This window comes from Pygocentrus nattereri, chromosome 13 (assembly GCF_015220715.1).
Source record: "Pygocentrus nattereri isolate fPygNat1 chromosome 13, fPygNat1.pri, whole genome shotgun sequence".
NCBI lineage: Eukaryota > Metazoa > Chordata > Actinopteri > Characiformes > Serrasalmidae > Pygocentrus > Pygocentrus nattereri.
Genome location: NC_051223.1, coordinates 22,864,317 through 23,008,495, shown reverse-complemented (window position 1 = coordinate 23,008,495; position 144,179 = coordinate 22,864,317). Strand labels below are relative to the sequence as shown.

The 144,179-nt window shown below is 41.2% G+C and overlaps 1 protein-coding gene and 1 long non-coding RNA gene across 2 annotated transcripts; one reads left to right on the top strand and one right to left on the bottom strand.

Moving 5' to 3' along the window:
* Positions 1 to 7,424: 7,424 nt before the first annotated feature.
* On the bottom strand, positions 7,425 to 11,658 carry LOC108426438. The gene is made up of 2 exons (XR_001857768.2): positions 10,870 to 11,658; positions 7,425 to 8,952 (listed from the first exon to the last, which is right to left on the bottom strand). It is a non-coding gene; the product is annotated as an uncharacterized LOC108426438 (long non-coding RNA).
* Positions 11,659 to 26,026: 14,368 nt separating this feature from the next.
* bahcc1b (BAH domain and coiled-coil containing 1b) lies at positions 26,027 to 139,144 on the top strand. Its single transcript, XM_037544231.1, is given in 30 exon segments — positions 26,027 to 26,244; positions 28,725 to 28,875; positions 28,877 to 29,033; positions 86,093 to 86,269; positions 97,813 to 97,935; positions 98,071 to 100,116; positions 100,694 to 100,808; positions 100,906 to 101,093; positions 101,285 to 101,443; positions 104,285 to 104,481; positions 105,951 to 106,305; positions 110,326 to 111,189; positions 115,261 to 115,415; positions 116,219 to 116,355; positions 116,711 to 116,818; positions 125,938 to 126,058; positions 126,397 to 126,565; positions 126,907 to 127,116; positions 127,973 to 128,137; positions 128,228 to 128,460; positions 128,578 to 128,655; positions 129,445 to 129,583; positions 130,164 to 130,281; positions 130,462 to 130,537; positions 134,597 to 134,705; positions 135,364 to 135,480; positions 135,617 to 135,766; positions 136,405 to 137,618; positions 137,740 to 137,976; positions 138,107 to 139,144. Coding segments are annotated over 29 exon segments (8,223 nt in total). The 5' UTR covers positions 26,027 to 26,244; positions 28,725 to 28,779; the 3' UTR covers positions 138,317 to 139,144.
* The last annotated feature ends 5,035 nt before the right edge of the window (positions 139,145 to 144,179 follow it).

Genomic DNA, 144,179 nt, shown 5'->3' with positions numbered 1-144,179 from the left:
CGCTCAGTTTAGACATGTACATTCCAGTATGTGAGCAAGATGGCCCAAAAAACTTGTTGGATTGTAAAAAAAACTAAGTCAAGGATGTGCAAGAATTTTGAGTTTTATTGGATGATACTTTGATTTCACTGTGATCAAAGTCTTCAGCAACTGTGTCATATTGGCATATCTGTTTTTTCCAAAATAACTTTTCTTTCTAGCCCCCTAGGTGTAAACATTTGAAAGTTGGCCTAAGCTTAGTCAAATTTTATTCTCATCCCATAAACATACCTACCATATATCAGAAAACACGTGCATTTTCAGCACATACAAAACTGGCACAATCTGGAAGCAAAAGCCTTATTATCTTTTCCATCTTGGTTATAGCATATTTAACAAGCCATGCAAGATGGATAAATGTACAATAAAACAAATAAAAAAAAGAAAAGAAAAGCATGAGCGGTGGCTGTTACATTTTTTAAAGACGTAACAAATTCTGACTTTCACCATGTACATTTTTTAATCATAACCTTGTATAGGAATTTATTTCCCTTTTGCTTGGCAGTTATCTATGTCCTGCACATGGTTCAGTTAGGCTCAATGGAGGCCCTGTTCCTTCAGACCATATCTAGCACTTCAAACAGTCTATTCCAGCTCCTTAAGCATATGATAACCCATTCATCCCGTGTTGTTCCTCAGCCCCGATGGGGGCTCCCACCAGCACATTCTCTTTACTGCTGGCCAGATTTTGGGGATAGAGGAGACACGAATTTAGACCTCCTGTGTCTTTTCATCTGATGATCAACTGTGGCTCAGTGTTTGATAAGCTTGCAGTGTGCTATCACACCAGAAGGGGGAGCCTTCAAAGCGTTTCCATGGCTAGGGATCGCAGAACTAACTTTGATACTTAAGCTCTGTCAAGCTTTTCATCTTTTTTTTTCCATATGTTGTTCCAGGGATGTCCATACTAACAAAAGTAATTGGTTCTAAAAGCTTGGATTTATGCTTCTAGGAAGAATTGAATTAACCGTGAATGTTTTTAAACTTTAGAAAGATTCTTCATGTTCACATACCTCATTATCAAAAATACCTTTTGGTTCCTTAACTTTACATCCTTTACATTCTTCGGGAACTATAAGCTTCTTTCAATGGGTTTGCTACTAAAGTGCCTTTTTTGGTACATTTATTTTCTATGTTCTAATGTTTCTAAGAGTTTTTTTTTTTACCCCAAATTCTCCACATTTCTCTGTATCTTTTAAGAGTGTACCTGCACCCTCCCCCATCTCTTTCCTTCTCTTCCTTCTCAGAGAACCACACTCCTTTCCCAAAAGCCCTTCCTTCCTGGTAATTAAATGTAATTAAACACATTTCTTTTTTCAAATTCTTGGTTTGAAGTGCTACAAAATAAAGCACAAATTGTTTTGTCTAACTTTGTATCTTGTATAAAAGGTAAAATGACAAGCAGTACCTTCAGTGATTGTGAACATACCCTCAGTAAACAGCCCGCGATCAACTACAGCAGCTGAGCAGACTCCAGTCATAAGCACAGGTCCTCACATGCACATGTAACTGTGGCTACTGTGTGCTTTGAGGTGCAGCGCACGCACACACACACACACACACACACACACAAACACACACAAACACCGTATAGTGTGTACAAGAGGCGGAGAGGGTGGAGAATGAGAATGAGATGAGGCTAAAGACTCGGTGGGACTAAAAGGACGGGAGAGGAAGACTGCATGACCTTCCTCACCCCCTCCCCTTCTGCTCTAACATCTGGTTTGTCCATCCTTAGGCCTACACGAACTACTTCTGGCACATAAACACTTACACATACGAATTACTTTATTCAACAGATGACACTATACATACAAAACATGACTTCCTCTCTAATGCCCATCATGCCATTATTTATTTGAATAAAGACAAGATGATTGTTTTCTAGTTTCAGTTACAAAAGTTCCTAAACGTCTGTGTGTATTTGACTTGCTATGCAAAATGACCAGTGAACCAAGTTTTAAATGGTACCTTACAACACACCTATTTCTCTGTGATGAGCGGATTTAATAAATATATTGAAGGATGAAACCTTATTTCATAACACAATTTCTCATATTCACAACCATTTCATGTAATAGCTTTCTTTAAGCTCAGACGTCTGGCTTCTATCATTACCACTGTGAATTGTGGTTTGGTTAGTTTCTCTAGAATGTAACAGTTCAGATCAAACCACTCTAAATGACTTTGTTTATACATTAACGCTATGTAAACATTTAAACATGCAGAAATTTTGAAAAAATATATGGAGTTCCCCTGAATGTAATGGTTCTATTTTTTGTTTCTTGAACCATCCATCCAAGCCAAGAAATATTTAGGAAACTTTATTTTTAAGAGTGTACCTGCATCCTCCTCCATCTTGCTTTTTTGCTTCCTCCACAAAGAACCTCACTGCTCTCTCCAAAGCCTTTCCTTCCTCTGGGGCTGACACACCTGGCCCTTGATCTCTTACTGCACTTCATGGGCAAGACTTTTCCAACCCTTTATTTGCAGTGTCTGGGACAGAGCTTAGAGAAAATGTCCATGGAAATACACTCTGCCCCCTAGTGAGCCTCTCCCTGTCAGGCTGCATCTCATAATGTTGAAGAAATATGAGGGTTTAAGGCCCATTAAGATGCTGCCAGGAGAAAAATGTTGCTTCGCTGGATGTAGTTCGATTTTCATTAAATATATGAGAACAACAATGATGTTCAGACTGATGTCAAGATGAAATGCATTACTCTATCACTGCATATGAAATTAAACTGATTTTTTATTATTTGGAATTTAACCCTCAGTTTTTACACACTTAGAAGGCAGCCACAGTTAAAACTAACAAATATAATCAGTTGGTCCAAAGAATGTCAATAAACCCACAGGGTTCTTTCCGTATATGTCAGAATTATAATGTTTTGCCCTCATCAAATGTCTTATATTTCTGTCCATTCTATTAAACAGTATGTTTGTAAGTGTATATTTTATTTGTTTTTGATTTGTCATTGTTTTTTGTTTTATGAATTTAAGGACAGCATACCCCACAAACCTCTTCTTTTCAGGTCTTTAGAAAATCCAGTGGCAGGGATGCTACTCGGTGTGCTCTGAATTCCCAGATTGTGACTTAAAATAGGCTAAAACTTCATGTAAGTATCTTTTCCCATTGAGAACATTTTTAATAATGAACACTATTTTATTGTTGTAGAGCAACAGAAGTCTCCCCATAATGAAAGAATTAACTGCCTGAACAATGCGCTAATGAACATATACCTCAACAGAAGCTGATTGAGACATGATTAAGAAATTCTTAAAAATAAAAACATCATGAGCTGGAGACGCTTCTTTGCCTCATAATCTCCATCTCAGCTTCCCCACCACTACACACAGCACAAATATATGTTAGCATTTCCTATAAGATACAAACCAAGCAGTCCAAAGGTCATATGCATATTGGTTTGAGACGTGGTCAGCCTCAGGACTGAGACAGCACTTCAGATGATAATGGCACTTTCGCTTGCCCTAAATGTCATATTGCTGGAACCAGAGAAGGTTAAACTCAGGTTTGCTGTGCTGTGAGCTGCGCTATTCTTTATTCTTCATATACATGTTGAGTCGATCCATCGTGATGCAAGCCCGGGACCCATAATTACATTAGGTGGAAAGATGTTGGGGGTAAGTGTGTGTAAGGGAGGGGGCTCATCCTATTTTGTGGAAATGCTGAAACTCCAGGAGGTCCGACAGCCAATTAAATAAGCACCAATCCAACTCCTCCCTACCCCCACAGATCCTGCACTCTCAAACTCTCTGTCCCACCCCATTCAATACTCATTCCTCACTGAGAGAGAGAGCAAGAAAGAGAAAGAGAGCGAGCGAGAGCGAGCAAGAGAGAGTGAGTGAGCGAGAGAAAGAGAGAGAGAGAGCGAGCGAGCGAGCAAGAGAGCTTTTCCACTGAATTCTCCTGTGCCTCTGTCTGCCAGTCATAGCCATGGGCCACTGGAGGTGGTGCTAACAGACCAAAGAGCAGAGGAAGGGGGCTGAGACTTCAGATATGGCCGGTAGCCTACACGTCAGTGGGGTATTGTCTGCAGAGAGCCCAGAGAGCACAGTTTAGCCCAGAGCCCTTTAAATCACAGTCCTGGCCATCTACCTCCCCACCAGCTGTTAGGAAGAATTTTTGATGGAACTTTTTTCTATTTTTTCTAAAACTCTTTACATGATTCCATGAGACACTTCCATCTCAAGTTTTTATTTTTTGGAGCAATCAAATAATTTTTTAACAACTCTGGAAATTGTGCCATTTTCTGTTTCTCATTTTTGAGAAAAGCCACAAATGTTATTTCATTTACTGTCCAAAATAACCAGAGTTTTTACATTGAATGTTGATTATGGTATGATAATGTTAAACAACACATTGTAGGTACCTCTCTGTCATGAATGGATTTTTAAAAAATATATGTTTTAGGCCAAAATGTTAATTCTTCTAAAAACTATTGTATAAAACCAAAATGTTTGTAACAATTTCATGTAAAAACATTCTGTGAGGGAGCTTTGAAAGGTCTTAAGCACTTTGGACATCTGAAGCTTCATCTGTACGGAAAAATCACCAAAAATCACTTCCAGCTTGATGTACCAATGAGGATGAATGGATGTGATTCATGGATATTATGTTTTCACAAATCAGTGTATACTAATGCTGAGAAGTTCTTCTAAGAACAAATTTAGAATAAAATTCAAGTGTGTCTATAAATACATAAATACTTGGATTTTATTATCACTGCTGTGAACAATTCTATGTTCCTCTATAATGTGAGATTTTACACCAAACCTGCTCTGAATGACTGCAAAAAAAACTTTATTTTACTAAAGAACAACCTTTTTTAAGAGTGAAGAGAACCAAGATTTCTCTGTGTCTATTGTGGCAGAGTTCCACATCTGGCACCTTTAGTTTTAAGAGTACACTTTATTTGTCCAAAAATATAATCATACTCAGCCTTCATTGTGGATAGTGAGTGAGAATAGTGTTTAAACACTGCAGAAAGACCCATTTAGCACAGCATCTTTACTCCAGAGGAGAGACTGGGCCCGCGTTCCTGAGTCAGGTTTGACCTTTTCTAATCTCAATCATAACCGTTACTTAAGTGGATATTGGAAGAGCAGCAAGGACAAATAAGTACCTTCATATGCCACCTCAATATTATTATTAGGTCTAACATGGTCACACTGGAGAGGAACAGTGCATTTAAGAAGGAAATGTAAATAACACTCCAATATAAAAGCATTACAGCGCAGGGATCATACAGCGTGGATGCCTGAGATTTGTTGGTATGAGAAACTAGTATCTGTGTTGGCATGGCAGATTCTTATGTGATAATCTTTTGCATATTATTTTTATTACTGTCAAAACATCTGCTGTGGGATTCAATGCAAGGGTCTTAAATGGGAATCCTGCCCAGCATAAATTAGGGCTACACCAAGATACTCCATACGGAGCCTCATGCAGTCTGATGGACACAAAAGAGAAATGTTGAGGCAGGGCAGCACCAAAGACAATCTCTGCGAGAAATTTCATCGCCTCAGTTCATCACTGGCCATCAATCAATAATGCTTTCACATAAAACCCTAACCGACACAGGTTATCATGTTAAACCTGCATTCCTCTTCTGTCCAGCAGTGGTTAAAATAATATAATGGTGCGGTTCAAGCCTCAAACGCACTTACAGCAGGGTATATTCATCTTTCATGGTTAGCCAAAGCAAAACTATATCTTAGCTGGGCTTTATTGAGGTTGTTAGAAATTATGAAAATTGTATTTTATTTAACTGTTGCACTAGAAATAACATAAAAAACAATCAATGCTTTAAATATAGGCTATGTGTATATTAGGATTATATCCTGTAATCCTATTGACTCATTACACTTTCTTAGGGTTACTTTCCATGGAGAATTTCTAGCCTTAAAGACCATAACAATGGTTAAAACGTGATGTGACTGTAAAAACTATTAAAACTTAAAACGTGATGTGACTGCTGCCTTTTAGTGTTGATTTCATTAAAGCTCATTAGAATGTTAAAATTAAAAATTATAATGTTGTCTGGTGAGTTTATGTTACACTGAGCAAAACAACTAATTATACACTATATTATCATATTGGGCATTCATTATTAAAAGAAGATATCAGATGTACATGAAAACAATATATTCTAATCATATTATATACTGCTTAGATTCATATTTTATGTTATCACATCCAATAATTTTCAAAATATTTGAGAGTTATACACTCTTAAAAATGAAGGTGTGAAAACTGATTCTTTGCACATACCAGGTTCTATAGAGAACCATTCTGTAAATGAGATGGGTTTGAAGAACCCTTATAAAGTTTAAAGAACCTCTCATGTAAAGGTCCCTGGAGGAACCCCTAAACTGGTAAAAACAAACAAACAAACAAAAAACCTTCATATTATGTGAAGGTTCTTACAATCCTTTAGGATGTTCTTCACACTCACATCTATTTTTCAAACACGTTCTTTAGGTTAAGTGGTTCTACAATGGCGTCCCTCAAATAACTTTGTGGCACCTTTTATAGAGTTTATCGGTTCACTTGCCCAGACTTTCAACTCCAAACATCACCTATGCCAAGAGCAAAAATTCACATGATGAGGAGGAACTGAGACCCATGTTCGCTTTGAACAACTTAACTGCCCATAAAACTATTACATGCCGAAGAATGACGAGGTAAGGCGACTGCTAAACTGAATCTGGCTGGACTGAATTACTGTTTTTCCCTTGTTTATCTGCTTTAGCACACTCTGTGAGGACGTTCAGTGTTACAGGCTAACAGTGATAAACTAAGGCACCTAGAAAGAAGTCGACGAAACTCTCGTGAAAGACGGTGGAGCTCAGATGTTTGGCCTCCATAAATATCTGGGGCGTATGCGCTAAGCGGATGCTAACTTGCTAACTGTCTCTCTCCAGCAGAACACTTCGGCAACATGCAGCTTCTCCTCATGTCCCAACGTGCGTCTCCACCACAAATAAGGAACATAGATGCCACATTATAAGCCATAATTGTTGCTTCGGTTTTTAAGCTCTTTGTATTTTTGCATTTCCGTTGTTCTATATGTTTGTCGAGCTTTTGAAGTGGCGATACGTTTTACTGATTATAGGGACAAAAATATCAGCATTCCAGATACACTAGAGGAAAAACTATCCATTAAAATAAAAGCTTGCGCAAGGAAGCAAAAGCAGCAGATACACGACGCAGCCAAGTGCCATGGCGGCTCCACTTTCCCCCCGGTGGGCTCCGCTATATTTCTTTGCAGGCCGCAGGGGGGCGAGAGAGGACTCGGTCCTGAGAGCAGGGCTTCGCTGTGGGGCGAACTGACGGTCAAAAGAAGAGACATTTCCTCGACTTTAGTTACAAGAGCTTTTATAAAGAGAGGAAAAAATGTGTAATGACTAAAGTTCGTGTGTTGCAGGCCCAACAACAGGTTATGTCATCTTTAACCTGGAAAGAGTGACAAAACACGCTAGGAATGGCATTAACGCCGAGGAGCTCAGTGATATTAGGGCTCCGCGCAGAGTGTGAAGGTGTTGGGCGCTTTGGGCTGCACTACAGTGTGACTTCACCTGGTGGGCTGAGCGCAGGGTGACGACCACACTGGACCATACTGTAAGAGTGGTGGAGGTGTACCAGCACTGCTGGATTTAATGACCAGGACAGAAAAAATGTTCCCACTTTTAACAGTCTGCAACTGCAGGCCTACATGTTTGTGAAAGCGATGCTCTGCGTATGAAAAGCCCGTCAGCAGAGTCCACGCAGTGGCTCCGTGCGTGTCTCACCCTAATCTTCCTCTTCGTTTCAAATACATTACATGCCTGTGCTCATATTCATAACAAGGTTGTTTTATTAGGCAGAGTAAGCTGCGGCATTTTATCATCACGCTTTTTAGTTTTTATCTTTCATATTTTTGTGAATGTTGCTTTCGGTATTTTGTATCGATCGTTCTCTTCATTTTCTCCCTCACATGGTTATTGATATTGGAAATATTTATTGGTCACTTATTGGTTCCTTGAAGAACATCCTGCAGATGAAGTGTCCTAGTCCAAGTCCTAGTCTAAATAATCTTTTCGCTGGAGCTCACCGCGTCCGGAAAACCGGACCAACAGGTTGTCTCCAACTGATAATGTGTGAAACGCGGGGATCGTTAGAAAAAATGTAGGCTACAAGCACAAAGTCGTCTTTTTAAACACATTAGTGTAGTTAGAAATACTCGGCGTTCCCCAGCAGTTGCCAAGACTGTGGTTTACGTAAGGGCTGTAGACGGATATATTTTAAGGTTGTTAATATCCCAAGTATGTTTTATTCCATTTTTTCTTCACTGTAATTCTGCCAGGGCTAAGCTCCTGCCCATCAGACATGTAGAAACCACTGTTTAGCCGCTGCTCTGGCTGCCACAGCCGCGGCCTGTAAACTTGCTTTCCCTCTTACAGCGCACCGCGTCGAGTTTGGAGCAGGAAATGTGCAATTGTGCAGCCATGAGGGATTCTAAAAGATTACACTCGCATATTAACCATAACAAGGCCTAATGAAATTATTAATGCGACTGTGTTGATTTAGTTTCCATTTGGCTCCGTCCTGGAGGATTATTAGTGCTGTTGTTATGGCCGTCCTCCTGCTCGCTCTCCAAAGCTCCCCCTCCTGCTCTGGTCAGGATGGATTAAGTTCACCGAGTGGGCGCCTCGCTGCAGCGCCTCTCCCCTGCGCTCCAGCTTAAGGCCAACATGAGACCGGCAGCCGAGGACCAGGCGGGCTGAATGAACAGGCCTGTGTGGTTTGCGTGAGCATTTGGTCTTGTTTTCAAGAAGCGAGTCCGGAGCTTTGCGTATCCTTTCTTTAGATTTTTAGATAGTGGGCCTGGTGTGGTCAGCGCGTGGACGCTGTGCATCGACAAAAACAAAACAGTATAATAATAAAAATAATAATAATAATGATAATGATGATAATAATAATAACAATCAGAGTAGTATTTATTTTATTTTTTTATTTACTTATTTTAAACGGTCAAATTGAAATACGTGTGATTTTACGAGAGATTTTCTTATTTATTTTGTGCAGTCTGTATCAGATCAGGCCTCTCTGAGAGCAGCTATACTGTAGCCTCATTTTCGCCACTGGTTGATGATTCACTGAGAAATAAGTGACGCACTGAATTTAAATGATTGAAGTGTGTACATAATCTCCTCATGAATAAAATATATTACATCTACACAATCATTTCCAAAGTAAGCAAAGAGAAATACATCGTTTTTAATATTTTGTTTTGTTCATGTGAAACTAATCTACCACATTTGAACCGCATTTGAAGTTCTATATAATACATTTATTCCGCGTGCTCTGATAACAGCCGGTCCATAATGGACTCGACACACAAGCTCTCCCTGATCATTATTTCCCAGATCAAACTGAAAGAATGATACAAATAACTCTTTTTTTCATTGTGGCATCCTTACAATGTCGTATTAACTTGGTCATGAATTTACAGTTTGATATCGCATTCATATTAATTACAGTGATACAGATCTACAGTATAAACATCAGATCTGCATTATTTGCCTCAGACTGTTTCAGTGCTTAATCTGAGAGTTTTAAATATTCAGCTTTAGATTTAAGTTTTTCCTTCGCCTCTTATTATTTGTTTTAAAATAATATTAGAACTACAAAAATTAAAACGGAGATTTGCTTTGGCCTCGCAGCCTTTCACTCTGTTTAGTGACTAGTGTTTGTAAGCCCCCCTCCCCCCAACCAAGAGCGACCACCTATCTACATGATTTCCAGAACAGTGATCAAAATGAAAAAAAAAATCACTGACAAAACATGCACTTTATGAAGATTTTTATTAATGCATATATCTCATACGCAGACAGAGAGGAGAGCACTGATGCCACTGTATAACAGAGATGCATGCTGCGTTGCTAATATGGAATCGGGCCAAATGAGTGCAGTGAATGCGCTTAAAATTAATGTTCACATAGGAATGCATCATTTAGTAAAGCAGCTTTTGGTAAAACGGCGATATTTGACAATTATAGAAAATTGATTGTTATTGTGCAGATTCATATTTCATGAAATTCCTTCGATCCGGAGCTGCGTGCTTTAAAAACAGTTTTCTTATCGCCTAAACGATCTGAGTCATTAGACACAGTGAAAGCAAGTAAAGCGGACTGTCTCCATGACTACACATGCATTACATTTATCAGTGCGAGTTTTAGCGTTTTTAGTTTCTGCGTATACTGGAGCTTTAGCGTCCTAAGCGGTTAAATGTGTAGTTGATTTAGAGACCGACACCCCCCACCCCCACCCCCACCCCCCGGGCCTTAATATGGTTTGCTGTCTAAATGATGCACTGAGTGGTACTATAACACTTCATTTTCAGTGTGGCTCTAACATAATAGAAGCGTGGCAGTTAAGAAGTCTTAAATAAAATAAAACGTGAATTCATCTTAAGAAAACCACTTTTGAAAAGTGAGAATCATAATAATGATTAAAGAATAACAATGTGATAAACGATCTGGTTAGTTACAGTCATTAAAAAATAAAACAGATTATCTATAAAATATTATCTGTTCGCCTGAATTAATCACACGGTGGATTCTCAACAAAGCTCAGATTATTTAATTTAATGTAGTTTTTTGCCATATTATATCTACTTCAGTATAATTCTTTGAGAACTACAGCTACATCAAATTACAACCTGAAAAAAACGATGTATAAATAAATAAATAAAGTAATGAATTATTTATCGGTTAGTCTGGCTGAATTATTGATTAGTCTAAATGTTAAAAGGTTTAGCCCACCTTTTCGCAATCTCCAACCCAGATTCCTAGAGAATAAACAGTCCTGGCTGCGAATGCTGTCTTTTCTTTTTCTAAGCGAAAGCGAAACGCGTTCTTGTCTGTTTTCCTCCTCTCCTTCTCTGTTGAGTGTGACTGAAAGCCGAGCTCAGGTTTGAAAGTGGCGCCAAATCTCTGCAGCTCTCCTTGGCTCTTACGTAGCACAACGGAGATCTCCACGTGGAATTAGGAGAAAAAAGAGCCAGCGCGAGCTGATTTAGCAGCAGTAAGCAGATTTCTTGCAGAGCAGCTTCACACCACGCGCTCTAATACGTGCTGGATGGTCGTTAATGACGGCAGCCCGCGTCCTTATCGGTCTTTTTGAGCTGAAGAGTCGAGAACGGAGCTCCGGAACCCTCCCCCCTTCTCCCGGGGGCTGATGGAGCTCGTTCTGCTGCACCTTTCTCCTCTAGATGCCCACCGCACGAGAGGATGTGCAGCTCGTGTGACGTGTCGTCCTCTATGCCGCGCGTCCGCCGCGTCCGCGTCGTCCTTTTGGTGCGGAGTGCCGTAACGCTCCGCTCCTGCGGCCAGCAGGGCTTCGGCAGAAGCGGGCAGGGGATCTCCAGGCTGCGAGGAGGTGCAGAGGGGGAGGGGTAGCAGAAGCAGGAGGGAGGGAGCCCCTGGCCAACTGCACAAAAAAAGCGCTACGAGGAATTCCCACCAAACACTGCGCACATTTAAGGGGGACCTGCATATGCAAGACACCCAAGCAGCCACTGCCGTTTAGCTCCACAAGCAGCACCGCTGCATCACAGACACTCAGTGCAGATCGCTGTTTCTGCGCGTTAAACTCGATCTGAATGTCCCTTATTAAAGCTCGCTTGGGCAAATCTGAGGGACACGACCGAACCACGTGGTTTAAAGTGTTTTTAATCATATTTGATCCAGTTTTGACAAAGCAATAGAAATACCAAAGCTGATTGTGAATAAAAGTGTGAAAATCACACGTAATGAAAACCAGTATTGCTATATTCATTCAAGTATACAACATTTCTTCATACAACATTATTTGTGACCAATCAGAACAAGTTCTTAAGCCTTTATTGCACTAAATTTAGTTGAATGATTTAAGCTCAAGTCCATAAAACACTAAAAGATTGATTTCATATTCATGTACTATTGTTGGCGTTTAAATTTGTCTGCGTAGAACAAAATGTCCTGCTCCCTTTTTTATTTCGTTTTAATTATTGCACTCAGGAAACCACTTCAATCTGGACATGTTCACCTTAAAATGTCCCTCACAACCGCCTCCAACGTGAGAAACTGGCTGTGCGGGCTGTGGTTTGCTCTGCCGGCCTACTTTTCCCCTGAAATACGCAAAAGAATGTGGAGTAATATTTCTGGTTTTTGGATAAATGTTCTGTGAAGTGTCGGATTTCAAATGAGGAACTCTGGGGGTTTCTAGCTCGCACCTATGTAAACGCACCCAGGAGGACAACAAGAGAAGTATTTCACCCCTCCTTCTTCCCCTCAACTTGGTGATGGATGGGCGATCTTCTTTTGTCTAAATGCAAATAGACTTTAACCCTGAATTAATGGCTAACTCCGTAGAGGGGTGATTACTCGACGCCCGGGTTTATCTGCTTTTCTCCAAGCCCGTCTGTCACCAACGACATGACAATTGATAATTTGGCGCACATTTGGCGCACCCACTCTGAATGCGCGCTTCCGTCCCACTGGAGAGAGAGAGAGAGATGAGATTAACCGGAGGTGTCTCCACTGTAAACTGCTTAATATAACTATGAGCAGAGATCTACACTGAAGATCTTTATCGCTTTCCTTTTTCTTTCTTATACTTGCTTTAATACTGTAAAGTTTGCCAACATTGCTATAGAACGTCCTCATGTAATAAGTCCCCTGTGTTCAATATCTTCTAATATTTGAAAAATCTTGACTATAAATCATAATTAATAGCTTAAGTTGCATATCCATTTAGAAAATACCCAAATTTAGCTTTTAATTGTTATTGAGGATGGCAAATTAATGCTTGTGTTGTATTTTAACCCCTTCAGGTTCTCAAGCGCATAACTACTGCTAAACAATTAATAGTTAGTAGTAAATGCTGAATAATAAGCCTGTAATAGGCCTTCATGTAAAATATGTATTAGTAAATCAACTATAATACTCCTGTGAATTAAACACCTTTAGTCTTGTCTTCATTTTGGACACTTGGCATTCATTTAATTCCTAGGAATATTGTTTATTTACCCCCAAGCAAATGGCAGAATCCCTGCAGCAACCTACAAGGACCCTTTAAGAGCCATTCACAGTTCTGTGTAGAGTAGAGGATCAGGTAGCAAATCAGGAAAGAAGTCATCCTCACCTTAAGTAAATTTATGCTGTTTGATGTTTTCGGCCATTCCTGCCAATAACTGTTTTATAATACTGGTTGTTCTGAGCTGAGTGACCTTTTGACCTTTACACAGTACAGATTTTGAATGGAAGCTGAGGAATGAAATTGTCAATTCTCATGCTCTTCTTCATCCTAACCTGTTTGAAACACATTACCACTTCTGTATCTAGATTTTTATCCCCAGTGTACTTATGGGTTTGGTTTATATTGACACTGTCATGTGAATTTTGGGGAGAATTGGGAATTGTGGATGGCGAGGATACATCTGTCCATGTATTTGTTAGCGTACAGACGTCCACAGGCCTCTAGCAATACTGCTACATTATGGCCATGGGTACTAAAATTTTATCTTCAGCTCACATTGTCAGGTTACGGAGTAACTGTGCAAGTGTGTGTGTGTGTGCGTGTGTGTGCGTGTGTGAAAGTGTGATGGTTCTATTACCTTTTGCCAAGGGCGGTGTTTGCTCTTGTAACCAGTAAAACTCAATGTCTGGGCACCTTATAAGCCTTCCCTATGAAATATCACTCATGGGCTTCCTGTTCAGTGGTAAAACAGCCATCAGGATTTGGAATTAATCTAAAGGAGAGGCCACCTGTTGCAGAGAACGGGCAGGCACAATGAAAGCCATAATTTCACCCCCCTGCAGGATGTATTTAATTTGACTCGTCATATAATATAACCAATCCATGTCACATAAAGCAGTCTTTACAAAGAATACTGTCATTCGAAGGGTAAGTTGTTGACATGCTTAGGAATAAAGTTTCAGATTCTAGTTAAGGTCAGTGCACTCTGATGTCTTTTACTTGACTGTGTAAAAATAATGTCATTTGTATGTACATCTGCTTTACACCTTGTTAGGCCAATAAACTGCTTGCTGTGGTTTCCCAGAAACTCCCAGAAACCCAGAAACTGTCTGAACTCTGAAAGCTACATTTTGCAGCTACTGCATTTCTTTCTAATGCTGTGCTTTACTGTCATCCTTCTTTTCTGTTTGTTGCCTTCTGCTTTAGGTGATGGGGAAAATGTACGCTTAAAGTCATTCTTGGAACGATGAGCAGATGACGAGATTCAAATGGTATCTTTATGGAGTCGTACAAATGGGTTATTTATTGTTCTCACGAAACTGATTTGGCCGTGGTCTCGGGATCTTGGAATAGGTCATTGTGTAAACACATTGTGTGAACACTCGTTTTGTCTGGCTTTTTTCTGTTGTTTTTTTTTAAGATGCCCAGGGCCTATGGATAGATAAGAGTCAGCAAAAAAGTGTGATGGAGGGAAGAGAGAGAGTGAAAGAGATGGTTCATTGTCGACTGGGCAGATCTACCACTTGACTGAAGTACTCCCCAACCCTGCAGCTGTGTTCTGGTGCCCTCACAAACTTTCCTTTTTCTCCCCAACAACAACAGCTACTGCGCCAGGGATCACATGAGCTGCCTGCCCTGCCACGTGATGGCGCTGCAGATGTGAGGAGGGCAGTTTTTTAGCAGCCGGGGCAAAAAGTAAGTGCGTCAGAATCGGCCGGGTGGTCACAATACAGACCTTGTCTCTTGCTCCCAGCTGCTGTATTTAACAGCTGCAATAAAAGGGCTTATTTGAAAACCCTGGAAAAAAATGTAAAGAGTAGTGAATGCCACTGAGTTTTTAAAGAGATGTCTCTGTTTGCTTTCTTTTTTTTCTCTGTACTTTAGCATCTAATGCCTCATACATATGTATGCGAGTATAAAACTTGGACCTCTTTCTCTCTTCCTTACAATAAATTCAGATGTAATGTTCATTTCCGCTGACCTTCCGCTCACTTTGATATGTCAGAGGTTTTGAATTTTGGCAACTGAAGACATTCTTTCTTCATGATATAAGTCCATGTAAGATTCAAGGGTAAGCATTCATAGAGATTATTTCGCACCTCTTTCGCCATTTCACTGTCTGCATAATTAAATGTTCAAGATATAAAAAGTCATTCAGAGAGGTTTGATATAAAACGCTCCATTCTAGAGAAACTTACTTAGAGTCAGAATTGTTCAGAGTGGTGGTGATAGGAATCAAACATCCAAAGCATTTAATGCTTCCTAAATAGGGTTAAATGATTTAGGTAAAATATATAATTGTGTTTTTTTTCTTTTGCAACTGAAATTTAAGTTGAGCTTATTGTCTTCAACCCCTTAAATAACCAGACCCAAAGTTTTATTAGACACCTCTATAGCTTAAGAATAGCTCAGCCAGTTTGTGTCAAAGTCCCTGCAGTTACTATATGCTAAGCCTGAGTATGTAATAAGCCTGCAGTGTTAAGGGGTTAAATTAGGACCCAGGCCTGCTGCTTGGCTGTGAAGACCAGCATATGCACATATTCTAGTTTAAGGCTAAAACACTGAACATAATGTTCCAGTTAGTTGTGGTGGCGTTGTCATGTACATTAGTGCTCAGTTGCTTCTGATTGGTTTAACTCATCTATAGGCTGTTCACAAGCTCTGTGATATTAGGTCAGATTTCCCAATTCAAGGCTTGCTAAGACAATGCTCTTGTTAAAATGGTCTATAATAGAAATGCAGCTCATTCAAACTACAATTTCAGTATATAAACAATTAATCTTTCAGCTCAACCTCTAAAAGTTACCTCACAGAACATTATTGCACAAAATGGTTACATCACAGACTGATATATGAGACAGTGTTTTATGATCATTTTGAAAGAAGGTTTTGGCCTAAAATGTATTTTTAAATTGATGACAGAGAGGTCTATGCAGTGTGATGTAAGGCAAATAGCAACTAAAGAAAATGTATTTTTTAAATTAACTTCTGTTTTACAATTATCAGAATTACATTACAGAAGATGAACTTGGAAGACAAGTTTAGCTTCACTGGTTATTATGTGTTATGAATTGAATCACCTTGAATTACTTCCATTTTAAACAAATCAGACTTGCTAAGTTTCTCTACAGTGTACCATTTCATATTGAAACACTCCGGATGACTTTGTTTACATCTCAGTGATTACATCTCCTAGTGAATGATTAAATACATAAGCAAGTAAATAAGTAAGTAAATAAGTAAGTAAGTACATGATCCTCCCTGGTGGTGATAAAACTACCATGCACTCTTTCCATCTCCTTTGGATGAATGTGATCTACCCTGATATATTCAAGATACAATCCTCATGTGATAAACCCCAAGATGTCTAACTTAATTTGAATCCATATTTGAGATTTACTCTACAAGTTACCTTGGCAGGAGTTCTTCATGTCAAACTAACCATTAGAGGAAGTAGTGTGCACACTAAGGGGAAACAGTCTACACTTTTTTCATTGTAAAAAGGTACAATGACTGTAGAATTACAATAAGCATATGCTTTGTTCTCTATAAACTAGAAATGAGAGGTCTATGCACAGTGTAAGACAAGCGCTATGTAAACAGGAGGTATATCTCTCATGAGCAACCTGCTGCCAGGGAGTCATGTTAACCCACTTTCCCTCTTGACTATTTTTTTTTTTAACAATTTGACCACTGCTTACAAAGTAGTTGCAAAATCAACTAAAACTTGTATGCATCTACTGAATATTGTACCATTACTGCAATCTTTCAGGCAGCTTCCACACCATACGCCTCTCTGCAGGTTTTGTTTGTTTGTTTCAGATGAAAAATTCAGTTCTTGCACAAGGAATTGCTGGCCACCATATTTTATTCTCTTGGCACACCTGACATGACAGGTTTTGCATTTCTCAGCACTTTGGAACAGGCAGAGGAGAGCAGCCTTCCCAGAGGTACTCTGTATGCATAGGCCTGTCTCAACCCAAAGCTTGCTCATGTGACCAGGGCAGGTCTACAGAAGGTTTCTACCTTCTAATGTATAACCATTGCTGTTTTGGCCACCGGCTCACCTTTTAGAAGTATGCAATTTTATCGGAGTGCAGATTGAAGGCAGAAAAGTTTTAAGGCGTATTTTTCTAACAGATTACAGCTGTGATCACATTGGACTAAGCAGAAAGGCTTTGCTGTGATCTCTCTAGCATGACCTGGGTTACTCTCATAGCATGTGATATGTTTGTTTGAGGATTGGGGGGATCTGTGAATCAGTCTTGTTTTATTTAAGGGTCTTAAAATGACCATTGCTGTCAGTTTTTGATTAGAATTTCTACAAATGTGTGCTATTTTATAATCTGCATTACGGAAAAGGATCAAACTCTCTAGGTTGAGAGGCCAGACAGCGCCTGGGCTTGTTCCCTAGAATAGTTTAGACATTTATTAGATCACTTCAGGCATCTTAGACCTGAAGCAATATAAATTAGGGCCAACAAAAACACTGTGGGTGGAGAGTTTTGCAGAAATGTTGTCCATTAATTAAGGAAAACTGTTTTAATTTTGATTTCATCATGTTGCAAAAAAGGAGCCAAAACTCACCCAAACAAACTGGGAAATAGAAAAACAGATAAGTAACTGAAAAGAAACGGGCTGGGCCAGTGGTCAGGATATTTATGTGCAGCGAGTATGGAAAGGTCTATTTGTACTGAGGCTTTTATTTCCCCTTGGCTGCACTTAACTCAGACAATGGTGTTAATTATTTGAGGGCGCACACACATTGTAACCCCTCACATTCACATGCCGTTTAGGAAACAAACATGGAAGCACCCAAAACACACAATCATTAAGAGTATTTGTTTCCTAAGCAAATGATTGCTGTGTCTTATGGCACTGCACGCCTTATACTGATGCTGTTTATACTGACATTGTTGCAGGTAGTTTTAGGTCACTGTGAGTAATGAGGCTGAGTCAGAGCCAAATTCTAATGCAGAAGGATAGAAATAATGCCAGGCATTAGACTGTCCCTGTTGCCCACCCACTGGTGCTTTTTGAAGTTGAATTCAGAGCCTTGTATGTCTAATCAGAGTGGAGTTTAATTTCATGTCCATTATATAGCACATGTTGTTTTTTTTCCCCAGTTGAGCTACAGTTGGGTCTACATGGCCATTTTATCCTCTCACTATTTCATCATTAGTGCACTTTTTAGCCTCTGGAGCCTGTGGCACTTGGAAAACCAGTGAAGCACGGGCCTCGTAAATGTGCCAGACTCGTCGTAGCCTAATGACCTCGAAGAATGAACTAAAAAGGGACCGTTATGCACTTCCTTTGCACAAAGTACGTTTCACCGTTTCACTTATGCCTTGAAATCTTGAGAAAAAGGTAAATTGCGACCATGGCCCACACATAGAAGCTGTGTTCTTTAACTTTAATTTCTCCTGTAATGTTTCGTGAACGATCTGAAGGCACGTTAAAGCCAATCGGAACGAAATAACGCAGCAGTGAAGTGTGTAGGGAGTTAATCTCTCGGCCTAACGGAGCTCTTTCTCGGCCATGAAGTGAACCGAATGGGAAAGGGTTAATGGTGTGACGTCAGTCGCAATGGGCGGTGCTCGTGGATGTGGGGGAGGGGTCTGAGTTTTGCTCCGGGGAAGAGTGGGAAAAACACGCCTCGCTTTCAAGGCAAATCACCTATTTTGGATGTAAAAATATACGATTTCTTTCCTAACATGCTGTTAGAGACGGGCATTGCTTTTATTTAAGGACAACCCGTGTCTGTTTTAATGGATATATATTTTTACTCCAAGGTAAACCTGTAAGTGCTTGAGTAAACAGTTCTTCGAAGCTAAATGTGTTTGTGGTGTCTTTACTAGTGATCCTAACGTTTCTTTCTGTGCTAACCGTTTCTGAGGAGACTTTCAACGAACAAACAAGAACGCATGTCTGTCCTACACGGCGGTAACGTTTTGCAGCGTGTTGAAAACAAGAAGAAATGCTTTGAGTGTGACCTTATGAGGTTTTACGGTGCCTAAAGCCTCGAAGTTTTCCGCCACCGCGTCGAATGGTCAAACAGCGCGATTGTGACTGAGGGAGTCGCTCGTGCTGGGCGAATGTCCGCGTGTACGTTTTGAGAGAACCCCGCTTAGGCTACCGCGGTTAGCGTGATGAAGGTGGGGTCTTTGTAAAAGAGACTGAAAAGTCCAATATGGAGGAGCAGAAGTGATTGAATGCGTCCCAGATCTCCCCGGAGAGACAGAAAGGGGGTCGCTTTCCCCCAGCCCCTTCCAAGGTCCTGTTCACTACAGCAATCTTACGAGGAGAAAAAAATAATAATAACAGCATAAGGTGTGTCAGGGAGTGGTGGTATGTTTTAGAATTGTACGTGTGCGCCCTCCACTAAAAACAGACCCAACGGAATAGTGTGCATGTAGAAAAGAGATTAAATTTCGTTAGTATCTCCATCAATTTTCAATTTAATGTCACTGAGCTCCATTGTGGGAGACAAGGACGCGTCATCCAGCCATAAATTTGTGATTATAGAGGCTCGAAGAGGCAGTTGGCTCTATTCGGACGGATTCGCTTCGCGCTCTGAACTACATCTAGACTACATAACAGCCACAGCAGCGCACAGAACCCAACTCATCAGTTATCTTGCGATTAGAAGAGGGGCCGAGCACAGTTTTGTTCAGACTTAGAGATAATGATACAACCAAGAACATAAACTGAAGCACTTCTTTTCTAAACACTGAGGGTTTTCGGCTCTGGTGGTGATGTAAGGGAGAGAGAGAGAGAGAGGGAGAACTTCAGAAGGCTTTTCATTATCAGAGCTGAATGTGCGGGATTGGCGTCTTTCTGCGTTTTGCTCCACTCGGCGTAAATCAATAGGCAGCCCCTCTCCTGCTCTGTTCTGCTGTGTTCTGTTCGAGCGGATTTGTTGTCCGGATTGGCGTTTTTATAGGTAGGTGTTTTCTACTCTTCACATTCTGATTTATCGCAATCGCCCAGAATTAGCCCGAGTGTTTCAGAGAAGAATGCCGTGTTATGTGAAGCTGGGCTCACGCGCTTGTGTCATTTTTACGCAGGTGTGATGAATATATTCAGAAAGAAAAAGTGATGCTACAAAGCACTGTTTCATGTAAATGAACCCACTTTGCGCATTATTTACTGCTTGACGAAGAATTGTGTCAGATTCTAAGGGCGACTCGTAAATCTGAGGAGTTCATGTGGGTTACCGAATACAAAATAGATTTCATTTATTTTGGGCATTTATCGCAGCGTTTTAAATCCACAGTGCCCAGGCTTTCTCCCCCAGTATTTTCCTTTCAGCAGTGACTGGTTTTGGGCCGTAAGACCAGGCTTTTTTTGCGCTTATATGAAGCTTTTTGAGATCACTTTAAAAGCTTTATCCACGCTCTTAGGTTTAATCAGAAGTCCATTTAATCAGAAAAGCAAATCAGTCTCATGGCCACAACGGCCTCAGTCTGTATTTGGGTTAAACTTTCTCAAACTTTTGCACACAGGATAGTAAGACATTTAGGCGTTTTCGTGCAGCGTTAATAAATAATCGATGCTGAAACGGAGACGTCGGAGCTCACAGAAAGACACGGCGATTCACACACACTCACTTTGAACTTCTGACGGTAGTTTTGCATGCAGGCGTTTGCTGCCGTCACCATTTTAGGAAGTTTTCTGTCGAGGTAAATCATGAGCTGTTGTGTGTTTGGAGGTTATTGGTTCACAAGGCCAGCGCGCGGTTACTGTAGCGTGAAACACGTGCTGTAAAGTGGTATTTTTTTTATCAGCGGTGTGTTGTGGCTTTGCTAGACTCTGAATTTGTTTAGACCCCCAATCGAAACGCGTCGTTAATCCGCTCTTTTCTCATAAACCAGTGCCTGACTCGGGTTTTCGCGTTAGGCCTCTGTAGGCTCGATGTGCATGTGGAGCTGATTGACAACAGCATACTCACAGCTGAAGGCTCGCTATAGAATTTCCACAGCTAAGAAACAGTGATACGAAGCTCAGGTCTCCACAAAGACATACGCTGAATGCAAAACAGCACAATACCTTACATGGAGAGAAAATAAATGAGTAAAAAAAAATCGAATCAATACAAGCAGATAGTGCGCGATCATTTTATAGGCGTGCTAGGACTGTCACGTCTGTGCCTATTTGCTAAGACTAATGTAAAGTACTAATAAATTACGCTTCAATGTGGAGTCTGATTACTATGTGTATTTTACGTCATCAAAATGACATAAACATGTGATACTATAATTTTACGTGAGTTCATATTAATCCAAAACAGGTTAAATCGATAGTGAGTTAATCTGGAATAGATAAATAAATAAAAACAGTGTAGGGTAGAAGGAATTCTTTTATCTCAATGTAAATGCGATCGATCAGCTTTAGGCAGCGACTTTGACTCGTAATGGTGCCATCATTTTAACATTCAGCTTTCTCGCTTTAGGTTTGAAGGTTTAAAGTTGCTCCATTTTTCTCAGATCCTCACATGGAGTATATATGACTGTACACACACACACACACATATATATAATCACATCACACCTTACAGGCTGAATACTGTAGTTTGTTGTTAGTTTATCCCAAACACAGGCCTGAATGCACGCATGTACCTTGATCACTCGACGGTGATAACGGACGTCTGTTTTAATCAAACCAACATAGCCCATATGTGTAGTGTATTCTGTTACACTTCTTTAGCCCCGTTTAGTTGGACTTTTAGCTTTTTCAATAAAACAGGTCGTAATGAGGGAGGTTCGTGTCATTTATGGGGCTGAGTCCATACTCGGCCTAATTGGACACAGATGGGTTTTCCTCTTGATAACCTCGCCGTCGGAAACGCAGTTCTGTGGAAATTATAGACGGCGATTGGTCTGTAGTCTCCCTCATGGGCGCGTATGCTTATTCAATTAAGTCAAGTGCTCTAATAGGACGCCGCCACACAGCCCCGGTGCACCGAGTTTCCACCTTGTAACTAGAAAAGAGAGCTAACACGCTTTATTGTGTACCAGCTCAGTTGAAGATCTATGCGTGACATTAGGCCGTAACCCTTCCTTTCGGTTGCACACGACAGCCTAGTGTCTGCGTTTTACGCACTTTTACTTCAGCTGGAGCAGCAACGTACTGGAAAGCACCCAGTCTTTTAATGCAGCCTCTGTTCTCTACAATGAGATCTGGCCTTCAGAGTTATACACAATTTGTACCGATTTTGACACAAGTGTTCATACAGCTATGCACCAAAAAGATCTGAGTTAGGTCTGTGTACAGGCTATAGATACATTTTGTGACACTCCTCTCCCAAGCCTGATTTCTCACACAGTGGCTATTGACCACTAATGGCCATTTTACGCAGCACTGCAAGGATGAGCAGTAGAAACCCAAAACAAGTGGTGAAGACCAACAACAACACAAGGCCATGGGGTCACCCTAACTCAGTAATTCAGTGTTTCAAAGACCTTTTTACTACACTTTATACGAACCTGTTAGATATGTATATTTCAAAAATGACTTTTATTTACAAAGAAGGCGAGGATTCTTAAACTGTCTGAAGAGCTATGCTGAAAACAGATAAAAAGCTTTGAGGTCGGGAGGAATTAGAGGTCAGAAGAATTACATTGCTTATTTAATTATAATTAATATTTGCAGAGCAAATAATAAAATTTAATTTAATAGTAAAGTCTAATGCGGTGATGCAGTAATAAGCGAAGAGGATGACTGAGAAATGTATACGCTCATTTCATGCCTCAAATGGCTGCCTATTACTAACATAATAATAACAATAATCATAATAATAATAATGTAATGTCACTAAACATAACATTTTAGCATGAATACTACTACTACTACTACTACTACTACTAATAATAATAATAATAATAGCTTCTATGAAATTCATGCACGTTGGATTTGTAATTTGTACGGTTTGCATATTTCTTCCAGAGGTGAACTACAGTTATTAGACAAGGATGATGAAGTTTCGTGCTCATCTCCAGTAAAACTGCTGCTTGGTGCTGAGTGCTGAGCGCTGAACGCGGCCTCTAACCGACATGGGCATGTGTGTGCATGCATGTGCATGTTCGCTGCTGCGGTGCTTTCCCGTCAGAGCGGCCACTCGACTCTCTCAGCGTCTTCTGCCGAAGGCGGACCGAGGGGATCTCGGCCTGTGTGAGAGTGCAGGGTGCGTTCGCGAGCGCGGCCTATAACAATAACTGGGGCTCGCAGCACCCTTGGCCCGCGCTGGTGACAAACGTCCCGTTCCGGTAGTTTGACCGGGGCTGGGAGATGGAGGGAAAGTGTCAATCAGGGCCGCTTCACTGAGCCTGGACAATGCTCTTGGTGGGACTGCTCTGTTTCAAGAGCAATCAGTCACTCCGCATTAATTATCCCCGCGTCCCACAGCGGGGCAGCTCGCGCTGGCACACGGTGCGTGTGTGTGTGTGTGTGAGAGAGAGAGAGAGAGAGAGAGAGAGAGAGTGTGTGTGTGTGTGTGTGTGTGTGTGAGTGTGAGAGAGAGAGAGAGAGAGAGAGAGAGAGAGAGAGAGAGAGAGAGAGTGTGTGTGTGAGAGAGAGAGAGAGAGGGAACGCGCGTGGGTTTTGCTCTACATACACCACCAAAACACGAAGCCCACACCCACCTTTCAGTCTGCTTAAAGGAACAAATAAGGAAGTGTTCTTTTAAAAAATAAATTATTAGGCCTCTTAATAGTAATAGTAGTAATAATGACAATCAAATTATTATATTGTATTATGTTACATTGTTTGTAATTTGGCTGGTGCTTTGCTCTCAAGCCTTTCAAATGAACACGAAAGTAAATGAAAGGCTCTTGTCACAGGCAAGTGTGTATATGTGTTCTGTGATCCACATGTCGAGTTTGTGTACTCGCTTGCTTTCCCATAAGTCCGCTGTTTCAGCATTAGGCTCGTTTTAAGTTGTATGTTCTCCAGGTTTAGGAGTGTGTGTGTGTGTGTGTGTGTGTGTGTGTGTATAGTTAGTACTAAACCACAGCTCCACACGGGGGTCTGAGCACGTTTTACACGCGCTTTACATGGTAAGTTTTTACTTTGAATAAAATAAATGCTTTTGTTTATTTTTTTAATGTTGTAATTATTTGAGACTGAGAGGACATAAAATAACAAATAAAGAAATTGTCATTCCTCGTTATTCCTTTCTTCAAATCTCTCCGTCCGCTAACGTTTGTATAGAAAACAGATCAGGCGATTTAAACAGCATTTATCTCTTTCATTCAGAGTGCTGCTTCTTTAATCCAACTTTAAAAGAACTCAAAGCAAAGAGAAAGTGGTTTGACTGAACAGCCAAAATTAATTACTGTATAAACATTTAGTGTAGGCTAAATTACCTTTGAACACAGTCCAACGTTTGTGTGCAGCCTATAATATTTCCATTTATCTACAGCCTGTACACGATACACAATGCAGGTTAGAGGCCTGCTACTACTATTACTGCCTTTTCTACTGCTACTAAATAATAATAATAATAATAATAATAATAAAAAAAATAATAGGAGATATTCGAGCTTCTGCTTCTGCTTTTTTTAAAACGCAACATCCTCTTGTAAAACTAACAAATTAAACATGTTTTTTTTTCCCTGTAAAAACTCTTCTTGAAAACACCATGCAGATTACTTACAGTGGAGAAATGTCCGTTTATCAAATAGAAAATACGTTAATTAGGCCTAGACGAGACCCCCCACTCCACCCCCCCCCAAAAAAAGGCTCCGTCCTGTGCGGTCATTTATTTGGAGGTCGGCTCTTTGGTCTCCATTCGTAGCTTTCGCCAGCGTTTTTTTGGCGAAACCCATATTCCGATATTCTTCCTCGAGTTCGCTCAGTTCCTCGCGCTGTCCGCTCGTTTTATTGCGTTGCTGTTGTATTAAGCTATATTAATCCACGCATCTAGACTCTATATTTAATACAACATGTAATTTCCCTCTTTTTAACGTATTCCCTTTGATTAAGTCACTCTTGACTCTGCTTTAGCTCTGGGGCCAGCTGGGTTGGCCTGGGGGAGGCCTTGAAACCGCCCCTCCTTATCTCCTTTCATCATCCAGCTCTGGGCCGCCTTGAAACCGCAAGGCCAGTAATTGCTTTTTTCAGGCAGCCCAGTGCGGACTGGCCAGCAGCCAATCAGAGCCTTGTTTACACTCCATGATTGACACCGTTCTGGCAACATGCCAACCAATCAAACACTCTCCAGCTTGAGGCCCAGAATTTTAACCCTTTCTGTGCCTTTAAACCAAGAAAGATTTAAATATGCAGCTCGGTGAAGAGATGCGCTGCCGTGGTTTCGTTCTGATGTATTTTGTAACTGTGGACCATCCAAAGTTCTGCCAGCCCGAGCCTTTTATTTTGTTCCTGATCAAAAAAGCGTGCTCGCTGTTTTACAAAGCCAGCTTTGGGTCTAAACTTTTGTTCTATTAAAGAACAAACGGAAGATGTTACAGAATGTGTTGGTTACCTTTTGTCTGTTTTGTTCAGAGGGTCAGGTCCATCCTTTTGTTTCCTAGTATTATTTAGGACCTGCTTACGAAAAGTTAACTGCTACCTTCTTTAATTGCTGTCAATACGGTGTCACTCTGTGAAGCAGTTCCAGTACTTGCTTCTACTACAAGAAGAAAAGCGTATTCAGCAGTTCGGCGGGTGCTTTGCTGTAGAGATACGCAGAGTAGTAGAGAGCCATGTGGTCGTGCTGTGGACTGAGCTGTACTGCAGAGCTTGAATGTAGCGCCAGCCGTTTTGTTTAGCTGCCTGTAGCTGAAATGCCATTGGCTCCAGCCAGCAGCCAATCGGAGCCCGTGTTTATGCTGGTGCGCGCTGCACGAGCTTATTGCAGTGTGGGTATTAGACCAATGGGCTAGCCTACTGCCCTCCCCTGCCCCCCACACCCAACTACCCCTCCCTCCTTCTCCTCCAGTAGCATTAGCAGACTCAGGAAAGAGCCTCAGCCTGGATGGTCGAGGCTTCGCTTCAGTACGGCGCATCAGCGAACTTCTGCCGCACACACTGCACTCAGCAGACTAGGATGTAACCGTTTCCATGCTTTTTTAATATTATTATTATTTTTATTTTTTAAAGAATCTGCCTGTGCTTTCTTTCACGCATTTTTTACACTATGTTTTTTAACAATTTATTGTTATGCAAGGAATAACTTACCAGTAAGTAATTCATTTATATTGTATACAGTTCCATATGTCTAATAATAAACACTTGCTTTAAACAGCTGCTCTTACTATATTGTTTTTCCTCGTAGAATATCTGATTTTACTCTAAATGTCCGAGGCTGTGATGATGACAGTACAAGCGAAGGAAGAAATTTATCTAAGCCATTCATTTCATGCTTTAGATAGATGCCTATTACTAACAGCCACAACAACAACAGTAGTAATAGTAGTAATAATAATAATAATAATAATAATAATAACAATAATAATAGCAGTTGATTATTTGTACGTCTCGTGATGCCTGCGATTGTTTGCATTCACTGCACTACAGTTTTCACTCATGTAAAAGCAAACTATAAGAAAAAAAACTTTGTCGAGTATGTTTCCTCACAAAATAAATAAAAGTGAACAAGCTGAATTTAAGACTGAACTATAATCAGACTGCGACCAAGTGTTTGTAGATTGTACGTTTTTCCATTGTATACAACCAACTGTAGTTTCTAAACGCTGGATTAAAGGACTACAGTGTCGGTCGTGTTTAGTTCCTCGTGTATTTTTCAACATTGTATTACACGGAGACTGAACTGCTCTGCTGCTTCCACCGTTTGCTGGCATTTACGCTGCGATCTAGAGAAGCAGGTCCTTCACACAGATGTGTAGTCTGAGCGTGTGACACTCTGCCTCTCCCACCGCGTACAGTCGCATTGTTTTCCAGGCTGATTTCAGTAGAATAAGCGCTGAACATGTAGACTGCTCGACAGCAGTTATAGACCACTGTTGTTACCCTCTCAGCTCGAGATCAACACGAGCCCAACACGAGGAAAACGTGGCTCCCAAATTCACCCCAATACTGCCCAAAAAGCACCACAGTCAGATCATAAAGGGTGAACTATCTCATTTATGCCTCAGCCTTACAGGATCTCGCTGTCACTGAGGAATCAGGGTAGCACCGTCTTCTCTGGGCTGGCTAACAATAGGGGTGTGCATCGCTGTTTATGCCCGTTCAGGTCTATTTGCTAGTGTGTAATTCTTCTTTACGTCTAAAAGTGGACAAAGCTGAATTATCGCCGCTGAAACCACCAGATCTGCTCTATTCGTTGTTTTCCAATCTCGCGTTATTCCGGCTGTGCAGCTGTTTTAATGGAAGAAGCCTCGGCAGCAGACACAGCTCCAGCACAAACCACTGGCGACTTTTCCACCCTGCCGATCGCTCAACGCTGCACTCTTATTGTGGTCATATATATTTTAAAGACTCGCACGTGTTTTCCTTTCATTTTTTTACCGTTTAGCTTGGCGTGCTAAAGAGGTTCAGTCTGTGATGCAGCTCATTGCCATTGTGTTTGCTGCCTTATCTGAGATGCTGTGATAAAGGCAGGTTCGCCTCTGCAGTCACTGCTTCTGCTGGAGTGAGTTCAGTGTTTTGGGTATAGAATCCACACTGTATGGTGAATTTCGGCCTTACTGTGTAAAAGCTACCTGGACTGGAATTACAGTAATAGTGTTAATCTAACTTGGGGAGAAACGTCGTTTTCAATTAATATGCGAGATCTAGTAAACTTGGATATTTGAGGGCCAAAGGTGACGATAACGAGGCCTAATCTGTTCGTCCGTAGACCCGGATTAAGAAGGCAGAATGAGGAGAGGTCAATTCACACCAACACGGTATTTTAACCGAAAATAACTGACCAAATCAATTGCAAATAAGATTTGGCGATTTGTGCTTCCATCAAGCTGTTGTTAGGAGAGTAAAGGGAATCAATGAAAAATATTGTGGGAATATTTTGGAATCTTATCTATATCTATTGGTGTCTGTGTGTGTGTATATATATATATATATATATATATATATATATATATATATATATATATATATGTATATATATATATATATGTATATTTGTGTGTGTGTGTGTGTGTGTGTGTGTGTATGTGTGTATATATATATATATATATATATATATATATATATATATATATATAATTAAATTGAATTTACCCACAATACTTTATTGTGCATTGATAAATTGATCATACTACCTGTTTACCCAAAGCGGAAAATTTATTATTATTATTATTAATAATAATAATAATAATAATGGTACAATTCCTTCTGATATTTTCTGTGAAACTGCAAAATTGATGCGCTTCACCTTTGTGTAAATCATATGAAGCTCGTGAATGGTTTTCCTGCAAAACCGTGTGTATGTGTGTCTCTGTGTGTGTTTTACATTTCTGCCTCCTTCAGCTGAGCTAATATGAGTGAGAGAGGAAAGCAGACGAGTTTTCTCGTTTTTGCCTGCATTTCACACGCGCTCGCGACTGTCTGCACCCAGTGCGGGACTCTCCTACAGCTCAGCACGCGACCGACTTCTTCGCGCGGATGCTTGATAATGCGAGTGCACGCCTCTGAATTTTACTCCACTTTCCTCCGCAGTTGGGACTAAGACTCTGTCTGTGTGTGCTTTGTGTTGCAGAAACTATGAGCGGGCCGCACTGCTTTTCCGGCCGTCAGAGCAAAAGCCGTGCTGAATGCGAGAGCTAGACGCAGCTCCTAACGGGATTATAGCAGCAGCTCGGCCTTCTGCCTGCCCCCCTTTGGATTTGGGATTTATCCGGCGCTGCTGTGGGGATGGAGGGCCGGGATTTCGCTCCTCCGCCGCATGTGCTGGCTGAGCGCAGTCCGCTGCTGCACCGCGCCGCCGCACACAGCACCCCGCAGCACCCCGGCCACTTCCAGCCTGGAAAATACTACCCCCCTCACCTCCCTGTGCCTCCACACTCAGGTCTGTCCATCCTGCTGCTGCCTCTGCTTCTGCTTCACACACGCGCGTTATTTACTGGAACGCAAAATGTAGTCTTTGTGGTCATTGTTTTGAAAGTTGTCTCATTGCACACTTCTGACCTCTTTACACACACACACACACACACACACACACACACACACACACACACACATACATACATACATACATACACACACACACACACACACACACATATACATACATACACACATATATATGTGTGTGTGTGTGTGTGTGTCTTTATTTCGCGCATGAGCTACAAGTAAGGAAGCCTGAACATATGAACATAAGTGGCTGTGTTACGCCAAGTTAGCGTTTCTAAGATGAATTGGTGTGAAGTCAGCTCTGTGCTGCTTTCTGCATAAACCCTACATGTTAGAGTTGTCGTACTTTTGCTGTGTTGAGAGGAGCGCTGTCTCTTTGTTTGGCCTTCCTCTCTCTCGTATGTTCCTGCGCTATGTGCACTCTGGACCGATTCCTTTGTTTCAGTCTATCCGCTTTACTTATCGCTGCCGCGGCGCCTTCACACGCTCGCAAGTTTGGAGAGTGTGTATGGGGCAGAAAGTGTGTGTGTTTGTGCGCGCGCGCGCGCGCGTCTTAGGCTATAGTTCATAGTAGAGTGTCCAGGATTAGGGTCAGGCGTGTGTGTGTGTGATTTGGTAATAGAGGCTTCTGTAACAGCAGAAAATCCCGCGTGTGTGTGTCTGTGTGTGTGTGTTGAGCGCTGTGTGGCGGGGTGTGAATGGCCTGCATTACATTTAACAAGTGGCTGTGGCTCTGAACTGCGAGTGCTTTTGGGACACGGGGGCATTTCAGCCTCGGTTTTTTATACGCACTGATAGGATACAAGTCCGCCTCGTGCGCGCATAGAAAGGCTGTGGGCACGAGTGTTAAATCACATTCATTATTAATCAGATGTAAATGCATAGAGCAGTGGAGACACAGGCCATTATTTTTCTTAAAAAAGAGAGAAGCTTTTCTGTTTGGGGCCAGCCTGCACTCCTCCACCGCGCGTTACAGCTGTGTCACTGTTTTTTAATTTCTCAGGCGTTTAGAGATTCCGACGGAGTGATGTGAAGTGATGTTTCAGGTTCCTCTTTAATGGAAGCGTTGCAGGCTGAGGGGTTAACTGATCGCAGTGCGGGCTGCATGTGTTTGATTAATATTTCTTCTGAGAAAAGACTAAAACTGGATGGGTGGTATAAATAATGCTAAAGCCGTTTCATTCAGCTTTACAGATCGATTTTTAGGTTGGGTATTTTGAGCCTGTGTTATGTTTTGATGGAAGGTGACATTCTCTGTATCTCATCTGCAGAACTGCTGTTTTTGCTGTAGTTTATTTTTCTGCTTTCGCTGTAAATGAGTGTCTCTGGATCAGCTGCATTGAGCTACTTTGAAAAAATGTGTTTTAAGTTCCGAGGCGTTTATGTATTTTTTTATTATGCGCTCACAAAGTGAACCAGGTGGGCTGTTTGACTGATAGTAAACTGAAATGTATAACGCTGAAAATATATCTATATTAACTGAAGCTGTGTTTTATGTCGCCGTAACTGAGTACGTAGACAGTGTTGTATTGAACTGAGTGGAAATGTGTGGCATAATTAGACTAAATTAAATTCATACACGGCGTATGTTTTGCATTTTAAAATGTTCACGCTCCTTAATATTTGCATTCTGAAATGTATGTACAATAACGCGAATATGAAATGAAACTGACATGTTTTGTTGTTGAAAAGATTGAAGACCCTCTCTTCCGATATTCTGGTGGAGTGGGGCAGTATAACCCAAGCAAGCCCTTCTCTCTGTATTGTATGTTTTGTCGTCTTTGTATTTATCGTGCTGGACTGACTGTGTGTCGATCTCTCTAATGGGACTGGAGCTCAGCTCTACTACAGTAACATTTCATGTCCATTATAGTTTTCCTTTTACCATCTTGGCTCATTGCTGCTTCAGTTATGGAGCTGCATCAGTTTATGAGTGTTAGAGAGCTCACTACATAACTTTTCTCCCACTCTACATTGCTTTTTATCAATGAAAGGGCCCATATGATATTATTTGCTCCCTTGTTTTGTCTTCCTTGATCTTTATGTGAGTTTATGTATACAAAAATCATAATTCAAATGTAAAAGACCATTTCTGATATTTCTCTTAACTGAGAATTAAACAGGCTGTTTTTGTTATTGTAACTTTATGAGTGATATATGTAAATGAGCTCTGTTCTGACTGGCTGCCCAGGCTGTTTTGTGACTCTTCAAAAAAGCATTCCAGGCTGAAACACTCCTTGTATCTTCAACATGTGCAAATATTTTATTTTATTATTTTTTTTGTGTGTGACCTCACCAAAACAATGATTCCATAACCGACTGTTTTTGCAGCTTAGTTTCCATATGGGGCCTGGGTGGGGGATGGAAAGGGGAAGGGTGGATGGTACGTTTTGAAATTTTACCAATGTATAGTTTAACAGTGTAACACTACAGCACCCCTTTTATTAAAAAAGTGAGTAAATGTCAGTTTTTCATGATATGGGCCCTTTAAAAGAAGAAATGCCCTATAGGCCCTGTAACCCTGCCGCTTGTGAATGCCCCGGTAGGTGTCAGATGGCCGCAAGTTCTGCTTGATGGGGCTCTATCGGCTCTCTCTGGGGCCTCCAAATCCTTTCTGTTTGTCCCACGCAAATACCTCAGTCTAATTCATAAAGCGAGCAGAGCAAACTCCACAAAAACACACACACACATCTCGTTTCTGGTCGCTCTTGAGCAAACATTGGTTTCTCTCGTTTGCTTTCTGCTAAGTTTTGGTGCACTGTGTTAATCCATTGTCCCTTTCTTTGATATCAGCGTCTTCCTGAATCCATTTTTAAACAGCAGTTCCTTAGTGTGTGGGGATAATATGTACAGTGGGATGCCTTTTCTATTATTTCTTCTCCTGCCCCCCCCCCTTTACACTCTTTCCTCAGCTCCATCTCCTCAGCAGATGTCTGTGACGTCTGCCTGAAGGCGGACGCCAGCTCATGCTGTACAGGTGCATCATTACTCTGTGTGTGTGTGTGTGTGTACGCATGCATGCACATGCATGCATGCATGTGTGTGTGGGGGGTGTTTTGTTCTTCTACAGAGGCTTCAGACTCTGTTTCAGTGCAGCTCTTTTCCAAATATCAGCACCTCTTTCCAAAAAATGCAGACACCCTCTAATCACTTTGAACATCTTTTTATTGCTAATTGCAATTCATCTACATTGTAATTCATAACAAGTACTCCAGATTGCTTCCATGCTTTGTGTGGAATGAAAATAGGTCACAGTTTAGTTTAAATGGCTAAATTCTGAAACAGTAATAAAGTTTGCTTGTTTTATTCATATTTTAGTTTGACCAGAAATGGAAATTGGCCTGCTCAGGTGAAGCAATAATTGAAGTGTGTTTTCTTCACATTTAAATTATTATTATTATTATTATTATTATCTTATTAGTAAGAACTCATCATTAAAAGGGTTATATCTTGCATTTTCTTGTACTTTATTGCACCAAATAGAACAACTCCTTTGCACACGACCATTTCTAACCTCTCCTTATCCCTTACGATTAAACTGGCTGTTTTCGTTACAGTGTCTTTAAGATTGATCTTATCGGCTGCCTTGCTGTAGGCTGAATAGATGGATATATGTAAATACACTGGTTTATATGACATCACAAAACATGGCCTGTTTTTGCAGCTTAATTTCCATATATGGAAATATATTTAATTCATGTTTTGAAAGTGTAATCATTTCACTAACTACATCAAACTCTTTAAAAATAAATAAATAAGTAAAATAAATCTAAATTTTCTTTGAGATGGGTGGAAAAAAAGGCTACATGCACTAATAACATTTCATCACTGCCCAAAAAAAGAAAAACAAGAATCTCCAAAATGTTAACTTTACAGAAGGATGTAAAATGTAAGCGTAGGGATTTTATTACAGTCAATTTTGGATCATTTCTGTTGTTCAATTAAACACACAATTGTCAAACAATGTAAAAGACAACTGTTTTTCTGGACAGCTACACTCTATACCTAAATGTCCCTGCTGTTGCAAATGCATACATCCCTATTTTGATGGATTTTTTCTTGCTATGGAGAGTTTATACAGTGTCATAATTGGTTTATGCCGGTGCTGAACACGCTAAAAGTCATTGTCATGCTCCCCCCTTTCTCACTGTCATTTGCACTCTCTTTCTCCATGATACATAAGCACACTCACACATAGAGAGCCCTCCCTAGAGAGCACAGACATAGTTGGTGGAAGGAATGCTTAAAAGACCCTGAATATTTCTGAAAATCAATGAGAAGAGCATTCTGGGATACTCTTTGAGGACCAATGTGTGCTGTATATGTGAGTGTGGGTGAAGTAGAGACACAGACACACAAAACACACAACACACACAGCAGTGAACCTTGAGCTTTACTCTAAATTAAGAAGCACCATCTCTCTCTCTCTCTCTCTCTCTCTCTCTCTCTCTCTCTCTCTCTCTCTCTCTCTCTCTCACATACACTCACGTGCAAATACCTCGGCCCCCCACACGCGGTCTTTATTTTATTGAAGGGGGGATACTGTGTGACCATGCAGGCTTTGCGCACTTTCATTCATGTGTATGCAAAAGCAGAGCTTTACCCTGTCGAGCTCAGCTTGGCTTTTTCTTTCAGTTCTTCTGCTCCGAGTCGTGTGTGAGTGATCCTCCTGATCGTCTGCTCTGTTCCCGCACTCTTCCTCCTGCTCCTCCTCTGCTCCTCCTCTGCTACTCTGTTCTGCTGTCTGTGCTGGGGAGCGGCCTGCAGCCCCTCAGGCTTTGACAGGGCTTGTAGTTTAAATTAGTGTGCTGTTCTGGCATGAGTCTGCTTACATGCTTGCAGCTCTCCCTCTCTCTCTCCAATCTCTGTTTCATTCTGTTTCTCTTTGTTGTGTGGTCTGTGTCTCCTTTATTCAGTGTAGAAAAGGGTTGTGAAGAAAAGCAGTTGTCCTTCAAAACTGAAGTAAGGTTTATAGGATTTTTTGTCAACTAAAAGCATCTTACACTTAAGACTGGCTTGACTTACAGACTGAAAATATATAGGCGTAAACTGCAATTGCATTTGATGTTCAGCTAACATTATCCATATATATGTTTGAATGGAAATGTGTGGTGTAATTAGATCAACAAATGATTTATTTTTCTGGGTCTTTGTTTACATCCAGTCCAAAGGATTAAAGCCTTCAGATGCATATACACATTTTGAAGAAGAATTTAACATGTTGTTTTGAATGGATAAAGCAAGAAATAGGATCAGCCTTGTGTTTTGGTCACACCAAGAGAGAAAACAACGGTGAGAAAAATGATGAAGGGAGGGACAGAGGGACAAATAGAGAAGGAGGGGGTAGAGGAAAAAAAAGAAAAAGAAAGACTGAATGTTTCCACCTGGTTGGTAATCTGGCCCAATTACCTCTGCTTGGTAGCACAGAGCCCGGCGCGTTCCGTCGCCACTCACTCTCCCTGCCAGCTGAGCACTCTGCGTGTGTGTGTGTGTGTGCGCGAGTATGTGTGTATGTCCACACGTGTGGACGATGATTCAGCAGAGCTGTGCTGCCAGAACCGGGCATAGTCCCCCTCCTCAGCACTCACACACACACACACACACACACACACACACACACACAAACATACTCACATGATCAGTGCTGGCGAGGGGCTTTCATGTGTCCCAGCACACTAAGAGCTCTGCTGCTCTGCGTTGTGTACAATCACTGACTCTGAGCTCAAATAATGCCTCTGCACATCAGCAATGCCTGGAGACATACCCTATGAATATTTCATTCGCTGACGACAGTGACTATATACTAACTATATATATACTGTCAGAACAAAACCGTATATCTCTAAAAAATTAACTTTAAAAGAGAAGGTAAAAAAACCTTTTAAATTAAACTTTGAACCATGTATTTTGAAATGTTTGTCATGAAATATAGAGACAGTGTAAATGGTAGCTGATGTTTTCAAATTATGGCAAAAACAAAAAATGGCAAAAACAAAGATATAAGCTTATATACAGTGTGTATATATATATATATATATATATATATATATATATATATATATATATATATATATATATATCTTTATGCTGTCAGAACAAATCCTTTTATTTCCAAAATGGTAACTTTACAGGACAAGGAAAAAACATACTTTACTCTTAATGTAAGTCACTAGAACCATAATTTTGGGCCATTCATAAAACTTACACAGAACAAAGAAAAGCTTAACAGGTGCTTTCAAATCATGTCAAATCTATCTATGTGTGTGTGTGTATATATGTGTGTATGTGTATATATATATATTAGTGTGTGTGTGTGTGTGTGTGTGTGTGTGTGTGTGTGTGTGTGTGTGTGTGTGTGTGTGTGTGTGTGTGCGCATGCATATATTGGACTCCTGATCAATATATTAATAAAAATGTGGTAGCGTGAGCGGAAGACGTGGCTACACGTGTTTTATATTGAGTCAAAATAAATTAATAAATAAAAATGTTTAAGTACAGAACGCATTAACTTATTTACAATTAGAAAGTGTATGTAGTGTAGATAGATAGATTATATATATATATATATATATATATATATATATATATATATATAAACTAATTAAAATGGTTTAGAATTATTCTGAAAAAAAATCTGTATATTAATATAAAATATGTAACAAGTAATGGATGTTTCTGCTTTCTCCTGTAAAGTTATCATTTTGGAGTGATGCAAAGCAACAAAATATTCAAAATCTAAATTATTGCAATGTTAACAGTTTTGCCAGGTTTTACTGATTAATTGTTGATTAGGTTTGTGATCAATGCTGGGTGTTTAATATACTATACAGAAAGTGTAAATTAGAGTAAAGCTGAGCTCATGAAGGACTGAAAGTGAGGAGGACTGAAAGAAGGAAGAGGAATGATGAAGTGTGCAGCATCCTACGTTTGTGCACAATCACACACACTAACTCACGACCTTGGTGTTTTCACACCAAATCTGAAAATTGTCACCCTCTCACCTTGTATTTATATAAGTGATACAAGAGCATTGGCTATGATAAATGTGCTAAACACACGTGCATGCACATGCACAGAATGAACGCAGCCAGCAGAAGACATTAAACCACAAATCAGGATCCCTGTACGGCTCGCTCATGCTATTTATCTCCAACATATACTCACACACTAACATGCAAACTAGCACAAATGAACATAAAACAGTGAAAACGGAAGAATGTATTTTTTAAGTAGCTTATATCAGGTTAGCTTGTTAAACACCCATAACCATCACCTGATTAGCTGAAGCAAGTATTGGATGACAACTAGAATTAAAATCTGGTTGGCATGAGGAGAGGTTTGGAAATGGTTAAATAAATAAATGCACAAACATCTACTTATTGTAATAATGCAATTTGTATTTATTCAATTATTAGTGTTTTTTCTGAGCAGTTAAAGAGTATTTTAAATATAATTTTCTCAGATGCCTAATGCTTTCGCACACTGCTGAATATTCAGCCCAGCCTAGAAGTTCTACAGAGTGTTTCAGCCCTGATTGCTTTGTGAATGAAGCACAGTGAATGGTTGGCAATCAGAATAAAGCTAATTTGCATAGTCAGTGTAACAAAAACAGACTCTTTAAATCTAAAAGGTGAAGAGACATCAGTAAATGGTCATGTAGAAAAGAATTACAGTTGTGTTTGGCACATAAACGTGTTTAAAATAGAAAAATGTAGGATAAGGGCCCTTTAAACCTTGGGTTCATCTGCCATGCATTGGATCAGCACAACAATGAGGTGGTGCATTGGGGTGCTGTGAGCTTCAGAGCTCATTTATACAGCTGTCTCTCTCTCTCTCTCTCTCTCTCTCTCTCTCTCACACACTCACACACACTCACACACACACACACACACACACACACACACACACACACACACACACACACACACACACACTCTCTTCCACTGTTTGTCTATCAGCTCACATTTTCACATGAAAACGGCTCTACTCATTCATCTGCACTGCTGTTTAGATTCCATCAATTCACCACCCCACATATTTATTTCCCTTTTTTTATTTAAATTCTCACTTCCTGGTCATTTCTGTGTCATTTTTAAGCTTCTGTTTAAAATATATTTCACACACGTTTCCTTGAGAAAGTCACACTGTTTGGACAGCTGGTGAAAGAAATATGTATAGTTTACAGCTCCAATTCTGCTCCATTTTCAACCATTCAGATTTGTGTGCCTTTACTTTTTCTAGATAGAATGACAGTGAGCATGCCCCCACACTCTCAGAAAAAAACTGCCACTGGGGCAGTACCACTCTTGTCACTGGAGTGGAACCCTCAAGGGTACATCTCACTGCTTTAGTCAGGGAACGTAAGTGTACCATAATCCTTTAGAATTCTATTTTCTAAGTTTCTAAGTATTTACTCCACACACCCCATCCTGTCACCAGGCTCCTTATTTTATTGCTCTATTTTCAAACATTAGGTTATGACGATATACAAATATGTACTTTTCACTTGAAAACACTTATTTATGGTTCACAGTTGGACCTTAAAACCACTGTTGTACCTTTGAAGGAACATTTACATTGTTTGTACCTTGATGAACGAAAATGTACCTGCATTGTTCCTTTATTATAACAGTTTAGGAGAGAAAAAGGAAAATGAGATCTCATTAATATCTCAGTAGTTTCTCCTAGACAGCAGTGGAGTCAGATAGAGAGACAAAGGAGACATTTAATGAAGTGTCTCCTGCTGCTCAGATGTTTCTCCTGAGCCAGAGAGCCCAGTACTGTCACTCGTGTCTCCTCCTCTAGAGTTTGAGTGCTCAGATTTACCAAAATAATTATACTCATCTTTGCCTGTTAGAGAACTCTCATCTCACCCTCATCTCACATCTCCTTTTTTGTCTAATGCTATTTCTCCTAAGGATTTTATTGAGGAGAATCACCATGAAGTCTCAAAGAGCAACATTTCAGCAATAAAAACTTTCCTCTAGGTGTGTGTGACCATGCGTGTGTGACAGAGAGATTTCCAGTCATTCATTAGTCTTGTTCAGGCAGGACAATCTTTTTCTTTTGTGTGTTGTGTGTGCACACACGTGCATGTCTGTGTGTGCATGTGTGTCTGTGTGCGCACATGCTGCTCGCTACATCCTGTGAGCTACTTTTCATTTTGACACTTCGCTGATGAACCTAGCTACCACAGCCCATTTTAACCATAACCATGAGGGGAACTCTCTCTCTCTCTCTCTCTCTCTCTCTCTCTCTCTCTCTCTCTCTCTCTCTCTCTCTCTCTCTCTCTCTCTCTCTCTCTCTCTCTCTCTCTGCTGTTATTAAATCCAAACGCTACCAGGCCTGTGGCCAGCTCTCTAAATCAGAAACAATTTTGGGATTTGGCTAAGAAAATAAAAGCCCTCCGAGCTGGCTTTGATGTCTGATAACAAGAGAGAAATGACATTTTAAACAGGCTGCAAAACAAAACGCTAAAAGAGCTTTTGTACTGGTGGGAAGAAGAGGGAATGCTTGATTAGAAAGCTCAGGATGAGGAGAGAGCTCGGCTACAGTAATGGGGTCTGCGCACCTCTCTCTGTATGTGCGTGGAGGGAGAGAGAATTGCATTGAGTGATACTGAGTTTTCCTTTTATGTCTGCTTAAGAGTGTTCTCTCCCTCTTCTGTCTCTCTCTTTCTCTCCCTATCTGTCTCGCTGTCTCTCTCTCCCTCTCTGTCTCTCTTTTACACACACACACACACACATACATGTGTGCACTCATTTCTCGTGCCCTTTAAGGCCTTGTCAGGATCGACTCTATTAAATCTGTTGATGCATAAGTATGTGCGCCAGAGAGTAGTAATAAATAAGTGAATCCCTGGAACCTTTTGTTTGTATAGTACTGTGCAAAAGTCAAAGACCGCCCTTCATGACTGTAATTTCCTGTCAAAATGGCCATTAAATACAAGTTATCCAGGAAGAAGCCAGTTAAAAAAAAAAAAAAGAAGAAGAAGAAAAATTAAGAGAAAAAAAATCACACAGACGCCTCAATGACTGAGTGTGTGAAAATGAAAGAATATGTTCATTCTTTGCTTTTATTACAGCTTTTTATTGCAGTCTTTTCAGGGGTCTTGCTTTCAGGTCAAATCTGCAAGCAAATCTGCAGCAAAGATCAGTCTTAGAAGTTAGTAGCATTTTTTGCTGCTCCAAGTATTCCAAACACATTCAGTGATGATCAGGTCTGGACCCTGGGGCGGTCAGCCATTGTTCTGAGAACAGCAGCTTCTTTGTTTGATTTGCAAAATGTTCTTGGTTTTTGTCTGTTATTTTCTCAGTAATGGCTTTTTGTCAGTTACACATCCTTTCAGACCCATAGTGTTTAGGTTTCTTCTCACAGTGGAAGGCTGGACAGAAGCGCCTCTGGGCAGGATTGATTTTCTCCTCTCTCTCAAAGATGAAAGCTTTAAGCGCTGTTTATCTGATGGTGACCGTTTTGGTGGTCTACCAGGTCTTGCATGGCTATAAGGAGTCATGGTTTCTCACTCTTTGAAAAATGTTTTTGAACATGTGTTTTTTCTCTTATTTTCCTTTGATTTTCTCCCTACATAAACTCTCAAAAATAAAGGCATGAAACTGTCACTGGGGCAGTATCCTTCTTGTCACTGAGGTGCTACCCTCAAGGGTACATCTCAGTACCTTTTAGTCAGGGAACATAACTGTACCATAATCCATTGAAATTATATTGACTCCACACACCCCGCCTCGTCTCCAGGCTTTTTATTTTATTGTTCTGTTTTAAAACATTAGGTTATAAAAAGGTATAAATATGTACTTTTTGTTGGTTTTTTGTTGTTTGTTCACAATTGGACCTTAAAACCACTGGTGTACCTTGGACGTACATTTACATTGTTTGTACCTTAGTGAATGGAAAATGTACCAGCACTATTATTTCTAATAGTGTACACAAGTGAAATATCTAATGTCACATCTCAGAAGCATGTCCTGAAAATAAATAACTTGTACTTAATGGCTGTTTTGACTGGAAATTAAATAAATGCACGTGTGTGTGTGCTATGCGTATGTGTGTTTGCTTGTCTTGGCCAAGGTTATAAGGGTAATGTTTACCTCTGTTTGTGTTGTTGTGTTGTGATGACATCACAAGGAGGCGCAGACGTGATGTCAGCTGATGAGGCTCGTGCCTTGACATCTAACACCTAACTTAGCCAGCAAGTAGCGGCGCGCAGACCAAATCTCTCTCTCTCTCTCTCGCGTGCGCGCTTCTGTTTCAGTCCCATCACATTTCCGCAGAGGCTGAAACCGAACAAAACACAGATGTATATGCAGCAGCGTTTACAGTGTGTATGACTTCCAAACTAATGAGGGTAAAACATATAAAGGAAGGCCTATGCGTCTTCTAAGGAGCAGCGCGCGCGCTCACGAGAAGGCGACGCCACACAGCGAGACGAAAAGAGCTAAATGAATGCAGAGCCTTCATTAAATATACATAAGGCATGCTTCTTGAGGACGTGTCAGCTTCGACACCAGTAAAGAAAAAAAGTGCAAAACAAAGATTAGCATCAGGAATTCAATATTAATCAGTCTCGAGGGACACCCCCCCCCCACTCTCTCTCTCTCTCTCTCTCTCTCGAAGCCTCGCTTTAATTCGGGAGGGACAACTGTTGCTTAGCGCGCGCGCATCCGAATATTCTCATGTTCTCTGATTAAAACAAAACTGTCGTCGGCGCGCGCCTCTTTGTCTTTCACCCGCGCTTTGATTGCTCGTTGGGTTTTCCTCGCTCGCTTTCATTTCTCTCTTATCGTCTTCCCGTGTCTTATTTTTGTTTTTGCCTTTTCTTTTTGGCAAGAACACGTTTGTTTTGTCGCGCCGGCAGCGTCTCTCTCTCTCTCTCTCTCTCTCTCTCTGATTGACTCTCAGCTCCGCTCGGTAGGAGGATTTTGGGCGGCGCACAGAGAGAGAGAGAGAGCGAGAGACAGGCAGCACGATGACCACACTGTCCAGTCTGAGCACAGAATGTAGCATTTTAACCGAAAAGAAAACTATACTTTATCGCTGTTACAGAAAAGCTTGTGTATGTAAAACGAGAAGACAGTAATTTTCTTATAGACAGACAGACAGGAAGAAGGACAGACAGGCAGGTAGACAGTTAGATAGGTGTATGCATATATAGATATACAGACAGACATAGAGAGAGATGTGTGTATATAGATAGATAGATAGATAGATAGATAGATAGATAGATAGATAGATGGGTGTAATTACAAGACATCAGTGCAAAAAACCCTGACACGTTTTGTATTATTTATTATTATTGCATTATTGTTTGTGTATTGTGTCTGTCTGCCACCAATTGCCCTTTGAGGGTGAAAAAGTGTTCTATTGGTTGTTTGTGCAGAACTCCTGCAGATATTTGTACATGAAACTTGAAATAGTTTCATGAAATGTTCACACTATATAAAGGGCATCTGCCAATGATGTAAAAAAAAATAGTTAAGGCCTCCTTATGAAAGCACAATAAAGTGATGCTTTCCCCTCCACTAGTCTTCACCACTTCTGTTCTTTAAATGTACTGATGGAACACAAAGCTGGACGAACCAAAGCAATATCCCACTGTTCGGCCCTCTCAGCCCTGACCCTTTCAGCGACTCTCACACTGGTGCTTTTGAAGCAGTGCACTATTGATGTGGCCCAGGTTCAGTCATGAGGCGTCCAGTAATGATCCCAGTCAACTCGATTAGGCAGCAAACATGTTCAATGACCATCAGCATGGCAACATAATGAATGTGATTTAGAGTGAACAGGAATGCATGACTCTCAACAGAGAGCCTGTGTGTGTTATGTGAAGTGTGTATTATGAGTTCTCAGACAGTGTTGTTATCACATACCGTATCCCAGAAAGACAGACCCTGTTAAAATGATCAGACATGAATAGTTCATTTGAAGAAAAACTACAGACACATACACAGGAAAATGTAAAAACCCTGTTGGCAGAGCACTGCAACACGTTTGGAACTGTGTGTGTGTGGGTCAGTTGAGTGGGTCTCATTCTCTGCTGTAATCTCTCTCTGCGCTGTGGAGCTCTGTGCTCCGCTCTAACAGCCGTAGTGCTGGTTAGTGTAGGATTAGAGCAGCCTTCAATACTCAACCCACCCAGAACACGAGTCAGAGAGAGAGAGAGAGAGAGAGAGAGAGAGATAGTATGTACGTATATGTATTTGAGATGGAGACAATTTTTTTTTGAGAGAAAAGCATGTATGTGTGTATTTTAGAGAGAGAGAGAAAGAGAGAGAGACAATGTATGTAAAGGATAAAAAGAGAGACTATGTGTTTTAGAGAGAGAGTATGTATGTGTATATATGAAACAGTGACTTTCTATTTTTTACAGTGGAAAGTATGTGTGTGTATTTTTAGAGAGAGAAAGAGAGAGAAACTATGTATGTATATAAGAGATACAGACTATTGTTGTGGTTTAGAGAGAGAAGGAAAAACAGAGACTGTGTTTTAGAGAGAGAGTATGTGTGTGCTAGTGAGAAAGAGAGAATGTGTGTGTGTGTGTGTGTGTGAGAGAGAGAGAGAAAGTATGTAAAAAGAAAGAGAGAGATCTTGTATATCACTGATCTATTCAGGCCAAATCCATTCCAGACCAAAATGTGTGATTACGATTATGATATTCACTTATGATTGTAGTAATTTTGAATGTGTTGGTGATTATTCATGTGCATAAGCAGGGGCTACACTGGAGGGTGACAAGGGCACTCCGAGCCAAGCTGAGCTCCTGGTTCTAAAGCCAAGTAGGCCTACCTCGCTCGTAAATCCACATAAGAAACTCAGAATTTAGCCAATGATTTGCTTACAGTATTACAGTGTGCACAAGCATATAAAATGGAGCATTATACAACATGTTTGTACTATTATGCAAAATGAAGCGTGATATATTTAAGAGCACAATGTTATAGTTGGCAGCACAGTAGAGGTGGGTGTGCTGTGCATGCAGTATTTAGAGGCAGCGTGTGTGTGCTCATTCTCTGGGCCATGGTTTATGCACCGGCGAGAGTGCTGATGTCATGTACACACTGCTGAGATTAAAGTGCTGTACGCGCCGTCTAGGGTGTAAACAGTGACTGCACATTAAATACAGCAGAGAGAGAGAGAGAGAAAGAGAGAGAGAGAGAGAGAGAGAGAGAGAGAGAGAGAGAGAGAGGATGCGCAGGGAAGGAGAGGGTGTGGGGGAGGAAGAGTAAGAGAGAGATAGAGGGAGGAAAGAAAGACAAGCCCTCTGATTAATGAGGAGCAATGCTGGATAGTGACACTCAGCACAGAGCTCCCTAATAGGGCCAACTAATGCCAATGACATCAGCACCCACTCCCTGCATCTTCATTACCCAACACACTCTCCGCTCATTTACTTCGCTCTGCTTTTCTGCCTTTCTTACCTCACTTGTCATTAGCACAGAATTAGGATGTTTTACTGTTCATGTTGTTACATATCACTGCTGTTAGAACAAAACCTCATTTTTCAGTTTCATAATTTTTCAGTTTTTGACACAGTCTGAAAATGCCTATTGTCCTTTGTGCTGTGTATAAGTTTCACAATGAATGGTCCAAAAGAAATGATCCAAAATGACTTGGAAAAAATTTGGGTTCCATTGACGTACATTAAAAGTAAAGTATGTTTTTTGCTTCTCCTGTAAAGTTATCATTTTGGAGATAGAAGCTTTTGTTACGACTGCAGCAATTTACATGATTCCCCCTATGTTTTGCATTAAGGCCACATGATCAGTTCTCAAGTACTGCAATATGCTAAAAGAGGTGAGTTTCTTTGCACAGTGAATTATTAAGTTTTGCAGTTTCTTCTTAGCACCATTGACAGAATAAAGTGAACAGAAACATGCCATGTAGTTCAAACAACCCATGCTCCACCCACAAATGCACGCTGTCATGACGACTGCTGCTAGGGTGATCAAGCTTGAAAAAATTCAGTTCATTTTAGTCATAGCACACTCCAAGTTAAAGTTTCTGTGCAAATATAGAAAATTTTACTGCACTGTTATTTTTAAAATATTTATTTTGCATGTGTGTGAAAAGCCTTGGAATAGATCTTATTTTATTTTTCTTGGTGGAAATTCACTGTCATTTCCAGCCTGCCTCTACAACATAGTCCAGCCGGGTTGCATAGCATTTTAAAGTGGAGTTGAATAGGATTTTTGCTAAAAAGATAGCATTTGTGGGCAGAGCAGGGTGGGTCAATTATATTTGTAGCTGGTGCTCATGTTATCTATAGATACAGAGACAAAGCTAATTGTTGTTCTAATTGTCATGATGTGCATGGTCATTCATTTGTTACACATATGCAGTTTTGGCTCCAGGTCTACAAGACAGAGAGAGAGAGAGAGTCAGTGTGAATGCTGTGTGCTGTGTGTTGGTCTCTGCTGGTGCGTGTCGTGCAATGCTGGCTCCAGTGAGCGGTTGTTATCAAAGGCCTTGCTGGTGTTGTTTTGTCCTGCTGGCTTTATCTCCAGGGCTTCAGCGTGGCTGCCTTGGCTTGGCCTGTCCTCTATCACGCCTGCCAGATAGGGCTTCCTCTGTGCTGAGCTTTGTTTGGGGGTCAGCAGCCTGACACACAGCTGTGGACACAACACAGGGGCAGTCAGAGTCTCACAGTCCACACCATCATCTCCCCTTCCCACACATACACACACACACAAACAGCGGCACGGATGTGGACCCTGTCCAGGCTGATGAAAAAGGGGCAAGTGTAAAGCATGAATGGAAGCTTTAGTAATCCCTCAGCCCCAGTGCTACGAGCTGTGCTTTACTCTAATGGAGCTTTAATGAAAGTTGCAGGGGATGCGTGGAGGAGAGCAGGAGTCGCTGCTGTCTGCTGCAGCTTTGATTGTGACTTAATGTGATTTTGATTCAGGTCCTTTCATCTTCTCTTCTCTTCTCTTCTCTTCTCTTCTCTTCTCTTCTCTTCTCTTCTCTTCTCTTCTCTTCTCTTCTTCTGTAACCATGATTCAGATCTTCTGATGTTTTCTATTCTCTTCTGTCTTTTTCTTTTCTCTTCTTCTGTGATAGTGATGTTTTTCTGGTTGTTACATGCTGCTGTAAGTATGTGTAGTGTGTGGGCAAATACCAGCAGACAGGACAATGTTATGTTTCCACTTTAAAGACTGCCAAATCAGCCTTTAATGCTCTTAATAGCAGGAAGGTCAGACTATGATTACTCTTCGGCTAATACACACTGTGTTCCTTTTGGCCCAGAGTCAGTTAATTCTCTCTCTCTCTCTCTCTCTCTCTCTCTCTCTCTCTCTCTCTCTCTCTCTCTCTCTCTCTCTCTCTCTCTCTCTCTCTCTCTGTATCTGTATTTATTTTTCTCATTTCCTTTCTCTCCATGTGTTTCACAGCGTAGCTAAGCTACTATCAACCAATTCTGCTCTGGTCCTCCACTTTTCTGATGGTACCACATAAACACGTGTACTTAAACATAGGAGCAAACATGCACACAAAGACATAGCTTTTTAGTTCAGCCTTGATTCTTAATAATCAAAAGTGAACTCTCTCTCTCTCTCTCTCTCTCTCTCTCTCTCTCTCTCTCTGTGTTTCTGTTTCTGTTTCTGAGTAATGGTAAACCTTGATGTAGTCTTTTAGCTCTGAGTTCTGGTGGGTCAGGGACCATGGATTTGGTCTAGTTTTTAATGCGATTACATCAGAGCTCAGTGCACTTTACACTGTACTCATACTTTTCCAGGACAAGTCCACCTCCACACAACATAAATTACAAGGTGTCTCCAAAAATGGAAAGTCTTTCTAAGTTGTCAGGCAAAAAAACTACTGGCTTTTGCATTTTAAAGCTATATTTTAACCTCTTAAATCACCAGAGCCCATATGTAGGCCCACTTTTCAGTTATTCACTCTGAGGGCTTTCTAAGCCTTCAGAGAAGGTCTAATGATTTGTGTGAAATAAACAAAATGCATTGCTGTAATTTTAGGTAATTTAAATGTAATATAAGAAGTGGCTTAGAAAATGGATGGATGGATGGATATAATCATTATGCCTGTTGTATTAAAATCTACAAGTATTGTAATACTGCACTTATTTCATTGTTAAATTTTGGTTGGATTTACACTTATCACCAACCCACTCTCCCATTCATTTGTGCCAATTGCAACACCCTCAATTACATCACTGTGCCATCCAGATGTACCAGAATTGAGATAGGATGAGACTGTTTCAGGTCACTCCCACTTTTCATAAAGACTCAGTCAGAGACTGCCTCAGTCAGAGACCGCCTCTACCAGTGCAGTTTCTAAAGCTGTACCATCCAGACTTCAAACAGCGATCCTCTTAGTTTTTATTTGGTACTTAGCTTATTACATTGTAAATACTGTTTGACCAGAGGAGGATGGGTCTCCCCTTGTGAGTCTTGGTTCCTCCCAAGGTTTCTTTCTCCAGTCTGAGGGAGTTTTTCCTTGCCACTGTCGTCCCTGGCTTGCTCACTGGGGATATATGTTGTAACTTCTGTAAAGCTGCTTTGTGACAGCATCATTGTAAAAAGCGCTATACAAATAAACTTGAATTGAATACACATATCAAATGGCTAATAAAAATCCAATCTCGACTTTTTTTTGTCTTTAGAGTTTATATAGATACAGCCTAATGAGCTTTCTCACTGGTTAGGCCTTCAGGAGCTGAAATGAAGGTCAAGCATGTCAGATTAAGTAATAACATTTTTAAGTGACAGAAGAATCAACCAATCACACTTTGGTGTACGTCGTTGGATAGTACGTCACTGACAGTAAATAAGAGTGATAGCCTGACCAGTGTTACTATATCTGTTATAGGCTTCAAATAGAGCAGAGTATGTCTTTTACAAGCTTGACATGCCCATGTTTAATCTAGAATTCCCAAAACAGTGTCAGTGAATCACTTTTAGTTTAGTATTTACAATTAATTGCAATCCCATAAAGGCAGCATCAGAAATGAGCATCATTGTAGAGGTGTGTTTTTAACGTTTATGACCTGAATGGAGGGCCTAGCTCTAAATGTTTTTTCAGACTTTTATAGTATTTACTGACTAATTTACAGTATTTAATTAACAGTCCTAAGCTCAATATTTGAATAATAAGTATTGGGTTAAATACTGTTTTGTAGTTTATTTGATTGCATGAGAGATCATTCATGCGTTCATGAAGTGTGTGTGTGTGTGTGTGTGTGTGTGTGTGTGTGTGTGTGTGTGTGTGTGTGTGTGTGTGTGTGTGTGCGTGCTTGCTCAGAGTAGAGGTCATTAGCTCTTGCTCAGGGTTAGAGGGAGTGGCTGCAGGTGGCTGATTCAGTTTCTCCTTCTCTTCTTTCACACATAGTATCTTGCCAGGGTTCAAACCCAGCTCATGTTTACTTTTAATGAATCTTTCTTAGCCTTCCACAATGAGCAGGGGAGGGGGTTTGTTTAAAGGCAAAGAGAAATGGCCTCATTATTTAGCCATACCCCCCGTACACACATTGCCTTCATCCCTTGCCTCATTTAGTTTGGGTGTGTGAGGTGTTTACTCGGGGTCGGAATGGTAAACTACCGCCACAAACTTTTCCGCTCGCCATAAGTCATTCATAACCCTCCTTTTGTCTGAAATTTCACCTTATCACAGATCTGAGAGCAGCTTAGCCTTTTCACCTGCAATTATAATGAACTAGATCAGTGGACAGGAATCTGCTTCTAGATTAGCCATTGTGAACCTGCGTCTCTGAACCTAATGCTTTGATCTTGCTTGAAGGACGCTTGTGTTGTTCTTGTTTATTTCATTGGTTCTGATGCCAAGAGACAGGAAGAAGGAGCACGTGTACCTTGGGGTTCCCTTTTTCATCCCTTTGTCTGATGCACTCTCTTGTTTTTTTTTTTTTTGTGGAATGAACACATGCTCTGAACAGTGGCGTGCTATGACCCATCGATATTCAGAAGGGTTTAGAATGGATGGCTGGCATTTGCATGCATTGATTGAGCGTGTGTTTGTCCAATATTTCAGCAAGGCTGATGACTTTATTAGACACATCGATTTTGCAGGCAGATGGATGGAGGAGAAGGACTGAGGGAATGAACAAGGGAGGAAAAGAGGGGGAAACTAAGAGAAAATTGAGTCTCGCTGAGCTTCGCTGAGGACCTGTGTGCACTTTAGAATTGAGTATTGGACAAGGGCTGGTGCTCTTAAGAGAGGTGTATGTGTACACATGTATTGGTATATTATCAGGACAAAATCTGTGGACTTTGTTGTAAAAGCTGGGAAAAAGAGGACCTAAAACTGGTCCTGGCTTTGTAAATTGCTATTTACAACTGCTACATTGTTGATTTTTTTTAAAAAATGAAAGGACTAAGCATTTCTTTCATTTTCAGATGTCGAGGTTAGAGTTAGGGTTAAATTCTAGGTTAAATTCTTATTGCATGTAGGCAGTTAAATATGCAGCATAGTGCAAAGGATGAGACACTTCATTTATTTATACATTCAAAGTATTTAAGTAATTAAGTACAAGTTATTAATGTTTAGGAGATATTTTTGATGTGATTAAATACAAGAAAATCCGGTTGCATAAAGAAAGAAAAAAATCTGAAGAAAATAAATCAAAACAAATAAGACCTGGTAGACCATCTAAACTGTCACCAAGAGATCAACAGCACTTAAATCTTTCATCTTTGAGAGACAGGAGAAAATCAAGCTCCACTCTTCCTTCTCATAGTGGACCCCTGGCCCCATATTCCCAGACATTCCACATCACTGAATGTGTTTAGGATTGCTTGAATCAAGAAGACATCTTAGACTTAAAACTTTAGAGATGTAGACAAATATCCCTGTAGACTGAAAACCACTGGAAAGTGGATGCTGAACATTAAAAAATTGACAATTTTGGCTGAAAGTTACATACGATACATATATAACACAAATGGAGAATATACAGGACCCTATATGCTGAAAAGATATAGAAACAAATGTGGGTGTGTGTGCACATGCTTAGCTGTGGGTAGTCTGTTGTTTAGACAAATCTATTCTGAGATTTGCCCACAGCAGTGCTGTACAGCACATTGTAACATCCGTTCTGGGACTTCTACAGAAGTGCTGAGATCATTCACTGTGGAAAAAAAAATGTGTGTGTGTGTGTGTAGGTGTGTGTATGTGTATGTGTGTGTGTAGATTGTAGAGACAGTAACATACATCCTCAGGTTGACCTCATCACAACTGTGTCACATGTAACTGTGTGTGTCCAGGTTAGTAGAGGAAATAGTGATCTGTGGTGGGAAATCTCACCCTCTGTCGAACATCACACACAGGAATGCTGACCTAGTAACCATGGTAAACATGTTTTAAAACTCTGACCCCACCTATCTGTTGCAGTGTCACTAATTTCCACTTCATTTTCTCTTCCAAAACCCTGACCATCTCCAAAAAGAACAATAAAAACAGTCCCTCCAGAAATAGCCATAAAGTGTATGCTTCTTATTTTATACTCTGTGTGTGTGTGTGTGTGTGTGTGTTTCTGAGAGCACAGCAGATGTGGTTTTGGATCACACATCTGCTCTAACCCCCTGACATATCTCTCTCTCTCTCTCTCGCTCCCGCTCTTGCTCTCTCGCTCTCTCGCTCTCTCTCTATTTCTCTTTCTCTCTCTGTTATATGAACATGAGAAGTCTTTTCTTTGCTTCTATTTTGTCAGGCTTTGGTTTGGGGTTTTTCTGCAGGCTTCACGCTCTCTTACAGAAGGCCAAATTTAGAAGCTTGTCCCAGTGTGGGTAAGACATTGAGCCAGACCCCTCTGCACCGCTGCTATTTCCCCTCTGCATGAAACCGGCTGTGTGGCTTCAGCTCAGAGAGCAACACAGAGTGAGAGGGAGTGTGAATTGGTGTGTGTGTGTGTGTGTGTGTGTGTGTGTGTGTGTGTGTGTGTGTGTGTGTGTGTGTGTGTGTGTGTGTGTGATCTGAAACCCTCACCATGCCTCATGTCCCACCCATGTCTGGTATAGTAAGAAGTGGTAGCTAACTGGGGGCAATTAGAGGACAGGAAGTTACCTTATAGCCTTTCACTGCCCATATTCTTCCATTCTTTCTTTCTTCTCCTATTCCCCATTCCATTTCCTTTCATTCTTACCCTTACTTTGCTCATGGTGTAAACTGGAATATCATTGTATCCAAATATACATTATGAACCGGATTGCATGAGTTACACAACAGTGCAGAGGACCAGAAGATGACTGTGACTGAGCTTAGTGTTTATTCTCACTTATGTCTTTATCAAGTTGTTCATGCTTGTCAGAAAACACATATACACACTTACACTGATAAGGATGTAGATTGAATTAAGAAGAGAACAAAGATGGCCATGTGCAGCAATTCAGCTACAGGCCTGTACGTGTCTATTTGCCAAAGCTGTGTCAAACTGTGTGTGTGTGGATGAAAGTTGGGCAGCGGAAAAAGTCATTTGTCTCTGTGATTACTCATTAATGAGCAGGTCCCATCCTGTCACTCCCTGGTTTAGCTTAGAGTGTGTGTGTGTGTGTGTGTGTGTGTGTGTGTGTGTGTGTGTGTGTGTGTGTGTGTGTGTGTGGGTGTGTGAAAAGAGTATGTTTGCTTCCCCTTGTTCAGTGTGGTTAATTGCCCTCTTCTCCTCCCCCTCCTCTTGGCTTAATGAGGTGGCTGACCCCTGCTCCCCCTCCAGCTCAGTCAGAGCTTTATCATAACACACACACACACACACACACACACACACACACACACACACACACACACACACACATACACTGAACATGGCTCGTTCAGACAGTAACGCTGCCTCGTTTACCCGTGCACTCAGTCTCTTATGAGACCATAAAGTCTTGCAGGGATTGCTCTGCATATTTCTATGTTCTACATACTGCCTGTTTGACCCACTGAACTCAGTTGTTCTGAAACTTACAGTACAACGATGTAGATCAGCATGTCTGTGAGTTTGTCACTGCTCTGCTATGGCCTTATTAAAGCTGCTTAAAGCTGACTCACGCTACATGTTCAGACTGGCTGTAATGAATGAGGAGCAGGAATGTGCCTGTCTGGCCACTCTGGGCAACACTCATTTTATTCAATCAGCAATTAACTACAGGTGAGAAAGAGAGGAATAGAGATGTGTATTCATGACCATCTATGTAAGAGAACTTTCTTAGAGAAGTGGCGTTATACAGTTTTTGGCTTGAAACCTACTTTGGAAAGCACCTGTAAATGACTGTACATAGATCTGTCATGATTACATGATTAAAAAAAGCAAAACCATTTCTTAAATATGGCATATTTATGGCTTAAATATGGCTGTTGTGAAACGTATGGCACTGCAACTCAACTGGTACCCTCAGCACAGAGCTTTGTCTGTAAATAATACATCCGTTTTTATATATATATATATATATATATATATATATATATATATATATATATATATATATATATATCGCATCCTAGATCTGAATGAATGAAATATTCTCATTGAATACTTTGTTCTGTACAAAGTTGAATGTGCTGACAACGAAATCACACAAAAATCATCAATGGAAATCAAATTTATTAACCAATGGAGGCCTGGATTTGGAGTCACACACAAAATTAAAGTGGAAAAGCACACTACAGGCTGATCCAACTTTGATGTAATGTCCTTAAAGCAAGTCAAAATGAGGCTCAGTATTGTGTGTGGCCTCCACGTGCCTGTATGACCTCCCTACAATGCCTGGCCATGCTCCTGATGAGGTGGCGGATGGTCTCCTGAGGGATCTCCTCCCAGACCTGGACTAAAGCATCCTCCAACTCCTGTCTGTGGTGCAACGTGGCGTTGGTGGATGGAGCGAGACATTATGTCCCAGATGTGCTCAATCGGATTCAGGTCTGGGGAACGGGCGGGCCAGTCCATAGCTTCAATGCCTTCATCTTGCAGGAACTGCTGACACACTCCAGCCACATGAGATCTAGCATTGTCCTGCATTAGGAGGAACCCAGGGCCAACCGCACCAGCATATGGTCTCACAAGGGGTCTGAGGATCTCGTCTCGGTACCTAATGGCAGTCAGGCTACCTCTGGTGAGCACATGGAGGGCTGTGCGGCCCTCCAAAGAAATGCCACCCCACACCATTACTGACCCACTGCCAAACCGGTCATACTGAAGGATGTTGCAGGCAGCAGATCGCTCTCCACGGCATCTCCAGACTCTGTCACGTCTGTCCCGTGCTCAGTGTGAATCTGCTTTCATCTGTGAAGATCACAGGGCGCCAGTGGCGAATTTGCCAATCCTATTGTTCTCTGGCAAATGCCAAGCGTCCTGTTGGGCTGTGAGCACAACCCCTATCTGTGGACGTTGGGCCCTCATACCATCCTCATGGAGTCAGTTTCTAATCGTTTATGCAGACACATGCACATTTGTGGCCTGCTGGAGGTCATTTTGCAGGGCTCTGGCAGTGCTCCTCCTGTTTCTCCTTGCACAAAGGCGGAGGTAGCGGTCCTGCTGCTGGGTTGTTGCCCTCCTACGGCCTCCTCCACGTCTCCTGGTAGCGCCTCCAGCCTCTGGACACTACACTGACAGACACAGCAAACCTTCTTGCCACAGCTCGCATTGATGTGCCATCCTGGATGAGCTGCACTACCTGAGCCACTTGTGTGGGTTGTAGAGTCCGTCTCATGCTACCACGAGTGTGAAAGCACCACCAACATTCAAAAGTGACCAAAACATCAGCCAGAAAGCAGAAAGGTACTGAGAAGTGGTCTGTGGTCCCCACCTGCAGAACCACTCCTTTATTGAGTGTGTCTTGCTAATTGCCAATAATTTCTACCTGTTGTCTATTCCATTTGCACAACAGCTGTGAAATTGATTGTCAATCAGTGTTGCTTCCTAAGTGGACAGTTTGATTTCACAGAAGTTTGATTTACTTGGAGTTATATTGTGTTGTTTAAGTGTTCCCTTTATTTTTTTGAGCAGTGTATATATATATATATATATATATATATATATATATATATATATATATATATATATATATATATATATATATATATATATATATATATATATGTGTGTGTGTGTGTGTATACACTGCACAATTTCTATATATTTGTAGTTTAACGTTGGAAAAACATAAAATATAAAATGTGCCATAACATTTGCACTGGCCACATTTTATGTTTTATTTTTTCACAGTATGTTGAATTCAGTGACTGAACAGTAATTGTGCATTAAAATGTGTAGAAGAGCACTCTTTGTGAGGATATATTAACTTATCAACAAATCATGCGATTAGCCCTGGGGTGCCCAAAATTTGCATAAAACTATAACTTCTTGATGAATCAGTAATGATTAGTTATCAATTCACTCGCTTTTCCCTCTTACAGTCAAATCAGACAAAGGCTTTTTAAAGCACTTTTGGTTTCTTCTACTTTTACTTCTGTTTTTAGTTCGTTTTAACTCTAGTTATTAAAATAATTGGTAGAGTATTCAATCACTAATATAATCAATAGAGACAACTGGAATTGTGTATTGCTACTGTCAGAACAAAACTTTGTATCTCTATTTTGTTGTACTGTTTATTTTATTTGAAAAATCCCAGCTGCCCTTTATGTTGTGTAAAACTTTCATGATTTCCAACAGAAATGGTCCAAAATGATCTTGAATTTTTACATCAATTTTACAATCAAGTTTTTCCTTCTCCTGTAGATGTTTTGGAGATACAAGGTTTTGATCCAACAACAACAATATATGTCTCAAGTTATGCTTCAATGGACCAGAACAATGTGTAGAGTTTGTGGAGATGGCTGTGTTGGTCCTTATAAATTTGTGTCAGATCTTTGCCCTCTCGAACTTGTGATGTTAAGAGACCTACAACAGTAGGAATGGGACCACCACTAGCAGAAAATTGCCATAAAATGGATTTAAAAAATGTTGAGTAAAATAGCCCTGTGGATCTTGATGACAGAAATGATTGAAACAGATGTGTTATTTGTGTGCGTCTGTGTGTGTTGTGCTGATGGGAGATGTGGTATTTGTGATTAACTCTGTTTGTTAACTGCCATTTTGCTGAATCTAATCAGAGCCATGCATGGCCCCCCGTGGCTGCCACTGATTGGCTCCTCTTTGGTGCTCTGCCATCATAGGAAGTACACAAACGTTGGACTTGTCAACCAATCAGCAGTGTCCCATCTGAGGATAGTGGGAGAGGGCATGTGTGTGCAGATTTTTTATTGTACAAATCCCTGTTCTTTTCAGTGAAACCAGCAGGATCTTAATATTAGAAATATTAGACTGTAATTTTGTCCTGGATTATGAAAACTTTTTTGTGATTTGTTGTTTGTGAGTCTGTACTTATATGTGTGTGTGTGTGTGTGTGTGTGTGTGTGTGTGTGTGTGTGTGTGTGTGTGTGTGTGTGTGTGTGAATGAGCCCCACACTTTTCTGATACAGTTGTATGCAAAAGTTTGGGTGTGCCTGGTCAAATTACATACTTTGTTGATATTCTACATAAAAGTAAACACATCCTCCACAGAGAACACACTTTTGCCAGGAGTGTTCAAACTTTTGCTTTTGACTGTATGTGTGAAGCAATATGATAGGAAAGATGCACAAAATTACTCCATCCTCCTCCTCACTCTGAACTCCCCTGGGACACCTGTGGTCTGGGCTCCCTGGCTCAGCTGTCTATCAAATGTGTCTCGGACAGATGGATAGATTAACAAATGAAGAATTGCATGATTTCTGTTTCACTAACAGAGAAAGGGGGCATTCACTTTCAGCAGAGCCTATTGGAATCGCCAATCTGGAGCAAGAGACCCCTAATTTATGACTCTTGCACCAGTACTTCCTGCGGTTGAGTTTGGAATAACACCCCAAACAATGCAGTGTAACCCACAAAATCATCTCATTTTATTTTACAAATTTGTATGTTGGACGATTGGCATAAGTGACTGTATTTGATTGTTTGGAGACTCTAGAATGTTCTCTCCCATCCACACTGTTCTACAATGTTGTCCTCCATCCACAATGTTTAATTTGGTTTAGCATTAATTTTTTTAACATTCAAAAACAGCTGACAGAATGTGGGTGTTTGTTGGTGCTTGTCAAGTCAGTGGCCTTACTCCGATATGAACTGACCATTGCTTTTTCTTGGAATGGCCAGGGATTATGGTTAGGAAGACCTGTCTGCATGAGCCAAGAGCGTGAAGAGAGATAAATCGATTGTTAGTGAACGAGTCCCTGTGGAGAATCAAGTCTTTGAATCATAAATCTCTTGAGGAGTCAGTGATGTCATTGGTCCTGCTGAAAATGACTATGGCATTTTTCTTTCTCGGGCCAGCTGTGATGATGGCGTGTTTGTCTTTATCATGAGCGTATTGTGAGTGTGTGAGTGTTTCATTTGAGCACAGGGCTTGTTTATGGAGGCCCCCAGTATGACAGCTGTCTGCTTTGAAGCTCCACACTGCTCCCAGGAGTGATTGATTTTATGAGCCTCCATCCCTGTGCCAGGCCAACGGCGGCCCACCGGGACATCCCACTTTGAGTGTGTGTGTGTGTGAATGTGTGTGCATGTGTGTTTATATGTGTGTGTGTATGTGTGTGTGTGTGTGTGTGTGCAACTGAGACAGTCTGGCTTTTTAAAACATCTCCATTTCTCACAGAAAATTGCCTTGGCATGCTGATTTTCCTGCTGTAGAGGACATCTCTAATTTGCAACTTTTTATCTGTTCTTTTTACAAAGTTTTTTTTTTCAAACCCATCTATTCCATCTCATCTCCTTTGTTGCTGCATTAATGCAATTCAGAGCTCCGCGCTCTCCTGGGCAATGCTCACCTTTTTGCTGATGTCTGTCTGTCTCTCTCTCTCTCTCTCTCTCTCTCTCTCTCTGTCTCTCTAGCCCTCTGTCTCTCTAGCCCTCTCTCTCTCTCTCTCTCTCTCTGTCTCTCCCTCTCTCTCTCTCTAGCCCTCTGTCGCTAGCTGTTTCTCTATCTTTTGCTCTCACATGCTTGTTCTCACCCCCCGGACACACACACACACACACACTTCTCTCTCGCTTGTTCTTTCTTCTGCTCTCACTCTCTCTATGACAAAGCCTGTGAGTATAAGAGAATGACAGAGCAGGGTTGGGAAAAAGGCAATGAAAGAAGTCACAGCCACTGAAGACAGAAGCCATCTAAATGTTGTTGGATGAAATAAAGCCTCTTTAGCTGCTTGTGCTTCTGTAAACACTCTCATGTTCGCACAAGGCTGAAGTTTATTCATCTTTTTTGCTAGACTCACATGGCACTAGTGATTCTTGTTATGCTTCTAAATAATTCAAAATAACAGCTTTTCACCCCTTTTTGCTCCTCTCTCTATCCTCCTAGAAGAGTGAGTGTGCAATGGAGAGCTACTGCATACTCACTCTCCTTGGATGATACACATTTCTTGGAGGATTGCTTCTTCTTGTGAGGGATTTCTACTTATCCAGACTTTCTGGGTTGGAGAGTTGTGGTAGGGTTGATCATCACATTGCTCATTTCACGCTTGCAGCTCTATTTAGTTCTTCCTTTCTTTCTTTCAGTTTGCCCCTTATCCTCATACAGGACCAAGCAGTAAACAACTAAACGCTAAGCTTACAATGATTCACAAACATTTTTTGGATCTAAATTAAACTTGGAACATTTGGAGCTTGTAAAAGACATTACATGTTTTATTTGACGCTCATAACAGAGATATTAACATACATTTTAAATTGAAGCAGTTTTAAGGTGACTCCTTCAGTAAAAAATCCTGACATAGAGCTGCTGCTGTTTTTTATTTCCATTTCCATACAGTGCCTTGATCAGGCTACCACTCATATTTGCATTCAGTGATGTATCTAAGACTTCCTGAAAGCCACCTATAGTAAAACATGATTTTTTTGATCACTTCTTAATTGTGTTTGTGGTTCATCTGACATATTAGGCCTTCAGTTCTGCTCCTGAAGTCCTAACATATATATATATATATATATATATATATATATATATATATATATATATATATATATATATATTCTTTATTTAACAGAAGGTATTAGGCCTTTTCTGAAGACCTAATAGAAACTGATGTGTATTATTATCATAACTATATATGAGTCATGGGTATAAAACTGTGTAAGGTGCATTGGAAGGGGTCCTGGTACACTTGCCCTGCTTGCACTGCTTCCCCTGCAGGTGGCTATGCCACCAGAACTGAATGTTTTCTGAGTAGACTGGACACCTGAACTGTGATAAAATCAACTGTCCTGCATCTTGCCCCCAACTAAGCATGTTTTTGTAAATACTGACTGCGGTCAGCCTTTTGTCTGTTTGTGGCATTTTGCTTGCATTGCTTTGGCATATTATGTATAGTTATTCTTCCTGGTTGTGGTCAAGTCAGATATGCTTTTCACTCTGCAACTAAGCTTCTAATGTGCTTCAGTTTTCTGTTTGAGTTGGTTGGTCTTAGAAGTCACAAATGTTCTAAATATTGTCTAAACATAAACCAGAAAGAAACAGTTTGTGTGGGATAGCTCTCAGCACTGCACGATTTAAAAGCCTGCTCAGATCATTAGGGGGCGACACTTGGCCTGTCCCTCTGGTAGGCCGTTAGGTGGTGTGAGTGTGTGTGAGAGGGGTTCAGACATGTGGTCAAAGTGTTTACTGTAAACAGATTGTAGAGCAAATACTGGCGAACATGCTTGCTGGCGGCCGCACAGTGTCCGCTGTTGACATAACTGCACTCTTATCAGAGAAAACGAATAGAGTGCAGCTCACGGTCAGCACAGAGTAAACACTGAACACACAGGAAGCCTCTGTGTGTGTATGTGAGTGTGAGCGTGTATGTGTGTGTATATATCTGTGTGTGTGTGTGAGAGAGAGAGAGAGTGTGTGAGAGAGAGAAGGAAAGAGAGACACCGTGACCCACACTAATGAGGAAACTCAGACCTTTTTCTCACATACTGAGCCTGTCTATACAGCACACTATCATTAAGAGTCTATGTGTGCATATGTGTGTGTGTGTGTGTGTGTGTGTGTATGTGTGTGGACATTTATTAAGTGCTTTATGGGGAACAAATGTCCTCAAGAGGATGGAAAAACCATAATGTTAATGGTGTTTAGTGATTTGGCCAATAAAAAATTGTTATAGAAGCAAATAATGTAAAAACCTCAAGTTTTTTAAGAAATGTTGGCAGAATATGAAATCTTTATATAAACCAAATGCAATAATTAGTAAATCATTTTTTACCTTTCTAAAATTGAAAACAAAACAAAATCATGATATTTTTAATGTTTTATGAGCTTTCATACTGAAAACAGTACTCTCATACTCTTATACTCTCATTCCAGATTTGATGCCTGCAACACATTCCAAAAAAATTGGGACAGGATCATGTTTACTACCGTGTTGCATCACTTTTCCTTTTAACAACAATCTGGGGACTGACACATAGTGACAGAAAACATAAGTCCAGTTTTGAAATCCAAGTCTTTTGCCATTCTTCAGTTGGGCAACCTTCACTGTCATGTTTGCACTTCATAATTCGCCACATGTTTTCAGCTGGAGACAAGTTTGGGCTGCAGGCAGGTTAGTCTAGCACCTGCACTTTCTGATTTTGCAGGAATGCTGGAAGCATATGCTAGGTGTTGTCGTGTTGAAATAAGCTTGGATGTCCCTGAAAATGTTTTCTAGAAGGCATGTTTTTTTTCCAATACGTGTGTATATATTTCAGTATTGATGGTACCTTCACAGATATGTAAGTTACCCATGCCATGGGCACTGATACACCCTTATACAAAGACAGACCAACTTTACACTGGTAACAATCTAGATGGTCCTTTTCTTCTTTTCTTCTTTAGCCCAGAGAACATGACATCTATTATAAACAATATGAAAGATTCACTCATCACACCATGTTTCCACTGTACTTCAGTCCATTTCAGATGAGCTTGAGCCCAGTTAACTAGGCAGCATATATCGGAAACTGTTGACACATGGCTTCCAATGAGTATAGTACAATCTTAACTTGCATGTATGGAGACAGTGACAAACAAAAGCATGCAGGGTTTTAATGCAGTGCTGCATTCGAATGTCATGAGTATTCAGTAGCGTACAGAGCACAATCCAGATTTCTCTGGATTTCCTGAATATTTTGAGAATATTACGTATTGTACAGGTTGAAATACCTAAAGTCCTGCAATTGGACATTGAGGAACATTTGTCTTAAACTGGTATCAATTCATGCTTGCACATAAAGATCTAGGCCTTTTTTAGATGCATTTTTTAAACCTAAACATGACTGTGTCTATATACGTTAATATGAATAAAATTCTTGGTCTTAATATTTGGAACGTGTCACAGACATCGATTTCAGAATGAGCAAAAATACCCCACAAAAATAGATTTATTGTGTGTGTGTTTTGCGTGTGTGTGTGTGTGCGCGTGTGTGTGTGTGTGTGTGTGTGTGTGTGTGTGTGTGCATGTGTGTGCGTGTGTGTTTGTGTCTGTGTGTGTAGGATTAAGGCTGGGCATGCTTAGTCACCCACAGAGCTCAAACAGGCAGATGCACTATCAGAGATGACACCAGCACCAGCGTGTGTAAGGCCTTGGGCCAGAATCAACCCAGCTCAGAACAGACACAGCCTGCATGGGTCTGATAGTCTCCTCAGCACCAGAACTCTCCATCTCCCCTCCCTCACACATACATACACAGTGCCTCTTTTCTCCAGGCTCTACCTGCAACCTCAGCGCTCACACATAATATTGATGCTGACAGGAGTGTGTAAGGGGTGCATGTGTTGTTTTCCTTCCACATATCCAGTCAAATATGGGGGGAAAGAATTCACATTCAACACTGTGTTAGAGATGCATTTAAATCTGACCTCCCAATCCTTCAAGACACATAGAATTTTTAGCATAGTTCAGCCAAACAATGCTCCTTTGGAGGACAATGAATGAAAGCAGGAGTTGTCAGGAAACAGGAGTTATTTCATTTTTAACAAAAGAACAAAGTGAACAGAACATTGAGAACAAGAATAATAGAGTGCAAAGCAAAGCACTCATGGAAATTAAACAGATTAAAGGATAATGTAGTATTCTTTTTACTGAAGTAAATGTGGTCTATTATACAGTGGCCTCCACTTAACCATGTTAACCACTGGTAAGCTTTAATCAAGTTCTTCAAAGTTACTTCCTATAATTTTTAACAAAATTATATTTACTTCAGAAAAAATCACTTTTAGCACAACATTACACCAATGGCTAATGGCTCACTCTTCCACAAACTGTGTGCGCATTTCAGAGTTTTTAAATGCCTATTTCAGCATTTCTCCTGTGGTTCCAAAATTGAGTTATGGAATAACAGAAATCTGAGGGGGGGTGGCATGCCAGTAACCCCTCCTCCTTCCAGTCTTACACTCTATAAATTTCCATCCTGAATCTGTCCCATGAGTTTTTGCAGTCCCTACTGCTACCTCACCTCCTCCTGTTCCTCAGTCCTATCAGTCCTACCACAGCTCTTCTGGCTCCAGTCAGAGCACTATCCCAAGTTCCAAAATCAGTTTTCCCTCATATCACCACCACATGTTGAAGGCAAGGTCCGAACTTGCAAACTGAGAATTAGGATTGAGGTGTGGTGACATTGATAGTCAGTCAAGGTATCCCTGTGTTTCATCATCTCTGTTGAACCAGTCGCATGCAGACACCCTACAGTTGTCATGCTGGAATGTAGGGATGTCAATGTTGTGTTCTGTTCACACATGAAGCACAAAGTTAGTGAAAGAGCAGCTAAAATGGACATGAACTCAAGATGAAGAGACAAAAAAATGGCGCTTGCAACATTTGAGCTTTTATGCATAGATACATATTTGAAATGTTCAGCAAGATCATAAACAAATTTTTTCAAGTACACAAGCTGAGAATGTCTGGCTCTTTCATTCATTAAAACAGTTTATGTATGTATGTGTTTATATATGAAAGAGAGACAGAAAGAGAGAGACAGAGAGAGAGATATTGAAGTCCTGCCTTGTTTAAGTGCCCTTGTCACTTGTGTTGTTGCTTCATGTCAAAACATCTCACAGGAGCGACTGCTCTGACTTTTACATACACACTCACTCATACACACACACACTCACTGTCCGCACATTCCAAAAAAATTTCTTCCACTCTTTCCCCTTGTCTCTCTCCCTCTCTCTCTCCCTCTCTCTCTCCATCTCTCTCTGTGTCTCTTTCTCTGTGTGTGTCTCTTTTTCTCTGTTTGTGTCTCTCTCTCTGGCTCGTTGTCTCTGGTGCAGTATGTTGCCAAGTCTCTGGGGTGGTTGGAGCTGGTGTATTTGGAGGCTGTTGAAAGGTAAAGCTTGAGGAAGGTGCTGATCTGAGCACCCCTATAACACAGCACGGCAGCCCCTCAGCACTGCTGTCAAACACACACACACACACACACACACACACACACACACACACACACACACACACAGTCACTCGGCTCAACAACGTGAGAAAAACCTTTCAAAAACACAACATGCTGACATTTATGTTCTCATGGGCTTTTTATATGTTGTTAAGGAGATTAGGGATATTTTTTATTCAATCGTATTTACTGAAATATGGCTCCAGTTTCTTAGCATTATACAAAACAACTGATTTATTTGACCTGGTTCATTTATCTTGCAAAACTAGAAGGGTACAATAATTCGGTACAGGTTGAGTGTGTAGTATGAATAAGAGTGGGTAATGAGTATTGTGTGTGTGTGTGTGTGTGTGTGTGCGTGAGAGAGAGAGAGAGAGAGAGAGAGAGAGAGAAAAAAGGAGAGCACTTGCAGTGTCACTGTTAATTGGTGTATGTGACGATAGAACACAGGCCGATATTGATTCCAGATCGGCCCAGGCTTGTGTGTGTGTGCGTGTGTGTGTCTGTCTGTGAGTGTGTGTGTGTGTCTGTGTGCCGCTCCCCTTACTGTCTAAACTCTCAAGGACTGCCTGGAAGGTGTGCGTGTGTGTGTATGTGTGTGTAACAGGAGCACATTCATCAGTTACAAACCATTCAAGTAACTCCCAGTGGAGAAAGAATCTGTGCAGTATGCTGTGATTCTACACCAGATCTGTTCTATAGAGATATTTCTTGGCTGACATATATACTGCCCAAATGTACATTTAGAAACAGCTTGCTTACTTTTTTCCTTATTTTTTTTTTACCTGTAATACTCAGCCTTGTGTTCTTGAAGTGTCATTCTTGCTATGAAAAGATGAAGATTTTGCCTACATTCTTAAAAATATTTCTTTAAGCATTCTTTAATAAAGAAAATTGTTCTATTTAGAACCATGGACACTCAAAGAACCCTTTGCATGAGTAAAGTTTTTTTTTCACCATGAGTTCTGCAGATTGATGGAGATAATGTGCTGTAGATATAAAATCTTCTATATAAAATCTTTTCAAACAGGGTTCTATGTAGCACCAAAAAGGGTTCTTTTATTATTACAAGCTCAATATGTTTAGTCTAGCAGAACCTTTTTGGTGTTATATAGAGCCCTATTCAAAAACGTTTCTATATAAAACCATCACATTCTCTGTCTATCTGAAGACCCCTTTCATGATTCCAAAAAAAAAAAATGCAGAAGTTTCTTTGAGTGTTCATGGTTCTGTATAGGGCCATTATAATCACTAATCAACCCTTGAAGAACTATCTTTTGTAAGAGTGTAGATAATGCTTTAATAACTCTAGTGAAAAGCATACATTGAGAATCCTTTAGCCTAAATGGGGTTTAAACACCTGAAAAGTTTGAATGCTGACATCACAACAAGGGACTAAAATGTGGGGTGTTTGTGACAGTATTACTGTTGTCGGAACAAAACCTCATCTCCAAAATGAGAACTTTACAGGAAAAGGAAAAAAATACTATTCTATGGCCATTCCTTCAGGTGCATTCATCATGACATTTACATACCAAGTAAAGGCCAACAGGTATTTTCAAATACAAACAAATTATGTCAAAACTGAAAAACAACAAAAATGGAGAAAGATACATATAATGTTCATGCTCATATCAGCCTTTAAGGTGTCTGGTTATTTTTTACTTAAAAAATGGTGTAATATTGACAAGTTTTTGCAAGGTGACAAAGAAAATGGGTTCATTTGTATTGAAAACATTTTTAGCAACTAACTGTCCCCAGACTTCTGCTGGTCAGTGTAATACAGTCTGTATCCCTTCACTCTCAGCTCTCCTATTTTAACTTTGACCTCATCACCCACTAACTTTTGTCCCAATCAGCGGTGTATGGATTGGTTTTATGTGTGCCGGCTGTTGACGTCATGGGGTCAGGTGACGTGTGTGTCTGTGCGCGCTCCCCTGTGAAGATGACCTTTGCTGGGCTGCTACAGATTGCAGGAAGCGCCCCTTAATTTCCCTCCCCTCCCTGCCCCAGCTGTGCAGGCTAGTCGGCACTATTTCACCAGATGTCCTGCAGACGTCGGAACTGCATGCCATGGATGAGTGCAGTTGTGAGATGGGAGATGTAACTCAAGGTTAGAGCGGCCTCTGTCAGACGAGCCTCCATTAATGCTTTACCAGCAGCCCCCCGCTGCCCAACTCCACCTAGTTGAGTCCAGTCAATGACTCATATAACCAGACTGGTCCACTTCAAAAATATAAATGAGGGGGGTTAGCTCAGGGTGGGCTAAAAATGATGAAAGCAAAATAAAGTTGCAGTCTGATCTCTATTATCCCAAAGCAAAGATTAAGTTCTTTGTCTGCATTTGTCTGACTAGTATGATTAGTCCACTAAAATACTGAGGGAGCTTCTCTGTGACCACATATGCTGTCAGGATGTGAGGTCATGTGTCCCATGTATTATATTTACAGTGTGGTGCAAAAGAGACACCCTTCTTGTATTTAATTTCCAGTCAAAATGGCCATAAAGTACAAGCTATTCACTTCTCAGGAGATATTTCTGTGGAGATGCATAGATGATAATTCATGTGCATAAAGAAGAACATGAGACTCCTAAATGTGCAATTACTGATGGGCCATCAAACTTTCACCTTTGCAAGAGAGGAGAAAATCAAGCTCCACTCTTGCTTCAAATCTGAAGAAATTCACAGGTCTTTCTGTCCCTCTGTCCACTGTGAGAAAACAACTCAAGTCTAAAATAATGTGTAGCTGTCAAGTACCTATTGCTGGGAAAAATGACAAAAGGGCAAAAAGACAAAAGATGCTGCTGGTGTTCTGAGAACAGTGTACGGGCCACACCTCAACATCGTGTGATCTGAATGAGTTTAGGATTCCTCTGTGAGAAGCAAAAAATGCAAGCAACCTCTAAGACTGAACTTTGGAGGTGTGAAAATATATACCTGCAGATTTCTCTGAAAAACTTATGAAGTGTCCAACTCTAGCAAGTCTCCAGAAAAGAATGAAAGTTGTGGTCAAGGTGACGTGCGGACATATTAAATGCTGGAAAAGTGCTGTTATGTTTGTTGTCTGACTTGCATAGTGCTACATGTAACTACCTCTGTGTCATTTTTTTCAGAACTAACCCTGTACTTACCCTAACCCTTACCTCAGTAAAAAGAAACGTTTTTACCCATTCCATTGTATTAAATAAAACATTTCACTTTCAATAAAGGCTCTTAAATGACATCGAAACCATTTTGGTTAGCCCCGTTTTCTTTTTTTCCAGCAAAGTTAGGACATTTTTAGCCTGAAAATACATAAAAAACAATACACATACCAGTCATCCCTCTTGAACTTTGTCATCTTTGACTCATCATCCTGCTTCTAGGTCATCTTTATTACCCTCCTCTCAGCCCTCCCTTATTTTCCTCTCCCCTTCCAAGCTGTTCCCTCACCTCCCCCTGAATAAAACATTCAATACACTCCAGAAGAAGGCCTTGGAGTGCGGGCGGAGAGACCTAGGCAGGGCCAGGCCGCTCTGCAGCCTTATCTCCACTGCTCTGCTTTCAATCTGCGTGCTTTCTCTCCTGGGGAGATTCCACGCAGGGTCTAAGCATTGAGCTGAAACAGGCCTGGGCCGAGCCACGGCTGCCTCTCAGCTATGGTCTGTTCTGCTTCTGCTCACACACACACACACACACACACAGAAAAGAGCATCTGAGTGCCTGCGAGTGTCGGGCCTTGATACCAAAACAAGACAGACGCATGTTTGCTGTCTGGTTCAAACTGATTGAGACATGCTTTGAAGTTGGGTCAAAGTTAGGTATATGAATGGTTACATTTGTGTACGTACTAGACATCTTCTTAACCACTGCAATGACCAAAACCTTTGCTATATGGAGATCTGTTTGAGACAATGGTTGACAAGGATCACATATTTCTATTTGGCATCCATCTTACCAGAAATTGATTATCACTTTACAGTGCTTCTTTTATTTCATACCACTCACTGTAGTCTACATTGCTTATACAGATATTGAGAGAGCAGCCTGATTCACACATTTTAAATTAGTGCAGAAAGAAACTAGTCATAAAGAAGCAGTGGTCAAAGTAAAGTTTGTAAGTTGTTTGTGTAATAGGTGTTATAATAAATTCAACCAGAGAATGTGATGTGTAGTTATGCATTTTATACAATGATTTTTATTTTAAAATAAAAACATCATGCATCGGTTCATCTTTTATATGAGTTGTGTAGGTGCCTGGATGTTACTTCACACTTTCAAGTCCAGGCTTCTGGACTCTTTCACCATTGCCTGACCTTGCTGTGGTCCAAGCCACGTCTGCTCTTAGCGGATCTGTGGAAGGTTCTGGAGGCCTGTGAGTGAGTCAGGAGTAGGAGGGATTTCTCAGTGCTGTGTGGGCTCTCTGCTGGTGCCTCTGGGGCTGCAGATCCACAGACGGGCCACTGGAGTGATGACGTGGCTCAGGGTCAAGCAGCGGAGGCCTGGGAAACACACATCTGCTCAAGGACTTATGGAATATGCCTCACAGACCACAGCTTTTGACTGAAATGTGCATCCATTCTGCAGAACACCATATTTCTGTCTGTGGTTTGCTTGTACATGCTTTTTGTCTGGGTTGCCCATCGTTTTTAAGGCAAAGCAGCATGTTATGATCCACCTCAGCAAGGGTGTTGGGTCTGCCAGTACAGGTAATATCTTTGCCTGAAACAGTATGAAATACGAAGGCATGTAATAGTGAAATGTGATATATAGAAACATGTCTTCATTGTTATATCAAAATCTCAAGTGCATTTTTTCCTGTTCTTCTTTTCTTACTCCTTTGGAAAAACGTTAGCCGCTCTGCACGTTGTTTGAGCAACATACCATAAACATAACAGCAGAAATAATCTAAAATTATGTGGACCAAAGACTCTTTTTTTAAAAATTATTTTATAAATAAACCATTTCAGTAATATCAAGTTTTGTTACCACAGTAGTGTGATCTTAAAACATTAGATTAATAGTTAGAATGGGTCTGCATTGAAATGCTTCAGATAAGTATGAGTGGTAGAAGCTGATGGTTGATTGTATGAGATGCAGAAATGACGGAACTGGAATATAAGCAAAAGAAAGAGTGATCAGCATATGTAAATGATAAACACAGTTCTCAGGCTGCAACACAGAGACACATGCAACGCCTTTATCTTTGTTCCCTTTACCACTGTCTCTCATCCCTCACCTCCCTCTCTCCCTCTATCTCTCTCCCTGCCTCTCTCTATGCCCAGACACTGTGTGTCCTTGTTCTTGATACATGTTGTTCTTTGGAGAGAATTTAGTCTTTTGTGCCAGACATGAGTGTCTACGTCTGAGAGAGAGAGAGAGAGAAAGAGAAAGAGAGAGAGAGAGAGAGCGAGAGATGGGGTAGAGGGTCAGAGAATTAGAGTCAGTGGAAGCGCAGAGTGACCTCTTTCTGTGTGAATCTGTGCAGCTGCTGCCACTATTTGTGCGTGTTTGCTTGTCTGTATGTCTGCGTGTATACTTGTCTGTAGTCCTCCCTCACTCTGGCATCATGGTGAAAGTAGACTGTGGCCTCAGACCAGCCCAAAACTCTGTACCTGCGCTGACTCTTTACCTGTTCTCATTAACAGCTTTTTGATATGCAGGGGCAAAGTCTGTTACTGTCTTCTGGAAAATCAGAAGTACTATGTCATCATTTTCACATCAAAACTTTATAACTAATCTTACATTATTAGAATATGTCATGGAGAATGGACCAATAGACATTGTCCAAAATTACTTGGAATAAAATATCATCTCACTGATGTACTTTAAAGATTAGTTTTGTTATATTGTCAAAAGCGATGATTTAAATGCTATTATAAGGCATGGAATTTGTGACGCAAGTAATATTACACAAGTTTGCTCATCATTCTGAAACATTGGCCACATTCTCTAAAATAAACACACAAAATGTCAAGTTCACTATAACCAGCTGATACAATGTATTATGAGATTCCATGTCCACTATGGTATATAATTTATTCTGTACTGCAGTGCATATTATGGGATTATAACTCCTTGAACTTTCAGGCTTAATACATACTAAGGATTATTATTCAGTAACTATAGACTAAAATACAAACTGGTTATGCTATTCTTAGGTTATAGAAGTGTGCAATAAAACTTTGGGCCCTGGCCATTTAAGGAAAACTGGCACTGCAGTGCATTTTGGGATTGTAAACTGGCACTGAATATTCTTTATTCTCCACTTTTTTAGGCGCTACTACAAAATGACTATGACAGTGATAGTGAAAGGGTCATAGTTTTGGACATACAATAAAGTTTGGAATTACTATTCTTTGTTACTTTATGTACAATAATTAAAATTAAATCAAAATGTATTCAATGTTTCAAGAATTCTTTGCACAAGAGATTGATAAAATGATAAATAATTGTATGTTTTTGTCAATGTATCTGACATTAAAATTTGATCTCCACTTTGAAAAGACAATGAATTCTGTATATAACATTTACTATAACTACACAACTTTTAGAGCTCCCTTCATTATTCTGGGCACATCTATGATCTCTTAATTTTTATTTACAGATTCCTACTGCTCTGCTGCTTATTTGAAACCTGATTAGATTGCAGAATCCCAGTATATTAGTATCATTTATCTGTGTTTTATGTTACTAACAAATGCTGATTCTATACATGCTGTATGTCTGTGCAATACATTTTTCAAATGTACACATTGTGCATTTATGCCTGAGTATATGCCAGGACAGGATGGAAGAGCATGGAAAAAATGAGGAAGGACAAGGCTAGCACGCATAATGTGGTAAAGCAAAAACCACACTTAGCCAACACACACATACAGTCTCGCATTAGCAGAACCAGTGTATTAGTCATCTATTACAGGAACGTGGCTCTCACTGCTCGTGTTTTCCAGTCACACTGGAAGCTCTGTGAATTTCCAGCCATGAAATAGTGCAGCTTTCTTCACCAGGCTGAGCCCACTGGCCGGTGCCAGAGCCTGGCCTTTCCCCGGTGGGGCTGCTCTAAACCACGGTATGTGCTCCCTTTACAATGGGTCAAACTCTCCAGCTCTGCTTATTCACTCTGGATGATATAAAACATAATCTGTCAAAGAGAAGCACCGTGAGTCTAACAGTACATTATGAACATGGTGAATGGAGAACGGCGGTACACTGGGCCGCATTGAAAGCATACAGCGTGTGTCATTCAGGTGTGTGTTAGAGCTATTGTACATGCTAAATGGGTTTCTCACCGTTCGCTACGCATGGAACAGACAGACGGGCCAAATCTCCCACACGGAGTGCTCTCTCAAGGCCTCAAATAAATCCTCCCCACTGAGAGTGAAAGAGTTGGAGAGAGGGAATGAAAAAAAGGAAGAGAGAGAGAGAGAGAGAAAGAGAGAGAGAGAGAGAGAGAGAGAGAAACGAAAACAAAAATAACGTTTATGGTTCAGGCTGCCTCTGAAATAATTTTCCATATCAGTGCAACTGCATGAGCCCAGTGGGAGCAGGAATATGATTTTCTCTGTCCAGTGCCAACGGAAAATGGAATGGGAATCAAAACAAGCAGCTTGGAGCAGAGCGGGTGAATGTTGGGAGGAAAGAGAGACAGAGAGGCAAGGAGAAGCTTGTTCAGGTCTTTCCATCAGCATTCCTGTATTGGGACTTGTCTTGACACTGTTGTTAGCACTACCAGTAGGTCTTTTTTGGTCAAGTCAAACAAACACTCATTCAATCACACTATCCAATGTATATATGGGTGCTTCCTGGGCCCATTGAGACTTGTTATGCCTTGGCCTTTTTGTCTCTGGCTTCAGCCCTAAGGGGAGAGAGAGGAAGAAAAGAAAGAGTGAGAGAAGAGGCAGGAAGATTTCATGTGCTCTCACTAGCCTGCTTGCTGATGCCTGTTTTTTGGTGAGTGTCCTAATGAAGGTCATTAGTAAGACCGCTGAAGAATGCCACCATTCTGCTTCCAGTCACCTACACAGGTTTCACCACTCTTTTACTGGATTATCAAGTAGTAAACAGGGGGAAGAAAGAGATGGGAAACCATGGAAAGATGTTGACGCCCTTGAGCCAAAGTACTCTGGTGACAACGAGCGGATTAACATGGAAACAAATGCTTGTAGCAGACAATTGAATCATTCCGTTTAGAACAAATGGCAGCTTTGCTTGTTGCATGTAATTAGCCTAGCAGCACTGGGCTGACAGCATCCATATGTCTGCGAGCGTGTGTGAGAGTGGTTGTGAGTTTAGTGAGAGCACTGGAGCACGGCACACTAGCCACTAGCGCAGCATTTTTAACAGGAGAGAGAAGCTGCGGGAGGTGGGAAAGGGAGGAGAAGAGATTTAATAAGGTGGAGTGTCAAAAAAAAGAAACAACATTAGGGCTGTTTGGTGAACTAACAGAGCCAGCCGCTCAGGCTGGAGATGTGAGAATGCAGACAGGGTTTAGTGTGGAGTGTCTCACACACACACATACACTCGCTCGCTGGAATGTGCTTCTTGTGCTGGTTTTCTAGTATTTGCGGTGGAGAATCCTCGATGGCAGTGTTGGCTATTTTATAGGAACAATGTGTCTATAATAAGGGCCACCACAGAGCTGATTCATGACCTGTCATGGCATCTGAGTAAGCTGATGGTGATGAAGACCGTTTGTCAAGATTAGTTTATTAAACAGATTTTTCAGAGCTTTACAAAAGAACACTCTTAAAATGAATGTGGCAAATAGAACCAAAATAGTTATTTTGGCTGTTCCCTAAAGAACCTTTCAGCAGATGTTTTTTAATTCTGATGGTTTTGTAACTGTAAAGTGTCTGAGTTGGATAAACTAACTATATATTAATTAAACTTCTTTTAAAAAGTGTACTTTTTGTTTTCTACACCAACTGCTCTTTTTGTGCATTTGTTGTTTTTTTTAGCACATTTGTGCTTGATGGTTTGTTTTCTGTGTATTGCATACACATTTGCCTGCTGGTTATCTGTGTAGGGTTGCTTAGTGAACAGTATATAAAAACAGCTTAGTGAAAACTCAAATGTACCCATTTTCCACCTGCCCTAGCTATAATCAATAAACCAAGACATGTTTGGAGTCAACAAGTCTGGGCAACATTAATGGAGACCTGGATGTAGTTTGAGCAGGTATAAAGAAGTTGCACTGAGGTATTTTTATATAAATTATTCAAGCTATTTGTGTGACTATTGGGGTCTATTGTTTGTTAGCATCAGTAGCCTTGCCACTTGGACTCCAAATTGATATCTGGCAGTTGACTACATCTGAGGTAAAAACTGTGTAAATTTGACTTCTCCCCAAGTTATTCCTTTAAATTTTATTATGCATTATACATTTAATTGTACATTGCTGTTGTGAAGTGACTTCTGTTAAGAGAAAGGTGCTCTACAAATTACATTACTACTGCTACCTTTTGTTATTATCATTATTATTAGTGTTGTTATTATTATTATTATTATAATAAGCAGTAGAAGTAAGTTGATGTCTTCTATCTATTCTTCTTCATACTCCAGACCCTCACACCTCCTTTTTCTCCTGTCTTTCTTTCTATGCAGTGATCCTTTGCAGGCCTGTGCCATTGTTTTAAGGCATTCTTGCATCCTGAGAGTGTGTGTGTGTGTGTGTGTGTGTGTGTGTGTGTGTGTGTGTGTGTGTGTGTGTGTGTGTGTGTGTGTGTGTGTGTGTGTGTGTGTGTAAAATGCCATTGCCCTGTCAGTGAACCCGCTAATAGTCCAGACAGTTGGGTTTGTGTGATCTCGTAAAGCAGTGTGTGTGTGTGTGTGTGTGTATTGTGCAGGCTGTCTGTCTGCCCTGGCCTTTCTTTGGCCACTCCCACTGGCCATGTTTGCACTCAGGACAGAGTGATTTGAGAGACTTGATGAGGCCTAAACAATTTCTCGCTCACATGGGGGGTTGATTCAAACATTTAAGCCTAGAAACTTAAAACAGCCTGTGTCAGTGGGGAGCTTTGTGTGTGTCTGCTCATCAGTGCTATTGTTTAGTCTGCTTATTCTCCTTGCACTATCAATTCATTGTTTTCTCTCTCTCACTTTGAATCTGTCTTTGTCTCTCACTCAAAAACACAACTGTATAAATGTGCATAACCATATTTGTTCTAACTTAGTTTAAACACTTAATGAAGACAGTTTGATGAAAGTGGAAAATTTACTTAACACAATCTTCACTGGTTACCTGCTGCACATATGTTTTAGTTGTCCAGTTAAAACTAGGAGTGGGTGGATTGATATTTAAGTATCAATGTTTCCTATTATTTCCAGTTATCCCAATTATTTCTTATGAGAATCAGTACTGACATGAAAATTTCAGTGCCAGATGTTTTTAAACTAGCAGTCTAACTAAAGAGAAAAAGGTTTCCTGATATACACACAAGCACAGTATATCAGTGACCGAGGGATAAATACTCTGCTATAGTAACAGATCATTTAGAGTTATTTCATACCACTAAATGGTCTGATCTTTGGTAGTTTATTTAATTCTAATGCAAAAGCTTTGCTGTTTCTGTTATGTTTTCTCTCGTCCAAAAAGAAGGCTTCAAAATATTCACCGTGGAATTGAATTGACAAGAAAATCACTTTTACTGTCTAACAAACCAAGTTAGGTTGTTCCCACCATCACCATTTTAATGGAGAAAGCCAGAGGACTCTCCATTAAAAACACAACAGAGCTACTGACTGGACTTGAACTATCGCCCTTTGCCATTTTCCTCTCCTCTTTTGTCTTTTCTCCTCCTCCTGCTCTTTCTCTGTTTTTTTACTGCTCTGAATTGCCCCTCTCTGTGGAACTTCCTCTCAGATTCTCTCTCTTTCTTTCCATCATATTATCCTATATGGGTATTGATGGATGAGTTATTTAGTTCACTTTCACAAATCTCCACAGACCAAATTTTCTGTGGAGTCCATGGTGTCATGGTTGCGATCATGTGATGTACACTCACATGCACAGAAAATAGATACAAAAAGTCCAGTAATGGTGGGAAGCATAACAAAAGCATCCCTCCCATTCACTTAATTATACATCAATTACTCAAAGGAGTATTAAATAATCTCTGCTATAACAAAACCATAACTTTAATATACTTTACTGTAACAGGATTTTTTCAAGTAATTTGGATCATTTCTATTGGTCCATTTATCACATAGTGTTCACATAGTGGAAAGGGTAGCTTCCAAGGGTGCAATGTTATGTTAGTGCAGATCTTGCGAAAAGCACAAATAGTCCTTTCAAGTGTTTTCACAGCTTTCAAGTGAAAAAAAATCAGTCGTGTGCTGTTCTCAGTATACTTGTTAATCTCAAATTTTGTTGAAGGTGGTACCATTCCAAAGCCTTTAAAAATTTCATGTAATATATTTATTTTGGCATTATGTCCAATGGTATTTCTGGAGAGTGTGCAGAGCTACACATGCTATTTCAATTTCAAGTTAATCCTGTTTCTCCCCACCATTTTTTGTGTTGACAGAACGAAATGATTAATGACAAATGCCACTTTTACTTTGGATTACCCTAAATAGCCTCCCAAGTTGGTTTACAGTCATGCAAGGAGGTGATTTGGTTAAAAAAAAAAGATGGAGAAAAAAAAGAGTGGCAGTGCGGTGAGATCCAAAATGTGTCTTTTTCACTGAGTCACGGAGTGGAGACACAAAACAAACAGCAAGTGAGAGAAGTCAGCGCTGTGTTTCTTTAAACTGATCTCTCATCCCCACAAATGCTATTTATTATGGCTGTGGTGAGGAATAATATTGGGGTTTTCTGCTTTTGGAGTAGCATGTGTTTTAGAGGCTAGAACACTGCTGCTATGCAAAAACATGAAAACCAGCTGCATAAATGTTCTATCTATCTATCTATCTATCTATCTATCTATCTATCTATCTATCTATCTATCTATCTATCTATGGACAGATGGACAGAAACACGTGGATTTTTTCTGATCTGAAGCAAATGTGGAGCTTGATTTTTCCCCTCTTTCTCAAAGAAGAAAGTGGTATTTATCTGATGGTGATGGTTTTGGTGGTCTATGTCTTTTTCACATGAAAAGAAATAAATGAAGTGTAGTCTATGACTATCTAGCTATATATCCACCCACCCATCTGTTTTTACTCAGATTCAACACACACACTCTCAATACCATACCTTTCTTAAGAGTTCCATACCCCTCTGTTATCTCTCTGTACTTTACAGTGTGATAAGCTTCAGTTCTCAGATTCTTGTGTGTACATGTTTTAGACTAGAACCTTCCATCTTTTAAGCTTGTACATTATCAGTCCTGACACAGAGCTTTTTTCAGTACAAACTGCTCCTAAGCAGTGGTCTATAGACGCAGTTGCATTGTCTCAGTGTGGAGTTGCATACTTAGTACTGGCAGACATAAACATCCTCTGAGAGAGAGAGAGAGAGAGCTGTGTTAATATACACACACGCAGTCATTACAGGCCAAAACCGCTCCACATGCTGATGGATGGCACTTAATTTCAGCCTCAGTTAAGTTGGCCTTAAACCCACCGCAGTGGACACGAAACAGATCAGCCCGCATAGCCCACTGACAGCTGCCCACTCTTTCTGTCTCTGCATGCACACACACACACATTCACTTACCGTACATGAGTCTACTCCTGCTGAAACACAGCATCGCGGGATTCTCCTTTGATGACACTGCTGAACTTACACTAGGCCATTACACACGCACGTCTGTGAGTGTGTGTGTGTGTATGTGTGTGTGGCACGAGCACTTGGGGGTTCCCCACTCCAGGATTCTTTCTTTTAATTCCTTAATTGGATTAATGTCGCTTTGAGCCAGGGATGGCAGCGATTAGTATGCACATGACCCGATTTCCTTAAGCAGCGGCGGTGTGAGATTCACTCTGCACTGCTTTACTCGCTGTGTAAATAATCACACTCTCCAGAGAGATGGCAGCACAGCCTCAGCATGGCCCAAACAACCAGGGCACAGCGGCCTGCAACCATGCTCTTAAAAATGCAAGTTCCTAACCAGTTCTTTACTTGAGAATAATGAACCTTTAAAGGGTCTGTGTAATTCAGTCGTTGAGCTCTAAAGAAAGTCGTTCCGAGTATTTTGATGACAAGTTCTTAGTTTTAGAGAAATGTATCAACTCAAATTTCTTTACAGTGGTGTTAGGAACCAGGGGTCATGATGTCTGCATCACCATTTTATTTACTATCCAAAACCAGCAGTGAAACTACATGTTCTGAGTTTTTATGTAGTGAAAATGGTAAAATTGTGGCAAATTTCTTTTACCTTCAAAGCACTTCATGTATCTCTCCTATTAAATGCTGCAGATGTCTGGTTCCTATAACCATAATTGCAAACAATTCTGATGCAATACCTTTCTCAGAATGGAGCATTTTTCTTCAAAAAACTTCGAAAAACTTTGTTGACATCTCAATGATTGAAATATGTATAAACTTAAAGCATTTGATCGTTTGGATTGGAATTTTCTATGGAGTGTACTTGAAATAATGGGTCTTGGTCACAACTTCATAAACATGATCAAAATTCTGTACTCCAACCCTTCTGCCACTGTTATAACTGGTGCAAATTTTCATCATTTTTTCCAATATTACAAGGCTCTAGACAGGGTCCCCTCTCCCCGTTTTTGTTTGCCCTCTCCCTTGAACCACTTGCACAGGCAATTCACCTCTCCAGCACCTACTCTCCTGTTGGAATCCTTAATACCCAGCATTACATCTCTCTGTATGCAGATGATATTTTGCTTTTTGTTAACAATGTCCCTCAAACTCTCCCTCATTTATTAACTGTCTTGGATATATTTGGCAGTCATTCTGGCTACAAAGTAAATAAGACCAAGTCTGCTTTGCTCCCTCTGAATGAACCCATGAGGAAGCTTAATATTGAATCACCAATCCCTGTGGTGGAACATTTCAGATACCTTGGTATAGAAATTTACCCATCTCTCAATAAGACCGTACAATTCAATTACAATCATATATTGGAACAGGTTAGTAATGATCTGTAATTAAAATGAATATTCTTCCCAGACTTAATTTCATTGCCTCTATGATTGCTTTGTCCCCCCCAACTAATTTTTGGAAGAAACTTAATTCTACTGTTTCGTTTTATTTGTGGAGAGGTAAAAGACCTAGATACAAATATCTCAATCTACAACGTTGCAAAACTGATGGTGGCCTCTCAATTCCGAATTTTAAGTTATACTACTATTCCTTTGTCCTCAGAGCTTTAACGGTGTGGCTTAACCCTGACGTAAAGACTTCATGGCGCCCTGTAGAAGAATGTATAGTCGCTCAAGAACCGTACATTGAAATATGGACCAGTCATTAGCAACTTACTTTCCGTGTGGAGAGATGTAGAAACAATAACAAATGTCACCTCCAAGTGGCACAAAGACTCCCCGATTTTTCATAATTATGAACTCCTTACCGCCAATAAACCTTTTTCTTTCCCTGCATGGCAACAAAATGGAATTAACACTCTGGGCGATGTCATTGGTGAGGCTGGTCTCCGGACATTCCAGGACTTACAATCTTTTTACAATTTACCTGGTTTTTCTTTCTTTCTTTATTTACGCCTGCACGCCGCCATGAAAACATACAGGGTTCCTTGGAATTCTCCTTTGTCTCCTCACCCTTTACATCATTTTTTCTATGGCAATATGGAAACACGAGGCTTGTCTCAGCCATCTATATTACACTACTCCAAACCACATACAAACCATTAGGAATTCAGACAATCTGGGAAAAAGTACTCAAACTTTCTGATGATCAAATTGATTGGCAAACAGTTTGGAACAATATTATCTCTTCCTCAAAAAATCCAAATCATCAGTTAATCCATTATCATTTTGTGTTTAAATACTTACAAAATTTGACAACTTGTAAGCGTTATTTTATGCACCTTATCCCTTTTCCATTGTGTACATTTTGTTCTTATGGTGCATATGGTACCTTTTTGCACATGTTCTGGGAGTGCCCCAAGGTGCACAAATTTTGGACTAAAGTCTCTTCTACATTGTCAGAAATTTTGGGAACCACAATCCCAATGTCACCTCAGCTTTTTCTTCTGAATGATGACTCCTGTTATAATTTGAACAGCACAGAAAAGAAAGTCTGGATGGCTGGCACAACTGCAGCCAAAAAAATTACTGGCTTTGCATTGGCAACCCCCACATTCCCTGAGCCGGAGAAAATGGATTCTTTCTTGTATTGACGTTGTCAACCTGGAACTTTCAACTGCCCGCAGGAAAAGACACTAATGGCTTGGGAGAATGCTGCTGACATGTTTACAACACTGCTTTGAACTTGTCTAATCTTATCTCTGATCACTGTTTTTAATGTAACATTGTTTTTGACTTAACTGGCTACTGGGGAAGGGTGCCTTGGGAAGGGGGGGTGGGGGGGGGGGGGTGGAAGTTCGTGTGAGGTGTACACAATCACCCCCATTCTTGATTTTATACTGCAATGTATGTTATTGCTTATAGGTGGAAAATAATGAAAATAAATAAATAATTGATCAAAAGCAAAAAGAAATATGTATAAACTTAAAAAAACTGGTGGAATCACCATTTAATTGGAAATTTTACATTATGGGTGGTTCCTCACACTCAAACATCTCATTTACAAAAATTCTTTCAAGCACCATCCATTAATAGATACTGTAGGGAATCCATAGTGGTTCTTCTATAGCATCACTGTAAATTAGTCTTTTGGTTCCATTTATTTTTAAGGATTGATGTACTGCAGCTCATAATTGTCAGATGTCTAATGGCTGATCCTGTGGCCAGTGAATGACAATGAATGTGGCAAAAAAATCTTAGTGCAGAATTTTAATATACAGTGGGGCAAAAAAGTATTTAGTCAGGCAGAAAATCACATTGTAGGATTTTTAAAGAATTTATTTGTAAATTATGGTGGAAAATAATTATTTGGTCACCCACAAACAAGCAAGCTATCTGGCTCTCACAGACCTGTAACTTCTTTAAGAAGCTCTTCTGTCCTCCACTCGTTACCTGTATTAATTGCACCTGTTTGACCTCGTTGTCTGTATAAAAGACACCTGTCCACAGCCTCAAACAGTCAGACTCCAAACTCAACCATGGTCAAGACCAAAGAGCTGTCAAAGGATACCAGGAAGAAAATTGTAGACCTGCACCAGGCTGGGAAGAGTGACTCTACAATAGGCAAGCAGGTTGGTGTGAATAAATCAACTGTGGGAGCAATTGTAAAAAAATGGAAGACATATAAGACCATTGATAATCTCCCTCGATCTGGGGTCCACGCAAGATCTCATCCCGTGGGGTCAAAATGATCATGAGAACGGTGAACAAAAATCCGAGAACTACACAGAGGGACCTGATGAATGACCTGCAGAGAGCTGGGACCAAAGTAACAAAGGCCAAAGGCTACTATCAGTAACACACTACGCCAAGAGGGACTCGAATCCTGCAGTGCCAGGCATGTCCCCCTGCTTAAGCCAGTACATGTCCAAGCCCGTCTGAAGTTTGCCAGAGAGCATATGGATGATCCAGAAGAGGATTGGGAGAATATCATGTGGTCAGATGAAATCAAAATAGAACTTTTTGGTAAAAACTCAACTCGTCATTTTTGGAGGAAGACGAATGCTGAGTTGCATCCCAAGAACACCATACCTACTGTGAAGCAAGGAGGTGGAAACATCATGCTTTGGAGCTGTTTTTCTGCAAAGGGGACAGGACGACTGATCCGTGTTGAGGGAAGAATGAACGGGGCCATGTATTTTAAGCCAAAACCTCCTTCCATCAGTGAGAGCATTGAAGATGGAACGTGGCTGGGTCTTCCAGCATGACAATGATCCCAAGCACACCGCTCAGGCAACGAAGGAGTGGCTCCGTAAAGGGCATTTCAAGGTCCTGGAGTTGCCTAGCCAGTGTCCAGACCTCAATCCCATAGAAAATTTGTGGAGGGAGTTGAAAGTTCATGTTGCCCAGTGACAGCCCCAAAATATCACTGCTCCAGAGGAGATCTGCAGGAGGAATGGGCCAAAATATGAGCTAAAGTGTGTGCAAACCTGGTGAAGACTTGCAGGAAACGTTTGACCTCTGTCATTGCCAACAAAGGTTATGTTTTTAGTATTTAGTTGAACTTTTGTTATTGACCAAATACTTATTTTCCACCATAATGTACAAACAAATTCTTTAAAAATCCTACAATGTGATTTCCTGGATTTTTTTTTTCTCATTTTGTCTCTCATAGTTTAAGAGTACCTATAATGAAAATTACAGACCTCTCTCATCTTTCCAATTAGGAAAGCTTGCACAATCAGTGGCTGACTAAATACTTTTTTGCCCCACTGTAACTGTTTAACATGGCTATTTTGAGAATAACCACTGAGTGATGTAGTAGATATTTAGAGATGCTAAAAGAGCAGCAGAAAGACTAAAAAGACTGAAAAAACTAAAGAAATCACAACCAATGTGATTGATTTTTTTTTTCCAACAATAATTTAACCCCCTGGTGTTATGAACCAGACTTAAACCATCTTCTAACTCTACAGCACTTTTCATTGCTTTTCTGTAGTTACTGTGATCACTGCTGCTATGTAAAAACATGAAAATCAGCTGCATAAACTGTCTGTCTGTCTGTCTGTCTGTCTGTCTGTCGATAGGAATCACACAAAATCCTCAACATCAGAATACAATGTAATTTTGTAAAATGTAATTGGTCCACTCTTTTGCTTCATTACAGCTTCCATTTCTCTTAGGAAAATTTAGAAATCAAATTGGCTTCAGAAAACAATAATTGGTCCACCCCGCAGGTCAAAAAACTGGACAGCTTCGAAACCCTAATAGATAAAGGTTCCTAAATGGTTCTTGGCTTGAGTGTACTGTTATAGGTATAACCTTTAATTGGTATGGAAACCTTACATTATGTGGACTTTTAAACGGTTCCTCACACACATACCTCATTTATAAAAATGATTCTTTAAGCTCCTTCTGCAGAACCTTCAGAGTCCATTTTACCAGCAGAATGGAATTTGACTTGATATTTTTAATTAATATGATCAAATAAAATATTCAACACAACTCTGTAATGAGCTGCTAGTTAGCAATAAGTGGTAAATTAGGAAACACTTCACATGTTTCTACAAAGGTGGCTACCAAATGAAGATGAAATCCCAGTTGGCAATATATATTCCCTCAGTGTTACTGAAGAGAAAATAATGCATAGATCAACTGAGGGACCTCCTCTTGTGGCACTACTCTAAACAATCATTTGACATCTTTATTTTTAAAGAGTGGAGATGGCTGCTCCCATTTTTAGCTGTGCAACCTGCATTGGCTATTTTTATAGATAAGAGTGTGTTGCAGTTTCAAAAACCACATAAGGTCGCAGATAAGTCTATATGAGATTTCCTACCTCTACAACTCACATAACTTCTGTTTTGTTTTGCAGTTCTTGTTTCTCTGTGGTGCTGTAGTAGTCTTCTCCTGGTTCCACAGCACTCTATCCCCCATGCTGGATATACTCATTTGGCCTTGCCGCTGGCTTGCATTGGCAGCAGCTTCTCTCTATTTGTCGGGAGGAACCTCTAGACCTCCTGCTATCCCTCTCTTGCTCCCTCCTTCTTCTTCCAGCCCCTGTCCTGTCGCTTCATTATCAACAGCATTTCATTTCTGCAGGTGGGTTTATTAGAGGCGGAGGAAGGCACGGGGAAACAGAGTGGGATGGGCCCAGGCAATCATTTCAGGCATCACAGCTGACGCTCAGCCCACCAGCATGCTGGAGACGGAAAAATAAGAGAGAGAGAGGGGAAAAAAAAGTCAATAAAGCAAAGCAAACAAGAGGAAACGTTTCATTAAAGGGGACTTGGCGGAGGGCTGTAGAGAGAGAGGGGAGTACTCGGTGTGTGTGCTACTGAAGAGCTGAGCTAGGGAGCAGCAAGGTTGGCAGGCGCGGAGCTGCTCGCTGGCTGCCAGACTGCAGAGCCACACACACACACACACACACACACACACACACACACACACACACACACACACACACACACAGAGGGATTAGGGAGGGGGACACACACAGATGCTGCTACTTTACACGCTTGCTCCCAACAGACACATCCAGCACCATGACTACTAACTTGCTGCCTTTATATATTGTTTCTCTTAAACCAGAAACTAACTGTGCTTTGCTCCAATCTCCAACCTCACAATGTAGGTGAATGTAATGTTTCTTATTGTTCTGCAAACATGAATAAAGTTTGAAGTTCCCCTCATACAACAAATATGGTTGGTGTAGTGCATTGGGTAACACCCCTACACTGGGCAAGACTCCTAACACTACTTTCACCTACCTATGTAAAATTAACTTGTAAGTCACGCTGGATAAGAACGTCTGCCAGATGCTATAGCTGGCAACTGAAACAAATGCAGTTGATCAGCCAACATGTTTGGTGGAAAGTGTACTTCTATAGCTCTGCGCTGGATCTATAAGGCTAATAGCTAACATATAATAGAAAAGTACATCCTTCTTTATTTAGCATTGTGCAAGCTTCATTACAAAATTTTCTTCATACTTTTGTTCGCTTCCATGGATCACAGATCAATAATAAATTTAGTCAGAAACCACATACACAAGTCTGTTTGAGGTGCCTTAACTTAAAGCAAGTATTTTAGAGATGTAGTTTGCACAGTGCTAATTGGTATAAGCTTCCATTGCTAGTTGGCTACATTGTTCTAGCTCACCTGCAACACTTTATTTTCAGAATGTTCAGTTATAAGTAACGTTAGTAGCATTTTCCCATCGCTCCCAGAGCAATCCCATGAGTCACCAAAATGAACCATGTTTAGTTCCATGAAGAGCCTTTCAATAGTCAGTTATTTAGTCAATAAGCTGTTTAAAGAACCTCCACATTATGCAAGGTTTCTATAGCAATTAAAGGTTGTTCCTAGAGCTGTATGTCCCAGCCAAGAACCATTTGGAAAGTTTTATTTTTGAGAATGTGAAGGTGAGTGATATAGGGTGATTTGAAAGGTCCTGCTCTAACAGTGGGACTCCACCCGTGCTGTAGGCTTGAGGAAGGACTTCAGTTGGAGGATGCAGGCCTGTCATTTTAAACCTCTGTGGGCTGTAGTGGAGCCTGTGGTGGAGGTGCTGGGCTTGTGAGCCATGGGGATGAGAGGGTGTGGGGACAAAAGCCCTTTTATACTGATCCCAGACCCGCTGTGTGTTTTTTTTTTTTTTATCATGGTCCGTTAGGTCTGCTTTGAGACTGGAGCCTGATCTCAGATCAGTGTTATGAGCAGTGCTGTGCCCGCAGAGCCGTGGCTTACCGCTGCCACAATGGGAGGGAGCGTATGAGTGTGTGTGTGTGAGGAGACGAGGTGTCCCGTCAGCTTTGATCCCCAGAGAGTCTGTGCCGGCCCTGTCTCCAACAGCCAGCCTCTTCAAACACTGCAATTACACTGCTTTTCCTTTTCTCTTCCCTGCTTCTTTCCTTCCCCCAGCTGCCGCCGTTTCCAGCTGGAGGCTTCGGCGGTGGCCTCGCACACTGTTTATCTTGCAAGAGCAGTCATTTGGTAATTTCACACCTCCAAACATCTCCCGTAACCTCCTCCTCCTCTTCACCCCCGCTTTAATGAACTTTTATCGGTTTCGGAAATGAAAAACTCCCTCACCTTAGTTCAGGAGCGAAGCTGCTTCCGATGACAGAAGGCAAGGCAGACACACACTAACACTGTAAAAAAGATTTGCTGTTTAGAAGACTAAGTATCCTGGCTGCTTCAAAAGCATAAACTTATTCAACATTGTATGGTAAGCTGAAAAGGAAAAAAGGTCTTGATTTATATTCCCATAATTTTTATTACTTTAACTTCAATGAAATCAAATTTTTAAGGCAGCCAGGTTACAGACTACACCAAATAATTTCTTTACAGTGAAGACCAGACAGTGTGCTAAAATGTGTATCCTTGTAGTTTATTACCCCTTAGAATGATTATAAAGATTATTATAAAGATACTGTTATTCCAGTAACTGCAAGTATAAAATGTTGTAACTTTTAAAATGTTGTAGCTTTAAATACTGTTAATCTTGTACATTTCAGAAAACATACTGTAAATTATTTAACTAGGTATGAACAGATTATAAATTCAGTCATTTGAAGCACAAATAGATTGTAAACCCTGTAAATTTAAGTATAACAGGATTATGATTCCTTTAACCTTAAGTATAAAACACTATAAATCCCTGCAACTTTAAATATAAATAGATCCTAAAATAAATATAAATTATCTAAATAATCTAGATCCTGCCAATTTAAGCATAAATATGCTGTAAAACCTGTAAATTTAAGTACAAGGATGCTTTCTATTCTGTAAATGTCAGTAAATAGAATAAATAAACTGTACAAATCCTACAAATAGTCTGTTAAATCCAGTGTATATAAGAAGACACATATCATAAACGTTACGTTTAACATAAAAATGCTGAAAATCCTGTGAAAGTAATTATAAATAGACTGTAAATCCAGTCAAATTAAGTATAAATACAGTAAATCCCGTAAATGTAAATTATTCAAGTCATGTGAGTGTGAGTGAAACACTGCGCTCTCTCTCTCTCTCTCGCTCTCTCTCTCGCTCATTCTCTTCCCCATCCCTGCTCTAAGTTTCTCTGCATTTAAGAGGCTGATTTAATTATTCCATACACTGCACTACACCATGCGTAAATCATTTATAATGAACACCTTATTGCTAAATTAGATTAGATTTTGAGCTTAATAAAGCACAAACATTTGCACAGCATCTGGAACATTTGCATAAATGTTAATTTGACTTATTTAAGCATTAGCATTTGTGGTTTATTTCATTGTTAGAAGGGGAAAAAACTATAAATATACAAAGTCATTTTGTAGGTCTGTTCACACTCCATTTCTCTCCCAGCTTATTATGCTTTTTTTTATTCTTCACCCCTTCTTCTATTACCCCTGAGAGTATCCATTTGATCCACCCGTCCTTTTTGTTTGTACAGCACATGACTGTGTTCGGAATATGTAGGTGTGTGTGTGTGTGTGTGTGTCTTCAGAATATAAATGCACATGTGAATGTGAACTGTATGGATGTGTCTGTACCCACTGCTAGCTATGTTTATTGCTGTTAGTATCGTACAGTATTGTGCAAAAGTCACAGATCATCATTCATTTATTTAATATCTACTCAAAGCTGCCATTAACTTCAAGTTATTGCAAATTATTTACTTGAAAAACTGAAAGCAAGACTCCTGAAAAGTATGGAAGCTGTAATAAAGGCAAAGGGTAAATATGCTGTATATTGAAAAATCTGATATTATATTTAGTTGTTGAAGTTTTTGTGTAGTTTTCCATTATACCAGTATGGATGGCCTTTCTGAATAAAAAAAAAAATCTAGAGTGATCCCTGACTTTTGCACAGTACTGTATATGTGCGAACACATCCTGTCTGTGAGTGTATTCTACATATGTGTACAGTGTGTCAGTGTAGAACTCGTGTGTAAACTGTGTGTATGTAAGTGTAAGTGTGCAGTAGTAAACAGTGTTAATAATAGATCTGTCTGGGTAATTCTGCCCTCACCAAGGGCAAGCGGGCAGGTGTTGCGTTTGGCCGTTAGATTGTTAATCTCGCTGAGGGGCCGCCACCCACGGGACCCTCACACTGCAGGGGAGCAGAGCAGCCACTCCATCTCACCTTTCATCCCTTCAATATCTTTTTCTTTCTCTCTGCCTTCTTTCTTCTCCTCTTGCCATTTGGCTTCACTGTCAACTGCGCTAATAGATCACCTTTGTCTTTCTCTCAACCTGGTGAAGCTCACCTCATCTTTTTCCCTTTGCTCATTTCCCCCTCCCTACTTACTGCCTTGTACAACAGGGCAAGGCTTGACAAAGTAAGATTTAGTTAGTCAGATAACTTGAGTCAAAAGTGAAGAGCTAAGGAACATTCTTGTTGGACAATCCTTACTTTTTCATTTTAACCCCTTAGATGGCCAGGAAGTGAGTAGGCCCAAAGTTTTATTACAAACTTCTGTAACCTAAGAATAGCTCAACCAGTTTACATTGACGTCCCAGTAGCTACTGAAAAATAAGTCTTAGTTTGTAATTAGCCTCAGATTTTAAGGGATTCAGAAGTTCTTTGGCATATTTCAGTCTAATCTCTATCTGTAGCATGTGTGTCATATAGACGACAATAATTTTGATGCACTGGCAAAGAACAAAAAACCTGTTGACTTGTAACAGACTTTTAATAGACATTAATGTGCAAAATTCCTTATGCTCTGGAGAAGTACTGGAAAAATGCAAACTAAAAAAAAAACCTCATGACAGAAGCCAATAAGTAGTTACTTCACCATCTGTCCATTGACCTCTATATAACTATTTAAGTTAACAAGTCAACAAATTGTTCTTTTATTATGAACCAGAACAAGTATAGTAATCTACAGATACACACTAGGTAAAAAAAAACATTAAATTGTTCCTTTAAGTTATCCAGTTTAATAAGGAACATGGCTTTGTGAAAGCAGCTATACTCCATTTATCTTTTGTTGTCTATGGTAATCAGTATTCTGTGCCAGAGACTGTCATAGCTGATAGCATTTGATGCAAGGTGCGTTCTGTTGGTGCTTGTTTGGTTAGTTTATTTTAATGAGAGCGTGCAGTACACTTCTTATACTCCTTCTTCCTTCTGTGCTGGTAGTATGTGTGTGTTTGTGTGTGTGTCCTCACTCGTGGCTGAGCCGCTACGGCAGAGCGATCACAGGGGCTTAATCATGGGAACCACTTTCAGAGCAGAGTGTGCATGGAGACTCTCATACACTGCTGCGCTCTTTCTTTATTTTACACACTCTCTCTCTTCCCTTTCTCTTCCTCCCCTCCACCCTCTCTTCCCTGTTCCCATTCCATTGCTGTGTTTATCTCTCTGGTGGGTGCTTTTTTCTTTCCTCCTTGGTCTCTCAGCTTACACTTTTCCTCTCCACCATCTCTACCTCTCAATCTTTGGCTGGCGAGAGTCTAATAATCAGGTGACACTGAGAATGGAATTTTGATTTGTTGAAAAAAAGGATTACCTTAGTAACTCAAGTGTAATTTTGAAAAATGAAAAGGATTCAAGATCTTTATATTTCTCTACTTTTATTTTATGGTGCATTTTGAAAGCACAACCTTTTATTCCAACAAAATAGCTCACCAGACTTACTGTTGCTCTGACTCTGGCTTTTCTTTCCAGATGACTCTTTATAATCAATGTACCTCTGGATTTTTCAGAAGTTCAAAAGCAGTGATTTTTGCAGGGGAGGGAAGGTGGGACTGCATTTGACAAAACAGAATTTTTAGAAATTCCAGTAGGAATGTCTATTGGTTCTTCTCTGATTGTATCCTGTTGAAACTAACCAGTGCTGCTGCTGTGTGGAAAAAAAAAAATCCCCCATGGTGTGCTGTATGAGTCAGAGAATGTAAAGTGTGCAGTCTTTTCTAGCTAGTTTTGTCATCCTGGGCAAGTCCAACGTGATGCTTCTTTTCCTCAGCATCTGATCTCTCTCACCCTCTCTGTCCTGCAGGCACTGGACTGATGGGAAACTCCTCAGCCTCCTTCATGGGTACTTTCCTGGCCAGCAGTCTGGGTTCACCCCCTTCTCACCCCTCTGGACCCCCCTCCTCCCCCTCTTCCCCACCATACCGCAACGGGCCGCACTCTAGCGCCCCCTCACAGCTCTGGTTCCCACACCCACATGAAGGTAAGATACCTTTGGCTCTCTCTTAGCCATAATATACAGCAGACAGTGAGACTGAGTGAGTGTTTGACCAGAAACTACTCCTAGTGCTATCAACAGTGTCAAGACCCCCTCTCTCCCCTCTCTCTCTCTCTCTCTCTCTCTCTCTCTCTCTCTCTCTCTCTCCCTTCCTTCTTTTCTCTCTTGCTTATTCTTTCTTTTTTCTTCTTCTCTTTTCTCTCTATCTGTCTTCCTCTGTCTCTCACTGACTCCCACTTTTTCTTTCAGTCCCTAATTCTCTTTTTCTCTCTTCCATCTTCTTTCTCTCTTTCATTTTCATTTTTCTCTTTGTTCTCTCATTCTTTCTCTTGCTGTTTCTTGCTCTGTTCCTCCTTTTTCTCTATCATTCTCTTTTCTTTCTCTCTTTCTCTATCTTACTCTCTATCTGTATCTCTCCATGACTTGCTCTTTCTCTCTTGTTTGCTTGTTCTCTTTCTTGTTCTCTCTGTTCCTCTGTCTGTTTTTCTCAACTTATGTGTCTGTCTCTATCTGTCTGTCTGTCTCTCTCTCTCTCTCTCTCTCTCTCTCACTCTCTCGCTTCCTTCTTTTCTCACTTGCTTATTCTTTCTCTTTTTTCTTCTTTTCTTTTCTCTCTATCTGTCTTCCTCTCTCTCTCACTGACTCCCGCTTTTTCTTTCAGTCCCTTATTCTTTTTCTCTTCCATCTTCTTTCTCTCTTTCATTTTCATTTTTCTCTTTGTTCTCTCATTCTTTCTCTTGCTGTTTCTTGCTCTGTTCCTCCTTTTTCTCTATCACTCTCTTTTCTTTCTCTCTTTCTCTATCTTACTCTCTATCTGTATCTCTCCATCATTTGCTCTTTCTCTCTTGTTTGCTTGTTCTCTTTCTTGTTCTCTCTGTTCCTCTGTCTGTTTTTCTCAACTTATGTGTCTGTCTCTATCTGTCTGTCTGTCTGTCTGTCTGTCTGTCTCTCTCTCTCTCTCTCTCTCTCTCTCTCTCTCTCTCTCTCTCACCTTTTCCTTGTTCACATATAGCCTGTGGCATGGTTTGCTGTTTACATGATGTGCAGAAGTGTAGTGGTGTGTCAGCACTGCAAGAATGTAATAGGCACACACACACACACACACACACACACACACACACACACAAAGAGTGTTTCTTTGTAAGTCTGATCACAGTCTTGTGTAAACAGCTTCTTGCCCAGGCCCAGCGTGGCAGTGTTTGGAATGAGCTGTGGTTAAGTCTCTATAACAGCTGTCTTTCTGCATAATCCTGATCTCAGATGTGTATTACAGAGATCCCCTCGGTCCTAAACTCTTCTGTAGCCATACACAGTGGGTGTATATCTGCAGATGAATGTTAGAAGTGTGTTCAGAATGCTCACGGGATGACAAGTGTAATGCTGTGTAGTTCTGTTTGCAGTGTGTTATGTGTCTGTTTGTCTGTGCATGTTTATATTGGTACTGTTTTCAAGGATTATGTGTATGGATATAATGGAAACTTTTCAGGAGGAGGAAGATAAAAGTTCAGAATTTTAACATATGATAAATATTTTTTACAAGCAATTTTAAATGATTTTTAACATAGATTTTCACTCCGTGTAAAGAGCAGTTGGTGTTTTTAAATAGTGTATTTAAAAAGGCACAGTTGCAAGAGTTACACCACAGTTTTGTTACAACATTGATGAAATGTTCCATTATCCACTTACGCAAACTTTTTAGACATAGCATCTAAAAATTCACACTAAATAAATTTACACTAATGGATTTTTTCACTTTTCCCTTGAACATTTCTCTGGGGAAATTCCATGCGGCTCACTTAAGGTAAATGGGGAAAATGAATGTATGAATGAATGAAGGCCTTTACATAAATGTTTTCTATACAGCATCCTACATATGGCCTTATCTCAATGTCAACATTCATTGTACACTACGTGTCTGATGCTGCAGTATAACATATCTTCGTGTGTTGTAGTCAGAACACAATGTAGTACAGGTTTGTGTATAAAGGCTGAGACTGTAGCAGAGAGTGTGCTATATATATATATATATATATATATATATATATATATATATGTGTGTGTGTGTGTGTATGCGTGCGTGCGTGTGTGTGTGTGTTTGTACATGTATATGAGTGTGTGTGGTACAGTGCGGGTTAAGTGCTCTGTATCTCCGGAGCTTTTGGCAGCTGGCAGGGTGGAACAGTAATTGTTGTTGGCAGGCCGCACAGTGGGGCTTTGCTGCTGGCACCCAGAGCTACTGTAACTCAATGACTGAACAAATCTGTGTGTGTGTGTGTGTGTGTGCGTGTGCGTACTCAAGAGAGAGGGAGAGAGAGAGAGAGAGAGAGAGAGGATGAAAAGGAGTCTGAACAGGATTGAGAAGAAGGGTTGTGTTACAGTAGGGTGTGAGATGCTATTGAGGGAGAGAGTCAGAGAGAAAGAAGGAAGGAAAGAAAGAGGAGACAGACAGACAGACAGACAGACAGACAGACAGACAGACAGACAGACAGACAGACAGACAGACAGATAGATAGATAGATAGATAGATAATATTACTATTAGCATTTAAATCGCTAAATAAAAGTACTATTACACTAGAGAGATAGAGAACAGTGTGAGTGAGTTAGAGTAAGTGAGAGAATAGAGTGAATGAGAGAGAAAGTGAGAGCAAAAGAAAGATTAAAAAATATACATCAGAGAGACAGGAGAGAGAGAGAGAGAGAGAGAGAGAGAGAGAGAGAGAGAGAGAGAAACAAAGAGAGAAGGATGCCATCTTTTTCTCTTTGTGCGTCTGGTTCGGCACAGGTCTCTCCTGCAGCTACAAAACTAATCAATAATAATGCCACAATAACAATAATAACAACAATAATGATAATAGTGATAATTGTAATAATAATGATAATAGAATGTGTCTGTAATGATGTAGATGGCCCTATTATGTTGATAGAGGTCATTATTGGAATCAGGCTTTAATTGCATTTAGCCCCTTGGAGCAGTTGATTGGATGGCTCCGTTTCCCCCGGTAACACTCCACGTCTCCTCACTCCTGGTCTGCTGCATATTAGCTCCACCCGTCCCTCCCCCCACACCATTTGCATAAAGAGCATGTCATCAAAATGAGCCACACAATTACCCAGCTCTGCTCACCCCCAGAGACCATTGCGTTTTTACTGACAGCGCAATGGCCCACCTGACCTGTGAGGACATGGAGTGTGTAGGTTTGGAGGGTGGGGAGGTGAGGTCTTGGGGGGGGGTGGTGGGCAGAAAGGGCATGGAGGAGAACAACAGGGCAAGGGAGGGAAGGCAAATGGAAAGAGAGTGATTTTAATTCTGATTTGAATTTGATTTGATCCACGCAAGCCCCTGTGGAGTCAGGGACAGATGGAGCTGCTTTAGAGTATTATTGTGTGTGTGTGCGTGTGTGTGTGTGCGCGCGTGTGCATGTGTGCTCTTTTGTACATGGTTTATGTTGTTTGGTGATGTGCCTCTGCCTGGCATTGGTACTGTATTTTTATTGTTTGCATAATAGAAACTTCTCATCCTGCTCATGTTTGCATATGTATATGGAAACATACTTCATGTTGGGGAGGCTGGGGAATGAGGTAACATGGGATAGACAGAATCAAAAGTGGAAAAGGGATAGAATCAAAAATAGACTACAAAGGTGATATCACTACTGTGCACACCCATCACCCTGCTGAGCTGACATAAGTCTTTCTATGAAAATTGTTTGTCTAACAGAAGATGATTTTGAGGTAAAAAAGTAAAATTTCACATCTGGATTATAACTCGATTAATACTCTTATAAACTGAATTTAAATTTTCTGATTGATATGATCGAAATCTGTAGATTCTCTAGTTTGATTTGATTTGTGAAATATATGCTACTTTCAAATACATGTCCAAAAATTGGTAACACTGAAATAACTCTAAAAAATCTTGTGTCTCCATTTTTGTCAATTTTCAGTTTTTGAGATAATTTGAAAGTATATTGGGTATGCTTTACATTGTCTGTAAATTTCACGATGAATGGACCAACAGAAATGTCCCAAATTTACTTGGAAAAAAGTCTGATTCCATTGACGGGCATTTAAAGTAAATTATATGTTTTCCTTCTCCTGTAAAGTTATTTCCTTCTCCTATAAATTTATTAAAGTCATTTTGTAGATACAAGGTTTTGTTCCAACAGTAGCATAAATAAAGCATAATAAAGGCTTATTTCAGTGAGCATCAGTTGTCATAAACATTGTTTTTTGTCAATTTCAATGTCAGTTCACCTCTGTGTTATGACAACTGATGCGTGTAGGTATATACCTATGTAGGTATATACCAGTCATCATTAAAGGCTTATAAAGGACAGCATTTTAGTAAGTGTTTAGTAATTGTTTAGTAAGGGGGCTGTCTGACACATTGTAATGTAGGGAGACTGAAGAACAGGCCTGCTCACATTTCTAACATGAACATAAACTTGAACTGCAATGACAATTTGACAAATGTTTAATGTATTTTGGTATAAAGTAATAGGTCCAGAATCTGTGTTTTTCCTACTTATGACCTGTTTTGTATTTAAGAAAAATAAGAGAAGAGATTTTTTTTTAATCCACCCCTTAACCAACCCACCCTCATAGTAGAGCAGAAGTTTTGTATCTGACAAAAACATTTTAGAGTAAGCAGTACAGTATTGTCATTTACAATAGTCAGATATGAGTTTGCTGTGTAAAGGTTTGAAATGTAAAGCACCAGCAACTCTAAGTTAGGCTGAAACAGAAAGTGTAACAACCTGATAGCTCAGTATCATATGAGTGCTAACAGGTTTTGGGGTTTTGAAGGGTTTTCCCCAGTCTGCCCCCATGTTCTCAAGACCCTTACGGTTAAAGCCACCTCCAACGGCCTACTTCCTACCTAGACAACCAACAGTGATACACCCGCTTTGAGTGTGTATTTGTTTCTGTGTGTGTGCGGTTTTTAAGTGAAAAACGTTTGGGTTGTGCACATCACCACTGTGAGGAGCTGGCTTCCGGACCTGTGTGTGTGTCTGTGCTTGGGCGGTTTCCCCTCTCTCTTGGCCCCTCGGCTCCTCTTTTGGCTCTGAACCGTTTGTGGTGGGGCAGGTGGTCTCTCTGATCACTTTATCTCTCCCGGTCAGGTGTGTGTGTGAACACACTGTGTTCCTGCATCATCTTGTAAAAACAGGTCAGCTCTGAGTGTCTACTTACCAAGCTAACCAAACTGACACAACTGCATATAGTGTGAGTGAGTGAGTGAGTGAGTGAGTGAGTGAGTGAGTGAGTGAGTGAGTGAGTGAGTGAGTGAGTGAGTGAGTGAGTGAGTGTTCTGCTAAATTTGAGCAGATGAGCTCATCCCACGCTATGTGTGTGTAAAAGAGAAAGAAACAGTGTGCACATTCCTCTTTTCCTCCTCCTTTTATCTTTTTCAATCAAGTAAGTTTCAATGCATTTATTGGCCTTTCATCAAAGTTATTTACTGTCAGCATGTGTATACGCATGTCTTGAAGGTAAATGAGCCATATCTCTGATATCATTTTTTAATAAGAGTTTGAGTTAGTATGTAAACACTGTTTTAACTGTATTGTAACACATACCATTTAGTCCACAGTACATACGATCCGTATATGAACACTAAGCTTGCGAAGCTGCGAAAACAGCTTGTTTTGAATTAATTTCTTTTGTTATCTCACAAAACCAACTCAGTTACATACATGCACCTTTTCAGCCAACAGCAGTTTAATGCCACTGTTAGTTATAAGGAATGTTTGAGCCTGGACTCTTTCAGTGAGGCACAATACAGGCCAAAAAATCAGACATTTGTCTACATCAATCTTATACGAACAGTAACAAGAATCAAAAGACAAAAGGAGATTATCATGTAAAATTAATTAAGGCTGATTAAGTGGACCTCAGGGGGAAAAGTATATAAGAAAAACGAATTATATGAGCCCTTTAAAAGTGAACAGGACACCTGTTTTCCCATCTGGGTCACGTTTTATACACATACACACACTCTCTCTCTCTCTTTCACACACACACACACACACACACACACACACACACACACACACACACACACACACACACACACACACAGAGAAAACAAATATTGTCTGAGACTGAATTGCTTAAATGTTCTTATTGTGTGTTTATCATGCCATTAATGTAAAATGCCAGCAAGTCTGAACTGATTTCTGAAGAACAGAAGAGAAACTCAGTGGGCTTGAATGACAGAGTAGAAGACAAAAGCTCAGAATGGGGATGTTTGTGCACAAGACACTGGTACAGAAAGAATGAGAGCCAAAGAGACAGCGTGGGGAGAAAGAAATAGAGAGAGAGAGAGAGAGAGAGAGAGAGAGAGAGCTGGCTCGGAGCAGCAGAGAGGGGATCACCTTTGATGTCCCAGCTGGTGGAGGAAGCAACACTTGGCACAGTGTGTAGTGTGTGTCGTCGTGTGTTTTTGGATAGAGAGAGAGAGTAAGGGAAAGAGAGTAAGGGGGAGAGAGAGACAGGGAGGGGGGGGGGGAGAGAGAGAAAGAGAGAGAGAGAGAGAGAGAGAGAGAGAGAGAGAGAGAGAGAGAGAGAGAAAGAGAGAAAGAAAGAGTTTGAGTATTCAATAATAAAAGTGAATATAATAGTGAACTAATCACTCATCCAAGCACAACCATGAACACTCAGATGCCTGTTCATATTCTCTTACACACACACATACACACACACACACACACTGTCCAAATGATTGTTTTTAGGGATTGAAGCCTGGAAGCCCCAGTCGGCGCACTGCCAGTTGGCCTCGATCCAGCATCTGGCATTCAGCCAATACTGATCTGCTACCCTCTGTTCTCTCTCTCTCTCTCTCTCTCTCTCTCTCTCTCTCTCTCTCTCTCTCTCTGTCTCTCTCCCCCTAAATCTTTCACCCTTCTTCTCTCTCTGTCCTACTGTCTAACTGTATCTCTAACTTTTTTTCTCTATCTATTCCTCACTATATCTTTCACTCTCACTCTTTTCTCTGTCTCTCACTTTCTCCTCTCCTGCTGTCGCTTTTTTACACCATGTTTCTCCTTCTTTCATGTAATTTGTCTTTCATTTGTTTTCTATCTCAACCTCTTTTACTTATTCACTCTCTCTTGTCTTTATCCTCCCTTCCCTCTTTCTGTCCATTACCTTTCCTTCCCTTATCATCTCCACTAGCTGCCCGTTAACTCTCTGTCATCAACCTCTTTTCTTGGCCATACTTTTTCCTTTTTCTGCTGCTTTCCTGCAATCCTGTCTGCTCTGCCTCCTCTTCTCCAGCTGTAGCATTGATCCATCCCTTTTAATAGAGCTGTGTCTTCATCTCTCTCTCTCTTTCTCTCTTTCTCTCTCTCCTTCTTTCTCTCTTTCACTCTCCCTGTTTCTTTTTTCTATATTACCCCTATTTCTCTTGCTCTCTGTCTGTCTTTCTCTTCTTCTCTCTCTGTATATCTTGATTTCTCTCTGTCTGTCTGTCTGTCTGTCTTCCTCCCCCTTTCCATCTCTCATCTGCTTGCTTAGTTCTGTCACTTCTCTTCAATTAGAAGATGAGACAGGTTGCCTTTCTCTTCCACACTCAACCCCCCCACCCAGCTCCATTTCTGTGTGTGTGAGTGCGTATGTGTATTCGTGTGCACCCATGTTCAGTGTACTCCTCCATAGAAGATGAATGATGTATTGTAGCAACACAGAGGTGCACTCTAGCTGATTGTTCTGTGTGCTGTAGTGTACATTGCAGTGCATTGTGTTCTGTATGTAAAGCCGTGCTGCAGTGAAAGGAGTAATGCTGTGGTCTGTAGTGAACAGTGCTGTGTGTGGTAGGTGTGGAGCTAGTGTTAAATTACACCGCAAGCACATCTTTGACTTGTAAGAGACTGATTGTAGTACTGAGCTTTAACTAAAATTCATTATCTATTCACACTTACTGGTTCATATTCTTGCACATCATTTGAGCAGTGGGGGAAGAGTGGGCCGAGTGAGTACGTTGGTGAGCGTGTGTGTGTGTGTGGATGACAGGTGGATATAAAGCGGAGTGTAATGCTGAAGTGCTCAGCACTCCCACGAGAGCTCAGTCAGGAGGCAGAACAAGTGGAAGCCAGTTTAACAGATAGGATGATGTGCCAAGTGGATGGAGAGAGAGAGAGATAGAGAGGGGGCCAGTGTGAGTGAGAGAGAAAGAAAGATCAGAGTGAAAGAAAAAGCCAAAGGAAAGTTAGTCATTAATATTTTTCCCACAGTAAAGATGAAATGATCAGCATAAAACACACACAGATGTGTTCGCGTGTCTCCTGGCTGTGATGATGGCTTTGTGGCTGGGGACGTTTCTGTCATCTCTCTCTCTTTCACTCTCTTTCTCTCTCTTTCTGGCTCGCTCACAGCACACATGCATTCCTCCTTGCTGAATCCCACTCTTCATTCCCTCCATAATCAGTAGAATGATGTAGGATCAGCTTATTTAAACTCTTTCACCATCCTTTACTTATCGTAACAGATTGTATGTATTGACTGTAGACCAGTAGCTTTTTCTCACTAACTCTTTTAGTGGTTTTTTCCTGTCATCCTCGCATGCATGCATGCATTAGTCTGCATGCTTGTGTGTGTGTGTGTGTGTGTGTGTGTGTGTGTGTGTGTGTGTGTGTGTGTGGTCTCTCAGAGCACCGTATGGAGTGGGCTTTCACTCCCCTCTACTCTGTAATAGGCTGTGGCGGTCTGGCGGAGGCTCACTGGGTTTTATTGCACATCATTAGAGTCTGATTGCTTTTGGACTGTCATGGAGCTCGCCTCTAATTGTTGGCATTTAAATTAATTGGTGGAAAGGAGAAATGGTGATGAGGAGAGGAGACCACTTCTCTTATCTCCTCTTGTCATTTTCTCCTCTATTCTCTTCTCACCTTTCTTCTTGTCTTATCTCTTCCCTTTCTCCTCATCCCATTTCTTCCCTTAGCTTTGTTTCTCTTATTTGCTCTTTTCTTCTCTTCAGTTCTCTTTTCTTCACCTCTCTTCTCATGACATCTCATCTGTTCTCTCCTCTCTTCTCTACTCATCTTTTATCTTTTTTACTCTTCTCTTCACATGTCATCTCATCTGGTCTCTTCTCTTTTCTTCTCTTCTCACCTCATCTCTTCTCTTTTATTTGCTCTTCTCTTCTGTCTTCACATGTCAACTCATCTGTTCGCTTCTCTCTTCTTCTCTTCTGATCTCTTGTCCTCTTGTCTCTCTTCCCTTCTCTTCTCCTCCCTTCTCATGTCGGCTCATCTATTCTGTTCTGTTCTTATCTCTTCTCTTCCCTCTTTTGTTTTTCTATCCGCCATTCTTCTCACATACACACAAGACTCTCTCATGCACACAAGTACACCTATGCAGACACGCACTTGTTTACAAATAACTGTAAGGAGTGTTGTTGTCCTCCTGCTCTGGCTGGTGTACAGTGGAAATTGAAATTCAGTGGCTGTAGAAAACAGGTGCAGCCAGAAGGCCTCATATTAACCATCTGGACTCCCCTGTGATGTCACTGTCAGCAAGACGCTCCGCTGCTGTCAATTAGCAGTAGAGGCAGAGAAAGGGGAATCTCTCCCTCTTCCTCTCTCTCTTTCTCTCTCACCCTCTCTCACTTTAGCCTCTCAGACACACTATCTCTCTCCTATTCTCTCTCGTACATGATCGGCCCCTTGTTCAACAGCATGTTTTACACCCTCTCATTTTCTCTTCACTCTACTTCTCCCACACATTCACTCCAGCATATTTCCCACCCCTCTGCCTCTCTATCACTTGCATCTTTGCATTGTCAGGCACGTTTGCTCAGTGAATGTGCTCTGGTATGATCTGCAGCTATTTAACACACATGAAGCTTCGTGGAGTGTTTGCTCTTCTTGTTGTCTAATTTTGAGATCATGTCCTGGTCTATTCTCTTGTATTATTTGTGGGAAGTTGTTTCTGTGAGTTTGTGTGAGTGTGCATGTGAGTATGAGCAGATTTAGACTCATACAGGCATTTGTTTTTGTGTGAATGAGGTGTTGGTGTTTTGGGACAATGACTGTGTGGAATGTAGAGGATGAGCTTTATGGACTGCTGTTTACTTTGGCCAGGGCTGTTAAATGTTTAACTGTGCCCTGTTTAAATGTGAACAAAGATGTGCTCTGGGGTGTAACATGCACGCGCACGCACACACACACACATGCACGCACACGCACCCACACACACACACACACACACACACACACACACACACACACACGTATAACCTGTGTTTAATGTGCCAGGGTTTTGGCTAAAGCCCTATCGAATGAGGTAGCAGCAGGCTACCACACAAAGGTGAGAATGAATCAAGTGCATAAAATATCTACCTACCAGCATCATGTTCTAAAGTTCATGGGATCCCTCTTAGAATTCCACTGTACCTGTTGTGGAAGCTAAACATAACATTTAAAAGTTAAGACTTTTAACTTTAACAAAGGAATATCCACTTCAAAAGCCTCAGACCGGCAAATCTGCCCGTCAGAGCATTAGACACATTCTGGTTGAGTACCTCTGTGTACTAGCCAGTTCTAGTGTGTGGCTCTTGGCTGCTTGGCCATTGACCTCTGCTGCTCTGTGTCTGCAGCTCAGCCATGTGTTTAGTTTCCACATGAGCACTCCTCCCCCATGCTGTGGACTCCACTATCCCAGGATGCAGTTCAATGTCCTTGGAGGGGCAAAGTTGAGCAAAACGGCCGTTTACCTTCCTCTGAACCCATGAGAAGAGCACAGAACAGCTTCATGAATGACAAGTGTATATATGTGTGTGTGTGTGTGTGTGTGTGTGTGTGTGTGTGTGTGTGTGTGTGTGTGTGTGAAAGAGATTATGGTTTGCTTGGCCTTTTTTACTGAACCAAAAAAATAAACCGTGATAAACAGTTAAAAAGCTGGAAATCATGCAACTAATAATTTACCAGTTAACAACTTGTATAAGTGTTGTGTACAAAACATAGCTTAACAGCACACACATTTGCATTTTTAATGTTCTCACCCTCAAAGCATGAGCCCCCTTAGAGATAAAAGAACAGTGCTTACCAAATTATTAACAAATTTTATTCCCCTAACATGGCCAAACATGGCTCCAAACTGCTGGAATGGTGACTTCATGTTGGCCAGTAATCATATCTCTGTGTCTGGAAGATTTTGAATACAAGAACAATTCCAACCATATTAAGAGCTGCATTCTGAAGCCTATGTTTGGTTTATGCCTTCCTTATGAATGCCAAGTGGAGTCCAGAATCTGCATGTTCCTTTCAGGACTGTTGGAAAGGTTCTGCCCTGCTCTAGGGCTTCGTGGACCTTCATTCTGCCATGGCCGCAGCACAGCAAAAGGCCAAGTCTGTCACTCTTATGTTTAGTTTGTCTCTCCTGACAATTCTCTCTCTCTCTCTCTCTCTCTCTCTCTCTCTCTCTCTCTCTCTCTCTCTCTCTCTCTCTCTCTCTCTCTCTCTCTCTCTCTCTCTCTCTCTCTCTCTCTCTCTCTCTCTCTCTCTCTCTCTCTCTCTCTCTCTCTAGCCCCAGGGTATTCCCGCTTTTCTGGGAGTCTGGCCCCCACCTTTCTACCCATGAGTCCCCTAGATCACCATGGAAACAGCAGTGTTCTCTATGGACAGCATCGCTTCTATGACACTTCGAAAGGTGTGTGAGGCTCACTTCTTCTGTCTTACTACATTTAATACTATTACAAATTCTTCAGCTCAAGTATGAAGATAACTCCAGTTGTCTTGCTTTCTTTCTTTCTCTTTGTCGTACTTTTTCTTTTTCTTTCTTTAGATTTCTATATCAGAAGCCTATCATCGCAACCCCACCTCCTGTCCACCAATCACAGCCTTCCACCACTGACTCGGACCACCTCCAGCCACCCCCTGGGCTCGTGTAGCCGGGAGCGAGAACCTGGAACAGGAGGGTCCACCCAGAAAAGCTCCAAAGAGCCAGATGTAGCAGAGCGAGGCATGTCAGCTGGAGGAAAAGAGAAAGAACGAAGTAAACAGGAAGTGAAGGAGCGTCAGCAACATGGCTCACCTTCACCAGTACCACACCAACATCAACACCAGCACCTCCACACTCACCATCATCCGCAGCTTCACTCCTTAGCATCAGAGGACAACCCCCGACACAAAGATGACCCCAAGCACCTCAGTGCCTGTCTCTTGACCACAAAGACCCATAATGGCTCTGAGCCAGGGACAGTAGCCAGAGGCTCCCTGCCCAGCTGTGTGGGGCCAGGGGCCTCGATCTTAGGGACTGGTCGACAACGGAGTGGGGGTAACTTCTGTTGCAAAGAGGGAGTGAGTGGCGAAATGCGCGTTTGTGAGCCTTCATCAGACTGCCTGCGCCACAGTACCATGCTAGGTCATACCCATCCAATGCCCTACTCTATGCCCCCTCCTCTTGGCTTAGGCTCAGCAGTTGGAGGATCATGGCTGCACCCTACTCACCCCCACCACCACCATCCACATCACCCTCATCCTGACCTATATTGTCCCCCACCCCCTGCCCCACTCACCATGTCCTCTAGTCAGGAGAAGGGCCTAGCCCCAGGTGCAGGAAGGGACCCAAAAGTGACAGGACCTACCTTTGTACCCTCTGTGGGGCCTTTGGGGGACAAAACTAGTGGGCCCTTCCAACTGGGTAACCCCCACTGTCGAGGTGCAAGGGGAGGAATGGTTGGAGACGGGGAAGGAGTGTCCAGGGCTAAAGGTCCAGAAAAGACAAGTAATGGCAGTAGAATAGCTCCTCCTCCTGCACCTCCCCTCCCACCACCTAGTACCTGCCAAAGAAAACCTTCACATCAACAGCAGCATGCATATGGAAAAGCAGACAAGGGCCCAGACTGGTCCATAGGCCCCCATCCTACTTATATACTGCAGCAGTCACAGCACAGTCATAATCACCAGCCACATTCAAATCCACCAACTCGTTCTTGCAGTCTGGGGGCCACCGATAATTCTTCTGAGACTGATACTTATCGGCCCTCTTTACCTCAGGGGGCCAAGGAAGGCTGCCAGACTAAAAGCAACCCTTATGCCAGCACTCCACCTTTCCGGGACTTTTCTCACTCAGGTCCTCCTCACAGGGTTCTGCCTGAAAGCAAGGCCAGTGGTGAGAGTGGGTGTGCACTCCAGCGGGACAGCCAGAGGATTGCTAGGATACATCATCAGCAGCATAGCAACAGGCTCGGAACCAATGAACAGGACCTAGAACTTGGTTCGAGCAGTGGTTCTCAAGACAAGAGGAAGTCAGAGGCAGAGATGGTGGCATACAGTGGACATCAGGCAGGGACTTTGTCATCGTGGGAGGTACATCAGGTTCATCCTGACAATGAGCGACGCAAGGTTTGCGATTCTAGTGCCCAGGGCATATCAGGTGATCATGGGCATCCTCCCTTCCCTGCCTACCAGGAGCCTTCTCTTGGTCCTCAGGGGCCAGAGAACAGTGCCATGAAGAACTTGATGAAGTACAGCAGCCAACAACCACTCCTGCTGTCCCAGAAGAGCCCATTTGGTGGCCTGGGCACCTTGAAACAGGGGACGGCAAATGGAGACATGAGAAATGAGAGGAATGGAGGGAGTACAAGCTGTGCCCAACAGGAGGGCAAGCAAACGTTGCCTTCAAGGAGAGCCTCCTCATCCTCTGGGGAGAGTGAGCGCTCAGAGCGGGTGGGCCGGGATTCAGGGGAAGTGCAGAGGGAGGGGGAGGTGCGGCAGCCCCCCGTGGGCATCGCTATGGCAGTCGCAAGGCAGAGAGAGCCACTGTGCCGCCCACCAGACGGACATGCCATCCACAGCCGCCACGGCAGAGTGCTGCCCAGCATGAAGGGTAAGCCACCAGCAGGAGGCTTTGAGTGTGTGCCTATGTGCATTCTGTGCATTATACATGTCTGTGTGTGTGTGCGCGCGAGAGTGTGTATGTGTCCATTTGCGCTAACAAGACAACCATCATTTTCCAGTTTAGCAGCGCTACTTGTGAACTTTGGAAACTACACATGTGAATAGCTGAATGTGTGATTACAAGAACAATCTCCAATTAGTCATTTTTGGTTGCTAAATCACGTAATCAGCTACGTGCAAATTGGTTCTGACATTTCAGAAGTGTAACATGCCAGATTGGGTGTTTAAGTCATTTTAGTGCCAGTCAGAGTTGTGTTGCCAAATTGCTTTACTTTGTGCAGGTCAACCACAGCTTCTGTACCTGATTTATTTAACTCATGTTATACCTCTTTACTTAAGTGCTAAATTCAACACGTGAATGTGCCAAGTATTGCATTGTTATAGTTTCACACGCTTGCATTTTGAATTAGGCTTAATAGAGTACTTTCTCTACATAGTTGGTGTTTTCAGTGATGTTTTAAAAAGTTTAACTTGCTGAAACTTGCTGAACTGTTCATCTGTGGCAGAGGTTGGACGCAGCATGTATCCACTGGAGCAGGAGGTGGAGGAGGAAAGGAAGAGGGTGCGTGAAGAGCAGCTGGCTCTGCCTCCACTGGACAGAGAAAGAGAAATCCTCCTCAGGTATTTTGTTTATTTGAAAAAAATCCATTAAGCTGCAATGCAAAATTTCCTCAAATGGTTTTTTTTCCTCATGAATTTCAATACTTGCTCTATTCAGGGAAAATAAGGACAGAGTTGAGTTTGCCAGGATCCACCCCTCAAGCAGTTGCCATGGAGATCTGACCTCTCACCTCATCGTGCCAGGTGGCAGCCAATTAGGAACGGATCCTCCTGCGCATGCTCACCCAGCTCATCATTGGATGCCTCGGACAGGAAGTCCCTCCCTCTGGATGGGCCACTCATACAGTAAGCACAGCAGCTGATTCCCACTGTTTTACAGAATTTTAATGTCTATGTCACTTGCAGATTTTGTAACAGAATGTTTCTGTATGGCATGTTCTCTTTGAAACTGCATTGGCTTTAACTTTACTACAAAAACCTATGCTAACTAGTCATTTTTCCATTGGTTCTCTTTTTTATATGTGGCTTCTTATCAGGTCTAAGTCATGCTGCTCTGCACCAGAACCTTCCTCCTGGCTTTTCTGCTGCCTTGCCCAGCCCCCTGCAGCCTGTCCTTTCTCTGCCCCAGGACCCCTCTGCTGCCCTGGTGGTCCTGCCCACTGAACCAGCTGCCCACCCTGCCACTCATCACCTAGGTACAAAGGCAAAATCTTGGCCATTTTAATTTGTTACAGATTTGTGTTTGCAGGTGTATCATGCAGACATTTTAATAAAAATATGAGGGTCATTTTATTGTTGATATACAGCAGTCCATGCTTTCACTGAGGTTTTCCACAACACTGTAATTTATTTTTCATCTTCTCCAAGATCATTTGCCTTGCTGTTGTGAGGAGGTATCTTTTCCCCCTCTCTGTTCCCTTATCGTTCTGTAATCATTGTAAAATGCTTCACTAAGCCATGCTGGCAGTTGCAGCACATCTTATTATCAGCTTAATGGGAATGGTTTCACAATTCTAATTCTAATGCTCACTCTGAATGCACGCAGTGGAATTCCAAAAACAGTTTAAACAAATTATTATTTCAAGCAGGTAGCTGGTGTGTTTGACTAAATGCTTGCTGAGGATGAGGAGTCCTTGCATATGTTGTGTGTGAGATAGAGAATGAAGGAGATAAAAAGAGATGGCTAGCTTTAATCGTATGTAGGTGTGTTTGAGTGTGTGCCATGGAAGTGCAGTATAAAAGAACATATAATTGTTTGCATATTGCTATGAGGGAACATGTTAACATTTGCATGTCAGAACTCATATATAGTATGTGTTCATAAAGGTGTGGCAAAAAGCTGTTGTTCTTCAGGCTAGTCCCTATTGTGTGCATGTGTGGGAGTGAGGGAGAGTGAGAGGAAGTGGTGTTAGGGTGTGCTAATGGGGATTGAGCTGTTAGCTGTGGCTCTTTGGTGTTTTGCGCATTGTGGAGTTGTACAGCCAGATGCTTTGTTTTTTGTTTTGTCCTTTGCTGTACTTTGATTTGCTCTTTAGTTTGTCTTGTAGTGAACTGCTGTAAAAATCCAGCATCACAATGTTGGGCTAAATGTGCCTTACACATCTGACATAACTTGTTTTGATTGGGCTGTTTTCATTCTCTCTATTTTTTCTAGTTTCTGAGAATTTTTAACTGTTCCTCTCAAAGCAACCTGAGAGACCCTAGTTGATGTCTTTGTTTTCTTTTAATACCACTACAAGTAAAAATCAGCGCTGTTATGTAACACCAATACTGTAACAGCAGTATAAATGATATATTGGCTAGCACAGTTCACTGTACTGTAGTTGTTTACTTATTTGATTGAGGCCTACACCTGCACGCATAGACATTTCCTGAGCTTTGATTTGACCGTGGCTGTTCTGTGCAGCATGTGCCTGTGCAGAGAGCTAGAGCAGTCTGCGCTGTGTATGGACTCCCTCCTCCCAGCTCAGCCTGTGAAATTTAATTAGCTCTCTGCTCTTCAGCGCAGCACTTTTCCTTCCGCGCTCCGCAGGAGCCGCAACCAAGAGGGGAAGTGCACCCACTGGACCCTTCCCCAGAGAAACATTACCCCCATCCCAGCAATCTCGCCCAAACAAAGGGCCCTGCCGTACGCCGGGGAAGGAGGGAATGGGTGGAGCGGGTGGAGGAGGAGGCCCAGAATGAGTAGCACGTGAAAAGCATTAAAAGAAGTATATTGTGTTGAAATTTTCTGTGGGCTGAATCTCAAGGCTGAGACAAAGTCCACAGCTGTTGTGCATCCCTCCCTATGCCTTTTCCTCTCCTTTCTCTCTCCCTCCCACTCTCAAAGGCATCTGTCTTAGTGTGCAGAATATAATATGGTAAATTTGTTCCTCAGATAACCCTATCCTCCAAAACAAGCTCATGTAGTCTCTTTATTTCGGGATCAGAGCAGAAATAGATGCAAAAGTAACCTTGAGTTTTGAGCATGGCGAAAACACACTCTTAAAACCCATCCCAGCCTCACCCATGGCAAGTTTTTAGCAGAATCTGACTCAAGCCTGACAAAATTCTATTTAAAACGGACCACTTCCACTTTACTTTGATGTTAAAAAAAGTGGTGACAACCACAGTGTAACTTACATTGTAAAATAAGGAGGAAGAATAGAATTGAAAAAAATGTATTAAGGCTGAATGTAGGCTAAAAGTCATTAAGGAATATGAGAAACCTGGATGTGAAATCTGAATGCTACCTAAGCCTGACAAATACAGTATTTGCTAAACATTGTCCAAACTGAATCAAACCCAACAAACGTAGCTGAGTCCTATTTGGTTCTGACAAATATTTCAAGCTCTAGTGTGGCCCAAGTCCCAACATTGTTCAATGCTTTTGTGTCTTCTTCAGAAGAGTCTGTACTCTCTTTGAAGTGCACTACCCTTTATCTCACCCTAAAGACTTTCATATCTCGAGACCATCCAAGCTCTACTGAATGAGCATGCCATTTGGGACTCAGCCCTCCTCTTCCCCTCTAGCAGCCTGTCAGAAAGGACTCATGCAAAGAGCCACATTCATGTGACAGTTTGAGGGAGCAGGGCTGAATTGCTTTGACTCGCATTACTCTGTGTGGTAGTAGGGAGCAGGCAAGTATAGCTGGTGAGCTTACTGGTGACCGTCGCATTGAGTTAATCCTCAGAGGTAAGCCACGACGAAGCCACGACGAAGGGTGAGGATAAGTGACTGGTAATGTGAAATAGAATAGTTTACGTGCATGATCTGCCTTCAGGTCAAGGACGTGCAGCTTTGTGGCCTCTTAGACAAGAAATGAAGAGTGTGCTAGATATGAGCGTTTATATGATCATGTTGTGCATATATGATGTCAGAGAGAAGAAACAACAGGAGACAATATAGAAGGTGAAGCAAAAGAGGACAGGAATTCATCCTGCCCCTTAAATCAATATGGTGCTGCAGTGTGACAAGTGTCACTCTATCTTAAGGCAAAAAACTCCATCTTTTCTCCCACACTAACCCACCCTTTCCTCTCTTTCTCTCTCTGTAGATGTGATGGAGCAGCAGGGACTCTGGCCCCCTGTGTATGGGCCTCGAGGGCCCACCTCACACATGCAGCATCCCTCTGTCTACTCCCGCCAGTTTCTACGGCAACAGGAGCTCTACGTGCTCCAGCAGCATCAGCACCAGCAACATCACAGAGCAGCTCAGGCAATGGAGCTGGCACATAGGCACACACATTCTCAGGTAACACATACACAATACATGATTTTCCTTTTTCGGTCTTACTCTACTTGGGCATACATGGCCCATAGTCTCTAGAAGGCCGCCCAGTGTCCCTGAACACAGTACAGTGCTGAGTGTTGTGAAAAGCCTTGTGATTTTGTCATCAGAAAGCCACAATATTTAAGGCCAAAATAACTCACACAAAAGTTTATGGCAAGTCAATAAACCTGACTTTTATTGGAGGAATTTATTGTTCCTTTGTAAGGTCTAGACTGTTCTCAAAAAGGTAGCAATGCAGATGTGATGCGAGTTTTTCTGTTGTTCACATTGCATAGAAAATAAATGAGAAACACTGCAGAATGCCAATGAACTGTGGGTCAGCAGAATGTGGATATGAGTTCTCTGCTGTATCTCCTTATTTTCTTGCATGGGGAAATAATTCTTAGCCTTTGATGAGCATTGCTTCATGCCCTGATGAACAAAGACAGCTGTAAAATTTAAACAGTACAAGTTTATCATGGAAATTTCTTAAATTCTATGATACTGTGAAGATTTATTCAATGCTAGATCTCTTTGAGCAGACATGCTGCAAGAGGTTTTTTCTGCCCTGGAAGCAAGGTCTGAACCTGAATATAGCTTGAGAACATTCTGACCAAATCTGACCCGACTCTACCTGAACCACAGCACAAGTTTTAAATTTCAACTTGACCCAAGGCCGACTTAATTTTGTCCAAACTTGACCGAAGACCAAATAAAACATTCTTCATGATAGCTACATTGAATGAAATTAGCTCAGCAACATTGTTCATTTGATGGCAATAATGACAGCCATAAGTGGATCAACGTTAAACAGTTTATTTTCTGATTGTCAGATTATCAGACCAAGTTTAACTTCCGCTTAATTTATTTACTATATTCAGTGCTTTGAACAGCGTCCCAAAAGTTTTTACCCTTGACAAACATAGATTATTGCATTTTTTTCATGCTAACCTTGGTGGCCCCCACTTCCACAACATAGGTGACTCCAGATTAAATTTATTAGCCCATTAAATGGTCAAACCTTTATTACATTTATTACAATATTAATTATTCTATAATTTAATAAATAATTCTTTTGCATTGTTTCCCAGGTAATAACTAAATAATAAGCCTTATGACATGATTAGCTGATTTCTCAGCATAGTAAGATTTTAAGGAGTTGAGATTATTAAAGCATGACAGAAAAATAAAGTATCATGAAAACATTGAGGCTAGTGTAAATGCAAAATCTTTGTGGGAGTTGGAGGATAGGCTGAGAAACCCCAATGTAAAATTTGAACTCAACTCAAGTAATGATGTCCAGACCTGAAATGAACAGTCAGGTCCCATTCAGATCAAGTAAATATTTTCAAGCTCTGAGTGCTATAACTGAAAATTAGTAGTATAAAGCCTCTATGTTGTTGGACTTTCCATGATTTTTCTCTTTTTGTTCTTTTTTTTAATCTTCACAGAGGAAACCTGAGGACCCTCCCATTGATCTGGATGAAGGTTTGCCTGAGCCTCGGACCCCTAAACCAACTAAGCCCTTCTCCTTCAGCTCCTCTAGTAAACCTCTACGCTCTTCCTCTTCTCCAGGGGGCTGTGCCTCCCGCCTCTCGCCCTGCTGCCATTCGCCCGCCCCACGGCCCCATCCCAAGAGCACCCCATGCACCCCCTGTCCGGAGCCTAGTCCAGCTGTAGCAGCCCCACATTCCCCTGCCCTCAGCCCCCACTCCACCCCAAATCACCTCCCCAAAGCAGCAGAGTCCCAGGACAAGAGAGGAGAGGGCCAACCACTGCAGGACTACCCTCAGTCTCTTGAACCTGGTGAGTGAAGTAATCTCAGAAGGCTTTTTTTATTGTCGGTTGATTACAGTTCTGTTCATGTCTGCAGAGGATAAGAAAATCTGATCTTTAGTTTAGTCAGAGATCACCCTCCATTTATTTAATTTATAATAGGTTCATAAATACAAATTAATCATTTTTCATCATCAGGAAAAACCAGAAAACATGAAATTTACACAGTAGTCACAAAAAAATGAATCATTGTTTTATTATTTAGAGTAAACTTAAAACTTTGTCTTTTTGCAGTTTTCATTTTTTGGGGCTTTCGGTTTTTCGAAGAAATCTGCAGAGATGTTTTTCCACAGTTCAGTCTTAAACATTGGTTGTATATTTAACTTCTACTGACCACTCTTCTTGAGAGCTACATGTAATTTCTGACCCATAGTATTGAGTTCTCTTCTCACAGTAAAAGGATAGACTGAAACAGCCCTGGATTGTTTTCAAATCTAAAGCAAAAGTGGAGCTTGATTTTTTTCTAAAAGATGAAAGTGTTAAGTTCTGTTTATCTGATGATGACAGTTTGGTGGTCTACCAGGTCTTACATGGTTATTAAGAGTCACATTTTCTCTTTATCTTTTAAAGATTTTTGAACTCCAGATTTTAGAAATTTCTTTTTTCACTGCCCATAAATGCTTTTTTTTATACCAACTCTTGCTAACTTGGAAAAGCTTTACAAAACACTGCCAAAAAAATTGACGTTCATGGATTGGGGGAGGGGGGGGTGATGGAGGTCTGGGGGCATGGTTCCCAAAGAGAATTTTTTTTACATGGACCCAGAAACTTTATAACGCACTTTTAGAGTAGCAACAGCCAGAAGATCATCAAACAGAAGTACCTCAGCCGGTGTTAAGAATATCAAAAAATGGTTATTTGGTGAATTGGCATGCAATAAATCTGTCTCTTCATAGTTTGTATTATTCACAGAGCTAGTATAACAAACAATATATCCATCTACATACAACAGGCACAGATCAAGCAAAGGTTAGAAAGGCTAAAGCCCCCTTAGAATTGGCCTTGCGCTGCCCATGCCTAATATCTGTCATACCTGAAAGGATCAATCATGTGTATGTTGTTTTTGTGGTGTGGCATGCCCATTGTTGTTGTTTCCATCCCAACAGTAAACTACAGCAACAGTGTCAAAAGAAGAAGAAACACAGAGGTTGCCACAATCTGCTGCAACAAGTGCTCTTTACTGAACGTCAACTTTACATCATCTTTATTGAACATTCATTCATTCATTTACAATCAGACAGACTGAATGAATGTAAATCTTTACTGAACAGCAGAAAATGGCACATCCAGCACTTCAACCTCAAGAGGGAGGTCACTGCTAGCCACCCCAACAGTGACCCCACACAAAACCTCCAACTAAACCCACATTCCTACACACAATAACACAATAAACACATACACACAATTTAACTAACAACCGATACTAAACAACATAAAGAAGTCCCTTTGTTGGAGGGTGCATGCTATCATGAGCCTTTGCATGTGATTATCTGCTTAGCCACACCTCCAGAGTCTCAGGCATTAGCACCAGTCAGCAGCAGGATGCTATGATACTGCAGCTTGGTAGCTTAGCTTTTGAAACAGGAAATCTATCTCAGCACCACTAAACACACATTGTAGTGGTCAAATATGAATAAAAAAGCTATTTGGAGAAAAAAAACTGAGTTAGGTTGAATTAGATTTTTGTCAAAGTTCTGGAAAGCTTGTCCAGTCTCACAACAGCTGCCACAAATTAATTAATTTGTGGGTAGAGCCTGGATTCACAGATTATTTGTACTGTTGGGGATGTGAAGGGAGTGGCATTTCTCCCACACCATTCATATTTCTGATGGATAAAACAGCCTGCAGAGAAAAGATGGGAGACAGCATTGCATTATCATTCTCAAGGTTAGGGCTTGGCGACTATGCCTGGTTCCACAGCTCCCAGAGAGAGAGAGAGAGAGAGAGAGAGAGAGAGAGAGAGAGAGCGAGAGAGAGAGAGAGAGAGAGAGAGAGAGATTGTGGAGGGGAGACTTTGGCCTACCTTTAAGGCTCAGAGACAGTCATACTGGAAAGAAATGTACTGAGCTTCAGATAAGAGACACAAAGCCTTTGAAGAAGCCTGCTGCCCTTTGATTACTGATGACCAACAATCAGCTTCCTTTCATGAAAAAAGTCCATGTTAATATGTTTTGCTCCTTTTGTGCTGATGTGAATATATCATCTGTTTGTTCATCCGGCAGGGTGCACACCTTAGTAAGATTTCACATGTTTTTGTGTGCGTGTAAGGAAAAGCAAAAGCTGGGGTTATTATGAGAGGCAGACAGACAGTGGAGGGATTGGAGACAGGGGTCTCTTATCCTTCAGGGGTCCTTGAGCCCTGGCCAGCGGAAGGATACGAATTCATGTGGCTGCTTTGTCAGAGAGAGCGGATGGATACCATCAATAACCCAGTAGTGGGGTGACAGGGCTAGCTCTGCAATCACATCCAGACACCATGCTGTCATCAATATACACTGCTACGCCCGCAAATCACAAAGGCACACGTGCAGCGCAAACACGTCCACACACAAACATGCATGCACCACTACTCACACAATCATTTTCACTCTCACCCAAATGAGATGAATACACATGCTCACTCAGAGACTAAATTATACGCAAACACTCCTGCGTGCAATCTCTTGCACCCAAACAGTGAACGTGCACACACACACACACACACACACTCTGCATCCATAACCCCTTGAACATAATTCAGTATTCATGAAAATTTCACTCACGTCTACCCCATAGTCTTTATGGCGCAGGCTCCATTATGTGTGTGAGTGGTAATAGATAAATGCGACGCAGTGTCTGAATGGTACACACTGTCACTGGAGATGGAGTATACTTCATATACATCACACTGCTCTACACTTCAGCAGCCGGAGCCGCGCCCCTTTAACAGGCAAGGTCACTCAGGGATGTCTGCAACAAATGAAAGATAATGCATTGCTGGTATGCTACAAGCTGGTAGTGGAGATGTTCCTGGAGTGATGCAGGATTTTAAGTTTTATTGGACAGGGTTTATACGTGGGGCAGACACTGGCCACAAACTTCAGTACTAGTCAAAAATTCTGTTAAAAAGGAAAATATTTATTAAAAACTTTTCATTAATAAAAACCTTGCTATCATGTTAGAAATCAAGGTGGTTTGATCTGATTTGATGCCATTCATTTCTTGCACGAGATGTAATTGTTTGGTTTGTGAATATGTGAAAATTCAACTGGTGTGGTCATTATTAATATGAAAAAAGAACAAAATCTCCAGAGCAGGTAGCCACTTGAGCCACAGGCTCTGCATTTTTAGTGGCTAAATTGTAAAATGCTGTGGTCACAATGTCAACCCCTGATTAAATATTAGAAAGATAGGCTGACATGTATTGACATGATTTAAGCATATTATAATTTCATGTTTTTTTTTTCCTTTTTTGTGTTTTATTTATTTATTTGGAACAGCAATTTTAAAGAAGCTGCACTTTGGATTATGTAAACATATTACAAACATGGCATGGGTGATATGTCAATAATATCACATTGTGATACTTCAGTATACTTTTTTGATGCATGATATGCATAAGGCTGTTTTTTCTGGGATTTGATGAATTGAATCAGACAAAAAAGTACCAGTATTGCCTCACTGGTACCACTTTAAAACATGTTATCAAAAAATATGAATATAATGTTTTTTTCACACATAGCACTAAATTCTAAGGCTACTTAAGCTCTTTTGTAAAGAAACATGCCGTTGGTCAGTGATATGTGACATATTTCATCATGACAATGGCAAATACTGTCATAATTTCCACTCCTATGACAGATGGACTTATGGAATATTTGGTTATATTAATGTACATAAAGTTAATAACATTATTTTTCCTTCCTCCTGTAAACCATTTCAAAAGATATGAGGAACAATATTCTAACCAGCTAATTATTTTCTGGTTGTTTTTTATTTGTTTGTTTTTAGATCTCCCACCTGGCTATACTTATCCTGCCATCGCCATTGGTTACAAGGCTGGTCCCTCTCCTCAAGAGGTCCAGTTGGCTGAGCATGCTGACCTGGAAGCAGAGCAAGCAGAGCCTGCTGAACCTGCACCTCAACCCCTCCCGCTCTCCACGATGGGGGCGGAGCCTGTGTGCCAGGCACTAGAATCTCCTACTATAACCACCCAGGTGGAGGTTCATGGGGAGAGGGTCCAAAGTGGGGTAATGGTGACGAAGGTAGAGGATAAGGTGGATGAGAGGCATAAGGGGGTTACCTGTGCTTCTGTCTCTCCTTGTCCAGCCTCATGCCAACATCCATCTGGCTCCCCCTGTCCAGTTCCTGAACCCTTGGTGGAGGACACAGCTAATGTACCTTCCCATGACAGTGTTATAGAGGCCCAAGGTCCTGCTGAGGATGTCAAAATACAGGGGGAAGGGTTTGCAATACCTCCTTGGGATTCTATCACCACTTCACAGGATTTCCAGACTATGGAGGGTACCAAGGTAGCAAAGATCCCAATGGAGGATGACCAAGATAGGACTGCTGAGGAAGGTTGTGCTTCACCTGCTGATTCAGTAGAGCTCCAGGAAGTCAGCCAGTTTTCATCACCTTCTTCTCCCTGCCCAGAGATTTCTTCTTTGGGTAACCAGTATCCAGGCTCATGCATCTGGAGTCTGGAGCTTTTGATCGCTGCAGCCCTGTGTGCCACACGAGATGCTCAAATGGCTTCTTCTGTGACGATTCCTTCCCCAGTAGTGCCCCTCCATCATGGCATGGAGCTTCTGAGTGAACTCGCTGACCTGGAGAGGCGACAGCAAGAGAAGAGCACCGACAAGGAAAGTGAAGGTACTCAAACAAATGTATTTTCCCTTCAGTGGAGTACCATGCATAAATAAAGAGCATATATTCACAAGATACCATGCATTCACAAACATGTATACATAAGACCAGATGCATTTTTGTAATGTCCCAAGACATATTGTTGTTTTTTTTTCAGTTAGTCCAATACAGAATTGATTTTGAAGCCAGGTATTGCACAGAGACTATTTCTTCTTATCAGAATAGCAAACACTGCCTCACACACTCAATCATACACATGATTTAATTTCTCATCAGTGCTTTGCATGCACAGTCTTGTAGAGCTGTGATATAGGCAGCAGGGGAGGGCTACGGCTGTGTCTTTCATTTTGTTTTGCTTCTCTGCACAAAAAGAGGTGAGAAAAAAGGGCTTTTCAGCCCAGCCAGCTCTCTGTCCTTTGTGGAAGGGAAAGATAACAAAGCACCCCCCCTTCCATACCTCCAACCAGAAGACAGACACTCACACACATGTATACACATATCCACAATGACCGACTCCCAAATGACCATCCAGCTTTCTTTCCAACATGCAGTCACACATACAAATCCATGCACACTGTCAAACATATACACATCCACATTCACAATCTAGATCTCACTCGTACTTAAAATGCTTTCTTGCCTTTTCCTGTCCAAAGATCAAATGCTTCACAGCCTTTTGGGGTCCAGTGCATCCTATGGGAGAAACTAAGACAGAGTGAAAGGAGGGGGAGCTGTTTTTAAAAGGGCTTGAGCCCATCTTAAAAGGCAGCTATAACGATAGCTGGCTCCCCTGAGTCTTCTGGATTGGACCATGTCCACTGAGTCATCCTGAGGGAGTGCTCCCTGCCTATGCCCCTCAACCTGTTTGATCACTTTTATAAGCCTCATTTTAGACGGAAAAAGGCCCTGGCTTTCCCACAGCTCCCCTCATCCCTCTGTGAAAAGTTGATGAAATGGTAAAAACAGCTGATCTTTTCCCTCTCAGGATTGCGCTGCTTTTGTTGGCTAATTAGCCTCCATTGTTGTGAGAGCTGCTTTAAAGCCTTGCTACTTTTCCATGGAGCATTTTGCGCCTCCCTGCCAAAGGATGTTTTTATTTACACTAACATCCTCTAGCAGCTAAGGAATCCCAAAAGACTCAGCACAGCAGAAGAAGAGAAAAAAACAATTTCTGCACTCAGTGTTTCTTACGCTTAGTAGCATTTTTGGTAGATGCACGTGTGTCTGAGCACTTGTATTTTCTGACCCACTATTTAAAAAGCCATGTACTATGCTGTGTGGTTTTTCCTCTAAGCAAGCCTAAGCATGGAGATTAATAAAAGCAGAGTGATGAAGCCTGTTGCGGCAGGGCAGATGTCATTAATAAAGGCTGCCACTGAATGATTATAAAACTGGAGGCAAAGCTACACACAGCAGCCTATATTCCACTGTCAGGTCCTGGCCACACACTGACTGAATATATTAATGGCAAATAACATTTACTCATAAGTACTATAATATTTAGATTTCATGCTACTGTAAGTTTCTTCCAGTCAGGGCACAATTTCTATCATTCACTCTATCATTAATCCTTACCAAATACAGTATTACTGCATCCAGTACCATTAGACGCATAATGCATGTTAAACATTAGATGCATAACACATCTAATGGTGTCTACAAAAGAGTTTGTGAACTTGTTAACATTAACAAATGTTACTACATCAGTTTATGTAGTGTCTCTAAGGCATCACATCTCTATTTGTTAAATACCACTCCTTCCTTATGACACAACTTTATTTCACCAAAATAAATTGTAAGATCAGCAATTGTAGCAACAGTTCTTTATGCAGTGTCTCCAGTGATCCTATTTTACGTTTTCTGAAATGATTTCAAAACAGTTATGTGGAATTTTTATTGTAAACTTAAGAGAAATGACAAAAGTTTTCAACATCCCAACTGAATTTCTACATGATGTCCAGACAGTCAGTGGTCAACTCTTTATATTCCAGTTTTGAGAGTATCAAGCAGACTGAGCTGTTGCAGTAAGACTGTATGTCCAAAGGGACTATCCTCTTCTCTGGACTCCAATCTTCTGGTATCCCTCTGCTCTGAGAGGTTGGATGAGCCATGGCTGGAGTGGAGGGTCCCGCTGGTCTCATTAAAGCAGGCTGTAGATTGATTTTAGCCTGACCACCACAGAGCTATAACTGGCATGGTGATGTCAGTGAGATGGGATACCTGAGACCCCCGGGAAACCAAAGACCCCCCACAGGATTGAGAAACTCAACATCTTTCCTTATTTCTTTAATACTCTGCTTTCTTTGTCTTTCTTTCCTTTTTCTTATTCTTTCTCCTTGCTTTTCCTTTTGCTATTACTTTCTTTCTTTCTGTATTTCTTTTGTTAGTACTCCTTTTTTTCTTTTTGTTATTACCACTTTTTCTTTCTTGCTTGCTTTCTTGCTTTTCTTTCTTTCTTTGTTTCTCAACTGCTTTCTTTCTTTTTCTTTCTTGACTGCTTACTTACTTTTTCAGTCCTCCTCCCTTTCTCCTCTTCTGATGTCTAAACATTTAGAATTCATTCATGCAGCCATAAGTTCTGAGCGAGTTTGTACCAGTCCTGCCAGTCTTGCCTGCTTCTCTCTCTTTTTTTTTTTTTTTGCCAGTCTTCTTCCCCTGTGCGCTTCTTTCCAACACCAGTCCACACCAGCCTGCCCGTGCAGTGTGTGTGTACTTCCCTGGTTTTTCCCCTCTGTAGAGGAAATTGGATTCTTTCCATGTCAGTAATGAGGGCATGTTTGAGAATAAATAGATGGCTCAATAAACACTTTACCTCTTATTGCCTCCCTCCCACCACCCTCCGGCCTCCCCTCCCTCTCTCCCTCTCTCTCCCCGCTTTCCCTTTTTTCCTGTTCTCTGCTCCCTCCTCTCTCTCTCTCTCTCTCTCTCTCTCTCTCTCTGTCTCTCCCTCCCTCCCTCCCTCCCTCCCTCCTTTCCTCTCTCCCTCCCTTCCTCTTATTCTCACAGAGCTGCTTGCAGAACACACTGCAAATCTGTTTTCTACTGTGTCGTCGTAACACTACAAGCTCTCTCCCTCCCTCTCCATGTCCCTGCCCCTCTCTCCTTCCCTGCCTCTCTCTCTCTCTCTCTCTCTCTTTTTTTTTTTCTCTCTCTCTCTCTCCTTCTCTCTCTCTCTCTCTCTCTCCCTCTCTCTCACTTACTCTTACACACATACAAAATGCATCAACAGTCTCCTCAGTGTCCCCAGGCCAGCTTGGGCTGTCATGAATATTCAAGGCTCATTTGCTGAGTGGAGGCTGTGAGCGTGTGGCCTGCCCTAATGACAGAGATAAATGTAGAGATATTCCCCCTTCTTCTCCTTCTTCTTCTTCTCCTTCTTCAACTCTCTCTCTCTCTCTCTCTCTCTCTCTTTGTGTAACATGGCTCCTGGCGTCTAGGCCTCGTGTACAGAGATAAGCTCTCTGGTTAATAGCTATCATCATCGCTCATTCAGCGTCTGAAAGCACAAGGTGCCGGCAGGAAACAACTACGTGCTCAGAGGCTGTTTGCTCTCTATTTTACTCTATGCCTTGCATACACAATCTCTCTCTCTCTCTCTCTCTCTCTCTCTCTCTCTCTCTCTCTTCCTCTTCCTTTCTCTCCCTCTCATATACCCAACACTCATGTACTCACTATGTTTCACTTCTTGACTTTATTTGCATGTGACATAAAGCTATGTCATCAGGTCAGTTATTGACGTATATGTTTTTGTGAGACAGACAGACAGACAGACAGACATGCAAGAGAGCAATATTTTATGTTTCAAAAGGAAGGAGGGCGGTTTTACCACTGTCGGACAGCAGGAGGATACAAAAGAAAGGAAGATGAGTGCAAACATTTCCATGCAGCTGGAGGCCTCAGTCTTGTTCTAGCCTGCACGCTGTCTGCTCTGCACACTAACTAACCTTTCCTACTGAACACACACACACGTGCCCAAATACACACACATACTGACGGTCAGTCTCTGTGCTGTTTTGCAGAGGTGGGTATATTCAACACTTACTTTAAAGAATGTACTATATTTGGCCGTCCCTGCAGGAGAAGAAAGGCTTACGTTTGACCTGGAGAGTTTGGCGACCCTGGCAGCTGCACGAGCGCTGGAGCTGACTCCACCCATCACCAACCTAGCCCCGCCCCTGCGCCGAACGCTCAACCTGCGCAAGAAGTGCAAATGGACACCACGCCACGAACCGGTACTACCATGTCCTATGCTTCTGGAAATATATATATATATATATATATATATATATATATATATTTTTTTTTTTTGATTATATGTTTATCTGCTTGTTTGTTTATCCTTTCTTTTCTTTTATATTGCTTTTCACAATGACAAACTGCTAAACTGCTGGTGCATGTTAAACCTTATTTATGGTCAGTTTGACCTCCTGAACCCTAGACTTATTACACAGTAGTTACTTTGAATTATCAACTACTTTAAAACTAATATTTACGTTATGACAGAGAGGAACTGACCTTTCAAGTTAGCTCTGAGCAAAACATGGTTCACATTTTGCTGCTGTCAGAAAAAAAACTCCATTTTTGCTGTTTTTCAGTTTTTGACATAATTTGAAAATGTTGCCCTTTACATCTTGTGTAAATTTATTGATGAATGCACCAAAAGAAAATCACCCAAAATGTATTGGAAAAAGATTTGGTTCCACTGACTTCCATTAAAAGTAAAGAATGTTTTTTTTCTTCTCCTGTAAAGTAACTATTTTGGACAATTTGAGATTTTGATTCAATGTTTTGTTTTGACAGCAGCAAATAATTAACTGAAGAAAACGAGATTTTGTTTCAAATCATTTTAGAGCATCTCTATTGGTCCATTTATCATGAAAGTATCACAAAATGTAAAGGGCAGCTGCTGTATTCAGAAGGATAATAAAAAACATTGATATGTTTTCTTTTGGATAGCTATAATTTGCTGAGCTCATCACCAATTCAGGATTGGCTGACTCTGAGCTGTGTGTGTGTGTGGGGGGGGGTGTTGCAGGTATGTCCAGTGAAGAGCATCATGGAGACACTGGACAGAGAGGAGTTAGCGATGAGAGTGCGTCTGGCCGAGCTGCAGCGGCGCTATAAGGAGAAACAGAAAGAGCTGGCCAAGCTACAGAGAAAACATGACCACCAGTGAGTGAGCTACGGACCACCCTCACGCACTCACACATACAGTGTCACGCACACAAAACACACAACCTCCTCCCAATCTGCAGCACACACACACCCACTCACTCTTCTAGGCACTTTCCAGACCCTTCTCTCTCTCTCCACTCAAACTCAACAGCTAAGACCACCCAGCGTGTGCAGCGTCCTCTTTACTTAAGCCATTGACCAGTGGGTTAAAACCCCCATGCCAGCTTAAGCCCCTTCCCCTGGCCACACTAGCAATTAGGCCAGCTTAGTGTTTCCCTCTATACAACATCATTAGTGTGAATTAGAGTGATTGACAAGCTTTGGGTAAGTGTGTGTGTGTGTCTTCTCACAGAAAAGAGGATACGTCGAGAAGCCCAGCCCGTCGAGGCCCGGGTAGGCCACGGAAACGCAAGCCCACCCCAGGACCCCCTGCCCCTACAGATACCCTCAAGAGAGTCAAGTGAGTGTCTCCTGGGTGTGGGTGGGTGTGGGTGGGTGTGTGTGTGTGTGTGTGTGTGTGCGTGTATTTGTATGTGACAGCTTGTTCGTGAGAAGATCAGAATGACAAAAAAATAATGAATGAATAAGTGAATGTGAGAAATTACAAAATTAGTTCTATTTCCTTTATAGTAAAATGTAAGCTCATTTCATTAACCCCTTAAAATCTCAGGCTTATTATACAGGTTCATTATTTAGTAACTTCTAACTATTCAGGGCTTCAGTGCAAGTTAATTGAGCTATTTTTAGGTTATAGAATTAAGCAAAAACCTTTGGGCCCACTTCCGGGCTCTTAAGTGGCTAATCGTTTCATTTTAAGCTAAAATTATGCAGTTTTCTGCCTCTAACCAACTTTTCTTGCTTACATGATTTCTCAGTGCCATTGTTGCATTTACTTTTCTAGGTAAAGCTGAACTGTTCCTCTGATCAATAAGCATGCAATTAGCGGTCTGAATTACATTCTGAATGTGTATGTATTTTTGCTTACACATTGCATACAACAGCACAAACAGCATACTACTTTTTTACATGGTGATAATAAACACAGTAAACTTCAATTCTACATGCTAATACATTTGACTACACATTATTGCAACTACTCTGGGGGCATTTTGACACTTCTGCCTTGCCTTTGAATGTATTGCTGGAAAAGCATTAGGTGTGACAGTGTTAACCCCTTGACCCCTAAGTTCATCCTTTCTAAGACTTAACTACTATGAATTATTTAGTAACTATGAAACAAATGTAAATTATGTCATTATGAGAGGAGCAAGGAAACAAAGTGTAGGCCAACGTACAGGCCTTAAGGGGCAGTTTCCAGGTTAGGGCCTAAGGATTCTTCTGGACTACATTTTCCTTTCACTGATCAACTAATCTTAGTGTTTTAGGGATTCAACTGCTTTCAAGCATCTCTTTTATCATATGCAGAGCAGAGCCCAGAGGTTGTTCAAGTCTTCTGTTCTGGTTGAAGGGCTTGTCTGACTGTAGCAGCAGAAATGTGCAGAGAGAGGGAATCAAGGTCTAACTGAACTGCACTGAGATCAGTAATAACTAGCACAGCTTAGTTATCCCAAAGATCTCAAGGCCCCATCCGAGCTCTCTTCATTTATGGCTGCTCTGTGTGTACTTGGATTTGTTTGCATGCTTGTATGTGTATGTAGATGGCTACATCCGCAGTAAATAGTGCTTGCCAGCGTAGTCCCTGCCACTCATTGTGTGTAAGTAAATGAAGCTCAAAGGCTGGTATCAGTTTAAAAGAAGCAGACTAAGTGCTTAATCAGTGCAAAGAGCCCTCCATTAATCATATTTATAACTTCCATTGATTATCTACAAGTGTTGCAACTCCTCCTAACCCCTGTCACGCCAACAATATTAATTTGATAAAATGTCCAAATGCTTGCACAAAGTCGGAGCAGGAAGTTATCACCGTGATGAATGTGCTTTCTCTCCTTAGATGCGTCTCTGTTTATTCCAGGCCTTAGACATTTTGATAAACTCAGTCAAACCAGTTTACCCTACCTGATTAAGAAAACTCCTATTTTATTATGGGCCAAGCTGATTAGTGGAGCACTAATGAGAAGCAGGAGCTGGAGCTTAATTACACATGCTTTACCCACTCTGCATTTATCCATGCCATTAATAATGCCCTCCGCCAAATAAAACAAATGACAACTTCCTGTCGTAAAGTCCTGTTTTGGAGTGCCTCAAAGGGAGAGGGAAGCACAGCAGAGTGCCGGCTTTCTATTTGTGGTTGATATGTGATATTTAAATATTTTTCATGTCAAACAAATTCAGCTATTGTTGAGTAATCTAAGACTAAGTGTTGGCCTTATCACAAACACTGAGGATTGTAGAAAGCAGGGCAATCTTGACTGTAATTTCAAAGTGGAATTCTCTCTCTCTCTCTCTTGTGGAGTGTTGCATCCCCAGTCAGAGTGTTGCAGACATGGGCTGTAAGAGATCAGAGGTCATTAGGAGAGATTAGCAGTGCCAACAGGTCATCATGCCATTGCCACCAAGCTCAAATCTGTGAAGCAGGGCTGTCATGTAATTTGCACGTGTGACATCTTTCATTCACCACATGCCGGGATGACACTCTTCCATTCGTACGTTTGAGGATCAAACGTTCATGCATAGGGACCAGATAGATCACTTCTATTTTATTTCCATACTTTTAACTTGCATTATTCCTACTGTCACTGGCAAATGGGGCCTGAGAAAGTTTGACAGCTTTTAAAAAAATATGAACTGCCGAATGAAAGACAGTCTCCATATGAAATTCAAAGCTGAATTGTTTTATTGAGTGAAAAGCATTTGAACATGTTTTGTTTTATTATTTATATATATATATATATATATATATATATATATATATATATATATATATATATATATATATATATATATAATATACACACACACATACATACACTGCTCAAAAAATAAAGGGAACACTCAAATAACACATCCTAGATCTGAATGAATGAAATATTCTCATTAAATACTTTGTTCTGTAAAAAGTTGAATGTGCTGACAACAAAATCATCAATGGAAATCAAATGTATTAACCAATGTAGGCCTGGATTTGGAGTCACACACAAAATTAAAGTGGAAAAACACACTACAGGCTGATCCAACTTTGATGTGATGTCCTTAAAACAAGTCAAAACGAGGCTCAGTATTGTGTGTGGCCTCCACGCCTGGGCATGCACCTGATGAGGTGGCGGATGGTCTCCTGAGGGATCTCCTCCCAGACCTGGAATGAAGCATCCGCCAACTCCAGGGACAGTCTGTGGTGCAACGTGGCGTTGGTGGATGGAGCGAGACATGATGACCCAGATGTGCTCAATCGGATTCAGGTCTGGGGAACGGGCGGGCCAGTCCATAGCTTCAATGCCTTCATATTGCAGGAACTGCTGACACACTCCAGCCACATGAGGTCTAGCATTGTCCTGCATTAGGAGGAACCCAGGGCCAACCGCACCAGCATATGGTCTCACAAGGGGTCTGAGGATCTCGTCTCGTTACCTAATGACAGTCAGGCCACCTCTGGCGAGCACATGGAGGACTGTGTGACCCTCCAAAGAAATGCCACTCCACACCATTACTGACCCACTGCCAAACCGGTCATGCTGAAGGATGTTGCAGGCAGCAGATCGCTCTCCACGGCATCTCCAGACTCTGTCACGTCTGTCACATGCTCAGTGTGAACCTGCTTTCATCTGTCAAGAGCACAGGGCGCCAGTGGCGAATTTGCCAATCCTGGTGTTCTCTGGCAAATGCCAAGCGTCCTGCACGGTGTTGGGCTGTGAGCACAACCCCCATCTGTGGACGTCAGGCCCTCATACCATCCTCATGGAGTCGGTTTCTAACCGTTTGTGCAGACACATGCACACTTGTGGCCTGCTGGAGGTCATTTTGCAGGGCTCTGGCAGTGCTCCTCTTGTTCCTCCTTGCACAAAGGCGGAGGTAGCGGTCCTGCTGCTGGGTTGTTGCCCTCCTATGGCCTCCTCCACGTCTCCTGGTGTACTGGCCTGTCTCCTGGTAGCGCCTCCAGCCTCGGGACACTACACTGACAGACACAGCAAACCTTCTTGCCACAACTCGCATTGATGTGCCATCCTGCACTACCTGAGCCAATTGTGTGGGTTGTAGAGTCCGTCTCATGCTACCACAAGTGTGAAAGCACCACCAACATTCAAAAGTGACCAAAACATCAGCCAGAAAGCAGAGGTACTGAGAAGTGGCCTCTGGTCCCCACCTGCAGAACCACTCCTTTATTGAGTGTGTCTTGCTAATCGTCAATGATTTCTACCTGTTGTCTATTCCATTTGCACAACAGCATGTGAAATTGATTGTCAATCAGTGTTGCTTCCTAAGTGGACAGTTTGATTTCACAGAAGTTTGATTTACTTGGAGTTATATTGTGTTGTTTAAGTGTTCCCTTTATTTTTTTTGAGCAGTGTATGTACACAGTGTGTGTACGTGTGTGTGTGTGCGTGTGTGTGTGACAAAATACACATTTTGTCTTGAATTTTCACAAAAACAAACACACACATATACACACACACACACACACACAGGCCCTGTTCTATTATGCTTCACAAAGCCAGGTCCATAAAGACTTGGTTTGTGGAACTTGGAATAACCTGGAACAATAATTGCAAGCCAGGCCTTCTTGTCCAATATCAGCACCTGACCTCACAAACTGAATTGGCAGATCCCACAGACGTATTCCAAAATAACGGTCAGGTGTCCGTATAGTGTATAGTAGCGGTTTGAAAAATCTCCTTTTTTGTCTATTTAAAAAAATTTGGCATAATTTGAAAATGGCAGCTGAACTTTACATTGTGTGAATAACTTTTGGTGATTGGATCAATGGCTCAGAATGACTTAAGACAGAAATATCTGTACATAAACTTACATGATTTTTGTTGTAAAGTTACCATTTTGGAGACACAAGGTTTTGTTCAGACAGTTGCAATATATAAAATACACATGGGATATGAGTATAATGCTATGTAAAACAAGTATGTTTTTATACCTTATGCAAGAAGTGAATTTTATGTGCAGACCGAAAAGCTGGAACTCCAGTAACTTGATTATACCTCTTCAAAGAAGAGGGGAAAAACCTGCTAACACAGCCACTGCTACTATTTCTCTCTCTCTCTCTATTCTCTCTCTCTCTCTCTCTCTCTCTCTCTCTCCTCTCTCTCTCTCTCCCCCCAATCAATCCGCTGCTCTGAATGGCATTACTGTGTAATCCTGACCTCTCTTAGGAGAAGGGCCTTTGTAATTAGGGGGCTGTGAATTCTCAGGCAGTGTGTCTGAAACACCCACCCCCTTCTCTGTACGTACGTACACACACACGCACACGCTCTCTGCTCCCACCCCGCTTGGCTGCTAACAGCAGGAATGTGACTCGGGGTTGACACAGGGGCTGGGGAGGGGTCGTCGCGGGTCAAGAGGTCAGGAGGCCGTAGCCGGGTGGCGACAGGCGGAGCGGGGGCAGGGCCGCTTCTGTCAGCTCTGCTCACACACTGAGCTTTAATAGGCAGCCCCGCCACGGCCCCCTCACCGTGCCCAAACAATCAGCCAGCGAAGCTCGCTCCAGAGCCGGTGTCAGGTTACGCTCGAGTTTCCACGGCGACCTGCTCTCTTGTGGCATTGGGGAGGTTTAGACACTCTGTACTGTATTCAAATGCAGTAGACGTAGAATACAGATGCACTTTGTGTCAAAGAAAGAATACTTTCCTCGCACAGAGCAGAGTTCCATTCTTTTTTCTTCAGATAAGAAAAAGCCCCTTTCTGGCCCCTAATGGCCACTGTGTGAGTGAATATGGAAGCTGTGGTGCCGTAGGTGGGGATGAAAAGAAAGCCAGGCTGAAGAGCAGCATGCCTGTGCTGAGAGAGAGAGAGAGAGAGATAAATATTGGTCTCTTTGACATGAATTGTATAAATGGTTGCTAGTCTTATTGTATAGTAAAAAATAAAAATAGTTTTAAAAAGTGGAGATTTGGGTATGACTAAAATGATATTTTATTAATGTGAAAATGATGTACACATTTGAATCAAATTTAATGTAATTTAATATAATGTGCCACTGTCGTCAGCGTGTCCTCTTACTGATTGGTCCTGGCTCTTTTTAGCTTTGCTTTGTTTAAAGGAATTATTTTTGTGGGGGGGAGTGTAGGGGCCAGAGTTATTGGAGTTGTTTTATGGGCTTCCTAGCAGTGTAGTTGGGGGTGGTGGTGGGGTACTTGGATTGGGTATCAGGGCTAGATGGTTGCATCTATGCTGAGTGCGATGGCGGTCGATAGAGGTTAGTGTCTATCGATCCAGCCCTGCAGCTCAGGTCATCCAACAGACTCCCTTAGGACTGTACTCTTTCTTTCTCTCTCTCTTTCTTTCTCTCTCTCTCTCTAGCTCTCTCTCTCTCTCTCTCTCTCTCTCTCATTATCTCTCAATACCATCTCCTTCTATTTCACATACTCTTCTCTCATTTCCATTGTAGTTGTATGCTGGAATCTCTTTCTCTCTTTACCACTTTTTCTTTCTGAACCCTTTTTTTTTGGTAAGAGATGGGCTGTGTTTGGTACCTGTCAGGCAGGCAACTGATGATGCAGGTTGGTGTGTGTGTGTGAGTTTATGGGCGTATGTTACATGCAGGTGTTTACATTCATGTCAGCAGTGGAGAAAACTGCAGACAATTTTCTTCATTTTTCTGTCATTCTGAATCAAGTTTGTCCTGCTGTTTCTGCACACGGTGCACAAGTAGTGTCGTCTTCTTTTTTGCTTATTTTTCTCAGTGGGATTATCAGCTACTGTGGGCACATGCTCTGGCTACATTTTACAGAAAGCAGTTTCTTGTGTGCTAAAGTAAGCTTCCCCACTGAGTTTTTTGGACTGCACTCCATGCTCTACCTCCCCACACCCCCCCCCCCCCCCCCCCCCCCCCACCCCCCCCCACCCATCTGTCCTGGCCATGAATCTCCTGGCTCTCTCTGCAGGCAAGCCCCCCTCCCTACCACATCTCCGCTCCTTTCTGGGGGCCTGGTGGAGGTTCTTTGTAGCAGGGCTGGGGGGCATGAGGGCTTTCTGGGTACAGAGGACACTGATGCCTTCTGACAGCACTGGCCAGAGTAAACGGCAGCCAGCCAGCACTAAGACAGCTGAGCGGAAGAACGAAGCGCAACACAGCCAACGCTGTCCTCTTTTGGGCCCGTGTGTGTGTGCAAGTGTGGTTCTGTCTGTGTATTCAAGCAAGGGTTATATCCCTCAGTATATCTATAAGCATGCAATCTTTTTTCTGTTGTCATGTTCCCCTGAGAGTGTATGTTGTGCTGGTTTAGTGCTGTGTTCCAAATGCCTCTTCACACATATGCTGCCTTCATTTGCTCTTCGGAGAGTCCTTTGTGTTTTTTTCAATCACAAACACATTTAACAAGTCGACTTCATTGTAAATTTCTTAGCAATGCAGAAAGATCCTTTTGAAAATGTGTCAACAGGTTCTGATTGCTTTGATTTATTTTTCATGTACTTTTACTGAACAAGTTACTCGGATCTCACAGAAAAGCATCATTCGATAATTGTGCAAAACAAAAGGAAAATATTTATTTACAGCTAATAGACAATACAGCAACCATGTGAACTAGTACGCAATTGTTAACCCAGCAATCATCAGTTGCTGATGTAAACATTTATAAAAGAGGTTTTAGACAAGTGTTTATGAGATGAGAAATAGCTAAAAGACTGTCGTTATATAAAACTGACTTGAGATTTTGAAACATTTAGAGAATGTATTCTACCAGAGGTACTATGACCATGTATTTCAAGACAAATTACTGCGTACTCCCATCCAAAAAAAAAAAAACTAAGATATTCAGAAGAATTTGTTTCTTCTTTTTGCTTCTTTCCATGCTCACTGAAAGGTGAGAATAGTGAAAAGCAACACTGTCCAAAATGAAGCCCAAGACAGGGTTTGTCAGTAGAGAAATTTGTAATAGATTTATACAGATAGATTTATATGTCAGTCTTACCTAATGAGGTTTTTAAATATTTGTACAGTAAATGCCACAGTGTGGCGACTTAGAATTACATTTGATCCTTCTTCAGCCTTCTGTCATGGACACGTTCAGCATGGAATGAATGGCAAGGCCTTCTGTTTAAGCCCCTTTGACATAGCCTGTATCTACTGATATGCTCAAACCTGGAGTTTGGCATCAATTTGGACCGTGTTGCCCTCCACCAATCACATCTGTGTTTCAGGAGTATAGAAGAAACAAGTGTAAAATGTTTGTTTCTCATTATGTTATTTTGAGTGAAATATTTTCTTTGTTTCTTGGGATTTGTTTTTTGCAGGGCTTATGCAGTATATTGCACTGAAATGTATCTCTGGTAAATAATCTGTTTGTCATTATGATATTCTGACAGTTTGGCACATTCTAAAACTCTTGATTGTATGATGTAGTGTTTGACAATGAAGTTATAGACAGTTATATTAAAGAATATGGTTAGCTAGTTAGCTAATTGGATGGAGTCTAGTGTCTTCCTAACATTTCCATCATTATAAAGAGATTTTAGTCTGGAGCATGATTAGCTAGTCAACTAGCCAGATCTAATTTGGTATCTTCCTAACATTTTCCCAATTGTGGAGATGTGCATTATGCAACCAATGATTGCAAATGTAAGCAAATGCTTAATGTTGTATATGAGCGTACATGTTCAGTGTGTAGAATACTGATAGACCTTTTGCATGGGGCACTGCTGCGGTTGTCTGTTTTGTTGTGTGCCAGCAGTCGCTAGGACATTGGGGCATGGCATTCACCAACCACACGCCACTATAGCCTCTGACACCAGCCTGCCAATCTTTCCAGCGTGATTGACAGGCCATCTGACAGCAGCCCCGCCCCTCCGAGCAGTGACTAAGGCGAGCCTGTGGTGGCTTTGAAGTGGCTGTCTGCAGCGGTGGGGGGTGGGGGGGCAAAAATGCTGACACTCGCACACAGCAAAACGAGAGCCCAGCCATAGGCCGCATGGAGTGTGTGTAAGCTCAACCCAATTTCAATTTAATAGGTCTGCTAGATGGCTGGCAGACATACACACACATACACACACTTGCTCACTCATTCACTCACGCTCAGTAGCCCTCCCGAAGGCCACTGAATTGTGCTCCTTTGTATGGGAAGAGATGCATTGATATGGTAATAAGAAAGAGAGGGGCTTGTATTAATGTAATGCCGGAATCCACTGCCCTAAAACCATTGGTGCTGAATGAAGAAAAAGAGTGATAAAATAGGCAGAGGGAGAAACAAGAGGGGAAAAAAAGAACAAACAAAATTATGAGTGGGAGGTTGCTTAACCAGCACTTCACTCAGATATTTCTCGGTTTGCCGTCAGATCCCAATTTTTCAAGCATGCGGCAGGGAAAGGGGCCCCTGCCTCTCCATTCATCAAAGGCTGAAAAGAGGGTTATTAGAAAGCCACGAAGAGGGAAGGCAAGCCCTCCGCTCCCCTCTGATCTCTCCTTTTCATCCCTCACTCCCCACTCCGCTCATGAATTCTCTCTGTTGTGATGGACAGGTCGGCGGGAGCAGGGCCCGGCCTGCTGGCTGCGGATGAGGACATGGCTGGAGGTGGGGACAAACACAGGAAGAGGAAAAAGATGGCCAATAGCACTTACCACCACATCAACGGCACACAGGTGACTGGACTGTTGTTGCCCAGTAAGAATCAATTGTCCTCTTGAGCAGTTACAGCTTGCTCAGTGGTTTTAAATGTGAAATGGGGAAGAAAAATATAGTGTGTGTGTGTGTGTGTGTGTATATATATATATATATATATATATATATATATATATATATATATATATATATATATATTTTTTTTTTTTTTTTTTTTTTTTTTACACAGTATTAAGATAGTATGGAGACAAAGCTCATAATAGTCTTCCAAGGGTATTTCTTCTCTGTCCTTCACTCTCCCCTTGCCCACTCTCCTTCTTTTACTCTTTCTTCATCTTTTTTTTTTCTTCAATTGAAGGCTCCCTGCAGACAGAGAGGCAGGCCAAGACTGCTGAGCTCCAAGCAGAAAGCCAAAGCTAAGCGTGGTTCCAGAGTGGAGAGCATGCTGTGTCACAGAGAGAAGGCTTCTTGTGGCCCTTCTGCAGAGAATACCCATAACAACAAGACTGGAGGCCAGAGTGACACAGGTATACACACAGAACACTGCCACTCAGGCCACTGTCTATGAGAGAAATAAAACCAAAATCATAAACAAACGCTGGAATGTTATATGAGCATGACAAAGTAATAAAGGGTTTGGAAAGCAATTATCATATTGTCATCCTTTTAATTATTTCAAGTAACAAAGTGGGCCTCACTGCATAAATTTTCCATGGATATGATTTGTCCTTCAAAACAGTTGTTGCAGCAATCAATCAAAATCTTCTCCCATTGAAGCAATACCAGAAGACCATTGCAAGTAATTCATCGGTTAGTCTTTATTTATTATTAATTTTTAAAATTAACTTTTTGTGGCCCTACTCAACAGGGAGTACTGAGACAGGAGTCAGTCAGAATTTAGAGAGTCAGCGGATAATGATGCGAAGAGGACAGAAGGCAAAGGTCACCCTGGGTCTGGCGTCATCTCACCTGCAGCCTCAAGCGCAGCAAATGCTGCCCAACGCGGCCTTGTCCAGCAGCATGCAGGAGACGACAGCGAAGGACATCTCTCCTTTGGACAGCGAGGTGTCCGAGCCAGGTGAGTTATGGCCTATCTGCAGAGGGAATGAGATGTATCCCACCATGTCGTCTAGCGGACCCCCACCATCCTTGCTCATCTGTCACGCCGTTAAAAATATTAACGACTTCTCCTCCGGCATGCCTCCCCAAAACCTGAGCTGCAATGTGAGCTGCCATTGCACTGATTTTAGAATGTCACACCCTGTGAGGGAAAAAAGCTGGGACAGATCAAACCCTCTAACCTGCTCTGCTACATGACTTAATCAGCACAATGAAAAATAATGGTCCGTAAGTGAACAAAGTGAGGATGAAGCCATAACTGTAATGAATGTTAATATGAGCTAAGCCTGTGGTTCAGCCGAGCCTTGTTGTTGGCGCTGTGTTAATTACCCTGAAAGTTATCTTTTCACATTTCACAGGCATGCAAGAGTGTTGACGAGTGCCCTGTAAGTGACAAGTGTGTCGGCACTGTGTTGACACTTGACACTGTTGCTACTGTGCCATCTCTGCTCTATGCGAGACACGTTGTCCACAGTGGGCTACTGCCAATAGAGATCTGTGACTCTAGAGCATGGGTGTGTGTGTATGTGTATGTGGTTGCGGGCCAGAGATGGGGCAGCTAATAGTGGGTGGTCAGTGAACGCCTAGTGGTCAAACCTGTCAGTGACTTGGCCACAATGACTGTCACAGTTCCTGTGAACGTTGACAACTATAGCCACATTTGGCTCACATAATGTGAACTTTGCTAAGTATCGAACAAATCATACAGTGAGAAGAGTCATCACAGTGCTTTTACAGTAATTGCCTTCGATGCCCTCTGAGTATTGAAGCCCAGTCAGGATGTCAATCCATTAAATCGATTCTTCATCCCACAGAGGAGGAAGATGATGGCGTCTATGACAGCGAAGAAGTGCCAGAGGACATCAAGAATCTATCTTCTAAAGAGCAGCTGTCCGGAGCTGGCGGTCCCTCCTCATTCTCCACAGTCGAGCCGGAAGCTGGTCAGAAAGTCAAGAGCAAGAAGGAGAGACAAGGCCTTGGTAAATACTGCATACTTTCAGACAGAGTTTAAATTAAATTTAAAGACCAGATCATAACTACTTTCTCTTTCCCCCCTTTTTTTCCTTCAGGGTCTGCGAATATGAGACATGCCAAGAGGGAGGTGAAGAACAGAAGGAAGGCCCCCTGTAGGCCAGCACTAGTCAGTGCAGAGAGGAATAATTTACAGGTGAAGAAGAGACCAAGCGGGCTCAGGTGGAGAGAAGGTTCACAAGAGAGCAGCATTTATCCTAATAGCGTGCTAAAATCCATGCCTTGTCAACTGGAGAGGACAACTAGGAAGGGTGCCATAGTCCTTGGAAAGGTCAGTAGAGCACTTTCCTCAAATATGTATTATTTTGCAATGGGGTTGTTTTAGTCCTAACCAGAGTTATATTGCTTTTTACATAATTACTGTTTATTTATGTCTTGTGAATTTCAGAGGAGAAACTGTTGGCTAGAAACTGTGCCATCTCAAAGTGATGCCATCATCTGGAACCGAAAGATCAAAAACCAACAGGTGAGGGATGCTGTCATGGATTTCAGTGTGCATAAATTATGTGTTATGCAGCTTACGGAATGCAGCAGTAGCACCCCATAGCGATCAGTATTGTCCTGTTACTACAGCGGCCTATATCTCACCGATTTGCCCTCATGGTAGCCATAAAAAACTCATCGTGCTGAGAGGGATTATGCAACCTCGCGTGTTTCGAACCATCACGGCCTCTCATAAATCTGCCCACAATAAAGATAAGATGGGATCCGCCTGCTAATTCACAGGCTGAATCATGCATTGTCTAAATAAAACAGTCAATAGTTTTAAGATTTACCACAGAGGCGTCAAGGCTGTCACCCTCGGCCTTCTGTGAGGTCATCATCAAGGTGTCGCAAGAGGACTTTGACTGCCCAATCAGAGGGCATGTAGAGGGGAATTCCTGATCCCCGCAAGGAAACGGATAAAGAACAAAGCCGTAGGCCTACTCACACATCATTCATCACCTATGCCTTGCCCTAGAGACACAGTAGTAAAATGGAAACAAGACATCTTCTGCAATGGCAAAACCTCTGTCACTAGAATATATGGTGTTGCTTTTGAGCAATGCCGGAATTGCACACAAGAATAAACCTGTTATGGATGCCTAGAATGGGCTAATAGTGTATTTGTGCATAAAGTAGTTCTGAGCAATAGTGTATAATTCTCTTAAATGTGTGCTAACATAAACGTGTTTGCATACTCGTGCATATATGCGTGTGTGAGTGCTGGGTTACGCTCGGAGGCTCACGCTCTGGTTTGTGACCACATTAATAGACCAAAGGGCGAGCCATGAGCCAGCTGCTAGAGAGCTTCACTGCAGACGAGGGATTCCACATGGATGATGATAGCAGCTTCTCAGAAGGAGAGGAGGAGGAAGAAGAGGAAAGGCATGAAAATAGGAACATAGTGGCAGGTGAGCAAGCTCTTAAGCCCACCCACAACACACTTGGAAAAATTAGACTGATTTTGCTCTTATCCATGCTTCACACTTGACAAGCAATGCAAGCTCACACACTAAACAAACAATTGTGGGGACTTTTTTACTGTGATAAAATAGATCAACATATTTCTTAGGAATCTTATATTATACAAATGTACCGCATTCTTATGAACATCTTTGTCAGATTGAGTCAGGTACCCATGTCCTGCATATTTTAGTATCTTCAATGCTTTTTAGGATTTAGGAACCAGTGTTAAGAACCACTGCATTACATAATTAGTGGGGTAATACTCGTTCCTCTGTATGACAGCAAATCATTTATTACTACAATCAGTTTAGTCCTCTTTGTAAACAGAACAGCTACCAGATGGCATGGATAATATTGCCCTGGTCCAACAAAAAGATAATCAAAAGGAAAATAGAAGCTAAATAGAAGCTTTGAGCTTTACATGATGCATTAATCCAGACCGTCAATGACCATTATTTTCACTCCATACAACAATCAAAGTGATGATGTGACTCTTATGTGTTTATGCCTCTGTTCTTTGTCCAGCTCTGCCCAACTGCATCCTGACCAAAGAGGCTTTGCGGGATGGGCTGAAAGTGCTGATCTCTAAGGAGGACGAGCTGCTGTATGCTGCCTACGTGCATACACTGGACCTGCCTGACATGTAAGGCTCTGTAGGTTCATTTAGTGCTGCCTAATCTGTATTGTAAAATCCATGGAAATACAGTGAACAACAGAAAACACTGAAAAGGAAAAGGAAAGGAGAATGACCTTGCTATTAAAAGCATACTGAATTTACAGTAGTCTTACTCTTTGTTCCTTCCTCTGATTCTCTTTATCACAGCTACAGCATTGTCATTGAAGGTGAGAGAGGAAACAGGCCAAGGATCTACTCTCTGGAACAGCTGCTTCAGGAAGCGGTGAGACTCTTTTAAACCCTTTAATACGGACACTGTTGCGTCGTCCAAAGTAGCGTGACTCATATCAAACTCGACCACTCCTCATTTAACATCCACTCAAAACTAAAGCCATTAAGTACAAGCTATTTATTTTTCTGAGGTATTTTTGAGAACATTATATGTAAGATTATCTGATTACGAAAGGAAAGATACAGTCAGGAAAATAAATTCCAAAGCTGGAATTGTTCAAACAATTATCAAAATATATAAATAAAATGGGACACCTAATAATTGTGCAAGACTTGGTAGAACAGATGTCAAGCTCCACTTTTGCTTTGGATCTGAAAAAATCCACAGGTGTTTCTGCCCATCTTTAGACAACTTAACACTATGAGTGTGAAAGGATGTGCAGCTATCAAGAAGCCATTGCTGGAAAAAAAAGAAAAATTACAATAAAGAAGTTGTTTTTCAAATCAAACAAAGAAGTTGCTGGTGTTCTCAGAAAAATGGACTGTCCAGCCCAAAGTCCAGACCCCAACATCAGTGAATGTGATTGGGATTTTTTTGAAAATCTGAAAGCAAGTCTCCCAAAAAGAATGTAAGCTATAAATAGGTGATTAATACTGAAATATATATATTTTATTGAATCGTTGAAGCTTCTGATGTGCATTTTTTTGTACCACTGAAAAAAGAATGACGTGTACTCGGGCAAATTTGACCAATTTTAAACATCTGTGTGTGTGTGTGCATGTGTGTGTGTGTGTGTGTGTGTGTGCGTGCTTAGGCGGTTGCTTGGCTGCTAACTGTAAATTGTCATGATTGGTGCATGAAGGGTTCAAATCTGACTAAAGTCATGCAGTGCATTTTACATATGTGCGTTTTATTGCTAATTTTTTATCTCATTGAGCATAAATTCGTCCGGAGAGAAACATTCCAACATCTGGTTGTAATAAATGTGGAGAGACAGTTTGTTGAGATATGTGTGTTCTTGTGTGTCTCCTTGCATGGGGGATCCAGCATTTTTGCTAAAAGGGTCCCGGTTCATGTTTTGGCACTGCTGTCAGTGTGTCGCTCCAGGTTAGAGACTTACTTTTAATCCGGACCAGCAGTTCACTGTATTCCTCCATATACTGTTACAGGTGCTTACTGCACATGACTGTTCCCCGTTAGTTCTGCTCTGCTCCCGCAGGGAGATTTACAGGGGCGCTTGTTTTATTGTTTTATTATTTATTTATCTGTTTATTTATGAACATATTTGGGGTTGAACTGTGGGTTACACTTACACGCATAATTTATCTAAGCCGACGGGGAGAGGGGAGCTGATTATACACCGTAAACCAACAGCGCTTTGTTGGCATGCATTCATTTGAATACATTATGTGCGTTGCTTCTTTCATTCATCTCTCTCTGTCTCTGTTTCATGGTGGGGGAAAAAAAGAGACCATCTCACTGCCTGAGCGAGCTTTTGACATGAGGGACCGCCTATTGCAAGCCCAGTTCCCCATCCCCCCCAGCTTCACTCACTGACATATTAGAGACAGGAGTAGATTGTGAAGCACAATGTTTGAATTCAGCACAAAATATCTAAAGATATCACTTCATGATACAATCCACAAACCACCACAGTACATGATTATTCAAAAACAAGCAAAACAAAGAGTGACTGCCAAGGTTGAGGCTGTCATTTTTGTCTCTGTTTGCTGAAGCATATGGTTGCATATGGCAAACTCTCCTATCTCCATGATGATTACTTGTTCTTCTTAAAATGGAAGACAATTGAACAAGATTTTTTCCAAGTAATTACACATTTCAAATTGTGCATTCACTAATACATATATACATATATATATATATATATATATATATATATATATATATATATATATATATATATATATATATATATATATATATATATATGTAATATATAGTAATAATGTATATATATATATATATATATATATATATATATATATATAGTAACCCTAATTCCAATGAAGTTGGGACATTGTGTAAAACATAAATAAAAACAGAATATGATGATTTGCAAATCCTTTTCAACCCATATTCAACTGAATACACTACAAAGACAAGATATTTAATGTTCAAACGGATAAACTTTGTTTTTTGCCAATATTCACTCATTTTGAATTTGATGCCTGCAACACGTTCTAAAGAAGTTGGGACAGGGGCATGTTTACCACTGTGTTACATCACCTTTCCTTTTAACAACACTCAATAAGTATTTGGGAACTGAGGACATTAATTGTTGAAGCTTTGTAGGTGGAATTCTTTCCCATTCTTGCTTGATGTACAACTTCAGTTGCTCAACAGTCCGGGGTCTCCGTTGTCGTATTTTGCGCTTCATAATGCGCCACACATTTTCAATGGGAGACAGGTCTGGGCTGCAGGCAGGCCAGTCTAGTACCCGCACTCTTTTACTACGAAGCCACGCTGTTGTAACACGTTCAGAATGTGTCTTGCTGAAATAAGCAGGGACGTCCCTGCCTTGCCGCTTACTTGCAGAGATTTCTCCAGATTCTCTGAATCTTTTGATGATATTATGGACTGTAGATGATGAAATCCCTAAATTCCTTGCAATTGCATGTTGAGAAACGTTGTTCATAAACTGTTGGACTATTTGCTCATGCAGTTGTTCACAAAGTGATGAACCTCACCCCACCCTTGCTTGTGAACAACTGAGCCTTTCAGGGATGCTCCCTTTATACCCAATCATGACACTCACCTGTTTCCAATTAACTTGTTCATCTGTGGAATGTTCCAAATAGGTGTTTTTTGAGCATTCCTCAACTTTCCCTGTCTTTTGTTGCACCTGTCCCAACTTCTTTGGAACGTGTTGCAGGCATCAAATTCGAAATGAGTGAATATTTGCAAAAAACAATAAAGTTTATCCATTTGAACATATGTAATATACACACAACGTGCAAGGTTTTGCTCTGACAGCAGTGACATGCATGTGAAAAGCATATGCTTGCAAGCTGTATTCTCATACTGAACGATTTGAAGCCTTTTTAACCTAGCTTCCCTTGCAGCTCACTGTACTTGCAAGAACTGTGTTTTTGTCACCAGTAATCTGATCAGTCTAGTGTGTCTGGGTATGTTTGTGGGTTTATGTGCACCTGTGTGTACATATGTGTGTATCTATGTCAGTGTGTCAGCATTTTTGGTAATAGTTTGTAATTAAAAATGGATGACAAGAATGATTGTTATGAAATCAGCATACTGACCACTCACTGTATGGAGTCAATTTAACATGTTTAAATGTAGGTCACCTATCACTTGATCTTACAGACAGACAACCACCTGCCATTAAAATTACATATTGCTGCACTGATGAAAGCAAACATTTCCTAAGACATTAAAACTGGAGCCTCAGTTGCTAGATAACCGCTAGCAATCACACATTGGTGCCTCATTCACTGATATCTCTTCATTCTTTTACCGCCTTTCAGTCTCTTATCAGCTGTTTGCCTCCAACTGCCCTACCTGCAGATCTGGGCCAAGAACTAAATCTCCCACCTGCCTGCTCAGTCAAAGGGCCCCCACCACAACAACTTCGTTTGAGCCTGGCCTGAAAGAGCGCTCAGTGTACTGTCTGTGCCAGGGCAGGCTGTGTAGTAGGAGGGAAGCTGGCAGCTTCACAATAAAGTCATCGATTTAGGCTCTTTTTCCCCCCTCTTTTATTTCATTGTTCCCATGCAGACGCCCATTCATTGATGCTGATTTCCTGTCTTTTGATACCGAGTTCAGACTGAAAAAGTGTCCAGTGGAACAAAATCACAAAACAAGCTCTCAGGAGACAGGGTTGCCCATGGGCGGGCTTAGAGGGGTGTGTGAGCTGCAGTCTGTGTGAGCTTGTGTGTTGGATTTCAGTGCCATGGCACAGAGTCAACTGTATTTTTTTTGTCTAAATCCATGCATTTAATCATTCTTCCACCAACTGACTGAATTCAGCACTTGTTTTTAATATTTCATTCACTTTCTATGAGGTTTTCGATATGCTATGTTGTTCATGTTGCAAGTTTGACTGAAATACACAGTTTGTGTGCATTCTGCCAGGTTTTAGATGTGCGACTGGAGACAGTGGAGGCTCTTACTGATGGAACAAGAGTGTGTGCATATTGGAGTGAACGTTCCAGGTGTCTGTATCCTGGTTATGTCCGGAGAGGTAAAAACACGCCTCCTACACTCTCAAACACATGTGCACTTAATCCTCAGGATTTGGGAGTTATTACTTGCATTTTGGTACTAAATTGTAATTCATTGCTGTCGGGACAAATCCTCATATCTCCAAAGTGGTAACTTTACAGGAGAAAGAAAAAAACATGGGTAATTTTGAAGGGAAGTTAATGGAACAATTTTGGACCATTTCTATTGTAGGATCCATTTTTAGTGTAAAGCAATTTGCATTTTCAAATTTTGTAAAAGCATATTTTTATTATACATATTTTATTAAACAATGAGTTACGCAAAGAAGTTCAGTTTATATTCTGTGATGACAGGTAAAATTTTGTACTTTTCCCTTTTTTCAGTTTCAAGAAATCAAATGAAAAAGATGAAAATGTAGTACTGTATACACAGCAATAAATTTTGTCAAATTTAAAAGATCTCCTCTTCTACTTACAAACACAAATCTGGTACTGATTGAAAGTTAGGAATCCAAACCTCTGCTTTTTCAGTAAGAGTATAAAAATATTTAGTATCAATTTACATTGTGCTTTTGTATTTGTAAATGGCCATAACTGTGATTTCTTAGGGTTAAAAAATAAATAATTTCTGATGCTCTTGGCATACTGAAAGTTGAATGTGACTGATGTCTTGCACAGGTGGCCCTGGAGAGGAGCAGAAGGAAGGCTCTGTCATGGTGGAGTTTGATGATGGAGATCGAGGTTGGATATCTCTGCATAACATTCGCCTTCTTCCCCCTGGCTACCAAATATACTGTAAGTTTACAATACATTATGATCCTCTAATACAAGGGCAAATCAGAATCTCACAAAGAGATATATATGAACGTTTGTTTGTTTTCATCAGGTACAGATTCTTAGATGAAAATGCCATTTGATCTATGTTATGCAGGTGCAGAGCCATCTCCAGCCCTCCTGACCTCTCCAACTCGCAGAAGACGAAAGAGCTCCACTCAGGAGAAAAGTGCTCAGCAGAGTGTTATATCTTCAGAGTGGCATGGCAACACAGAACCTGGAAAGACTATCGTCATGACAAAGCCAGGTAAGTGAAAACCACTGTGGCCTACTTTTCTCCAAATACCATAGTTCTTCCAGTTCTTCAGGTTCTTTCTTAATGAATTTTCCAGGTTAAATTCCTTAAGTTCATGCAGTCTGAAGTAGTTTATAACTACATTTTCACCTGGTAACCCAGTTTCACCCAGTTATGGTTCACTGTCATTAATCTTTCTCACATAACACAGTTTCTCAATAACACTGTTTACAAACCTGCATCACTTGATGTTTGGTGAACGAGAAGAACCAGGTGTGACTGATTGAGCAAATACTATGTATATACTAAGTGAAATGGATGGAGGTGCCTGAGGGTTATGTTATGACTCTACTATAGAGTTAACAGAAATGCCTTAGGACTAACTGAAGGCTGAAATGTGCTGGTCCAACTGCTTGTAGTCATCAGATCTTATCTGAAAAGCCCAACAAAAGAACGGAATCAGATTTACCATCATTTGAAGTTCTCAGACATATTGATTTCATCCTGTTGTTCCAAGTCTTTGTGAAAGAACTTTGTTGGTCAAGAGAATGTAGCATTTGCAAATAAGTCATAATATGAATAACTGACTCAAACGCTTAATGTGTTTATTGCTAGTTCCTTTTCTGCTTTTCTCCCCTCTGACTTCACAGGAAGAACCAAATCAGTCAGTTTGTCAACAAAGAAATGTCTGTCTGAGAATGTGACTGGGAGTGCCTCCTCTCTTCTCACATGGCCAGCAGTTGCCATGTCCAAAAAGAAACCTTCCTTGGATTTGTTCCAGTTCAATGGGCTGTCCAAGAGAACTCTGAGAGAAAAGGAGACCGACATGCTTGGCCCCTTGGTCGGCTCCACCATGGCCACACCAGTGAAAGGTATCTTCAGCACGTCCTTTGAAGTTGATTCCTTTAGTAGCATTGCTAATGGTTACACTTCCTTTGGTAACCAGCAACCATCATCTGGGTTATCCCTTGGTCATAAAAGCACCTCAAACGCTCGGGGGAAGAGGACAGGAGACAGGAGAGAGTACCTGGTCAAACTGGACCATGAAGGAGTTACCTCCCCAAAGACAAAGAATGGAAAAGCACTCATGCTTCTTGGAAGTGCAGAATTTGAAACTAGAGCAGGGAGAATAGAAAAGGTCTCTGGGAACAAAGGTATGGTAGAACTGACCTCTCAGATGGACTATTCCCAACCAATGCTACTTGTAAAAGATACCAAGAGGAATGGCAGCCACATTCTCAAGGGTTCATCTGGCATGCAGAAGCAATCTCAGGGTCTAGTTCTTGGCGAGTATACAGATTATGGGTTGAACTGCCATACTGATTGCCTCAGCTCCTACTCAGACATGGATGAAGATGAAGAAGAGGAAGAAGATGCTAGAAGAGCAGCATTGCGCAACACTGGCCGTTTTCTGTCTCGTCTTTCTGTCTCCTCCTCATCCTCAGGTTCCTCTAGCTCATCAAGTTCAGGCTCGCTGTCCAGTTCTAGTGTCTGCTCCTCTGACAATGACTCATCTTACAGCTCAGATGAAGAGGAGGCATCTCAACTTCTCCTGCAGGGTTGCATGTCCTCCCGTCATGCAGTCCTCCAACAGCAGCAGCTCCAAGAGTCACCAACTGCCCTGCCACATCATGCATTTAGTGCTAAAGCCATGCATGTCAACAGCCCAAAGGCCATGGTCAACAATGGTACAAGCAAGCATCAAAAGAGAAAAGATATCCCCAGCAACTCGTCTACAGCACAATCCAAATCCTCCAAGGACTTTCCAAAAAAACAGAAGATGTCTTCTTCAGACAGACCACCAAATTCATCTTCATTTTTGCCAGCACGTCAGCTATGGAGGTGGTCTGGGAACCCTACTCAGGTGAGTCGCTCAATTATCAAGCCATGGTCATTTCTTTAATAGAATGTGTGCAGACATTTCAATACGTGAACGTCTATAAAAATTAGTTTGTCTTAAAGTGCTACTGTATATCTGTCATCAGAGACGAGGCTTAAAGGGAAAGGCTCGGAAACTCTTCTACAAGGCAATTGTACGGGGAAAAGACACGATCAGAGTGGGCGACTGTGCAGTGTTTCTATCTTCTGGCCGGCCTCATCTCCCCTATATTGGCCGCATTGAGAGCCTGTGGGAATCCTGGGCAAGCAATATGGTCGTAAAGGTGAAGTGGTTCTACCACCCAGAAGAAACTAAACTGGGCAAACGGCACCAGGATGGCAAGGTACACTTCAAACGGCTTTATCTCCTTCATGGGACTTTCCCAACAAATTCTCCTAAATTTTGTTATTATAGAACTATTTTATTATCTTGTGTTAACATGTTTATCCATTTTTCCTCTTCTGCTTTCTCAGCACGCCCTGTACCAGTCTTGTCACGAGGATGAAATGACGTCCAGACCATTTTCCCATAAGTGCCAGGTAGTTAGCCGTGCTGAATATGAGCGCCTCAGCCACATGAGGAAGCCCAACAACCACAGCCAGGACCTGTACTACCTGGCTGGAACATATGATCCCACTACTGGGCAGCTGGTCACAGCTGAAGGAGTATCAATCATCTGCTAGCATTCTGTCTTATGGATGTACTACTGAGAAATCTTGCCTCCTTGGAGGAGGTTCCTGAAAGGGCTGACAATCGATTTTTACTGTGCTCAGAATGGTTTCAGATCAAGCCCCGTAATTGGACACTAAACTGGCACTCCATGCAATGGGAGTTAGAGTTGCTGGCAATTGTCTTTGCTGCAGCACCTCACTCATCTTGGCTTTTGTAGTCAGAACTTCATAGAGTAATAGGTCCTTAATGGGTGACAACTGGGGGATGACACCCTACAGACTCAACAGCCAAGGAATGATATTTTAGTTCTCAGTGAAAATGAGGCACTGGACGTATTCTAAGTGGTATATTTATACTGAACGTCTTGAGGCAGATGTGAAACGCAGATTCACTCTTCTGGAAACCCTGAATAGAGCTGTATTATCTTACACTGGTCATCGTAATCAACTTTACTTCACGAGGACTTTTGTATCTCAACTGGACCAAAACTGTGGCATAATGTATGTTTGTGTATGAGTGTGTGTATGAGAGTGTGTGAGAGTGTGTATGCAGGTGCATGTGTACACACTCACAAAGACATGAAGCTGGGTGTCACCCTGAAGACTCAAAACCCTTCATGGCACTTCAAGTCAAGATTGCCACTGTCCTCGGTGCACAGCCCAGTCTATTGACGTGTTCTGGGCATCCAGGGATTTTCCAGAGATTTTTTAATGCCCAGATAACTAAACATTAAAATAATTTTAAGTTAATTTTTTTTCCAATCAAGCCATACACTTCAGTACCTCTTGCTTACTGTATCCTCTTATTCAGGTGTATAGTTGTAAAATTGTTTTATTTGATGTGTGTGTATATATATATATATATATATATATATATATATATATATATATATAAAATCTATAAATATATATAAATATAAAAAGGTATAAACTGTAAATATAATATAAATGAAGAGAGAACTCTATTCCTCTTTATTGCTCTTGATTGTGTTATTTTTTTAATGAGAGAACTATTAAGTTTGATTGGGATCTTTGTTTTGCTTTGAGAGGATGTGTGATCGAAGAGACGCCATCCCTGCACTGTACCTGACCTGTTCTCTGGCAACTGGGTCATGAGGAGTTATACTGCAAAGGTGGGGCTGAACAGTCCTCACAAATTTTGAGTAACTAATGGGGAATAGGCTATGTGTGTCCATTTATGATCATTTTCCATTCTGCTTTTTTTTTTCTTGTTTAGCCTCATCTCCTGTTTCATTTGCGTCTTATGTTGTCCTCTGTGAGTTATGAGTAGAACAAAGGCTACAAAAGCTCTTAAGGTAGTCAAGATATATAAAGAATGTCAAAAGGTCACTGAATTGCCAGATCCATACAGTATGTTGTAAAGAGTTTTGCTCTAATAGATAGAAATCCGGCCTCCCAAATACAAACCAAAGCACCTCTTAGGGTTATGTTACAGATTGCAATAAATGAATGAAGTTTCTGTAAATAGTTTATAAGGCATGGGAGCCCTGCAATTTTATCTGCTGATGTATTTCAGATGATTGACAATGTTCATACTTATTATGGTGCAGTTATCATTTCATTTGCTTTAATATGGCTGAAGCAGCTTTATGTTTTAGCAATGTTTCTGCAATGTTTTTTGTGATGTTGCTGCCGGAGGGTTAGCGTTGGTAACAGCGGTGCCGTGGTGAGGTCGGCTGATGCAGCGCATGAACAGGCACTTCAGGCACTTGAAGGCTTCTGAAGTCCTGTGTCACGTGATCATGAAGGACAATCAGAACCTGCGTGAGAGGGTGGTTTAAAATGGATCAAATCTCAATGTTGCCTCTCGTCACTTTCATTCCTGCTTTGCCAAAAATTCCTTTTTATTTCATTTCTCCATTCTCTTTGTCATGCGTCTTTTTGTTTGATATGCAAGCCTGTAAAGCCTGTTCAGTGTAGAATTTTGGAAATGGACAGAAATGCCTTTCACTTCTTAAGAATGACTAACTTTTGAAATGACTTTGTCGCTGTTACACTGCAGAAGCAAAAGCTTTAAAAAAATCAGATGTGAAAATTCATGTAAGTCACTTTTTGGGTCTATAAAAAAGAAAAAGACGTTATTTTCATAAACACTGGATTCATTGCTGAATATTGTGACGCTGGCAACAGCTGTGTGCCAGAAAGTTGCTCAAGCCTCAGAAAAAAAAGTGGAATCATTGTACATCCTGACTTTGAGACCCACTGGGAATGAATTTTTTTGGGTTAATGTAATTTTTGACATTGTGGGGAATATAACTCTAAGATATTTGCATTGTTTAGACAAGTTATTTATCTTAAGTTTATTGCATTTGTGTTGCATTTCATTAAAAAATGATTCCAAAATCATATACCCTGTTGTGAATTCATCAATGCATCGATCATTCATCAATGCAATGTTTTCAACTATCTAGCAGACACTGTGATTTGTTTATAAGTTCTTGAATTTTGATCTGAATATTCATCCCTCACTAAAGCAAAAGAAATTATACACTCAAAAACCACCCTGTTCATGTACGTAGGTAGCTTATGTGGGTTATGCTTCCCTTGCGCGGTGCTGTGCGAAAATCAGAGATCACACTTTATTTATCCAATTTTCAGCTATTCAGTATAAGGTATTGATTTTTCAGTGTCAGTAAAAGACAAAAGCAGGAAATGCATATTTAGCGGAACATTTCACAAAAGCCTCTAACTAGATATATATTGTTTTTCAATATTTTGTGTGTCCACCCCTTTCTCTTTTTAACAGCTTCGGTTCTTTTCAGGAGACTTGCTTTCAGCATCTCAAAGAAAATCAAAGTTCAGTCTCAGAAGTTGGTTGCATTTTCTGCTCATAAGCCAAATAATCCAAACACATTCAGTGATATTGACATCTGGGCTCTGGAGTGGTCAATCTATTGTTTTGAGAAAACCAGCAGCTTCTTTGTTAGGTTTGCAGATTTTCTTTTATCTCTAAAACTAATAACTTGTGCTTGACTGGAAATTAACTAAATGATGGGTGGTCTCTGACTTTTGCACAGTATAGTATGCAGGTGATAACATTCCTATTATCCAATATAATGATAAATCTCATTTTCTGAGGTGGGACTCATTCATCTGGTCTTTTAGATAGCTATGGCCATAATAACAGACAGGTCAGTGTATGTTTAAGAGATAGAGAAAGAGAGGGGGGAGAAGGTGGGACATAGATGTGGGGAGTAAAAAAAAAAAAAAAGAAAGTGAAATATAAAGGCTGGAAAAAGCAGTGTATGAGAGTTTGCCTCCAGGCACTGCAGGTGGCATAAATGTTTGAATTTTACAATGGAATAGACCCATTAAGAATGTAATGTAATCATATCATGTTCTCCCACCCACTGCAGGAGCACCAGGGAGCAGGGGATTGTGTGTGAGGAGGAAAGTTGATACACTCCCCACAGAGAGTTGAGTGCCACCAACAATGTGAAGGGATTAGAACATTTGGTTAAATACATCCTGCATGAGATTTACACCTATTATTATTTCTCATTTTGGGAAAGTGGGCTTTTTTAAAATCACAATGGCTCCAGTCGAGCATCATTTTTAACAATTCCTTTTTTTCTTTTGTCAGATTGCATATCATTTTGGCACTACATTGTCCTCTCTCATGTAGGAAATGAGAAGTGTTTAAAACATAAATGTCAATGACAAAACAATCTTCTCAGCGAGCAAATGAGCTAAAGTGGTGTATTTTCTGTCAGTGCTAAAAAAGTGCTCTTTTTTTTTCTTCTCATTATTATTTTTTTAAATATATATTTTTATATGTCACATAACAATTTTTAATACAGGCACTTAAGTATGGTGGAGCAATTTCCTGTCAGAATTTGAGAAACAATAAGGATAAAAGTCAAATGAAGGTCCACCCCAACTTCTTTGCAATAATTATTTGCTTATCTGGAGTGACAGAGATAATCTTGCTCCCATGGAGACTCAGATAACCAATACGAGGAACGCAAGGTCTGGGGTGGTATATAGGGTCACAGAGCAGTCCACCTTTTTCACATCAGCCTGATACAAGCTTGGGAAGGTAAGACTGACCTGAAGCCCCACAGTTAATCATTGCATGTGTCAGTGTTGGAAACAATGCTGTGCAAAGCAACATATTACAGTAATGCAATTACTTTTCCTTCAACAACGTAATATAACATACTGCAGTTTCAATATTTCTAATCACATTACAATTACAGTTACTGACTTCATAACAATTGCTAATGTGTTTCTAATATTAATTAGCCTGTATAAGAGATTTCAGATAATTCAAGATAATTAAATAATTATTATCTGTGCTTGTCCTTGTGTATAATTAATGCTACTTGTGAAAAGCTGACTGTATGATTGTGTTTAGGAATATGAGTAGTCAGAGTGAGCTCACAAACCATTAACGAAATATTTTTAACTTAAAAGTTTATTCTGCCTTGATGACTGAACAATAACAGAACAAGAATCCTTAAGTTGTGTTGACATACTATTTGAAGTTCCATAAACTCAGCATGTTAAGGCAGCCTGGTGACTTTTTGAGTGTAAACATCCCTTTGTTTTCATTTTTAAAGTGCAACAACATTCCATCATCAACAAGCTGACAAAGCATCTAAAGAACAGACAGAATAAACATCACCCATATATGCAAAGCTTCATTTTTATTCAGAAACAGCTCTGAAAGCTTTACATTGTGTTCACAAAGATTATATTTCAAATAAGTTGTTTCAATGTTACTGATTAGTTTCTAGGTTTTTAAATAACATTGGCCCAATTCATCTTTTTAATCAAGTCTCAGCAATCATGCCATGCCTTTTAAATGATTATTGCGATTGGCTGTTTGTTTATAAATAAAGAACTGAGAAGACTTTCCATTTTCCATTTTTCCCTTAAAATGGGTTTTAAAGAGTAAATTAGAAGTAATGAGTGAGATATCTTTGACAGTATGTAGCAGGTAAAGTAATCCTATTACAGAATGAGAGAAGTAATTATTCATTTTTAATTTTTGGACTCCAACTCGTGGAGTTTGGCCAGCTCTGGTAGAATGACGTGTTGCTGATTTTCTAAAAAAAGATTAAAAAGTTAACACATCCTCTACTAGCTAACTAGCTAACTAAATAAATAAATAAGGCATGTGCAGATGTTATGGCACATTATATTCTATGTTTTGTTCCAGTATTTTACACTAATTAAAAATGTACACTAAACACTAACATTTTTAGGCAAAATGCCAAATTTAAGTGTGTTCTCTGTGGAGTTGTTCAAAACCAACAAAACCTATCATTTGACCAGGGGTGTAACACTTGATAACTGCGACAGTAAAAATCTTCAGGTGATTCCATAAGTAAAACATTATGCACAATTTTTGCTTACCTTTTAAAGATTTTAAAAACAGCACTGGAGTGAATATACTAGGTGTCTTGAGAAGAGATTACTTTGGAAAATCTGAGAGGAAATTGGTGCTGGTGGGAGTATCTTTGTATGTGTGTTTGAGTGTGTCTGTGCTATATAGCTATCCTTTCACTGACGAGTGACCTCACTGACCCCACTGTTCTCTCTGTTCTCTCTCTCTCTATTGGAGCTAAGGCCCGGCCATGTCACTGCTACAGCACGCTGTTGTGAGAGAAGGCAAATAACTTCACCTCATAAACGCCATGCCCTCGCCATGACCCTGTCTGGCCTCCATGGTGAGGGGCTCTCTGGGGGCTGAGGGAGTGGCAGAGGGGGATGGGGGCACTGCTGGAGGTGCTGCTGCTAGTGAGGTAAGGAACGGGTGCATACCTCACTGATGAAGGGATTGGTTTAAGGGGCCTGAGAGCCCATCCATCATATGCTTATAAGCAGCTGACAGTTCTGTGTGTGTGTG